We start from the raw sequence: 139350 nt of genomic DNA, 5'->3' as shown, positions 1-139350 counted from the left end.
GTCAAGAAAACCAGATTCAGCAGAGCAAAGTCCCACCTGCTCAGACAGCTGGAAGTGACAGAGTGGAGATTCAGAGCCAGGTGGACTCACACACCAGCACTAGACGACTCTCAGAAGGAGAGAGAGCCCACTTAAACATTCACCTTGTCTCTGGGGGTGGAAGGTCTGGCTAAGCCCAGGATTGACAGAAAAAGTCACAAGGCAACAGATGGACTCAACTATATAAATATACTTGAAATTCCTACAAAACTCACTTCCAAAAGAGTAAAAAAAAAAAAAACCTATGAAAGATAAAAAGGGTAGCATTGAGTCAAGTGTGGTGGTATATTCCAGCACTCGGGAGACTAAAGCAAGAGAACTGTGAGTTAGAGGCCACCCTGAAGTTCACATTGAGATGATCTCAATAAACAAAAACAATAGCATATTGAAAGCAAGACAAAGAGTTAATACACTTGTTATGTCTAGCTAGCCAGTCGATTCAAATAAATAAGCAAGGAGTTTAAATGGATACACAATACAAAAAGTAGTAAAAAAAAAAAAAAAGTGTGTGTGTGTGTGTGTGTGTGTGTGTGTGCGCGCGCACGCGCACGCTAGTACCAGGACCTGAACTCAGGACCTCATACTTTCACCAGTCTGACATTTTTTTTTTTTTTGACGACTAATTAAAGATACAGTCTCACAGACTTTTGGGTTTGGGCTGGCTTTAGACTTTGGTCCTTTAATCTGAGCCTTCTGAATAGCTAGGGTTACAGGTGTACCACCAGTGCCCCATCGAAACAAAACTTCAAGATGTAAATTAAAACAATGTACCATTTACATGTTAGACTATTTTTAAAAGCTATGTTCTTAAATATGTGCATATATTTAAATTTATAGAAAAGAGTTGGAAAAGATATACATGTTGGCAGAACTGTCTGATTGCCTCTTAACACCCATCCTTCCATCCCTTTCATTAACCAAGCCTTTTTATTATGGGGTAGTGGGAAAGAGATGCAACAATGTGCTTAGCTTAAGATCTATATTGCAACCCAGCACTGTGGCTCATAGCTGTAATCCTAGCTACTCTGGATACTGAGATCTGAGGATCAAGGTTCAAAGTCAGCCCAGGCAGAAAAATGTATATTCAATTAACCACCTGAAAGTCAAAAATGGAGCTGTACCTCAAATGTTAGAGCATTGGCCTTAGGCAAAAAAAAAAAAAAAGGTAAAGGACAGCTCTCGGGCCCTAAGTTCAAACCCCAGTATTGGCAAACACACACAAAGATTATATTACCCAACTTCCCTGATGTCTGAAAGTAGCCAATCAGAAGTCAGCTGATGTCTTAGGAATACAGAGACTTTATGGAAAGCTGGTAGGGGCAGGGTGATTCCAGTGGGAGCAAATACGCCAATACCTGACCAGCTGTTCCCCTTCATATTGCATATGAAGGGGAAATATTCATATTTTAATGCAGACAGGATGGCTGGAGCTTTGGGGACTACAGGTGACCACGTGCAGACCTTAAGAGTGGAAGCCAGGGCAGGAAGCCAGAACTCTGGGTCTTCATGACCCATGATGCCTTGTTCACTAAAGCCAGCCCTGAAATACCATGTCCAGACCTCTTCTATGTGAAAGAAATAAACTCCCATCTTGTTTAAACCTAATGCTGTTTTGGTTTTCTGCTATATGCAATTGAACTTAAATTTATCTGGCATATACCCCAAACCTCCGTGGAAGTGTAAAGGGGATTTTCACACTTTACTTTCTATGTTACTATTTTTTATAATAAGAATATGTGTATGTGTTAAAGAATATGTCCATATATTACTTGTATAAGCATCTGTTTCAGAGTCTGAAAAAACTTAGCTTAAGCACCAGCCCCACAGCTCCTGAGTCCTGTGGCCTTGGGCAGACAGTTTCTTTGAGCCTGTTTCCATTGTTAAAGTAGTCACGATAATAATAGACAGTGTCTCATTGGGTTCTGGTCGCGCTCCAGTGAGCTAATGCAGATAAAATTCTTGGCCCAGTGCCAGGCATATATATATCTATATAGATAGATAAATAGATACACATACATACATATATATTCATACTACATTAGCACCTAAGCATGGGAGCTGGCAGACCAATCAGAAAACCCAGGACATGTTGAGTAAAAACAAAAGAGGAAGAAGAAGAAGAAGACGAAGAAGAAGAAGAAAGAGGAGGAGGAGGAGGAGGAGGAGGAGGGGGAGGAGGGGGAGGAGGAGGAGGAGGAGGGGGAGGAGGGGGAGGAGGAGGGGGAGGGGAAGGAGGAGGGGGAGGAGGAGGAGGAGGAGGAGGAGGAGGGGGAGGAGAGGGAGGAGGAGGAGAACCATGTTGCAAAACCGGCATGTGAGATTCCTTTTGTGAAAAAAAAATTATTTTTATTTCTCCATCTAGATGTAGATCTATGCATCGCAAAATATTTACAGGGATGGTTGTCCAAGCATGGTGGTGTCTATTGTAGAATTTTTGCTTTATTCTACATGATTGGGGGGAAAAATCCTATGCACGCCCCATTTTTTTGGGGGGGTCCGGGCGTGGGGCCTGAACTCTGGGCCTGGGCACTGTCCCTCAGCTCTTCAGCTCAAGGCTAGCACTCTACCACTTGAGCCACAGTGCTACTTCTGGCTTTTTTCTTTTTGCTTATGTGGTGCTGAGGAATGGAACCCAGGGCCTCAGGCATGCAAGGCAAGCGCTCAACCACTGAGCCACCTTCCCAGCCTCTGCACGCCCCATTTTTAAGCAAGAGAAAAAGAAAAAAAAAAGAAAACCCTTTGGAGAATAATGTAAGGAACAATTAATTCCTGCCAAGAATCAGGAAAGCACTCATGCCCTTGTACCTAGCTGTGTCACTCCAGGGCCCTGCCCTGAGGAAATAATCCACTATCTATAAAAACACACACAGCAACGTTTATTCATAACGGGGAAATTCAGTAACCATGTAAGCGACGTACATTGGGGTAATGATTATTAAATTATTCACTCATTGGAACACTGTGCAACAATTAAAATGAGAAAGACGATGACCAAGGAACATGGTGGAAAACTGCTTATGAAAAATGAGAAGTGAAAGGGGCAGGCTGCAAAATGCAACCCATTCTGGATACTCAGTCAAATAAAGTGTGGCCCATCTTTGGACAGGAAAGGGGGAGGAAATGGGGAAGACAAACAGTAGAGTGCAGGGAAGGGGGGCGGGGGAGGGGGTGCATAGACTAAAGCATATTTTGCTTTAAAATTCCCCTCAAAGTAAAGGTGGGAGAGGAAGGCAGAAGAGAAATATGGGCTTTGCCCCCCAGGGGGTTCTGGGTGAGAGAAAACTGGAGGAAATTTACAAGACAGGACAAACAGCTCTAGTCTCTCTACCCCCTTGCCCTTTTCTTTTCTTTTTATGGCTGTACTGGGACTTGAACTCAGGGCCAGGGCACTCTCCCTTAGCTTTTTCTGCTTAAGGCTGGTGCTTTACCATTCAAACCACAGCTCCACTTCCAGCTGTTGCCGGTTAATTGGAGATAAGAGATTTATAGACTTTTCTGCCTGGGCTGGCTTCAAACTGAGATCCTCGGATCTCAGCCTCCTGAGTAGCTAGAATTCTAGGCATGGGCCACCTGCTCTGGCTGGCACCACTCCCCTTTCCCTTTCTTATTTTAGACAGGCCTCATTATATAGCCCAGACTGGCCTCAATTCAAGATCTTTCTATCTCCATCCACCTCCTGAGTGCTGGGTGCTGAGTGCCACCACGCCCAGCATTCTAGCCCAAAGGCTGGAACTCCTTGCTTTCTGACTTGACAGAGATCAGGTGGACCAAGCCTCTCATGGGATGGAGCTGGGAGTAAGTTTTAGATGATAATAAAGCCAGGGTTAGGAATGGTCTTTGGGGGTAGAGGTTCAGTGGTATGGACAGTTGTCTAGCATGGGTTCTATCTGCAAACCCCTGACCCCCACCCAAAAACAGAAAATAAAAACTTGCTCTCCAGATTGGAACCTCTCAGAAAACTTGATCGTAGTTTCTAGTGATGAGATTGGAAAGAAAGGAGCACTATGGGGGCTGGGAAGGTGGCTCAGTGGTAGAGCGCTTGCCTTGCATGCATGAGGCCCTGGGTTCGATTCCTCAGCACCACATAAGCAAAAAAAGAAAAAAGCCGGAAGTGGTGCTGTGGCTCAAGTGGTAGAGCCCTAGCCCTGAGCTGAAGAGCTGAGGGACAGTGCCCAGGCCCAGAGTTCAGGCCCTATGACCAGAACCAAACAAACAAAAAGTAACACATGGCAATATTTACCTGAGTCAAGTTAAAGAACCTCTTTGAATATCTCCATTAGTAAAATGGAAATCAAACTAGAGACCCTGATTATTTTGGAAGAAAGGCTTAAGAATTGTCAGTGCTTGCTCATGCCTGTAATCTTAGCTACTCTGGAGGCTGGAAGCTGAGGACTGAGGTTCAAGGCCAGCTAGGGCAGAAAAGTCCACAAGACTCTTATCTTCAGCTAACCAGCAAAGAGCAGGAAGTAAATGTGTGGCTTCAATGGTAAAGTGCCAGCCATGAGTGAAGAAGACAAGCCAGAGCTTGAGGCTTTGAGTTCAAGCCCCAGTACTAGCACACATTCACAAACAACTGTCAGTGATCTTGCACATGGTAGGCTTGGCTCTTCAAACAATAGCCACACCCTCACATACTACATGTCCCCAACTTCTGCATCAAAGTACAAGTCCAACCCTTTCCTTACGCTCCAGGAGGATAGGCAAAAAGCTGACACCCAAAGTCCTTACATGAAGGCAGAGACTCCCTTCCATGGAGGGGCAGGATGAGGCGAGAAGGACCCCACTCTAATACTGCCTACCTAGGAGCATCCGTGTGCCTCTCCTGACCCAGCCTTTCAGGACAGGAAGTAGGAGAGGGAAGTAATTAGCACTTCCCAAACCAGACTTTGAGGAAGTGTTTAATAGCTGGCTAGATTCCTGGGCTCCACCTCCTGGAGGTTGATTCTCTAGTAAGGCGGGACCAGGCTGAGTCATGACGGTGATCTGGGCCACCCTGGCCTGGTCCTGGCTTCCACCCAGCCCTGCGCACAGGTTTTATGAGGTGCCCCAGCAGGGAGGGGCCTGGCATCTCAGGTGGCACAAGCCCTGGCAGTGGGAAGAAACCCGAGTGCGTGTAGACTATCTGATGGTACACCTGCTGAAGCTTCTTGAATATCAAGATCAGGGGAAGGCTCAGGAAGACGCATCTCTCTGGGCAGCAAGCTGCCCCAGGGCCGGGCTTTCTAGAGTCCCAGGGTGAGGAATTGGTAAGAAAAACACATCCAATCCCCTCTCTTGCTCCCAGCCACCTCTAAGAACCAAAAATGCCTCAGGCTGTCCCAACTGCCTAAGCAGCCTAACCAACCAGCCTGGGCTTTATCGCTTTATCTCTTTCCACATCTATGAGCAGGGCAGGGAGTTCCTTGAGGTCTGGGCAGGTCTTATTCCTCTCAGTGTGCCCAGTGTGGTGCTAGATGAATAGCTCATGAATAAAGAAGAGGGAGTAACACTTACCACATTACCACAGGGTCAAAGACGGACTGACATGCACACCCACCCTCCCACAGGAAAAACACGTGCTCACCTTTGAGAGGCAGGTACCCTGTCCTCTGTAATTCATAGAAGACTGGGGCCTAGGGTGCCTCCATCTGCTGTAATACCAAGTTACTGTGGGCATCAGGGTACCCTTTGCCTAGCAGGTGAGAGGCAATCTCCAATGATGCAAATAAATAAAGTTACAGAAACTCTTCCCAGAAAAAACAGGCCCTCTTTTCTCCCCCTCTCTTTGTCTCTATCCCTGTTTCTTTCCTCTCTCATTCACACACACACACACACACACACACACACACACACACACACACACACACACTCCACATACAATTTCCAGGTGAAAATGATATAAGCTTTTCACAAAAAGAGAAGATAAAGTCTGGAGGTGGAGCTCAGTTCTTACTCAAAAACAAGGCTCTCAGTTCAATTTCCAGCGTTTAAAAAAAGAAAGCTTGGGCTGGGATGTAGCTCAGTGGCAAAGCACTTGCCTAGCACTTGCCTAGGTTTAATCACAGTACCTATAGAGACCAAAAATAGTATAGCTAAAGAAAAAATCCATGCCAGGCACCGGTGGCTCACTCCTATAATCCTAGCTACTCAGGAGGCTGAGATCTAAGGATTGTGGTTCAAAGCCAGCCCAGGCAGGAAAGTCTATGAGACTCTTATCTCCAATAGACCACCAGAAAACTGGAAGTGGTGCTGTGGCTCAGGTGGTAGAGCACTAGCCTTGAGCTGAAGAGCTGAGGCACAGTGCCCAGGCTCAAAGTTCAAACCCCACAACCACCACCAACAACAACAAAAAAGAAAGGAAGGAAGGAAGGAAGGAGAAAAAGAAAACATTTAAAAAAAAGAAAAAAAATCAAACAAAAAATAAAGTTCTTTCTTTAAAAAAAAAAAGGATAAATGCTAGTTCATTGATGTTGAAGAAATGGTAGAGTCATACTCAAGAACTTATCTGAGCAATGATCTCAATCAATATCAAAATCACTGGGCAAAAGAGAGGGAACAGGACCATCTCTGAATCCAAGCCACAAATAAGAAACTACTTAACTCAAGGAAAAACTACTTAACAATGGAGAAGGAGAATATCAACCACCTCAATTGACTGATCAAAAATAGCATTTTTTTTGTGCCAGTACTGAGGTTTGAACTCAGGGCTTCATGTTCTCACTTGGCTTTCTTAATCAAAGCTGGTACTTTACAACCTGAGCCACAGCTCCATTTCTAGATTTTTACCTGATCTTACAAACTTTTCTGCCCAGGCTGGCTTTGAACCTTGGTACTCAGATCTGTTTCTTGAGTAGCTACCATTACAGGCCTGAAACACCAGTGCCTAGCTAAAATTAGCATTACTAACAGTGGGTTAACATGACTTTATGGATCTTGAGTCAAACAACATTTACATAGTATTCTTTTTTTTATTTTTCCATTTGGTCATGGAGATTGAACTCAGAGCCTGGGTGCTGTTCCTCAGCTCTTCAGCTCAAGAACAGCGCTCTACCACTTGTGCCACAGCGCCACTTCTGGTCTTCTGGTGGATAATTGGAGATAAGAGTCTTACGGACTTTCCTACCTGGGCTGGCTTTAAACCACAATCCTCAGATCTCAGCCTCCTGAGTAGCTAGGAGTACAGGTGTGAGCCGCCAGCACCTGGCTTATGCTAGTCATTTTGGAGTTAGTGTCTCAAGGACTTTTCTGTCTTGACTGGCACCAAACTTTGATCCTTTGAAACTCAGTCATCTGAGTAGCTAGTATTACAAGTGTGAGCCACTGGTGCCCAGCTTCCACGTAATATTCTTGCTAAAAATATTCATCCTGAATTCAATCATTGGGAAACAATCATATACACCCAGAATGTGAAACTTTCTATACAACAAGCACCCTTAACTGAAAAACCCAATGGTTTTGTAACTATCTTGTTCCTATATTAAATTTCTTCTTGCTTCAGATACCTGGAGGAGATTCAGTGTTCCTGACTCACGCATCTGTCTTAGGATCTCACTCGGGAGTGAGGAAGACTTGTTTTCCTTGGGCAATTCTCTGTTGAAAGACTTCCAAACACATGTCATTGTTTGGGTATCAGAAAGGCCATCAGAAGTTGATAAACCAAGTGCTGGTGCTGTCGGTCTCAAGATGCTGAATGGAATACCAGTTTCTGGACCTGAAATGTCCTCCGCTGCCCTGACTGGAGCTATTCCCCTGAGAATGCCAGGGTCAGGCACTAATCACTTGAAGCAGAGGTAGCAGCGCTACCAAAGACGTCCACAGTGCAGGTCTAGCCTTCTAAGTCTGTCTGGCATTGTCCTGGGACACAGGAACAGCTAACCAATCTCCTGGCACAGGGGTTCTCTGCTGCCAGACCTCTTGGAGCCGAAGCAGAAGGGTCAGCAACAGAGAGTCCAGCACAGCCAGACCCTCCCAGGAACACCGGAGACCCCTGCAAAATCAAGAGGCCTGGATGCGACTCTTCAGTCCTGATTCGTTCAAGCTCACTCCCACCCACGTGAGCCCCAGGCACCCACAGACCCATCCTCACCAGTCTTTTCAAGCATGCTGGGTCTTTGGATCTGTAAGTCAGCCCCGCCCATGCCTGCCTCCCCCAACGCACCTGTGGTCCAGCAGCAACAGGCCCTGCTCTAGCAGGTCCTTCACCTCTGTGCTTGCTCCAAACACATCCCACAGCGTCAGCTGGGGCTCAAACTGCTGCCAGTGCTGGGGAAAGCAGAAGGTCAGAGGTGAGGAGTTGCCTAAGCCTCACTGGGCCATGTGGCTGAGATGTCACTAAGGGCTGAGGAAGGGTCCAGTCCCCAGTGGGATCCCAGTAGCAGATGCTCAGGAACACTGGGACAGGTCAGTGGGATGACAGAAAAGTAAGGATCTTCCCACCCTGTTGCTCACTCAGCCCAAAGCCAGCTCCAGCCAAGCCAAATCTCTTTCTCTTCTCCCAACCCTTCCTGTCTCCTACTTCCCAATCAGGGAAGGGCCAGCCCCAACCAGGGCTTCGGGGCTCTGACTTCATCCAGAGCAGCTCGAGTGCACATTCTAGCTGATGTGGTTCAAAAACATTTAGAACCCCTTTGTCTAGTCTGTTCCTTCACACAGCTGAGAAAATCGGGGTTCAGAGAAGGGAAAGGATTTGTGCTCAAGGATATAGTAGAACAGGAATGAGAACCGGGTCTCTACAGTCTGCGTTCCAGCTTTCTGACCACTGCACCACACTGTCTACAATGCACAGGGAGTGTATGGGAGGGTCTGGGCAGGAGAGAGAGACAGAGACAGACTCAGGAGGAGCCAGTGTTCTGTGAGAACCCCCTGATCCCTTACCTGGTGAGTGATCCCCACGTCAGTGCGCAGCCCTAGGGCCACACACTCCTCCAGCCTGGAAGAAAAGTCATCAAGGAGTCTTTGAGAGGAGACCTGTGCCTCTTGTCTTTAACCCTGACGTGCAGATGGGGGCTGATGGGAGCTAATGGACCATGGGAGCATGGAGCCGGGGGTAAGGGGCAAAGCAGGCAATAAGGATGTCCACATGGAGAAGTTCCTGGGGTACAGGGGTGGGAGCCTGGCTAAAGAGCCATGTGCCCTTAGATGCTCACAGCTCCAGCTTGCTCAGAGGGACACGCTTCCGGGTTCCATGTCCAAACAGCTTCACCTCCTTCATCCAGTGGTCAGGCTCCAGCGTCTGGATCCGAGCCTCCCGGGGGTGACCTTCAACTCCCTGGGGCACAAATCGGCCATGGGCCCCTGATAACATCAACAACACCCCCACATGGATAGCAGCTAATCATGGGCACTTTCCCAGACTTAAATCAAAGGTTCCTAAAAGTTTGGCCCTGAGACTGACAATACCTTCCAGGCTACAAATGTAAATTCTCAGGCCCTCCCTCAGCCCTGTCCAATCAGAAATTCTGAGGGTGGGTCCCGGCATGTGGGGTTGTTACAAGCCCTGCAGGGGATTCTGAGACACACCTGGAAATAGACCAAGCACCTTACAATACCCGAACAGTTCTAGAAGATGGATGTTACTTTTTGCTGCACTTTACACGGGAGGAAATACAAGCTTGGAAGGAGGAAATAAGCTGCCCACACGCATCCAGCCATGGTATCCTCTCCTGAGTCATCCCTTCTGCCATCCACAGGGAACTTACCAGGCCCAATGCCAAGGTACTGACCACACTGCCAGTAAGTCCAATTGTGGGTGCTGAGCGCCCCCTGGAGGGAAGGAGGGAAGAGCGAACATAGAGGAAAGAGTTGAGGGGGAGGGGAATGTCCTCTTTCTGCCCAGATAATGGGCATCTGGTTAGACTGTCCCACTATCTCAAGCCTGATCCCACCCAGTATAGGTCCTTCGCTTCAGAAGATCCTGGTTCCCTGTTCACAAGTCAACCAGCCCATTCCGCCCCTCCAGCCATCATCCTCTGCCCGGACACTCACGTTCCGGGCGAAGTTGGAGACCTCATACTGACGGAAGCCAGCCTCCTGCAGGACTGTCCGGCCCTCCTGGTACATCTCAGCAGCCAGCTCTGGGTCAGGGGCAGGAAGGATGCCCTGCTGTACCTGGGTGAAGAGTGAGGTGCCCCGCTCCAGGGACAGCTGGTAGAGAGAGAGATGATCATCACAGTGGTACAGCAGTTCCTGCAGCTGCCTCAGCCATGGCCGCACCTTCTGGGCTGGCAGTCCCAGCATCAGATCCACAGATACACGGCCAGGGAAGAGCCTCCGGGCCTCTGCCAGTGTCTGTAGGGCATCGCTGGCCGAGTGTGTCCGCCCCAGCAGTTGGAGCTCAGTGTCATCCAGGGACTAAAGAGAGAGACAGGAGAGGCATGCTGGCCAGGTCAGTGGGAGAGAGAATGCTCTGCCCTATGGTGATGCTATTATGGGGGGCACACAGCATATGGTGGGAGCTACGTGGTCAAGAGTACCCAGAACTCCTTATTCATCTAAGAGTAAATTTAATCCTGTGACTAGCTCTTGAGGTCAAATAAATGCAAAGTCAGACCTGGAATTTAGACTCCAAACCCATGAGGGGGTGTGAGTGTGGTGATGGGGTGGGGGGTGGGGGGGGTGCATGCATGCACACGTGCACATGTACCCTGTTACTGGGGTTGAACTCAGGGCTCGACTTCCTGCGTGGCTTATTCAATAAAGGCAGGCATTCAACCGCTTTAGCCACAGCTCCACTTCTACCTTTTTGCCTGCTAATTGGCAATAAGAGCCTCACTTTTTCTTCCTAAGGTAGCTTTGAATGGTGATCCTCAGATCTCAGTCTATCTAGTAGCTAGGATTACAGATCTCAGGTACTGGTGCCTGACTATTTTGGTTTGTTGGTTTGTTTAACTTTATTTTTTTACTTTGGGACAACTTAAACCTAGAAACAAGTTGCAAGTAAAATAAACACCTTCAACTAGACCCATCAACAACCTTTGGCCACATTTCTTTTGTCTCTAAATATCACTAAATGAAACATGGGAATGTGAGTTCTGGGCCAGCACTGCCCACAGAAACTTCCTGCGATGATGGGAATGTTCTTTTATCTGCACTTCCCAGTGCAGTCAGTACTGGACACACATAAGTGAGTTATGCTGAGAAGAGCTACATTGCAGCGATTAGCACATAGCTAGTGGCTATTGTGCCAGACAGTACAGTTACAGATATTGTACCCTTAATGCCTAAATATTGAAGTATGTATTACCCAAACACAAGGCCATTGAGTTACATAACCACAATCCAATTACAGAGTTCTAGACGTGTGAGACTAATATACCACCATTATCTAATATACAGTTATATTCAAGCTTGGCCAGTAATGTCTACTGAAGTAATTTTCCTCTTCTTTCCCAGCCAGAGGGCAGGGGTCACACACTGCCTTCAGCTGTCAGTGCCTCTCAAGCCTCTTTTGTTCTGGATTCTTAGCTTTTCTTTGCCTTTAATAACATTGGTGTGTGTATGTGTGTGTGTGTGTGTGTGTGTGTGCGTGTGTGCGTGTGCTGAGAATTGAAACCAGGACCTTGTGCATGCTGAGCAAGTGGTCTATCACTTGAACTATGTTCCAGCCCTAACACTGAATTTTTTGAAGAATGTACGCCAATTTGTTTTGAAAATATATTTTGATAAATGCTAGAGATCCACTACAAAACATTGTGCACACAGTTAATACTGCTACATGTACTACATACATTAACATGTGTTAGGAGGGAAGATTTCATTCTAATCAAAAAAGTAAAGAGGCCCCCCCCCCTCTTTCAGTGCTGAGGATTGAGGGAAGCATACTAAACAAGTGCTCAACCACTTAGTTACACCCCTAGTCCCACAGGTTTCTTGATTTAGGTTTACCTAGTTTCAAGACACACATTTTAGGCAACAACATCTCAGGAAAGCCAGGGGCTGATAGCTCACACCTTTTAGCTACTTAGGAGATGAAGATCTAGAAGATGATGGTTTGAAGCCAATCTGGGCCCCAAAAGAAAAATAAGTCTACAAGACTCCATCTCAAAAAAAAAAAAAAAAAAAGCAAAATGTAGGGCTGGAGGCATGGCTTAAGTAGTAAAACACCAGCAGAACAAGCAAGCAAGTGGAGTAACAAGCTGAGCAAGCATGAGGCTCTGAGTTCAAACTTAGTACTACCGCCCCCCCTCCACACCAAATAAAGGAACATATCAGAAATTATGTACTGCCAGGTGCTGGTAGTTCACACCTGTAATCCTAGCTACTCAGGAGGCTAGATCTGAGGTTTGAGGTTCAAAGCCAGCCTGGGCAGGAAAGTCTGTGAGACTCTTATCTCCAATTAACCACCAGAAAACAGGAAGTGGTGCTGTGGCTCAAAGTGGTAGAGCTCGGGGACAGTGCCCAAGCCCTGAGTCCAAACCCCATAACCAATGAAAGGGGGGGGGGGGGGGGCGTTATGCAATAATTAAGCACCACCAGAAGGGAGCCAGCCCGGATGGTCTGGGGTTTCCCAGGATGGGGAAGGAGATGTGTGACCAGTTACCTGTAGGCCAATGGACAATCTGTTGACTCCTGCCGCTCCAAACGCTGCCAGCCTGGGGCCTGGGGCTGAAGTGGGATTCGCCTCCAGGGTGACCTCTGAATCTGCAGGCAGGTAAGCTGCCTGTGCCACGGCCTCCAGGACAGCGGCCACCGTGTGGGGGCTGGCCAGACTGGGGGTGCCCCCACCGAAAAACACAGACTCTATCCTGGGAAAAAGAGGGTGAAGGTGAGACCTTGCATTGGTCCTACCAACTCCACCAAACAATCCCCAAGATCTCGCGCGCACACACACGCACACGCACGCACGCACGCACACACACACACACACACACACACACACACGCACGCACACGCACCTTCGCACCCCGCTGAGCCGAAGCAGCGTCCGGGCCTCGGTGACCAGACAGCTCCGCAGGGCCGCCTCCTCCGGGCCGCCACGGGCGATGTACTTGTTGAAGTTGCAGTAGCTGCATCGCTTCTGGCAGTAGGGCCACTGGGGGACACGGGGTGCACGTGCAGGGCGAGGTGTGGCGGGGAGGGGAGAGGGAGGAGAGGAAGAGATGTCCTGGCCACTGCCAAGGCTCCTTGCCCACAATCCCATCTCCCAAGGCAGGGCACCCTGGGCTTGCGCCCATTTGAGGAAACTGAGGCTCAGCAGAGCAATCCCAGCACCAGCGACTTCATGTCTCCACGTCCCTAGTGGGGCCCCCAAACCTGTTCCAGATCTCAGCAAGGTGGGGTCCCAGTGACAAGCGATTCCGGGGTTCAGGGTCACCGCCCCTCCTCCCCACCCCCAGCCCTGCCCACTCACGTGCACATAAAGCGCCGCCCGCCGGGTCGCGGGTTCGGGACTAGGAGATTCTCCCGTACTGTCCACTACGTGGCGCCTCTGGGCCACTTTGGTGACGGCCACCCAGCTGCGGGCCCGCGCACCCGAGAGACCCATGGCGCGACCAGAAGCAAGGTAGAGAGAACCGAGCCGGAGGCCCAGGCGCCCCAGTCCAGGGCGCACAGGTGCGCGCAGAGCTGAGCTGCCCGGGTCGTCGGGGCGGAAGGAAGAGCGTCCGCGTCACCTCCGCAAACAAGGCCCGGGACCTCGGCTCTGCGGCGCCACCTGCCGGACACTGATACAATCGTCGCCGCCGCCCCAAGGATTTGGGGCCCACAGCTGTCCTTTGGGTTCTCTGTGCCAGGGCAAGTTTCCTAGCACATCCAGGAGCTCCTAGTTTATGCAGTCAGTTCCTTCTCGTTTTTATTCCCTGGGTAAGAGCTGGGACATGGGGACAGCTAGGTGCGTAAGATCAGGGTGTGATCTGACCACAAACAAAAAGCAAACCAACACGTATCAATACAAACCCTGCTGGACACCAGGTCAGGGCTGGGGGGTGGGGACCTACTGGAACGTGAGAGTCAGTGTGAGGAGAGGGCTCTTGGACTGGATGGTGGAGGAGCAAAAAGTTTTAGGGAACTGGCTTGGTCAGGAGAGTAGACTCTGATCTGGACAGGCCACCCCAGGCACCACTTGCTGGAAGGAGATAGGCCCCAGAAGAGCTATGTCCTTGGAAAGGCCACAGGCTTTGGACTTACACAGTTCAAGGCCATTCTTTTTTTTTTTTTTTTTTGGGTCTGGTCGTGGGGCCTGAACTCTGGGCCTGGGCTCTGTCCCTCAGCTCTTCAGCTCAAGGCTAGCGCTCTACCATTTGAGCCACAGCGCCACTTCCAGCTTTTTTCTTTTTGCTTATGTGGTGCTGAGGAATCGAACCCAGGGCCTCAAGCATGAAAGGCAAGCGCTCTACCACTAAGCCACCTTCCCAGCCCCAAGGCCATTCTTGAAAGGCCTGGGACAGCCTCAATTCTCCCCTCCTTTCTTAGTTTGTAATCCTTAAGAATACCTAGGATGTAGCTGGGTGCCTGTGGTTCATGCTTGTAATACTAGCTATTCAGGAGGCTGAGATATGAGGATCACAGTTCAAAGCCAGCCTAGGCAGGAAAGTCCATGAGACTCTTCTTCCCAATTAACCAGAAGAAAAAAAAAAAAAAAAAGAAGAAGTGGAGCTTTGGCTCAAGTGGTAGAAAGTGAGCTTTGAGTGGAAAAAAGCTAAGGGACAGGATCCAGGCACACACATGTCCGTGCGCGCGCGCGCATACACACACACACACACACACACACACACACACACACACACACGAATGTACTGGAAGCACAGAATCATGAACAATAAAGATAGGAGCAGGAAAGCTCAGGCTCTATTCCATTCCCCACTGGAAATAAAATGTCCTTTAATGCATTCATGAACCCAGGTATGTAGAACCTAGCGCAGGCTGATTCGCCGCACCCTTGGGCTACAGTCACAAATGGACTCTATCCAAACCAGGCATGAGGCACTGGCTTGCCTCCTGGGCTTCTGTTATCCTCCACTGCCTCTCTATAAGCAATACACATACTTCATGTAGCATGTGCCACGGTCTGTCTCTTAGGACCCAGACACATTTGTGATCAGTGCCTAGTAATCCTACTTCAGACACTGGTGTAACTGTAAATGAACCAGGGATCTGCTTCTGCGGCTGCCAGATAAAGCCAGTGACTCAGGATGAGGTAGGATAGATCAGGGAAAATGAGATAGGAAAAATGGCAGCCAAGAATTCTGAGAAAAACACTGTACAGACAAATAGCTTAATTAAAAGCACAGAAACACTATTTTTGCCTTAAGCCTTACATTCTCTCATAAGCTACAACATTTAATTTTAAAAAAAAACACAAAACCTCCCAGGTGCCAGTAGCCCACATCTGTAATCCTAACTACTCAAGAGCCCAGCCTGGACAGAAAGGTTTATGAGACTCATATCTCCAATTAATGAGTAAGAAGGTCAGAAACGGAGCTATGGCTCAAGTGGTAGAGCCAAAACCTTGAGTAAAAGAGCCAAGTGAGAGCACCTAGGCCCCGAGTTCAAGCCCCAGCACCAACGTAACAAAACCAAACCCCTCAAAACGGCTGTATTCCAGCTGTCCTTGCCCTGGTGCCCAGCTAATTAGCATGCTGTAAGACTGAGCAAAGAAGAGAGACACTTATTGTGGGGGCAAAGTGGCTCACTGACTGAGGAAAATATTTGTCTCAAGGGTGGACACCTGTCTTGAAAGTAGTGGATGGCAGAATTCATCCTTGGTCTGGGGGAAAAAAAAGTCCAGACACTAATGACTCAGATTTGGAGAAAAATCCCAACTACATCAGTGACCCAAGTTCGGCAGGCCAAACTCGAGGTTGGGTAAATGGTGTACCATCAAGAATGACGGAATGTAGCAGGTATCAGAACAAAGGAGAGCTCTTCACTCAAGGTAGATTTGAGCCAAACCCTAACCTACTATTTCCCCATAAACACCCATAATGTGAGAGTGCTCCGGGCACCTGTCATGTGCCCACACCCTTGTCTGGGTTATGTACTTTCTACCTTTCCATCACTCTGCTTTACAAATCAACTTTCTTCATCTTTACCTCAATGTGTCCTCACACTAATCCTCGTGGCTCAGGAAGCTGAGAACTGAAGATCTTGGTTCAAAGCCACGCCTGGGCGAACAAATTTGAGAGACTTTTATCTCCCATTAACCAGCAAAACCAGAAGTAGAGGCATGGCTCAAGTACCAGAGTGATCATCAGCCTTGAAGCGGGGATGGGGGAGCCCTCAGAACTCAAGGGCCAGAGGACTTCCTCCCTTTTGGAAACATTCTCTCTGGAGAATCACTGGTCACTGAAATGATAACAAGGAGACGGGATGAGGAGGAGGACGGAGCTTCATTAATAACAATCCAGCTTGGAAGATGCTGTGCCAAGCACCCTTAAATGACCATCCTGCTATTAACCTCATGTGTGAACCTTTCGTGCACTTTTATTTTTTTAAAACAGGGGAAGGGATGCAGGGCTTAGATGGAGACACTAATATTATTTATGAATTTGTTTTCTGAAGGTCTGTGGTAATCCCCAGTCTGTGAATAGAAAACAAAAGATAAGCTGGGACTGGTGGTTCATGCCTGTAATCCTAGCTACTCAGGAGGCTGAGCTCTGAGGATTGTGGTTCAAAGCCAGCCCAGGCAGGAAAGTCCGTGAGATTCTTATCTCTAATAAACCACCAGAAAACCAGAAGTGGCGCTGTGCTGATATTTCCTGGTTCTAATATTTCCTAAAATTATTTGCTTTTTGACTTCAACTGTAACTATCAGCTGTGTTGGTTTGTGAACAACCAGCCATGTTAAGGGTATGAGTCCTTACCAATGGAGTTAAAGAATCGACCCTCTGAGACAGGCACCAGTAGCTTCACACCTGTAATCCTAGCCACTCAGGAGGCTGAGATCTGAGGATAGAAACTCAAAGCCAGCCTTGTCAGGAAAGTCCTTAAGACTCTTATCGCTAATCAACCATTTAAACACCAGAAGTGAAGCTGTGGCTCAAAGTGGTAAGGCACTAGCCTTGAGTAAAGGAGCTCAGGGACAGTACCCAGGCTCTGAATTCAAGCCCCAAGACCAGAAAAAGAAAGAAAGAAAGAAAGAGAAAAAGAGAGAAAGAGAAAGAAAGAAAGAAAGAGAACCCCGCACCCCGAGTGAAAACTTTCCACTAACTTTACCAACCTCCCCTAATTGAAACTGCCAGCAGCCTCATTCCAAGCCCCATTCCCAGACATTCATGAAAAGAGGAATTTATGCCTTTGCCTCCAAAAAGGGCAGTACTCCAACCCAGTAGGGACCTTTCACTGATGGTTAGAGCGCTAACTTCCTTGTATTACCCTATCACCTTGGTAACCAATTGGGGGGGGGGGGCGGGGAATGATCCTGACTTCTTAGTGACAAGAAGGAACGTCACACTTTGGGTTAGGATAAAAACCAAGCAGACCACCTGGCCCAGTCTGCCTGCCTAGCTCTAGGGAGAATGTCAGTGCACCCTTCTGTACAGAACTAAAATGCCTTGATGCAATCTCCTGCATCTTTTTTTTTTTTTTTGGGGGGGGGGGGGTCCGGTCGTGGGGCCTGAACTCTGGACCTGGGTGCTAACCTTCAGCTCTTCAGCTCAAGACTAGTACTCTACCACTTGAGCCACAGTGCCACTTCTGGCTTTTTTTTCTGCTTCTGTGGTGCTGAGGAATGGAACCCAGGGCCTCAGGCATGCAAGGCAAGCGCTCTACCACTGAGCCACCTTCCCAGCCCCAACTCTGCATCTTTTGTCTATTCTTTTCTCTCTCTTTTTTTTTTTTTTTGGCCAGTCCTGGGGCTTGAACTTGAGTCATGCTTGGTTACTGCATGAATTAACGAATTCTCTTTTGTAAAACCTGTCATTTCAATGATTGGCCATCCTTTGATGGGCAAAACAGGCCTGGTTTGGTAACAGTACCCATGGGCCTTGTGGAAGTCAACTCTTTTGTATTTGGGTCAAGCTGCTTTATATTTAACGCTCCCTGTTCACCAGGGAAGCCCCAGGTGCAATGATCAAGAAAATAAAAATGAGCTAGGCATGGTGACTCACATGTATAATCCTAGCTGCTCAGGAAGTTGAGATCTGAGGATCACAGTTCAAAGCCCGCCCAGGAAGACAAATCCACGAGACTCTTATCACCAATTAACCAGCAAAAAGCCAGAAGCACAGGTGTGGCTCAAGTGGCAGAGTGCCAAGCATAATCAAAAAAAGCTAAGGGAGAACATGAGGCCGTGAATTCAAGCCCCAGTACTGGCAACCCCACCCATATAAAAAAAAAATTAGTGTCTAGCAAAGCACTCAGAGGAATAGATCTGAAGGTACCGGCTCTCCACACTCTCCCCTCCTTCCCAGATAGCTGCAGAAAGAGCACACTTGCCAGAGACCTGTCGAACAAAATAATTTTTTATGCCAAATCACAAAGACAGGGGCCTGGCGGAGCAGTGGGGAGGACCTCTCCTCCCGCTGATTCACAGTTTTAGATGTTGTTCCATTTGCTCTCGGAGTTTGAATTTCTGGATCTAGAGGAAAGACAAGAGCATGGGAGTTGGGCTGAGCCTTTGTCCACTAGGGTGACACCTGTCAAGTCTTCTGGGACTTGGGAGCATTGGGAGGGTGCTTCTCAGGCTTTCAGCGCTTAAACCCAAGAAACTCTGGATGACCTAACCAACTGTCCCTCCCCAGTCTCCTCCGCCTTACACACCTTTCCTGAGATGGTAAGAGGATACTTTTCCACAAACACAATGTATCGAGGAATCTTGAAATGGGATATCTGTAGACCAGAGAGGTAAAGCATAAGGCACAGCAAGATCATGGGATTCCAAGGGGAGACCAAGGGGATTCCAAGGGCTTAAGTCAGGGCAGAGCACCCTCCCCGCCAACCCCCACATACACCCCAGGCTGCTGAGCAGGGAAAGAGAGATAGGTGAACGAATGAGCACCATGGGTATGGGGGTGGCTGACTCTCCTACCTTCCCTTTGCAGAAAGCTTTGATCTCCTCTTCCGTGGTCTTCTCCCCGCTCTTCAGCCGGATGCAGGCACAGATTTCCTCCCCCAGGCGCTGGTCTTTCACTCCGACCACCTTCCAAGATTCAGAGACAAATATGGGACATTATCCTCTTCCCCAGCCAGCGTTACCTGTTGTCTCCTGGGAGCTCAGCGAGGCTGACGGCCTCACCTGTACTTCCTGCACTTGTGGGTGCTTGTGAAAGAAGTCCTCAAGCTCTGCAGGGTAGATGTTCTCCCCACCCCGAATGATCATGTCCTTGGAGCGGCCCACAATCTTACAGAAGCCCTGCTCGTCCATCACAGCAATGTCCCTGGAAGGAAAACCCAGGCATTTTCTCACCTCTGCCTTATCCCTTGCACAGTCATTCACCAAACATGCATTGAGTCCCTATAACATGTCTTACACTACTGCATTAGACTCCGGGAAGCACAGTAGAAAACAAACTCCTAGCCGGGCGCTGGTGGCTCACGCCTGTAATCCTAGCTACTCAGGAGGCTGAGATCTGAGGATCGCGGTTCAAAGCCAGCCCGAGCAAGAAAGACCATGAGACTCCTATCTCCAATAAACCACCAGAAAACCGGAAGTGGCACTGTAGCTCAAGTGGTAGAGCGCTCGCCTTGAGCTGAAGAGCTGAGGGACAGCGCCCAGGCCCAGAGTTCAAGCCCCACGACCGACAAAAAAAAAAAAAGAAAAGAAAACAAACTCCTTACAACTTATAGTTTAGGTACAAAGGCAAAGAAAAATAAAGCAGTACAATACTTGTCCCCTTCCCCATTCTCTCCTGTCTCTTTCTCTCATTCTTTTTCTCTATTTCCCTATCAATTCATAGGCTTTTCAAGGCTCTGTGTGTGTGTGTGTGTGTGTGTGTGTGTGTGTGTGTATCCTGGGGTTAGAACTCAGGCTCTGGGCACTGTCCTTTAGGGGCTTGACCATTTGAGTCACAGTTCCACTTATGGCTCTTTGGTGGTTAACTGGAGGTAAGAGTCTAACAGACTTTCCTGCTTGGGCTGGCTTTGAACCAGGATCTTCAGATCTCAATCTCCTGAGCTTACAGGTGTGAGCCATCAATGCCTGGCTTGCTTGCTTCTTTTTCAAACCTGAGCTCAAATGTTTTCAGTGGCTTCTCTGACTACCCAGTTTAAGAAAAGCTCTCATTCCCCACCACAGCCACTTTCTCTCCTGTAACCTGTAAATTTTTTTGATGTCTATAATTATCTGTCTACCTCTACCAGACATGTGGGAAGTAAAAGCAGGGTCCACTGGGCCACCTGGTGGAGCAGGGTGCTGGTACTCAGGAAGTGTACAATAGGAAAATGCTAAACTCACAAATGGGTGACCAAGAATCAGGTACCCAGTGGCTCACACCTGTAAGCCTAACTCCTGGGGAGGCTGAAACCTGAGGATCACTGTTGGAAGCCAGCACAGGTAGGAAAGTCCATGAGACACTTATCTCTAACCAGCAAAGAGCTGGAAATGGAGGTATGGCTCCAGTGGTAGAGCACCAGCCTTGAGTGAAAAAGTTAAGGGACAGTGCCAGGCCCCTTGTTCAAGCCCCAGTTCTGGTACACGCACACGCACATGCACACACGTGCACACATACACACACACACACACACACACACACACACACACACACACACACAGTGACCAAATCCTGGATCATATTTTGAGGGTTCAGGTGTAGTCCATTCTTTTAGTGTCTTGACAATATGGCAAGTGGATATACCCTTATCATACACATTTTAGAAATTATGTTTTTGGGGTTTGAAGAGTCCTGGATATTCAGGTTAATTTAATGTTCCCAGCTCAGCCATAGCCTCCCATCAGCAGCCAAAGCACGTACTCTATCCCTTCTTCTCACCCTGTGTGATACCACTTGTCCTGCCCAACTGCTTCAAAGGTCTTCTGAGGCTCGTTCCAGTACCCTAGCATGATGCAGTACCCCCGGATGTACAGCTCCCCCGGCGTGTTCAACTTCACCAGCTCCCCAGTCTCCATGTTCAAGATCTGGGCCTAGGAAAGGTCAGCGTCAGGCCAGGGTCTCCTGCTTCAGGATGGGCAGGACTTCATTATTAGACCCTCCCCCTAAATGAAGCTTCTTGGCTCTGTCCATCCAGGTCCAGGAAGGGGGAGCAGGGCCAGAGTAGATCAACCCCAGTCAGAGACCTGAACTAGACATGAAAGAATATTTGAAGCTCTGGCAGGATGCTGTGGACAGGGGTGGGCAGGATGGCTGAGGAGCAGCCCAGGGAGGGCCAGGCCAGCTGCCAGTTACAAACCACTCAGTAGGAAAGGCAGTCTCTTCTCACTTCCCATGAGATGGCAAATAAAGAAGCTAAACATGGTGGCGTGGCGATGCCATGTGAACAGGGGAAATAGCATCTGAACGCCTAGTAGAGAGAGGAGCCCTAGCCAACAGGCAAAGGAAGCAGTCTCTGTGTGCCTTGATGTCTGCAGTTGGAATATAGAGACCATTATGTTTGCTTCATCTATCTTCCAGGCCACTTCCCAAAGATGGTGGTAAGGGGGTGTTAGATCCATGAGCTGAGCGGGGGCGTCTGTCCCCACAACACCCACCCTCTCCCTAAAAGGCTGCTAGAGCAGAGCAGGCGAGGGTAGCAGTCAGCCGAGGGAAGCATCTGCATGGGCAGCCAGACAAGAACCCCACAGGGACAAGGAAACTGGCTGCCATTGGAGTCCCAGGGTTGGAACGCCAAAGGAGTCTCAGCTGGGAATTTGAGATTTAAGAACTGCTCTGGGGTGATCTTGGAGGGCCCCCCCCCCAGCCCCTGCCACACACACACATACACAAGGCCCAGGCTGCTTAGGAAATGAAGGGTTTGTGCCCAATCAAAAGAGGAACTCTTCCAAAGTGAGAGGTTGTGGGCCCACAGGGAAGAGAGAGCTGAGTAGGAAAAATCTCTGTGCTCTGGCTTCCCTTTGAGTCTATCCTGGCTGCCCCAAAACAGACAGTGGAGCTTGGCAAAAACACACCTCAGACAGGAAGGGAGGCTGTGGAGAGGTTCAGCTGGCAGTTGCTCAGGGCCGCTATCCCAGCTCTCCCCTATTCATGCCAGACCCAGGGAGCCCACACTGCCCCAGGCCCTCAGCTTCTAGAGTTAAGTTGTCTGGATCTCAGAGACAAAGCAACAAATGTCCCCGAGTGGTGGGAGGTGGGCTTTTGGGGGGTCTCAGTGAAGGGGGACTCACCTCTGTGTGGGGCATAACTCTGCCCACGCTTTCTGCCTTCTGTTCTACAGTGTCATCTGGAAAGTTCATGAAGGTCACAGGACTGTTCTCTGTGGTTCCATAAGCAATCTAGAGGGTCCCAGAAGAGAGTTTGGAGGGAGCTCAGTGATGGCAGAGGGTCAGAGTGAACTACTCAGCACAGTGGAAGTTTAGTAACTGAGGCAGCATTGGTAGGAAAACAGAGGCGCTTGATCTCTGCAGCGGCCCCAGATCTAAAATAAAACTGACAGCCAGGAAGCCGTTCTTCCCTGGCCAGGGCTCTCTCTGTCCCTTGTGCCCCTAGAGCACTCACATGTCTATACCTGTGGCTCATAGAAGCCACTGGACATCTTTCCCTATCCCCAGGCTGCCTGAGTTCCCCACCTTCCTGATTTCAGGCCACAACATCCTCCATCCCTTCCCTTCCAAGCCAAAGACCCATAAACTTGATGAGAAAGACAGCCTGCTTTGGTCTCCGACGGGAGCAATACATACACATACAAACACCCTCAATCCAAGACAAGTGCCTGGCTGGCCTTGGGGTGGGTGCCCTCCCCCAAGCTCTGGAGTTTCCTGTAACTTTATTCTCATCAAAATAAAAATATAGCCAGAACAGGGATTTTAAATGCTTGTGACTCCCTCCCACCGCACCGCACTGCAGTGGTTAGAACATCCTGAGCAACAGACAAACCAGAAGCCAGGCTAAATACCATCAGAGAAAGTTCTAGGCCAAGAACTGCCCTCCCCCTAATCTAGAGGAAAGGGGTAAAAGGGGCTTGGAGGAAGAGCAGGCCCTGGAGTCCCCCACAACTGTGAGAGGGCACTGTGTGAAGTGGAGGAGGGCCCAGCTAGCATATCCTACCAGAGCTTGACCTTTGCCCTCTCTGTATCAGCTGGTGTGGCTCTGGCACAGCTGGGGTCTGGGCTCTTCTCCATCTCCCCAAACAGACAATACTGACTGTCAGGCAGCCTGGAGCTCATCCTGGCCAGAGCTGTGACCTGCCGGCTGGCCCTCCCCTGTCCACAGGACCCCAGACACCATGGCTCAAAACTGGGCACATGAAGATCTAGCGGGCTGGGGTGAGTCTGACCACAACCGACCGTCTGGCAGCCTGAGCTGTGGCCAAGGCTGATGCCCTGTGACCAGGAAACAGCCCCCTCCCTGGTCCTCAGTCTCCGGGGCCACTGCCCAGATGTGGCCTCTGCCAAACAGACCTTGGCGCCACTGGGCTGCCACCCTGAGACCCCCCCCTCCCTGAGAGGCGGGTCCTGACCGCGGTGGGGGGGGGAGGGGATGGAGATGTTTGGGGGGAGGTTAAGTAAGAAGGGGGTGGTGTAACTGCGCTTGTCCAGGGGTCTCCTCTCGCTCACCCCTCACTAATTCCCACTCTTGTGCTTAGCTTTCAGCTCTAGATAAATAAAAGGGGGGAGGAGAATCTCAAGCCTAAGGTTAGATAGGAGAAGGGGCTAGGCAGGAGTCCAAGGGTGGGGTAAGAGGCCAGCCCCTCCTTGGTGGGGTGTCTAGCCAGAAGGGGGAGCCCGAGACGCCGGAGCAACAGCGGCTCTCACGCTCGGCCGGCGCCGCACAAGGGCCCCATTAAAGCGCTGGCGGGCCCGCAGGGAGCCGCACGCAGCCGCGCCCGCCGCGCCCGCCCTCCCCAGGCCCAGGGTGAATGGGGGGCTGGGGCGGGGAGGGCGACGAGGACGGGGACTTGGAGACACGGAGACCCAAACCTGAGCAAACAAATAACTCCAGAGCCCGCCTCCTTCTCCTCCGTCCTGTTTAAACTCTACAGACACCCATGGCGGCCCCCTCCCCATTCCAAGAATTAAAATGGCCTTGTGGCTTTATTGAATCAGCATCGCGTCTGGGGGGAGGAGTGGGGAGCAGGAGATGAGGGGTTGGGGTTCAGGGGTGCGCCCCTGAAGGCCCGCCGTGGGGAGGGGGGCGGGCCTCCGGGCGCGCAGGGGTTAAGTCCACGTAGCCCGGCGCCCGGCCTGCGGTGGGTCGGGACCCGCCTATAAATAAGGCGGAGACCCGCGCGCTCAGAACTTGCCGTTGCCCGCGCCCCGGCTGCCGCTGCTCCCCCCCACCCCACCCCAGCCTCGGCTCCAGGCGGCCCCCACCCCCCAGCCTTGGCCATGGCCCACGCGAGACTGTTTCTCAGTCTCGGCCTCCTCGCCGGCCTCCTGCCGATGTTAGCTGCTTGTCCCCCCAAGTGTCACTGCCACGGGGACCTGCAGCATGTCATCTGCGACAAGGTGGGGCTGGAGAAGATCCCCAAGATGTCCGAGAAGACCAAGCTGCTCAATCTCCAGCGCAACCACTTCCCCGTGCTGGCTATGAACTCCTTTAAGGACATGCCCAACCTCGTGTCGCTCCACCTGCAACACTGCCACATCCGCGAGGTGGTCAGAGGCGCCTTCCACGGCCTCCACCAGCTCATCTACTTATACCTGTCCAACAACGACATCCGGGTGCTGCACCCGGGCGCCTTCGAGGACCTGACCGAGCTCACCTACCTCTACCTGGACCACAACAAGGTGACTGAGCTGCGCCCTGCGCTCTTCTCCACTCTGCCCAACCTCTTCATCCTACAGCTCAACAATAACAAGATTCGAGAGCTGCAGCCCGGCACTTTCCAGGGTGCCAAGGATCTGCGCTGGCTCTACCTGTCTGGTAATTCCATCAGTTCTCTGCACGCCAATGCCTTGGATGAGGTGGAGAACCTAGTCAAGTTGCACCTGGATAGGAACCAGCTCTCCAGCTACCCCTTAGCCGCCCTGAGCAAGCTGAGGGTGTTGGAGGAACTCAAGCTATCCCACAACCGTCTGAAGAACATTCCTGCCAAAGCCTTCCAGTCCTTTGGCAAATACCTGGATATCCTCTGGCTGGACCACGCCCACCTGGAAAAAGTGAGTGCTCAGGTTGCAGAACTTGGCCCTGACTCCTTCTTGCCTCCCTCAGAGGCTTGCGAGCCAGGACCGTAGTTGGGTACCATCTCTTCTTGGCAGACTTTCTGTCCATAGCACTATCTTCAACTTCTCTCCCTAGTCTTGTCACATCTCCACCCTAATCTCTGTCCAGAGCTTGTCTCAGCCACTGCTCTATTTATAAGAGAAGTGGGGCTCCCCTGGGCCTACAGATGTCCTCTTAGGCGGCATCTCCAACACTCCCAAATCTCTGCCTGTTGGGCCTCCTACCCCTCCTCTGCTGTTTTTCCCAGTCTCCGGTAAGCCTACCATCCCATAAAGGGAGGTTTGTCTGTTGAGGAGCCTTCCAGAGAAGCTGGGAAAATCAGGCCCACAAAGAGACCCTGTTCCTGCTGGGGGCTGGCATGTGTGCTAAGGTAGAAAGGGAGGTGGGGGTTGTGGAGTGAGTGTGATATAAAATGTCTAAGGAAGATCTCTACATCCCATGGAGGCCCTGATGGATGCTGGGTCCTGTCCCCCAACTGGTTCCTCCCCGCCCCTTATAGGCACAGTTCATTTCATTCTCAGGTCCATTTCAATTAGTAGAGAAGGCCTGGGTCCCTATGGCTCTCCAGGCTGCAGACATGGTGCCTGAGGAGCCTCCAAACAGAGCTGCCCTTTGCCCATCCCATTGTCCTTCTTCCCTGGATGGCCACGCTAGCCAAGTGGGTAAAGTACAATCCTTCCACTGAGACTGGAAATTTTTTTTCTGGGACAGGGCCTTCAGGACAAGGTAGAAGACAGCCTGGAGTACTAGACAATGGCAAGAGTAGATTCTTACCTGGGCAGTGACCAGCCTTTGAATAAACACAGCCTCCCAGCCTGCCTTCTTCAGCCTGGGCCCTTGTCTAAGCTGAAAAGAGACCCTGCTGGGCCCCTCAATGCCAGAATGGTTTTCTGGTGAGCAGCAGGACAGCCATATTAGAGGCTATTTGGGGGCAGGGGAGGTCAGACAGGAACTGTGGTACCTGGGCCAAGATGTGGGTACCAATAGAACATTTCCTTTGGAGGCATCCAACCTGGCCGAAGTCTTTACCAAGGTGGCTCCATAAATAGCATCTGGCAGGCCAAGAGGGAGTGGTGAGGACAGAACTGGAGGGAGTCCCGGGACCCTGGGGTTGTGGGGAGCCTGGGCTTACTGCCTACCCCACCAAACACTAACCAGGTTCATTTGGTGCCCGTCTGGGGCCAAACTCTGGCTACTTCCCCAGGCCCCAATGTTTGTACAGAGAGTGTGGTACAGGACAGGGTGGGGTCTCACAGCTACTGTTTACTTGCTAGTGTGACTGTGGCTGAAGGACTAAACTTTTTCTACTTTTCCATCCACATACTAGAAGCAATAGCTATCTCCCAGTGGGCTTTATGGATTAGGTCATCCAGACTACTTGGTCACTCTGCAACTTCTCAAAGTGCCAGGGCAGGCCTGTGCCTAGCATCCCCCCCTGAGGTGTTGGAACAGGACCCTGGGCTATGGTACTCACTGCTTACCCCTCGGACCCCACCTCCCACCCCCTAGTTCACAGATGATGCCTTCCTGGGTGTGACATCACTGAAGCATGTCCATCTGGAGAACAACCGTCTGAGTCAGCTGCCCTCCAGCTTCTCCTTTGATAACCTGGAAACCTTCACCTTCATCAACAACCCCTGGAAGTGTACCTGCCAGCTCCATGGCCTTCGGCGGTGAGACCAGCCCCCTGCCATGCTCCCCCTAGGGCCCCTCCCCTCACCAAGACATCCTAGGTGTACATCCTAGATTTGTGCTACCTAATGGACCAGGAAGCCCCAGAAGCCTCAGTTTCCTCCTTTGTAAAATGAACATGGAAGCCTCAGACTGTTCTGGAGCCAAGTTTCTCCTAGCCCTATAAGTTCACTCTTCTCTCCCATAAGTACTCTCCTCCATCTCCCCTCCTCGGCAATTCTCTTGTCTTTCCAGGTGGCTAGATTCCAAGAATATTCACTCGGATGCCACTTGCGACACACCCATCAAGTTTAAGGGGCAGCACATCCGTCACACGGATGCCTTCCGCAGTTGCAAATCTCCCACCAAGAGGTCCAAGAAAGCTGGCCGCCATTAAACAGGTGAGGGCCGGCCAGACCGGTCACCTTCCCCATCCTCCCCCTTTAGAGATTCTAATAAAATGCTGGTTATCTCCCAAGATAATACCACCACTGAGGAGATAGGCAGACCCTCTTTTTTTTTATATCTGTCCTGGGGCATGAACTCAGGGCCTGGCTGCTGTCCCCCAGCTTTTTTTGCTCAAGGCTAGCATTCTACCATTTGAGCCACAACACCACTTCTGGCTTTTTTGGGTAGTTAATTGGAGATAAGAGTCGCCTGGACTGTCTTGCCTAGGCTGTCTTCAAACCATGATCCTCAAATCCCAGCCTTCTGAGAAGCTAGGATTACAGGCAGGACCTACCGGTGGCCAGAAGATCCTCCATTTTTTATAGGAAGAGGTGGGGAGGGCAGCCCCCCCCTCCTTCAAGGACTGTATCTAGGACTTCCACTGCTCCCTCCAACATTGTCCTAGTGGTTAAAATCTTGACATCAATTTTTGCCTTCCCACACAGGTCCTGACCCAGCCAGTCCTGGTGACTGGCCTCTGCCTTCTGCTGGAGAGACTACTGACCTTCCCACTGCCGCCTACATGTTCTCCCCACAGCCTCCGCTGTCCACAGAGCTGTCCATAACTAGACACGTCCTGGCAGGGGGCCTCAGACACTCTACTACTAACCCAACTCCAACTAGTGGGGTCTAGGGGCAGACACAGCCCCTCCTCAGCCATCAAGACTGGATCCCATTGTGGCTCCTCTCAGAGGAGCTGTTTGCTGATCCCCAACTCTATTAGAACCAGAATGCGGTGATTCTCAGAATAGCCACCTTCCCAGAATCAGCCTTACTTTGCTCCCTTTTCCCCTACCATTAGAAAACAAACATCAAACCCTTCCCACCCCCCCTTTTGCTTCCAGAAAGGGCCTCAAGTCCATTTCCCAACTCTGCTGGCCTCCACTTGCCAGGACATGCTAATAGGACACCGGTGCTTTGCTGCACATGCTGCATTTCTGCCCCAGATTTCTACAAATATAAATTTATGTGTGTAGAATATTTGCTCCTCCATCACCTGTCTCCACACCTCTCTAGATACTGATGAGGTCAGACTGTCTTGTCCCATCTCTTTCTGGAGGGAAGGGCTGCTCCTTTCTCCTTTGGACCCCTGGTGTGGTTTGTTTGTCCATATTCACTCCCCCCACGGTTCAGTTCTACCCATCACTCACCACCAGCTCCTTCATGTTCATCTTGTTGATGATGGCCCGGATCAACTCAGGGGGTGCAGGTGACCCAGCAATCACACCTGAATCAGAAAGAAAGGCTGCCAGGCACTGATGGCTCATACCTATCATCCTAACTACTCAGGAGACTGCGATCTGAGGATAGAATTCAAAGCCAGCCAGCCTGAATGAGATTCTTATCTTCAATTTACCAGCAAAAAGCCAGAAGTGGAGGTGTGGCTAAAGGGGTAGAGTGCCAGCCTTAAGCAAGAGAGCTAAGCAAGAGTATAAGACCCTGAGTTCCAGTCCTAGTACTATCATGAGGGGAAAAAAAAAAAAGGAAAAGACAGACAGACAGACAAAAAGAACAAAAGAAAGAAAGACACACACGCACATACACACAGCTCTCCATTTCCAGGCCTGTTGGACTCCCTTCCTTCCCTTATTCCTGAGTTTGTTCCCCCACCTTTTAGCTGGCCTTGATCTGGTATCCAGGGACACTGGGGATTTTCTTCCCACCCCCATCTCTACGATGCCCTTCCTGCCCCTACATTAAAAACTGGCTAGGTTAAGCTGTTCCAGTTGGAAGCAGCCTCCTCCTGACACCTGGCTCTACCCCACCTCCACGCATGTTGGAGAAGTCATAACTGGAGAAGTCTGGCTGGTTCAGAATATCCACGAACATTGTAGGGGTGCCATACAGGAAGGAGCCTCTGCATAAAGAACAGTCTGAAAATTAGGCTTGGAAATGGAACAAACTCCCTCTCCGCACCCCTCCCCCCCCCCCACGCTGACCCTCTAGCAAGGGCCAAGGCCAAAAGCTCAAGGCAGGAAGGGGTCCTCTCTTGGGAATCCCCCACTCTCCCATCTGAGGTTTCCTGGCTGGAGGGCAGAAAAACCTCTTAGAAAGTGATCAGGGCCCAGGAGGGTCTCATCAGCCTATAGATGGCCTTCCAGCAATGCCCACTTCTCTCTGTGGATGGTCTCCAGCGCCTTCTTGCCATTGAAGCTTGGAGAGGACAGGAAGAGCGTGGCACCATGCAGCACACACATCATTGTGCCCCCCACGGAGCCCAGGCAGTGGTACAAGGGGTTGGGCAGGACAAACCGCAACTCCTCTGTTGTCTAGAGATGGAGACAGAAGGCTCCAGGTCTATCATGGGGTCAATCCCTCCAGCCAGCAGAGGGAGCCCACAAACCATCCCATGGCTGTTCCAACAGCCTGGAAGCCTTTTTGTGTGTGAAGGGAGGATCACAGGCCTTACCTTCAAAGGCAGTCTCAGGCGATGGCCTATGAAGTTGGAGTTGTTCACGATGTTGTAGTGGGAGAGGGTGGCTCCCTTGGGACTGCCTGTGGTCCCCTGAGAAGACAAGCAGATAACAGCTTGGCCACCTTTGACTGGCTACTGCCCAGAAGAACATAGGACTAAGAGTTCAGGGACTAGGATTGTTGCTCCAGATCCATTCATTCTTTGTGTATGTGCAAAAGGTCTACAACGTGATGCATAGTGCCAGATGTTGGGATCCTGAAATTTGAAAGAGGTCTCTGTCTTTATGCCACTTACGTGTCTTGTAAGAACTCTGTTGCCCACTGACTTTAGGGCTTGGGCAAATTCCCTCTCTGGGCCGCTGAATCTCCCTCAGCTAAACAGAGACAGTCTTAGCTAGCTCTGACCCTTTGAGTCCTGGTGAGATGGGTAAATGTGCATGCTACTGGGAGCAACAGAGCTGGGAAGCGAGTATGTGACAAGGATATCATTTGTGGATTTCCCAAAATGTACAAGTAGGCTGGAAGTCTGTGTCTGGAGAGAGTGCCTGCTCTCCTAATTTCCTCTGCCTTCTCCCACCCCTGGGAAAGGGTCATAGGGGTAGGGGGACATGTGTCAGGTGAGCTCAGGACCTGGAGACCTCCACCCTACCGAGGTGAACTGGACGTTGATGGGGTCAAAGCAGGACAGGAACTGCTGGGTGTACCGGAGGTGGGCCAGATGATCCTCTGAGCTACCAGCTGCCATCACATCATCTAGCAATAGGGTCCCCGGCAAAGAGGCGTCCACCAAGATGACTGTGGTCAGATCTGGGAGCCTGGGGGACAGGGAAGGTGGTGACAAGCAGGGGTGGAGGAAGGGCCCAGGGTGGCAAAAGCCCTACCCTTGGTGTTAGGGGGTGATGAATGGGCCAGGGATAATGCATGGAGTTTCCCAAACCTGGGACAGGATACACCCACCTCTTACTCTTCAAGGCCCCCGGCTGAGCCTTTTCTAGTTCCGGACAGATCTGCTTCAGGATATTGTAGTATTGTTGGGTCTTGAATTCCTTGGGGAACACAAGGGCTTTGCAGCCCACCTGTAGAAGGGGAGCCCCCCAAACTGGTCGTCAACAGGAAGCCCCAGACGGACACTCTGCAATGTGCCTACTCTTCCTTGAAAACAACGGAAAGCCCCCAGATCCAGGCACCAGCTGGTCCTACTTACCTTCTTGAGGACATACTCCAGTTCCAAGGCCTGGTAGGCGGGGTTCACAGACACCTGGGGGAATAGGCCTCACAAGTGTGTCAGTGTCCTGGGCCTAGTCTCCCATTTGTTGCCCTCCCTCCATTCTCAGAAGGTCCAAGGTAGCACCCTGCCCTGCCAGGCTTCTTCGTGGGCCTGAGCAGAAAGCATTACTGACTCTGAAGCCAGCCAGGCACTGACTGGTTGGATTATGGGGCTAAGGAGCCCAGAAGGCTCCCTCTGAATGACATTCTCCTGCCCCCTCCATTCACACACATATACCCCATTGTGCCAGGCAAACTCCTCCTTACCAGGATGATGCCTGCCTGGGCAGTGGCCAGCTGCATTAGAATCCATGCATAGGAGTTGGGTCCCCACATGCCCAGCCGGTCACCCTTACGGAGACCAATGCTCAGGAGACCAGAAGCAGCCTTGTCTACCTGGTGGAAAAAAGTGGGGACCAAGGAGTGAGATGGGGGCGAGCAGAAAGGGGCCATCCATGACTCCTACCCCAGGCCCTCGGTCCAGAGAGCCACATCAGACTCCACAGAAGCAAGGGGCCAAGTAGATATCTAGGCCTTAGTGGACCTGCAGTCCAGCTGAGTACACAGTTAAAACAAGTGCTCAGGAACATCTAGGCCACCCCTGCTTCATTCAACCACATCCTCTTCCACTGCCATCCCTTGGTGTCCACAGTCATGTACCCATTCTCTAGCTTCACCCAACCAAGGCAGACTAAGGACTACCAGCTGTCCACTCCGAGGATTCAAGGTCAGGACCCACCTCCTCCTTGAGCTGTGCATAAGTCAGCCTGATGTCTTCATGGACAATGACCAAGGCCTCTCGGTCAGGGAACTTTTGTGCTGTGGCATCCAGACACCCACCCACAGTCCGGTCGATAAGATGGAAGTTGGTTGAGCCCTGAACGTAGCTAAGGCCTCCAATAGGCAGGGGGGTAGTGCGCTCCATCTCGATGGAACTGTGGGAAGAAGGGCCATAAGCTGGGCCTCCTTTGCACAGTTAACTGCAGGTTAACTCCACATCTTTTTTTTTTTTTTTCCTTCAGTTGTGGAGCTTTTTCAGAGCCCGGGTGCTGTCTCTGAGCTCCTTTTGCTCAAGGCTAGCACTCTACCACTTGAGCCACAGTGCCACTTTTGGCACTGAAGATAAGAGTCTTACAGACTTTCCTGCCCAAGCTGGCTCTCACCCACAATCCTCAGATCTCAGCTTCCTGAGTAGCTAGAAGTACAGGCATGAGCCACTGGCATCTAGCTCCCCATCTTCTTGTAAGCCTAGAACATCACCACTGTCTTATTTTCTAACTTCAAGTCTAACTCTGAGAAAGCAGAATAAGGACAAAGAGTCCTACCCGTTCCTTCCTGGCAAGGAAGAAGTGTTGATGGAAGCCTGGGAGAGTCCACTCACACAGAGACAGAGCTTACAAGACGTCATCACAACCACTTACCCATCTGCCTACTGAGGGATGAAGAGGTCATGAGGGTCTCTCCCCACCCCTTCCAGCAACTGGTAAAACCTATACTTGCTCCTAGAGCTGAAATCCAAGGCCTTAGAGAATCTGGCTTCTTGGATCCTCAGTAGGCCAACCAGCTTCTGTCCTCTGGGCCTGAACTTCAAAGGCAGAATAGTAAGGAGATTGGGTGGCAGCTTTAGGAGAGGGGGCTAGAAGTGGCTCCTGTTACTTGACAGGCTAGCCATGGTGAAGTATCAGGTGCCAGCAAGACACTGGGTAACTGCAGATGAAGGGGAGAACCCCCCTACGTTCCAAATAGGACTTGGGCTCAGGCTCTTACCCTCAGATGATGTTGCAAAGCGGAGGTAATTGTGATGGAAGAGGATGGTGGCATTTGGAGGATGTGGCGATCCTGAGCACCACAGAACACTCAGAGAGAAGTCTGGGTAACAGGATGTACCACACTAACCATTCCTCAAAAAGATATTCCAGGGGCTGGGAAAGTGGTCCAGTAGTAGAGTGCCTGCCTTGCATGCATGAGGCCCTGGGTTCGATTCCTCAGCACCACAGGCACAGAAAAAGCTGGAAGTGGTGCTGTGGCTCAAGTGGTAGAGCGCTAGCCTTGAGCTGAAGAGCTGAGGGACAGCGCCCAGGACTGACAAAAAAAAAAAAAAAAGATATTCCATTCCTTTTTTTAATGTCAGTACTGATGCTTGAACTCAGGGCTTAGGCTCCTTAGCTTTTTCACTCAAGCCAATGCTCTTCTGGCTTCCTGATGATTAACTAGAGATAAAAATCTCATAAGCTGAGCGCTGGTGGCTCACACCTGTAATCCTAGCTACTCAGGAAGCTGAGATCTGAGGATCACAGTTCAAAGCCAGCCCAGGCAGGAAAGTCCATGAGACTCTTATCTCCAATTAACCACCAGAAAACTGGAAGTGGCATTGTGGCTCAAGTGGTAGAGTGCTAGCTTTGAGCTGAAGAGCTAAGGGATAGCTAAGGTCCAGAGTTCAAACCCCATGCCTGACCACCCCCCCCAAAAAAAAAAATCTCACAGATTTCCCTGCTCAGGCGGGCTTTGAACTAATCTTCACATCTCAGCCTCCTGAGTAGCTAGCATTACAAGCATGAGCCACCAGCAGTAGGCCAGAAACTCTGTTCTTTATGTCACCATCACTCTCAACAAGGGATTCCTGTGATACTCATGAATCTAATATTAAAAAACAAAACAGGTACCAGTGGCTCATGTCTGTAATCTTAGCTACTCAGGAAGCTGAGATCTGAGGATCGAAGTTCAAAGCCAGCCCAGGCAGAAAAGTCCCCATCGAGACTCTTATCTCCAGTTAACCACTCAAAAACCAGAAGTGGTGCTATGGCTCAAGTGGTAGAGAGCTGGCAGGCCCTGAGTTCAAGCCCCACAACTAACAAAAATAAAATAATTAAACATAGGGCTGGGAAGGTGGCTCAGTGGTAGAGTGCTTGCCTTGCATGCCCGAGGCCCTGGATTCGATTCCTCAGCACCATATAAGCAAAAAGAAAAAAGCCGGAAGTGACCCTGTGGCTCAAGTGGTAGAGCGCTAGCCTTGAGCTGAAGAGCTGAGGGACAGCGCCTAGGCCCAGAATTCAGGCCCCACGACCAGACCCCCCCCCCAAAAAAAAATAATAATTAAACATAAAAAATACCGGTGAGACTTATAAGGACCCATTCTTTTTTTTTTTCTTTTTTCGTCCTTCCTTCCTTCCTTCCTTCTGTCCTTCCTTCCTTCCTTCCTTGCTTGCTTGCTTGCTTTTTTTTTTGCCAGTCCTGGGGCTTGAACTCAGAGCCTGGGCACTGTCCCTGAGCTTCTTTTGCTTAAGGCTAGCACTCTACTACCTGAGCCACAGTGTTACTTCCTGCATTTTCTGCTTATGTGATACTACAGAATCAAATCCAGGGCTTTATGTGTGTTAGGCAAGCATTCTACCACTAAGCCACATTCCCAGCCCTAACGACCCATTCTTAAGAAAGCTGAAGGGCAGAGAGGCCAAGGATCTGCAGGGATGGAAACTTGCTGAACCGGAAGCTGGGAATCCAGTAAGGACAGCCTCAACCGTCACAGCCAGCCCGCCCTGCCCATCCCACCCAGGACAGGAGTACTTAAGAGACAGTTTCTATTCCTGCCACTTTGGCTGATTACCAGAGAATATCTTCAACTTTACCTCTTCCACACTTTCTATAACTGATCCTAAAAAAATAAAAATCAATGAGGGTAGGGTAGCGTTGAGGGGGAACCAGGTAACTGTTCCAAGCAATTAAACAAGTTATAGAAACGTGTATCAATACAATTTGCTCATAAACACTAAAACCACCCTTGCCATTTTATCACTTCAGAAGCACAAGCAGAAACACACAGATTCTTCTTCCCTGCCAACACCCCATATCCCATATATGTCCAAGAAGGGCAACTGTTTCCTTTTTTTATGTTCCTACAGAGATGTGGAGAGATTTTAGGAAAAGTAGGTATGTGTGTATATGTGTGTGTGTGTGTGTGTGTGTGTGTGTGTGTGTATGTGTGTGTGTGTGTGTGTGTGTGTGTGTGTGTGTGAGAGAGAGAGAGAGAGAGAGAGAAGGGGGTGAGGGACAGAGAGGGAAAGAATGTGGAAAGAGGGAGCTTAGAGAGTTGGAGAAGAGCCAGTTGGTCCCCAGGAATTTGAAGTAAATGGGTGTTGGAGCTATCAGCTACTTAGATTGGGGACTGCAGAATTCAAAGCCGTTGGTGGCCAGGTGGACCAAAGCCAGGAGGAGCTACAGGGGGACAAGAGACAAAACATAGTCCTACCTAAAGATGCTCTTAGAGAGCTGCCCCCATAGATATTCAAACTTCATAAGAGAAATTCCACTTCATAAGAGAAATCAGGAACAAGGAAGTTTTAAAGAAAATATTCTCCTGACTCTAGTTGGCAACAAATGTATTCACTGCTTTATTCCCAGTGCCTGAAACAAAAGAGGTACTCAGAGGAATGACTAATTGAATGAGTTAAAAGTAATGGACAAGCCACGCGTTGGTGGCTCACGCCTGTAATCCCAGCTACTCAGGAGGCTGCGATCTGAGGATCAAGGTTCAAAGCCAGCCCGGGCAGCAAAGTCTGTGAGACTCTTATCTACAATTAACGACCAGAAAACCAGAAGTGGTGCTGTGGCTCAAGTGGTAGAGTTCTCTCTTTGAGCTGAAGAGCTGAAGGACAGTACCTAGGCCCAGAGTTCAAGCCCCACGTCGGAAAATAAATAAATAAATAAAAAACAAATAAATGACAGAGTAGGACATCAGTGGCTCACTCATAATCCTAGCTACTGTGCTCATGCCTGTAATCCTAGCTACTCAGGAGGTTGAGAGCTAAGGATCATGGGTCGAAGCCATCCCAGAAAAGTCCATGAGTCTCATCTCTAACTACCAAAAAAGCCAGAAGTAGAACTGTGGTTCAAGTGGTAGAGCACTAGCCTTAAGGGAAAAGCCAAGCAACAGCACAAGGCCTTAAGTTCAAACCCCAGTACTGGCGCGGGGGCACACACATATAATGGACATAATTCACACATAGGCAAGGAGACCGGAGGTGTGGCTTGCTGGTAGAGTGCTAGCCTAGCATGTATGAGGCTCTAGTCCCAGCATCACAATGTGAGAAAAAAATGAAAAAGTAAAGGAATTTGAATAGACATCTCTGCAAAGAAGATATATGAATGGCAAACAAGCATATGAAATGCAAATTAAAACCACTATGAAAGCCAGGCGCTGGTGGCTCATGTCTGTAATCCTAGCTACTCAAGAGGCTAAGATCTGAGGATCACAGTTCAAAGCCAGCCTGGTCAGGAAAGCCCGTGAGACTCTTCAATAAACCACTAGAAAACCGGAAGTGGTGCTGTAGCCCAAGCAGTAGAGCACTCACCTTGAGCTGAAGAGATGAGGGACAACACCCAGGCCCAGAGTTCAAGCCCCACGACCGACAAAAAAAAAACAAACAAAAAAAAACACTCCCTAGCACCATTTTACATCCACTAAGAAGGCAAAAACAAACAAATGAAAAACCAAAAACACAGTAAGGGGGACCATGTGGAGAAACTGGTATCCTATACATTGTTGATGGGAATGTGAATTGTTAGCCACTGTGGAAAAGAGGATACAGTTCTTATAAAGGCTAAATGTAAAATCACCATCAAACCTACAACTCCACTCCAGTGTTTTGAACTAAGTTGTTTGCACTGGGTTCCAACAGGCCAGACTAAAACACAAAATGGAATTACCCAAGCTATGATTTCATGTGATGGTTAAAATAAAATTAAGCTCTTTCAAGAAGCCAGGTAATGGGGCTGGGAAGGTGGCTCAGTGGTAGAGTGCTTGCCTCACATGCATGAGGCCCTGGGCTCAATTCCTCAGCACCACATAAACAGAAAAGGCCAGAAGTGGTGCTGTGGCTCTAGTGGTAGAGTGCCAGCCTTGAACTGAAGAGCTGAGGGACAGCGCCCAGGCTGAGTTCAAGCCCCACGACCCCCCCCCCCAAAAAAGAAGCAGCCAGGGAAAATAATGGCCAAATTTCCAAATCAGGATACTATTAATCTGCTTTGCTTTAATCTTTGCGTGTGCGCATGTGCGCGAGCACACACACACACACACACACACACACACACACACACACACACACACACAGAACCTAAAATAACCTGATTGTAACTAATAAGTATTTTTCTAGTTTTCTGTGTCTAGACCATATACAGAAAGTAACTTGGAAAGGACTAATTCACTATTGACTTTGCTTTTGTTTTTCTTCCCTTCTCTATCTTTGCAACCAAACTCTTCTGTATCACTTCTGTTGTTGTTGTTGTTGTTGATTGTGGGGCCTGAACTTTGGGCTGTCCCTCAGTTCTTCAGCTCAAGGCTAGTGCTCTACACTTGAGCTATGGCATCACTTCCAGATTTTTCTGCTTATGTGGTGCTGACGAATCCAACCCAGGGCCTCATGCATGCAAGGCAAGCACTCTACCACTGGGCTACCTTCCCAGCCCTACATTTATTTGATGTTATGGAATGTAGTGCTGCTTGACTCTAGAACCAAAAATAAAGCTAATATAGATATTTAAACAAGCCTGCTATAATTCTGTCCTTTGACAAACAGAGCAACCACTTCCAATTGTGATCAAAATACTTCCTCTACTGAATGGATTTCCTTATTTCCCATCAGTTTGTTCTCATTCTCTTTCCTTCCTTTCTTCCCTCTCCCCTTCTATTTTTTTTTGGGGGGGGGGCAGTATTAAAATTTGAATTCAGAGCTTCATGCTTGCTACGCAGGTGTTTTAATACTTGAGCCACATTCCTATCTCTTCTTTTTTTTCCCCTTGGTAATGATCGTTGTTTTGTTATTGATCGGATCTTGTTTTTACCCAGGGCTGGCCTCAAATCACAATCCTTCTACCTTGGCCTCCTGAGTAGCTAGGATTCATAGGTATATACCACCATTCCTGGCTTCTTCTTTCCCCTCTTTAAGTATTGTGAATGAATACGCAAGAAGTCTTTGTATAATCCCCAGCTCTTCTTCAAACCATTTTTTTTTCATTGTTGCTAGTCCTGGTTTTAAACTCAAGGCTGTCTTTGCTCTTCTTTTTCTCAAGGCTAGTGCTCTACCACTTGAGCTACAACTCCACTTTTGGCTTTTCTGGTAGTTTTTTGTTTTGTTTTGTTTTGTTTTTTGGTCCGGTCGTGGGGCCTGAACTCTGGACCTGGGCGCTGTCCCTCAGCTCTTCAGCTCAAGGATAGCGCTCTACCACTTGAGCCACAGTGCCACTTCCGGCTTTTTTTCTTTTTGCTTATGTGGTGCTGAAGAATCGAACCCAGGGCCTCATGCATGCAAGGCAAGCACTTTACCACTGAGCCACATTCCCTACCCTTTTCTGGTAATTTACTGGAGACAAGAGGCTCATAAATGTTCCTGCCCATTCTCAAGCTGGCTTTGAACCACAATCTTTAGATCTCAGCCTCCTGAGTAGCTAGGATTACAGTTGGGAGCCAGCAGTACCCAGCAACAAAATTTTGAGACAGGGTCTCCCTAAGTTGCCCAGACTACCCTTGAACTTGATCCTCCTGTCTCAGCCTCCAGTAACTTCTAGGACACTATACCTGACTTTATACTACTTTTTCAGAATCCAAAAGCAAGAGGTTTGTTCCAATGCTGATGGATGGCTAACCTGTATCCCTCTCTGAATATGTTGCTCTTTCTACCACAGCCTATTCACAGACTTCCCTGGGGATTGAGGATGGGGCCTGCAGAAGGCCACAAGCCTCTGAAAATCCTTTCAGCAACAGCCTCCAACCAAGGTCCTCCTCAAATATACAGACTCATCCCATAATTTACTTGTCACTTTTGTTTGGTTTTGTGTCAGTATTGGGCTTTAAACTCAGGGCCTGGGTGCTGCCCTTTTTTGCCCAAGGCTGGTAGCTCTACCACTTGAGCCAAGGTTCCACTTCTGGCTTTCTGGTGGTAAACTGGGGATAAAGATTGTCCTGTACTTTCCTGCCCAGGCTGGCTTCAAACGTTGACTCTCAGATTTTAGTCTCCTGAGTAGCTAGGACTGAACCACTGGAGCCTGGCATTTGTGGCTTTGATTCAGCCTCATATTTCCCTTCTTCTGCTCTCATAGTCCTAGCTCACCTCTGCTGGCACAAACATGTCAAACCATCAATGCCTGCCTGTACAGACCTAGTGAGAGCAATGTAAAGCCTTGACGAACCTGAACAAAACAACAAAAGTGATCTGGCTGGGCTGGTTTAGAGAATCTAGAAGGACAGTTGTGACATCTTAGGGCTGGCCTAAAGTAGAAGGACTAAATCATTCTGATAGTGTCTGATCCAGAACACACACAGCAGAGCTGTGCCCTGAAGGAGCCACTTGGAATAAGGGCAATTGCTAACACCTAAGCAAACAGGTCTAAGGGGAGAAACTGTTTGTTTTTCCTCCTGCACATATTACCTGCTGGGAACTTGGATCAGAGGTTGGCAGGTAGATCCTGCTCCTGCTGGAGGCCTCAACTGCTTCGGGCTCTGGACAAGGCCTCCTAATGCCCAGAAACCATTACGTGCAGTACCTATAGACCCACAGCAGCAGTTCTCCAGCCAAGGCCATTACTCCCTTGGGAAAGTGTCAGGCCAGTCATCAGCAGAGCCTTTGAAGTTGAAAGTGAAATAACTATCCTGTTTGGTTTCAAGTCCTGATCTAATAATGACCTCTGTTCCTTTCCCCTACTGGTCTCCAGGTGCCAAGAATACACATTACTCAAAATACAAGCAACTGCCTAGGTTTATAAATTGCATTTCATATGGAAGTAAAGATACATGATTCAAGTGGTAGCGTGAGGCCCAAAGTTCAACCTCCAGTACTAGCACAAAAAGAAAAGAAAGAAATTGTTTGTTTTTTTGTTTTTTTGGGTCCAGTCATGGGGCCTGAACTCTGGGCCTGGGCGTTGTTCCTCAGCTCTTCAGCTCAAGGCTAGTACTCTACCACTTGAGCCACAGCGCCACTTCCGGCTTTTTCCTTTTTGCTTATGTGGTGCTGAGGAATCGAACCCAGGGCCTCTGGCATGCAAGGCATGCGCTCTACCACTGAGCCACCTTCCCAGCCCCAAAAGAAAGAAAATGTATACATAAGAGAGAAAAGATTGATATTTAGCTGCCCTTAAAAAACAAAACAGCCAGGGGCTGGGAAGGTGGCTCAGTGGTAGAGCGCTTGCCTTGCATGCATGAGGCCCTGGGTTCGATTCCTCAGCACCACATAAGCAAAAAGAAAAAAGCCGGAAGTGGCACTGTGGCTCAAGTGGTAGAGCGCTATCCTTGAGCTGAAGAGCTGAGGGACAGCGCCCAGGCCCAGAGTTCAGGCCCCAGGACTGGACCAAAACAAAACAAAACAGCCAGGCACCAGTGGCTCACACTTGTAATCCTAGCTACTCAGGAGGCTAGAATCTGAGGATCAAGATTCAAAGCCAGCCAGGCAGAAAAGTTTGTGAGACTCTTATCTCCAACTAGTCACTAAAAAGCCAGAAGTGGAGGTGTGGCTTGAGTGGTAGAGTACAAACCTATAACAAAAAGTTCAGGGATAATGCCAAGACCCTGAATTCAAGCCCCAGTACGAGCACACACACACACACAATTTAATTGGGTGAAGTATAGACTTGTAAGTCCAACTACTCCAGAGACAAGTTTGAGGCCAGGCTTGGAAAAGATAGCTGCAAATCCCTGTCCCCCCCAAAAAAAATAAAGACAAAGAAGTCTGAGTGTACAGGTCAAGTGCTAGAGTAGAATATGCAAGGCCTTGAGGTTAATCCTCAGCATTCAAAAAACACAAATTAGTAAGGACAAATAATGCAACACAACTAAATGAGTAAAGAACAGGAACAGAAGCACAGAAAATATAAGCAATAAGCACTGCAAAATATACTCAATCTCATTGGTAATCATAGAATGTAAATTAAAATCACAATGAGCTGCCCTTTGACCTCCAGAGTGGCACAGTAAATATGTGCTCCTAATACTAAGAATTGCAATGAACTGGAACAATGGCAACCATTAGCTGCTCTGTAGTCACAGTAGTCCGGGATTTCCAGGACAATATCCAAGAGAGCTGAAAAAAGTCCTCTGTTCAACACAGCAACTCCACTGTTACAGATTCGGTCCTGCAGCTGGATGCTAGTGCCTCTCGCCTATAATCCTAGCTACTCAGGAGGCTGAGATCTGAGGATCCACAATCAAAGCAAGCTTAGGCAGGAAAGTCTGAGAGACTCATATTGCCAATTAATCACCAAAAAGCTGGAAGTAGAGCTGTGACTCAAGTGGTAGAGTACCAGCCTTGAGCAAAAAAACTAAGGGACAGAGCATTCAGCCCCTGAGTTCAAGCTCCAGTACTGGCAGAGAAAAAAAAAAAGTACAAATGTATGAATAAAAAAAATGTAGGCGAAACGCCAGGCGCTGGTGGCCTCACGCCTGTAATCCTAGCTACTCAGGAGGCTGAGATCTGAGGATCACAGTTCAAAGCCAACCCCATGCAGGAAAGACTGTGAGACTCCTATCTCTAATAAACCACCAGAAAACCGGAAGTGGCGCTGTAGCTCAAGTGGTAGAGCGCTCGCCTTGAGCTGAAGAGCTGAGGGACAGCGCCCAGGCCCAGAGTTCAAGCCCTATGACCAACAAAAAAAAAAAAGGTAGGCAAAGAGTACGTATTACTCATGTAGCATGAACACAAGTACCGACAGGTATAACAAATGTAAACTTCATAAACCAAATGATATGCCAAGTGCCAGTGGCTCACACCTGTAATTCCAGCTACTCAGGAGGCTAAGATCTGAGGATCATGGACTGGTGAGGCAGTCAAATCCAAGATACGCTAATCTCCAATTAACTAACAAAAATCCAGAAATGGAGGTGTGGTTCAAGTGGTAGTACACAAGCCTTGAGTGGAAAAACCAAGCAAGAGGCTCTGAGTTCAAGTTCTAGAACACACACACACACACACACACACACTCACAAACATTGCTTATGAAATCAGGGACATATTAAAAATATAAAACAGCCTGGTACCAGTGGCTCACACCTGTAATCCTAGCTATTCAAGAGGCTGAGATCTGAGGATCACGATTCAAAGCCAGACTTGCTAGGAAAGGCTGTGAAACTCTTATCTCCAATTAACCACCAGAAAACTAGAAGTGGTGCTGTGGCTCAAGTGGTAGAGTGCTCACCTTGAGCTGAAGAGCTAAGGGATAGCACATAGGCCCAGAGATCAAGCCCCACAACCGATCAAAAAACAAATAAACAAAACTCAGAGACAGCACTCAGGCTCCGAGTTCAAGCCCCTGGACTAGTACAAATATATGTAGATATGTGTGAGTGTGTGTGTGTGTGTGTGTGTGTGTGTGTGTGTAAAAACATCAGGCTAGATGTATATAGCTCAGGGATAGAGCTTTCTTAACATGCAGAAAAACTGTGCTTAATCTCCAATACCAAAAATATATTTATATATGCTCTGATACAATATACATTAAACTTATGACAGGAAGGATATAAAAAAGACTTTAGATAAATGATCCAATGCCTCTCCAAGCTCATGGCAGTGGTAAGCTCTTCTTTCCCATGTCCTTTGCTCTTGCCTTCCCAGCACACCACCCACCCCATCTGCCTTTCATCAAACCACATGCTATAGCGCTGCACGGGGGGAGGGGGAAGAGCTTGTTTTCCTAATCTGCTTGGACACTATGCTAGTGGTTGGCCTGCTAGTGGGTCTGGACATAAGTATAGATTGGCTGATGGATGCTTGGCCAGGAGGACAAACTGAACTGCTGAGTCTGAACCTATAATAGCTGTTTTAGCAAAAAATAAAGTTAACTTTGTGTGTATGTGTTTACTGGTATTTAGGGCTTGAACTCAGGACCTGGACACTGTCTCTGAGCTTTTTGGTTCAAGGCTGCACTCTACCACTTGAGTCACAGCACCAATTCTAGCTTATTGACGATTAATTGAAGATGAGTCCCATAGACTTTGCTGCCCAGGCTGGCTTTGAACCACAATCCTCAGATCTCAGCTTCCTAAGTAGCTAGGTTTACAAATGTGAGCACCCAACCTTAAAGTTGCTATTTTTATCTCCCTACATACATAGTGATATATTTACACCAGCTACAATGTTCAGCTATTATTGTAGAAAATGAGGGTACTATTCTGACAAATACAATAAAAAATAGTAATAAAATAAAAACTAAAAAAAGAGCAGTAAGTAGTCATTTTCTTCATTCACGGACATTTTAGCAGTGGTCAGTAAAAGTATAAAAATAAAGTCGGGCGCCAGTGGCTCATGCCTTTAATACTAGCTATTCAGGAGGCTCTATTCAGGAGGCTGAGATCTGAGGGTCGAAGTTCAAAGCCAGCCAGAGCAGAAAAATCCAGAGACTTATCTCCAATTAACCACCAGAAAACTGCAAGTGGAACTGTGGCTCAAAGTAGTAGAGCACTCACCTTGAGCTGAAGAGCTCAGGGACAGCGCTCAGGCCCAGAGTTCAAGCTCAAAGACCAAAACAAAACAAAAAACCTATGATGTTTAAAAAGAAAAGTGGGAAAAATTGGACTTAGAATAAATCTTACATCTCATGTAAACAAACAAACATTAGGTTAGGAATATAGCTCTCAGTGGTAGAGCTGTTGCTTAGTATGCAAGCCTCTAGGCTCAAACTTCAGCCTATATGTGCACACATATTCTCTCTCTCTCTCTCTCAAAGCTGGGAGAGGAGGTTCACACATGTAATTCTATGTACTTGGAAGTCTGAGATTGGGAGAATTGAGGTTCCAGGCTAGCCCAGGCCAATAAAAAAAAAATCATAAGAACCTATCTCAATCTATAAAAAGCTGGTGGAGCCAGGTGCTGGTGGCTCATGCCTGTAATCCTGGCTACTCAGGAGGCTGAGATCTGAGGATCATGGTTCAAAGCCAGCCCGGGCAGGAAAGCCTGTGAGACTCTTATCTCCAATAAACCACTGGAAAACCAGAAGTGGCGCTGTGGCTCAAGTGGTAGAGCTCTCACCTTGAGCTGAAGAGCGCAGGGACAGTACCCAAGCCCAGAGTTCAAGCCCTGAGACCAAAAAAAAAAAAAAAAAAAGCTGGTGGTTCATACCAGTCATCTTGGCTACATGGGAAGAATAAATAAGAAGATCACAGTCCAAGCCAAACCAGGTAAAAATTCAAGACCTTATTCAAAAAGTTACTAAAGCATGGGCTGGGAAGGTGGCTCAGTGGTAGAGTGCTTACCTTACATGCATGAGGCCCTGGGTTCGATTCCTCAGCACTACATAAGCAAAAAAAGAAAAAATCCGGAAGTGGCACTGTGGCTCAAGTGGTAGAGTGCTAGCCTCGAGCTGAAGAGCACAGGGACAGCACCCAGGCCCAGAGTTCAGGTCCCATGACCAGACCAAAAAAAAAAAAAGTTACTAAAGCAAAAAGGGCTGGTATTGTGGCTCAAATGGAAGAGCATTTGCCTAGCAAGTGTAAAGTCCTGAGTTTAACCACAGGACTGCAAAGTAAAGAAAGAAAGGGAAAAAAAGAAAGAGAAAGAAAAAAAGGGGAGGGGAAGGGAGGGAAAGAATAAAAGATTGTCCTGTATCTTGAGGTGTTAAACAATAATATAGGTGTCCCCAAATTACTCATATTGGATCCTTACTCTCCAAAGTCATATTACATATATACACATATATGTATATATGTATGTATATACATATATGGATGTATATATATAAGTGGTACTTGTAAGTGGGACCCTGGAAACATGATTGAATGGTGAAAGCACCACCCTTATAAATGGAGTGATCCATTCCTGGATATATAGGTTATGGAGGGAGTTGCCTTGTCTTGTTTGTTTTGCCAGTCCTGGGACTTGAACTCAGGGCTTGGGCACTGTCCCTAAGATTTTTTTTTTTTTTTTTTGCACAAGGCTAGCCACAGTGCCACTTCCGACTTTTTCTGTTTATATATGGTACTGAGGAATAGAACCTAGGGCTTCATGCATGCTAGGCAAGCACTCTACCACTAAGCCACCTTCTCAGCCCCAAGTTGCCTTGTTTTTGTGTGTTTTCCTGGGCATATCTGATCTGTTTCACCATGTGATCTCCTTTACAAGTCATGACCCAGAGGGAAGGCTCCCGCCTGTGCTCAGCAGAGGCCAGTGTGATGTTCTTGCATTCCTAGCCTCTAGGGCAAGGAGCTAAGTGAGCCTCTATCTCTTATAAATTGTTCAGTTCTGTGGTATTCCCTTAGAGCAAGAAGAACATCAATAACGAAAGAGTAAGGCCATTAAAACTCACTGAACAATATACTTAAGATCTGTGAAATTTAACTACATGTAATTATACCATAAAGCCTCATGATCACCACCCAATATAACCTCTTTGAGGGAATCTACAGCCTATGAAAGACAAAGACTACAAAGGAGTAAGAGCTACAATAAAGATACTGCACAAGATACTCTACTGGTAGAGGCTTTACTTTGAGTAGCTCCAATGGAAATACCTATGTATGTATATTTATGGATGTGTAGAAAAAGCACACCAAAAGTTGTGATTTGGGTTCAGCAAACCCTTTCAAGAAGACAGGAGGCTGGGAAGTGGGGAGGGGAGGGGCTGGAAGTGTAACTCATGGGTAGAGGATTTCTCTAGTATGTACAAGGCCCTGGGTTAGATTCCCCAGCACTGGAAAAAAAGATAGGGGAAATTTATGAAAGCCTGAAATACTTTTATCTAGGAGATGTCATTACTCCAAATTTCCCCTTGAGATGTTTCAGGAGTCTCTAGGGATCAGGTGTGGGGCTGACTTAAGATACTTTTCCCTTGATAAGAATCAAAGGTACAGGGACTGGGAAGGTGGCTCAGTGGTAGAGCGCTTGCCTTGTATGCATGAGGCCCTGGAATCGATTCCTCAGTACTACATAAGCAAAAAAGAAAAAAGCCAGAAGTGGCGCTGTGGCTCAAGTGGTAGAGCACTAGCCTTGAGCTGAAGAGCTGAGGGATAGCGCCCAGGCCTACGACCGGACCAAAAAAAAAAAAAGATGAATACTAGATCAAGTATTAGGCCAGGTACCAGTGACTTATACATTTAGGAGTCTGAGATCTGAAGATCATGGTTCCAAGCCAGCTAGGGGAAGAAAAATCCAGGACTCTTATCTCTAATAACCAGGGGGGAAAAAGCCAGAAGTAGAGGTGTGGCTCAAGTGGTAGAGCGCCAACCAGCCTTGAACAACAACAACAACAAAAAGGTAAGGGTATAAAGCTCTGAGTTCAAGCTCCAGTACTGGCACAATTTTAAAAAAAGAAAAATAAAAAAAAAGGTTGGGAAGCAGGCTTTAAGTTCACCTACTAGCCAATCTAGCAAGCAGATATTTTTTAGCAACAAACTAACCAAGTTCAAAGCAACTTGTCCAAGGCCACTCAAGAGTAGTTAGAGTAGCCAGGGCTGTCATCCAAGATAACCTGCCTTAAACTGGCGCCACTGGCTCACAGTTGTAATCCTAGCTACTCAAAGCCAGTCCCAGCAGGAAAGTCGGAGAGACTCTAGTCTCCAATAAACTACTCAGAAAAAGCCGGAAGTGGCACTGTGGCTCAAGTGTCAGTACGCTAGCTTTGAGCACAAAGAGGCTCAGGCACAGTGTCCAGGCCCTAAGTTCAAGCCCCAGGACCAGGGAGGCAGGATGGGGTGGTAGTGGTGGTGGTGGTAATAATCTACCTTCAAATTCTTGCTCTTGTCAGGCAAAACCAGGAACTTGAAGTGACATGCCTGGAGTTGTTGGCTAGCAGAAAAGCAGCTACTTTTTGAGCATGACCTTTCTGAGTAGGTCATGCTCTGAAAGCATAGAAAACAGAAGTCCAGGAGCTTCCTTTCCCACAAGGCCCGTAACACTCTACAGTGATCATTTTGATTTAGTTCTTCCTGTCACCAGACTGCCAAGTTCCTTGGTTTTATTCTCACAATGCCCACTAGAGGCTCCACAGCAAATGTTCTCAAGAATATGTACTGAAAAAAGGAATTGTACCCATTACCTGATTTATGTAACTGTAACCCTTCTGTATATCACCTTTACAATAACAATTTAAAAAAACAATGTGTACTGCACGTCTAAGTTGTCTGAAGCTTCAAATAAAGGACCCTTTAGCAGATATAGGGCCTACAAGGACGATATGGGGTCAGGGGGATAGGAAGAAGTTAGGCCAGACTCTCAGGAACTCTCTTATGAGACCAAAGGCTCTTCTTAAAAGGCGATTTCCCTGAGGCCTGGCTCCCAGACCTTTTGAGATCACAGGTGTGGAAGAGGTAAGTAACCTACTTTGTTTACACACAAAAATGTCAAAGGTCAAAACGTTGTTAAGTAGCTCTAGCTGCCTGATTTAATGCAGCACCTATATATACTTTTGGAATTAATTTTATTTATTTAGAGGTCTCAAGTCCTGAGGGTTGAAGGTGAGGGTAGGGGTGTGTGCAGGAAGTATAAGTAGGCATTGTAGGGAGGAGAAACACAGAGGGGCAGGCTAGAAGGGTGCTCAGCTCCCTTCATTCAGGTTCCGTTCACTCCCCAGCCAGGATACCCTGAGTTTCCACAAAATATTCGGTAGAGCCCTGTTAAAGTACTGTATGCAGCCAGGTACCTGTGGCACACACCTGTAATCCTAGTTACTCAGGAGAGTGAGGCCTGGAGGATCAGTTTGAGGCCGGTCTTGGCAGAAGAGTTCGAAGGACTCCATCTCCAAAATAACTAGCAAAAAGCCGGGGTAGCCAGATGCCAGGGACTCATGCTGAGGAGGCTGCGATCTGAGAATATCAATTCAAAGCTAGCCAGGACAGGAAAAGTCTGTGAGAGTCTTACCTCACTAGCCATCAGAAGTGGAGCTCACTAGCTCAAAATCTAAGAGACAGAGCCCAACCTCTGAGTTCAAGCCCTTGTGCCACCACACACACACACACACACACACACACACACACACACACACAGTGAGGGAAGCTGGGTGCTGGTGGTTCACTCCTGTAATCCTAACACACACACACACACACACACACACACACACACACACACACACACACACACACACACACACACACAGAGTGAGGGAAGCTGGGTGCTGGTGGTTCACTCCTGTAATCCTAACTACTCCGGAAGCTGAGATCTGAGGATCATAGTTCAAAGCCAGCCAGGGCAGAAAAGTCCCCGTGAGACTCATCTCCAATTAACTACTAAAAAAACAGAAGTAGTGCTGTGGCTCAAAGTGGTGGAGCGCTAGCCTTGTGCAGAAGAGCTCAGGGACAGCTCCCAGCCCCTGATTTCAAGCCCCATGACCAACCAAATAAAAGCCAAGGTGGAGATGTGGCTAAAGTGGTAGAGCACCAGCCTAGGAAGTTTGAAACCCTAAATTCAAACCCTGGTATCATTAGTAATAATAATGAGAATAATAATGTTAACAAATAGTAAATGAAGTATTGCATGTAGTGTGAGGGTGTAGCGGAGCGGTAGAGTGTTTATCCTGCACAAGGGAGGCTCTGAGTTAAATCTACAGTATAGAAAAATAAATAATAAAATTGTACACTTCTAGTTTCTGAGAGTTTCCAGGAACCAAAAAAAAAAAAAAAAAAAGTTCAAGAATGAGCTTGATTTCTGGCAATAAATAAATAAAATGTTAAGATACAAAAAACAAATCTGTCTCTCAAACTTCTCTTTTCAATACTCCAACATTTAATGTTCTGTTTTCAAATATCAGCTCTAGTTCCCCAAAACACCACTCTGTGTAGGCTGCTGCTCCCCTGTCCACAGCCAGGCCCATGTGCTGTGGACAATGGAGCCTGGGGCTGGGTGGCAGGGAAGGCACAGAGCTGTGCAAGCGCCCCCCCCTGCTAGCTGGTGAAGATACATCACACTGACCCTGTCCCACAGCATAATCTGGGATTTTCCCATTACAATCTCCTGAGACACCAGCTTCTACTACCTCCTGACTGCCAGCCCCCTTCCCAGCTTTGCATTGAGGACAAGAAAGTAGGCCCAGGAGCAGATACTCCTATTGAATATTGGAAATAAATAGGAGAGACTGCTATCTTTAGAGGCCTGAGTAGGAGACACTTTGGACTGATCCCCAAATTGATCCTTGAAAGGGACCCAACTCAGAGGCGGTGTCCTGAGGGCTAGGCCCAAGTCTTGGCCCTTGCCCCTGCCCCTCAGGATAGACGGCCAAAGTTGGTCTACAATGCCTGGCCCAGTATGCCAGGAAAACAACTATCTAGACTCTGATCTAGAACTCAGAGTCCGAGCAGGACCACAGCAGCTCCCTCCCCACCCCCCATCTCCAGTTTTTTTAGTTATCTAGGTGCTAGGGGAGGGGGGAAGGGGGCAGGAGTGGGGGGTACCTCCTCCTCAGTGTGCGGCCTCCAAAACTGGACAGCCTGGGGTTGCTAGCTGGAGTGAGGCCAATCCCCAGCGAAGGCTTTACCAGCGGGACCCCCGAGTTTTTTCCTGCAGGGTGGGGAAGGGGGGCAGGGAGGGGAGGGGGGGGAACTGCCCAGCCCCCTCTCTTCCCGGGCCCGGTACCTGAGAGCGCGCATATATGGCCACTTCGCTTCCGGCCAACCCCGAGAGAGGGTGGCTCGGGTCCCCTGCACCCCCAGACTGCGGGCGCACAGTCTCCCCAGACGCAGCATCCCGAGACACACAGCCATGGCTCGCTTGGGCCGCGCGTCCCCGCCCGAGCAGAGCAAACTTTTAAAGCGAATTGAGGCGGGGCGATCGCGGAGCGGGCGAGGAGGCGGGGAGGGTCGCCTCTGCCTATGGGGTGCGGAGGACTGGGACCCTGCGGGGCGGGGCCAGGAGAGGCCAAGAGGTGGCGAATCTGCGCCCGGGGCCACCCTCGCGGTGGGGTCCCCCCACAGCCCTCCCGGCCCACTCTCCAGGAATTGCCCGGCTCTTTCCTCTGGATCCGAAAGCCAGGGCTGCAGCCCCAGACAGGGCCTCTTCCTTCCCAGCCATCGGGAGGCCTGAATTTGGGGGTGGGGGTGGGGGGCGGGCAGGGAGGAGAGCAACAAATTTGTTAACTTCATAAAAGAAAAGTCATCCGTGCGTTAATTCAGGTGCCAAGGCCAAGGCTGGTGCGTCCCCTGCTCCCCATTTAGCGCGTGGGTCACGTGGTATCCCCCCCTCCATACACACACCCCAGGTTGTGAGCCAGAGGCCAAAGGAGAAGCACCCCCAAAGCCTGCCAGATAGAAGGGAGACCCCCGCGGGGCCGGGGCCGGGGGGGGGGGGGCAGAGAGACAGCTGAAACAAAGAGTATCATATCTCGGGGCGCCAAGTTCCGGCTAAGTAAGCTTCAGTTGGTCACTCCAAACACACTGGCTTCCTCCCATCCCTCCCCAGTATCTCTGCCTGGATCCTCCAGTGGGGTTTCCAGGGTCAAGTAGTGTGGGAGATTGGGATCTGTGTCCGTAATCGTTCCTCTGCTGGCCCTAAACTTGGGCCAATTTCCTGGGCTGACCGAGGCAGGAAGGAAACACACCTGAACAGCTCAGGTCTCTCTCTCTCCCTCCCTTCCTTCCTCCTCCCCCCCCTCCTCCCCCCCTTCTCTCCTCTCCCCGACACTTTCTCCTGCCCCACCCTTTTCTGGCCCCCTAAGGCCTGAGCGTGTGGAGGACTGAGTGCGCAGAGCTGCAGAATCCACTGTCTCTCTACAGCCCTGGCTAGGAAAGATGGCACTGGATTGCAAAGGTTTGGCACAGAGTACACGCCTAGTCCCACACTGCCTAGGACTAGGGTTGACTCTTCCTCCAGACACTGAGAGGAGGAGGAGGAAAGGTCCTGGCCGGGTGGCCTGCCCTCTCCTGACTTGGAGGAGCTGGGCCAGTTGGAAGGGATGGCTGAGGGTGGAGTCTGGCCTGAGGGGACTTTTGCCCTACCCTGGGAACCTTGGCTCAGCTGAGGTCAGGAAGAGTCCACTCTGCCACTTTGATCCTCAGAGTGACTTCAAATTCCCCTGGAACTCTAAATCTGGGGCAGGATCACTATCTGACAAATTATTTCCAGTTAAGGCTGCAAGTAAATCAGAGAAATCATGAGGCATGTAGAGGGATGTCTTCCTAGTGAGCTCAACACCGGAAGTGGGAGGGATGGCCCAAGTGGTGGAGTGCCAATCTTGAGTGAAAAAGCCAAGCAAAACAGAACAAAACAGGAAAGGACTAATTAAACACATACACTGTCTCTGATCGTGCTCAGGGAACATGGCACCATGGCTGGAATCCCAACTCTGGGGTCCCAGGCATGACTTGCAGGCTCTGTCACTAGATAGCTGGGTGACACTGCATAAATGATTGTTCTGTGAGTAGTAGATGCGGGTCCCACAAACCTGGCACTGCCCACAATATTTGAGGGTCAGTTCTGGAAGGTGAGATGAGTTCCTCCCTGCATTTACCTCATGCTATTGGATGTCCTGAGAAAGCCCTATTCCCCAGCTTTACCTAATATCTATCTCTCTGTGCTTGGGAAAATGAACTGTGTGTGTGCATATGTGCTGGTTACTGGAGGTTGGACTCAGCCTATGCACTGTCACTCAGCTTTTTTGCTCAAGTCTGGCACTCTACCACTTGAGCCACTCCAGCTTTTTGGTGTTTAAGTAGAGTTAAGAGTCTCTCGGACTTTTCTGCCTGGACTGGCTTTGAACCTCCTGAGTAACTATTATTATAGTCCTGATTGAGGCTTCCTGCCAAGTGCTATCGATCAGTTACAGGAACTGAGGTTGATGAGATTCTCACAGAGAAAAACAAGGCCTGTCAGATATAGTGGTACATTCCTGGAATCCCAGCACTCATCAGCTCAGGCAAAAGGGTTGAGAGTGTAGACCAACTCCTAGATTAAGTAATGGGGCCAGCATAGGCTACACAGCAAAACCTTGTCTCAAAGAACAATGAAACAAGAGAGTCAGAGGGTTGCTTAATCAAATCCAAGAAGTACCTAGTCAGCTGCTGTTAATGTCCTTGAGAAAATTTCTTCTTTATCTCATCTAAATTTCTGTTGTGACTGTGGCATGTGAAAAATAGCCATTTTATTTTATTTTGATGATACCTAGGTTTGAACTTAGGGTTTTGTACTTGCTAGGCAAGCACTCTACCGCTTGAGCCATGCCCTCAGTCCTTTTTGCTTTCATTGATTTTGGAATGAGAGTCTTGCTTTTGACCCAGACTCTCCTAGATCTCAATCCTTTTATTACACTTCCCAAGTAGCTGGGATGACAGACATGCACCACCACACCCAGATTTTTGTTGGTTGAGGTAAGATCTGGAAAACTTTTTGCCTGACTGGTCTAAACCTCCTGATCTTAGCTTCTCTAGTAGCTAGAATTATAGGCATTCACTACCAGTCCCAGCTGAATTTTTGTTGTTGTTGTTGGTCATGGGGCTTGAACTCTGGGCCTGGGCACTGTCCCTCAGCTCTTCAGCTCAAGGCTAGCGCTCTACCACTTGAGCCACAGCGCCACTTCCGGCTTTTCCTGCTTTTGTGGAGTTGAGGAATCGAACCCAGGGCCTCGTGCATACAAGGCAAGCTCTCTACCACTGAGCCACCTTCCCAGCCCCAAGAATTGTTATTTTTAATGAGTTATTCTCCCTATATTCCTGTAATCTTCTAAGTATTGTAGCACACATCTGTGATCATAGCCCTTAGAAGCCTGAGGCGGGAGGATCTTCCATTCTGGGCTACAATAATAAGATAATGGGAAGAGGAAGAGGAAGAAAGAGAGGAAAAGGGAAAGGGGGTGGTAGAGAGAGAGAGAGAGAGAGAGAGGCGGGGGAGAGGGAGAGGGAGAGGGAAAGGGAAAGGGAGAGAGAGAAACACAAGCCATAGCAGCCACATAATAAGTGGAGAGAATGGGCTAATGGGTGCTGATGGCTCACGCCTGTGATCCTACCTACTCAAGGGGCTCTTCTGAGGATTGAGGTTTGAAGCCCAGATAGGCAAGTCTGTGAGTCATATCTCCAATTAACCACCAAAAAGTCAGAAATGGAGCTGTGTGGCCGAAGGGGTAGAGCACTAGCCTTGAGCAAAAAACTCAAGGACAACACCCAGGCAGTATTCAAGCTTGGGTACTGAAAAGGAAAGGAAAGGAAAGGAAAGATGAAAGGAAGAGAAAGGCAGGGAGGAAGGGAAGGAGGAAGGGAAAAAGAGAAAGAAAGAGAAAAATAGAAAGGAGAAAGGGAGGGGAGGGAATTTCCATCTTTGAAGAAGATATTTAAATCACTTGACACATAATTCTACCAATCAAGCCAAATAGATCCAATAGCTAATATGAAAATTCCACATAAGCAAACAAAAAAAGACTGATAAAATTTGTTATGAAAATGGGTATTTCTCACTTTCAAACTGAAAGTGAAAATGAGGAACAGACTGAACTCTACGTAGAGTAACATTAGTCTGCTCAGCATTAACTGGTGACAAACACAAGCAGATGTGATTTTTTTTTTCCAGTCCAGGGGCTTGAACTCAGGGCCTGAGCAGCTGTCCCTGAGCTTCTTTTTGCTCAAGGCTTGCGCTGTACTACTTAAGCCACAGCGCCACTTCCAGCTTTTTCTGTTTATGTGGTGCTGAGGAATCGAACCCAGAGATTTGTGCATGCTAGGTAAGCACCATACCACTGAGCCACATTCCTAGCCCACAGATGTGATCTTAAAGGATCAGTATTTTGCTGGGTGCTAGTAGCTCACACCTGTAATCCTAGCTACGTAGGAGGCTGAAATTTGAGAATCCCATTTCAAAGCCATCCCAGGCAGACAACCAAAGAGATTCTTACTAACCAGCAAAAATTGGAGTTTATATATATATATAATATATATAAATAAAATACATCTATATAATATATAGACATAATATATATGTACATATTTATATATGGCTCAATAAAGCACCACCTTGAGCAGTAAACTAAGGAAGAGTGTGAGGCCCTGAGTTCAAACCAATACACAGCACCAATATACAAGCACAGTTCAAACCAGTATACCAATGTAATAAATAGAGCATTTTCTTGCGAATAGCCCCAGGTTGAAAAGCACAATCCCAGCACCTGCCAAAAGTTGTGAAAGCCTTGCATTTGCAGAGGAAAGAAAATGGTTATCTTTTTACTTTGACTTTTTTTTTTGGTCCGTTTTGGAGGAAGATTCTGTGTTATCACTGATTTATCTAGCTTATCTTCCTTTATATAATCATCAGTTCCCGGGTCAACTGCTTGTCTTCTAGTATCAGGCCTGATGGTTTCAGAGGAAAAGAGAGGGTAGTGCCCTCAAGGCAGTGTTAGATGATCCTAAGCCTGGGACTGTCCCTGTGATATGGTGTGGTCAGGGCTATGTGAGGGCTATTGGGAAGGTGGCAGAGATCTCTTGGCAGTCTGAGCGAGTTTTGAGAAATTAGCAGTGTGTCAATGTCCTATTGCTAATGGAATAAATGATATACATTCAATGACTTAAAACATTAAAAATGTCTTCTTCTACAGTTCTGGAAGCCATAAATCTAAAATGAGTTTGTTTTTTTTTTTCAGTGGTGGGGCTTGAACTCTGGGCTTGGACACTGTCCCTCAGCTCTTCAGTTCAAGGCGAGCGCTCTACCGCTTAAGCCACAGCACCACTTCTGGTTTTCTAGTGGTTTATTGGAGATCAGAGTCTCACGGACTTTCCTGCCCAGCTGGCTTTGAACAGTGATCCTCAAATCTCAGCCTCCTGAGTAGCTAGGATTACAGGTGTGAGCCACCGGCGCCCGGCTTAAGTGAGTCTTATGGGACTAAATCCAAGGCTTTGCAGAAAGCTCCTTCCCTTTTAGATTCCTTAGGAAGGACCATTCTTGTCTTTTCCTGCTTGTGTTGGTACCAGGTGCTCTTTGGTTTGTAGTCACATCACTGTAATTTCACCTCTGTGTTCAATTTACCTCTTTTTTTTTTCTTTCTTTCTTTCTTCCTTTCTTTCTTTCATCTTTGGCACCAATCTTGGGGCTTGAACTCAGGGTTTGGGCGCTGTCCCTGAGCTTCTTTAGTCAAGGCTAGTGCTCTACCATTTGAGCCTCGGCTCCACTTCTGGCTTTTTTAGTGGAGATAAGAGTCTGATAGACTTTCCTCTCTGGCTGGCTCCAAACCTTAATCCTCAGATCTCAGTTTCCTGAGTATATTCCTAAGAATATAAATATGAGCCACCAGCACCCAGTCCCTCGCCTTTCTTCTCTCTCTCTTTTCTCCGTCTCCTCTATTCCTTCTCCCTCTCCTCTCCTTCTTTCTCCACTACTTTCCTCTTTTTTTTTCTTTGGTAGTAGAGGGATTTGAACTCAAGGTTTTATGCTTGCTAGACGGGTAGGCACTCTACTACTTGAACCACACCCCCAACCCTTTCTGTTTTGGTGTTTTTTTATTTATTTTATTTTATTTTTTGGTCCAGTCATGGGGCCTGAACTCTGGGCCTGGGCGCTGTCCCTCAGTTCTTCAGCTCAAGGCTAGCGCTCTACCACTTGAGCCACAGCGCCACTTCCGGTTTTTTTCTTTTTGCTTATGTGGTGCTGAGGAATCGAACCCAGGGCCTCACGGGCCTCAGGCATGCAAGGCAAGTGCTCTACCACTGAGCCACCTTCCCAGCCCTTGGTGTTTTTTTTTTAATTATTACCTTTAAGTAGTTGTACAAAGAAGTTCCCATTCTATAAAACAGTATATAAGTACAAAGTATCTGACAACATTGTCACACATCTCTCCTAACTTATCCTTTCTCTCACTTCAGTGTTTATTTTTTAAAAATAGGGTCTCTTGTTTATGCCAGTCTGGACCTCATTCCTCCTGTTTACATTTCTTTTTGTGTAGCTTGAGAGGCACATACCACTGCAAGATTTTTGTTGGTTGAGATAGACTCTCTTGAACTTTTCCCTGGCCTTAAACTACAATCCTTTGAACTCAGCTTCCTGAATAACCAGAATTACAGGCATGAGATACTGTATCTGGCTTCCTTTTTCTTTTCTTTTCTTTGTTTTTTTTTTTTGTCAGTTGTGGGGCTTGAACTCTGGGGTTGGGCACTGTCCCTGCGCTCTTCAGCTCAAGGCGAGTGCTCTACAGCTTGAGCTACAACACCACTTCTAGTTTTCTAGTGGTTTATTGGAGATCAGAGTCTCACAGATTTCCTATCCAGGCTGGCTTTGAACCGTGATCCTCAGATCTCAGCCTCCTGAATAGCTAGTATTACAGGCCTGAGCCATCAGTGCCCGGACACTTGAGATATATTAGGTCTTATCCAGATAAACCAGGAAAATGTCTCCACCTCAGGCTCTGAGAAATCCCTTTACTACAGGAGATAGCATTTATCGGTTTTGTGGGTCAGGATATCAATCTTTGGGAGAAACTGTAGATGGCCAGTCTAGGCACTGGTGGCTCACACCTGTAATCCTAGCTACTCAGGAGGCTGAGATCTGAGGATCACAGTTGAAAGCCAACTGGAACATAAAATCTGCAAGACTTTTATCTCCAATTAGCCAGTAAAAAGCTAGAAATGTAGGCATAACTCAAATCATCCTGAGTTCAAGCCCAATTACTGGTGTAAACATGCACTTGCATGCAAACACATACCCAGTAACTTCCCGTACAAATGGAAATTTATGATAGAAAAAAAAAATCCATCTTGAAGAACTTAGGTAAAATGTCTAAAGGTAATAGAATCTGATGAGATCTCAGATCTGTCTCACTGTATAATTTTATTTACTCATTAACTGCTAATTTAGATTGAACTTTTCTATGTTGTAATTTAGTACAAAAGTAGTAAGATTCATTGTAACAAAGCTTCCATATCTTTTTCTAGGTTCATATGAAATACACACACACACACACACACACACACACACACACAACCACACACACACACACACACACACACACACACAATGAGATTTTACCAGACCACTGATGAAAACAGAGTAAACTTAGCTACTCTAAGAGGACTTAAGTAGGAGGCTGTGGTCCATGCTGGCCCTAGGCAAAAACATGAGACCTTACCTGAAAAATAATTAAAGCAAAAAAGGGCTGGGTAGTCAATGATGTTGGCTCATGCTTGTAATCCTAGTTACTCAGGAGGCTAGGCAACTGAGGATTGACATGCAAAGCCACCACCCCAGGCAGGAAAGTCCATGAGTCCCTCCAATTAACCACGAAAAATCTGAAAGTGGGGCTGTGTCTCAAGTGGTAGAGTGCCAGTCTTGAGCGAAAAAACTAAGGGAGAGTGCCCATGACCTGAGTACAAGCCCAAGTACTGGCACACATACACACACACAAATTGAGTAAACTGAGATTTGGAGATGCAAAAGTGCCTCATTCATTCATTCATTCATTCATTCAGGTTAAGATAGTTTCTGCTGGCACAGTCCACAATGTAGGATAGACACATAAAGTGTAGCAAAGTAGATCATGATTTACAACTAATATGTATTGACACTATCTAAGTGCCAGTCTCTGCTGTAAACTCTTTGTGTGATTTACATGGTCAATCTGTGTGTGTGTGTGTGTGTGTGTGTGTGTGTGTGTTGGTCATAGGGCTTGAACTCTGGGCCTGGGTGCTGTCCCTGGGCTCTTCAGCTCAAGGTGAGGCACCACTTCCCGTTTTCTGGTGGTTACTTGGAGATAAGAGTCTCGGGGACTTTCCTGCCAGAGCTATCAGGATTATAGGTGTGAGCCACTGGTGTCCTGCTAACACAGTCAGTCTTGATACCCAGTTTTCTTACCTATCCATAGCCTAAGGTTTGTAGGTAGTGGGTGGCAGAGCCAGGATTAATATCCAGTTGGGTGAGTGCCTGAGGTTCTGCTGAGTAGAAGGTGACACAATCTAACATGATCAGAGCTGGAGGAGGAAACCTGGTGTGTTCAGTCTGGTATGTTCAGGTGGGTAGAAATGTTTGGTGAAGGACCAAGGGGGAAGACATGAGCCAGGAAGAGAAGGTGTGTGGGGAAGGCAGGGCTCAGCCTGGGAAGGAGAGGTGTGGAAGGGGCCTCCAGGATAGGAGTAGAGCCGGTGAGAGGGCTGCAAGCAGGCAGGACCTAGCCTAGAAAGGGAGGGGACCTGCATCCTCCAGATCGCTGGAGGTTGGGAGCAGAAGAGAGATTTGGCCAAATTTCTAGAAAAACCGTGAGAGGGGAGGAGAAGAGAAGGAGAGCTTAGTGTGAAGATAGATGAAGAGGGAGAGAAACAAGGCAGTGGAGAAGAAAGCCGAGCAATCCATTAAAACCATGGTGACTTGGGAGGGAACTAGGGGAGAGGGAGACATTCTGGAGAACGCCCAGCTTCTTCTCCTACTTTAAAGGGGACGGGGGTTGGAGTGAGAAGGACGAGAGCTGTTTTGGATGCGAAAGCGAAACCAGGTCATCCACGGCGCAGTCCTATTCCCTTTAGCAGCCTGGAGTCTGGCCACGGGGGAAAGTTGTCTATCCGGCACCGGAATCCCCCAGTTGGCCACGGCGTCTCCATGCAGTGCACCCTCCTGGCCTGCAGAGGGCGCGCCCGCACACGCTCGCGCCGCTCTGGCCAGGCCCATCTCAGTGGTTGCGGAAGGTGACGTGGACACGGAAGTGGTCGTGTCGTCGTCGCGGCGGCACCAGCGGGAGCGGGGCTGAGCCCTTCTAGTGCGGCTGACGGACGGACGGGCGAGCGGGCGGGCGTCGGGGCGGAGGTGACCACACGGCGGCGGCGCAGGAAGCAGGCCGCGTGTCCGTGGCTTACGCGTCCGCCGAGCGGGTCTTCCAGCCTCTCTCTTGCGCCCGTCGGAGCCCCGGAGCCCGGGCCCGCTCAGCCGGCGTCATCATGACCAAGACCAGTAACAAGGGCGGGAACCTCCGCGACAAGCTGGACGGCAACGAGCTGGACCTGAGCCTGAGCGATCTGAACGAGGTCCCCGTCAAGGAGCTGGTCAGTCCCATCCCACGTGGCCGCGGAGCTCACGTAGAGCTTGGTGGTGACCCCCTAGCTGGGCCTCCCCCTTCGCCGAGCCTCAGTTTCCCCGTCTTTATAACTGAAGTCCCCGGGGAGGTCTGGCTGGGCCCCGCTGTGCTTCTTGGGATGGACACGTGTCACTCTGGCCAAGTTCCAGAAGCCCCATGTGGGCTCTTGAAAGAGCCAAGAGTGACTCTGCTCCGGTTTTGGGGGGAGGGAGGGTTTAGGACCGAGTCCATCTCCGTGCTGGACTTCAAGGAAGAGCCCGCCGCTGCCGTTACCTGGCTGTGTTAGGGAATGAATGAATGAATGACTGGATCCGGGGAAGTAGGCCTGAAGGCCGACCTGGGTGTGGCTCAGGAAGCCGGCAGTCCCTGGCCGTCCCTTCCCGCAGGCGGCCTTCCTTTGAACAAAGTGAAAGCTCCCTGTCTCATTGGCCAGGTCTCGTCTCAACCTCGCTGACTGTCGGGAATTCCTGCCCACGGTTCACCTCCACCCCTCACCGCCCCCCCCCCCCCAAACTGAATAAAGCTGAGGAGCCCTCAGGGAGATCGTATAACTAATTTGTTGCCAACGTGGAGCTGGATCCCATCTCTGCTTTTTCAAGTGGCTGCTTGGGACCCACAGCTCCGACGCTGGCCTCACTTTGAATGACCTACACGTTCCTTACATATGCCCTTGGTCCAGTCTGCCTTCCACCGTGGCTCTGTGACTAGTGCTTACAATGGCTTTCCGGGTTCCTCTGACAGTGCCATTGCACAATAGCTGAGTGCCCTTGGCCAGCTAATCAACCCTTCTGTCTAGATTTCCGCATTTATAAAATGGTGCTGATAGCCCTCGTTATTTCAAATGCAGGAAGACAGCTGCAAGTCTGATAGGTGTTAAGTCTTCTCACCACTTTAGTATCCAAAACTTTTTTTTTTTTTGCGTGGTAGGGGTGGGTGGGGGGTGGGGCTTCAACTCTGGGCCTGGGCGCTGTCCCTCAGCTCTTCAGCTCAAGGCTAGCGCTCTACCACTTGAGCCACAGCACCACTTCAGTTTTCTGAGTGGTTTATTGGAGATAAGATTCTAACGGATGTTTCTTGCCCAGGTTGGCTTTGAACCATGATACTCAGATCTCAGCCTCCTGAGTAGCTAGGATTACAGGTGTGAGCTACCGCGCCCAGCTTCAAAACTTTTTTAGCTGGTCAAACTTTATCCTTAGAACTTTCTGGTATTTGAGAAGTGCAAATTGGCCTAGAGTCCTTCACAGAATGCTTGCCTCTTTTTCCCATTCCAGGAAGATAGCCAGCCTGACTTCAGCCTGGCCCTGGGATTGCTCTCTGAAATGGTTTACTACAGGCATCTGGTCATTGCAGCACTGTGCCTAGTGGGTGAAAGAGTCATTTTTGCAAAGCTTCCCCAGCTTTGGATACCATGGAAAAAATGGGGCTGAGCTGGGAGGGTCTTGCTGTCACTGGCATTCCCTCATTTTCTTTTTCTTTTTGTTTTGGGCCTGGGCTCTGTCCCTGAGCTTTTTTACTCAAGGCTTGTACTATACCACTTAAGCCACAGTTCTACTTCCAGCTTTTTGGTGGTTAATTGGAGATGAAAGTTTCATGAACTTTCCTGCCTAGGCTGGTTTGGAACGTCAATCTCAGATCTCTGTCTCCTGAGTAGCTAGGATTACTAGCCACCAGGGTACAGCCATTCTTGAGACTTTCTAAGAATTGAAGTTTACCTTTTTTCAGATGTTCCATAGCCAAACATCTCTTCTTTGCATTCGCCTTTAGATCTTGGTTGACTGGCCCATTTTTTCTCCCTCTTATCTGTTATTTTAATGCTTTTTTTTTTTTTTTTTTTTTTACATAGAGTCTTGGCAGCCTACCTCAGCCTGGCTTTGAACTCATAATCCTCTGAGTGATAGCATTGCAGTTGTGGACCATTATTTACCTGGCATAGTGTTTTTTGTTTTTCTTCTCTAATCATGGGAAGTTTCTCTGGAAAATACTTGACTAGCAGCTGTCACGGAATTATTCCAGGTGTTGGTTTGACATGTTTTTCTCATCTCCCTTTCTAGGCTGCACTTCCAAAGGCTACAGTACTGGATCTGTCCTGCAATAAATTGAGTACTTTACCGGTAAGATTGGCAAGCAACTGAGTCCTGGACTTTTAAATGCTCTCTTTCTTGTTGCTGGGGTCGAGGTGTCATAGGTATAATTTCAGATTAGGCCTGTATTCAGGCCCCAACTAAATCTTGAGTGTGTTAGTCAGAGACTGGTGGAGAAAGATGGTTTGTCTCAAAGGGAAGGGAATTGAGGTACAGGCCTCATTCTTTAGAACAGTAGGAAAGTCAGGCCATAGAAAACTAATATCAGCAGGATGCTGGATGAGAGTCATGCACTGGACACATCTTTTGTCTGCTTTATTTTAGTCCTTTGAAAAGCAGTTTACCTCCCTTTTACAAAGAGCAAGCTAGAGACTGTTGTGTAAGTTGCTCTGAATTGTGGGGAGAAAGTGTGATCAGCTTCCTTGTGAACGCACCCCATTTCCCTTCTGAGGATTTGAATTACTAGAGATTTGCTGCCCTCTCCCCTTTTTCCTGGTCCTGGGGGCTTGAACTCAGGTCCTGGGTGGTGTCCCTGAGCCTCTTTGGACTCTACCACTTGAGCCACAGTGACACTTCCAACTTTTTCTGAATAGGTTATTGGAGTCTCACAGACTTTTCTGCCTAGGCTGGCTTCAAACCATGATCTTCAGATTTCAGACTCTTGAGTAGCTAGGATTACAGGCATGAGCCAATGGTGTGCAGTGCTGCCTTTATTTTTTGGGGGGGGGGGTTAATAGCACATGCAATCTAGGTCATATCATTGGTTTTTCTTGTACAACTCCCTCTTCTTATACTGTACCTATGTAGGCACTGGATTCCTCAATCCCTGTCATGCAACCCTCTCTGTAACAGTACTCCTTTGCAGGCTATGTTGGCTGTCAGTATACCCTCTTCCTCCCTTCATTCTGCCACACCACTCTCTACGCTTTCCAGGGTAGCTTCCTATTGGGCTCTGGCTCAGGGACTGAGTTCAGAAGTTGGCAGTTTGCTCTTTGGATCATTAGTCCATTCCCTCTCATTATTCCTCACACAGCTCATCATAAACTGTTTCTATTCCAGGAAGTATTTTGTTCTAATAAAGAAGGGTAGCAATTCCATGAAGCTTCACACCTTGCTGTACCCTTTTGCCAGATATCATTCAGCATTTAGATATTGAGCCATTGTCTTGATATGTATATAACCCATGCCGGCCTTGAACTCAAAAGATCCTCCTGTCTTAACTCCTAAATGCTTGGGGTCATGGGCAGGCACCACCTTGCCCAGCCTAAATTCACTTTTCAGTTGAGTTTGTTCTGTTGTCTGTTATGACAACTCATTTCACTTTGTAGTACAGATACACTGTATTTACAAGTCCCCAGGGAGCAAGAACAGTGCCTCATTAGCTGAGTTGTGATGTCACTTTCAGAGGAGTGCTTAGCAAAGGTTGATTATTGGGCCTGTTTTAGTCTGATCTGTGTTGAAGAAGAGCCAGGTTATACATAGGATGGGCCCTAGTCATATAGCCAGTTAGCCTGAAAACACACATTTAGCACCTGTGCAGAATACAGTACTAGGTACTATAAATAACAAAGAAGACTGAGACTAAGTACTTGAGGGTCTTATTAGGAAGGTGAATGATCACACATAGTTAGGAAGGGGAAGATACATTGGGGGGAGAAGCCCAGGACAAGCTCACTTTTTTTTTTTTAATCAGACTGGGGACTTTGTGCTGCTAGGCAATCACTTTGCCACAGAGCTACACCTTCAGACCCATTTTTTTGTTTGGTGTTTTGAGATTTGAGTATTATTGTGTTTGCCCAGACTGACCTTAAACCCCAGGGCTTAAGCAATCCTCTTGCCTCAGCCTTGTAGCTGAGATTCTAGGCACACGCCTCTGGCAGTGGCTTGCACACTGTGTTTTGAGAGGTCCTGGGGAAGACAGTGATGGGGTGCTGTAGGAGGACAGAAAAGGCTTCTTTGCACTTTAGCAGCAGTGTGCAAGCTGAGCAGGAGGAAGCAATGAGCATGTCTTTTATGCTAACTCTGCTAAGCTCTCTGTGCTTACACACTCAGTATTCACTCCCAGGAGTGGCAGGACCTCACATTGTAATTCAAGGAGAGATAGCTGGTAAAGGTAGAGTTGGAGTTTACATGTGGATGCCTCCTGGAATGGCCTGGGAGTTCCTAGAATGCTCTACTGATACGTGAGCCCTTGGTTTTGGCATTTTTTTCCTCTGGTCCTAGTCGGATTTCTGTGGCCTCACACACCTAGTGAAGCTGGATCTCAGTAAGAACAAGTTGCAGCAACTGCCATCAGACTTCGGCCGTCTGGTCAACCTGCAGCACCTGGATCTCCTCAACAACAGGCTGGTCACCCTTCCTGTCAGCTTTGCTCAGCTTAAGGTAAGCGCATGCCCACACACACAGGCTGCACAGGCCTGTGTGGCCAAGGGCCAGGGACTGCTGGAGCATGATCTTGAGAACAGCAGTTAGAAATGCCACCATGTCAGCCCTGCGGCAGATGGTTCACCCCATGGGTTACAGAGTGAACCCAGAAGCTTTCTTCCAGCTTCTTTAACTCTACCTTGAGAGACTGTGTATGTGAATATAGCTGGCCTCTTTACCTATCTTTGTAGAACCTGAAGTGGCTGGACCTGAAGGACAATCCCCTAGATCCTGTCTTGGCCAAAGTGGCAGGTGACTGCTTGGATGAAAAGCAGTGTAAGCAGTGTGCAAACAAGGTAAGTGCGATGCTCGCGGGTGTTTCCTTCCCCCTCTCCCCAGACTTGCCCCTTCTTGGTTTTTTCTCCAAGGACGCTGACAGTTTCGGGTTAATTACAGCATTAAGGTCTGAGTGAATTAGCCTGGCAGGCAGACCTCTTTGCTTCTTCATTTTTTTTACTTGACAAGTAGCACACCACCACCACCTTCTGCTTGGCTTACACACTACAGAATGCCATTGTGCTGATCATTGTTTTACTGGAACAAAAAAAGCTAGAAGTGGAGCTTTGGCTCAAGTGGTAGAGCACTAGCCTTTAGCATAAAACCCTCAGGGACAGCATTTCTGAGTTCAAGCTCTAGGGCTAGCACCTCCCCCCCCCCCCTGCCCTGCACACACACACGCACGCACACACAATTTGAAGGACTCAATGCAGAGTACAAGTTGGGTAGTTGCTTGCACCTTTTTCTTAGAGCTTTCCTTCCCTCAGAGGACTTGTGCTTTAGGACTTAGCTTTGCTACTTTCTACCATGAGCACTGGGTAGATCACTGTAACAGATTTTTTTTTTTCTTGTCCATAGCTGGGTTTAAACTCAAGGCTTTGTACTTGCTGTGTTGGCTCCTACCACTTGAACCATGTGTCCAGCCCTGTGTTTGTCTTGATTTTCTTCCTTTTGTAATAGGAAACCAGCCTTTCATCACATACTTCTGATTAACCACACTCTGCTAGTATGGACAGGACAGTTCTGCTCTTTAGGATCTTGAAATCTATTTCTAAGCAGATAGGTAGCAAGGAACTACAGAATTCCATGCTGACTCCACCGAGCTGGAGGGGAGGTGGTGGGCTGAGGTAGCCAGAGGAGGGGAGGTCAGAAGAGTGCATGGAGGGAAGGCTGCCCTGTGGACCCGAGAGTGTTGCTGGAGGTGGGGTGTTGGGGTGGGGGGATTATAGGAAATCACATAGGTGAGAGTGATTGTGAGTGGTAGAACTTTTCAGTTTCTAGAAGGCATTGTGTTTCACCAATACTCATGATCCTGATAGTCATGAATTGGGCTCTTATGCCTCTTTTATATGATGTAAGATTGGAACAATAACTTTGGTACAAAGATAAGATTATCTTCATTAATTCTGTATTGCTTTTGGTGTCCCTGGTGACTGGGGATCTAAAAATGTGCAGCCCCCTTTTTCAAGACTTCTGAGTAAACATGAGCTGTGGCACCTCCTCCTGCGAGTAGTTCAGAGCCCTTCTTCCCCTGGCAGGTGTTGCAGCACATGAAGGCCGTGCAGGCAGACCAGGAGCGAGAAAGACAGAGACGGCTAGAAGTGGAACGAGGTCAGTGGCCATCTCCTAATCATCTTCCTGGTCCATGCCGCAACAGCAGAGCCTCATATTTCAGGATTTGGGATCCTTAGGAGAATGCAGATGAGCAGGGGGGAGGGGGAGGGGGAGGGGGAGGGATGGGGTGGCAGATGGTGTCATCCTTGTCTTTTGACTCCCTCTCTAGTCTTGGCTTCTCCACTAAGCTCCAGAGTCATAAGCAACTGCTTATCCTCTCTTTGGAGGGTTAAAAGATGTCTCAGACAGGCCTAATACAGACTCCCCCTCCTGCCCTTCAGCCCTCCATAGTAGGAAATTACCATTCTTGTAGTTTTCCTTCAGCTTGAGCTAGGAAATGAATGGGTGATTCCTTTCTTAGTTGGTCTCACATCAGGTTATTATCAGTCAGTCCTCCGTCACTATTTCTACATTGCTAGCATCACCTCTGAAAAGTGTCACAGTGCCACAGCACTGCCTAACCATATCTCCATTACTCTACCATCTCCACAATCATCCTCTCCCTAACAGCCTAGGGAATCTTTTGTTTTTTGCTTTTTGTTTTTGTTGTTTTTTACAAAAGTTGGTGCTTAAACTCAGGGCCTTGCACCCCCAGCCCATATTTGCTTTTATTTTTCAGGTAGGATCTTGTGTTTCCATCTGAGGCCAGCTTCAGACCAAGATCCTCCTATTGATGGCCTCCTAGTGGCTTGGACCATAGATAGGGTCTTGCCAACTTTTTTGCCAAGCTGGCCTTGAACCGTGATCCAGTCTCCACCTCCTGAGTGGCTGGGATTACAGGTGTGAGTCATCAGATCTTTTTAAAAAACATTAATTGAGTGATGTTGCTCTGTGCTGTAAATGTTCTAATGACATCTCATGGAACTTAGAATGAAATCTAAACTCGATGATATGGCCAGGAGGTCCACAGTGGCCAAAGCCTACTTGTTGCCTCTTGGCCTTTTCTGGCATACGAGGATGCACTGTGCTATTAATATTAACTCAACCATGTGAGCCTCTGCTGTTGCTTGGGCATGTAGCTCCCATTTTGCTTTAGGGACTTTGCTTGATTCTTTCCCCTCAGTTTCTACATGCTTGCCTATTGGGATCCCCCATGTCTGTCCCATCATGGCCTTAGGTCACCCCTAACCATCTCTGAAGCAGCTAGACTCGAGTAGCCATCCTGCCTGTCACTCCTTGGCACCTCCTCTGTTCTTTCCTGAGGTCACATATTTATGTGTTACAGAGTTCTCTTGAGTGTTGTCTTCTTCCTCTAGAGAGCAAATGGCTTAGGCACTAGAACCTGTCCTGTAAATCTACAGCTAGATTTTTCTCAAAAAAAAAAAATGTTTTTTTGAGTGCTAGCTCAAGGCTAGCACTCTACCACTGGAGCTATAGCGCCACTGCTGGTTTTCTGGTGGTTAATTGGAGATAAAGAGTTTCATGGACTTTTCCTGCTCCAGCTGGCTTTGAGCTGCAATCCTCAGATCTCAGCCTCCTGAGTAAAAAGGATTACAGGTGTGGGCCACCAGCACCTGGCTTCAAAAATCTTTAATACTGGGGCTGAGAAGGTGGCTCAGTGGTAGAGCACTTGCCTTGCATACATGAGGCCATAGGTTCGATTCCTCAGCACCACATAAGCAAAAAGAAAAAAGCCGGAAGTGGCACTGTGGCTCAAGTGGTAGAGTGCTAGCCTTGAGCTGAAGAGCTGAGGGACAGCGCCCAGACCCAGAGTTCAGGCCCCACGACCGGACCAAAAAAAAAAAAAAAAATGTTTAATACTGATTTTTTTCTGACCTGCTGGTGTGGTATATGTGATTTACTTAGTTATTTCTTAACATATGGTGTGGGATTTGATATCCGACTTGTATATCTGTTGTCAAAGTTTTTCCACATTTTTATGCTAGTATAATCATTTTCAAACCCTCCTTTTTTTACTATTTAAACTGCAACCATGGGGTACTGGCACCTGGCTAGCTGACTTCTGAGCCCTCTTACCACGGGGCCACTATTGCAGAGAAATGTGCACAGCATTGACTTCAGGCTGTCCCTGAGTTCTCTGTTTTAGTCACAACTCTCCTTTCTGTGCTCAGCCACCATGGCGAGACCTGCCACGTGTACTCTGGCCCCTGCAGTTTCCCCTTGATGCACATGGTCCCTAGAGGCTGGGTGTGGCATGTTCTTGGCACCCTCAGTGCCCAGCTGGAAGATGGAGCCGCAGTGGAAAGCTACAGGACTTAGAGAAATACTGTTTAGCTCAGTGGTGGTGTGCATAGGCTTCTGAGCTCTGAAAGAACATTTAACCACCATTCTGTGGCATTCTGGCTTTAGAAACATGTATTTCAGCCTTCCAAATAACTAATTTAGATCTGCATTTTTAGAACCCAATAATTTGGAAGTTGGGTACTGCATGTAAACACACGTAGGCTTATAGGTAAATGTGTATTACAGATTCCTGAGTTGGCTGAGATGACTGGCAGGTTTTAGAAACTGATAGCTTTGATGTTAACCCTAAAAGGAAGTGTTCATATCCTTACTTGCCCTCTTCCACATATTTCTGAAGCTTGGCAAGATAAGAGTTCCATAGAATCAACTCGTCCACCATTTCTCCTTTCGGAGCTAAGGTCTAGGTAGCTGTCAATTGCTCTGCTTTCTGCTTTTGTTCTTATCTCCTTTGTGTGTGTGTGTGTATTTGTGAGAAACAAGCCGACACAGACTGACCCTAAGTTGGTTATAAACTTCTGGACTCCATAGATTTACCTACCTGAGTCTCCCAAATCCTGGCTCTACCAATGTTCAGCACTGTGCCTGACTTGCTCTGTCTTCTAGATTAGTTCCTAATTCTAGAGGAATATCACCCTTACCACCCATGCCTTCCTTCGGTCCCCCTTGTTACCCTTTTCTCTATTGCTTGTAATTAAGAATCACATAAGAATTTATTAAGCAAGTCCAAATCCTGAGAGATGCTTGTTGTTTAGGAAATGTATACTTGCTGTAGAGCAGAAGTGTGGCAGTTCCATTTTAGAATTTATTCTTTTTTTTTGGTGGTAACAGGGATGGAGCTCTGGGCCTTATGCTTGCTGGAAAGGCTCTCTACTGATTGAGCCTTTCCTCTAGCCCATTTGCATTGGTTATTTTCAAGATAGGGTCTTGCTTTATTCCCTGGACTGCAATCCTTTTACTTGTGCTTTCCTATGTTGCTGGCGGTGACAGGTATGCACTACAGGGCCCAGCCATTGTGTTTCTCTTGTAGCTGGAATAACAGGCACTCCCTACCATTGTCCGCTCCCCATTCATGCCCAACCATTGGTTAAGATGGATTCTTGTGCTGGGCGCTGGTGGCTCACACCTGTAGTCCTAGCTACTCAGGAGGATGAGGTCTGAGGATTGCAGTTTGAAGCCATCCTAGGCAGAAAAGTCCCTGTGAGACTCTTATCTCCAATTAACTACTCAAAAACCAGAGTGGCACTGTGGCTCAGGTGGTAGAGTGCTAGCCTTGAGCACAAGGAAGCTCAGGGGCAGCACACAGGCCCTGAGTTCAAGGCCTACAACCGACCAAACAAAAAATAAGATGGAGTCTTGTGAGCCATTTTTCCCAGGCTGGCCTTGTGGTCCTCTAATCTCTGCCTCCCAAGTAACTAGGATTACAGGCTTGAACCGTGTCTGGTTTTCTTTTTCTTTTCTTTTTCTCTTCCTCTTTTTTGTTTTGTTCTTTTTTTGGTGTTTTGAGTCAGGTTTCCCTGTAGACCGGAGTGGCATTAAGTCTTCCTCCTGCTAAGTGCTAAGACTTTAGGCATGCTGCACCATGCCCAGGGCTTTCTACTTTTCTTATGTGATCCACGGTGTAAGAAGAAAGGCAGCTGAATCCATACTTAATCACTTGAGCAAATTGCCGGAGGGTTTGTAAAGAGTTTTGTGCTGGTCTGCTTTGTTATAGAGGCAGAGAAGAAGCGTGAAGCCAAGCAACGAGCTAAGGAAGCTCAGGAACGGGAACTGAGGAAGCGGGAGAAGGCAGAAGAGAAGGAGCGTCGGAGAAAAGAGTATGATGCCCTTAAAACATCTAAGAAGGAGCAAGAGAAGAAGCCCAAGAAGGAAACAAATCAGGCTCCAAGTGAGTTTGCCCTTTTCTTCAAGGGTCCAGCAGAAGTGCAGCACACACTTGAGTTTTTAGGCATGGATGAGTGAGTGAGCCTACAGACCATAGCGAGACAAACTGTACTGTCAGGTCTGGGATAGCCTGGCAGGGCCTGAGAGTGCAGTTACAGGGAATGGAGGATTTACTGAGGAAGCTGGTACCTACACACTTCTGGGCCTGTGTCTTTATAAGCTGTGTCTTAGAGCATTCACAGAACAGGGAATCTCAACTAACTTTCTGTAGGATGAGGTTCCGAAGTCACTGAGATAGGCTAAGATTGCATGTAACCTGACTGGGGGACTTTTATTTTTCTGCCTGTTCTGGGGCTTGAACTGAGGGGCCCAGGTACTGTCCCTGAACTTTTTGCTCAAGGCTAGCACTCTACTACTTGAGCTTTCTTGGAAGTTAGAGACAAGAGTCGTGAGCACTTTCCTGCCTGAACTGGCTTTGAACCATGATTTTCAGATTTTAGTATGATATGAGCTGAGTAGTTTTTGTGTGTGTGTGTGTGTGTTCGTGTTTGTGTTCTGGCTTTTTTGGTGATTAATTAGATATAAGAATCATGGGGGCTGGGAAAGTGGCTCAGCAGTAGAGTGCTTACCTTGCATGCATGAGGCCCTGGGCTCAATTCCTTAGTACCACATAAGTAGAAAAAGCCGGAAATGGTGCTGTACTTAAGTGGTAGAGTGCTCACCTTGAGCTGAAGGGCTAAGGGACAGTGGCCAGGCCCAGAGTTCAGGCCCCACGACTAGCCCACCCCCCAAAAAAAAGAATCTCATGGCCAGGCACTGGTGGCTTACGGCTGTAATCCTAGATACTCAGGAGGCTGAGATCTGAGGATTGCAGTTTAAAGCCAACTTGGACAGGAAAGTCTGTATGACTCTTTTATCTCCAATTAACCACTATAAAACCAGAAGTAGAGCTATGGCTCAAGTGACAGAATGCTAGCCTTGAGTGAAAGGGCTTAGTAAGTACATTGCCCGGGTGGTGAGTTCAAGCCCCATGACTGATAAACAATTTCATGGACTTTCCTGCCTGGGCTGACTTCAAACCACAGTCCTCAGATCTCAGCCTCCTAAGTAGCTAGGATAACAGGCATGAGGTACTGGTGCCCGGCTTGACTGGGTAGGACTGTTAAGTAGATGGTGTTGTCTCACATAAAGCCAGTAGTACTGTGATTTTATCCAAGTTGAAAGGAACTACGAACATCAGAGGAGTCATTTGGCATGCATCCAGGGAGCCACTGATCTAAAAGCACATTTAAGTATTGTGCCTACCTCTGTATTTTAGAATCATATACTCTGGATCAGAAGGGATCTCTGAAGAGTACAGATAGGGGAGAAAGGGAAGAAGCTTCTTGCGAAAGGTGGAGGCTTGTTCATCCTTGCCTTGATTAAGTCACCTTTTTAATTTTCTTGTTGAAAATGGGAATTATGCCTGATTTTAGTATAGGGTTAGAATTAAGAGAAAACAGGATCATGTTGTTCTTAGCATTGTAGGTGTTATCAAGTTTTAAAGAATTTTGCTTAAAAATCTCAAAACTTAGCCAGGGGCTGGAAAGGTGGCTCAGTGGTAGAGCACTTGCCTTGCATGCATGAGGCCCTGGGTTTGATTCCTCAGCACCACATAAGCAAAAAGAAAAAAGCCAGAAGTAGAATGTGGCTCAAGTGGTAGAGCATTTGCCTTGAGCTGAAGAGCTGAGGGACAGCGCCCAGGCCCAGAGTTCAGGCCCCACAACTGGGCACCCCCCCAAGGAAAAAAAAAACAACAAAAAAAACTTAGCCAGGTGCTGGCGGCTCACACCTGTAATCCTAGCTACTCAGGAGGCTGAGATTGCAGTTCAAAGCCAGACTGGGCAGTAAAGTCCATGAGACTCATCTCCAGTTAACCATCAGAAAACCAAAAGTGGAGCCATGGTTCAAAGTGGTAGAGCGCTAACCTTGAGCAAAAGAGCTCAGGCCCGGAGTTCAAATCCCACAACCAACAAAAAAAAAACCCTCAAAACTTTTTTTTGATTATAAACCCAGTCTATGTTTATTGCAAAGGATTTAAAATACATGTATCATATATCCTAGTATTAGTTATGTGTCCTCCATTCCCAGTAATAATTGATGTTTACAATGTGATATATTAACTTCAAGGTTTGTTTTTCTTTGGAGGAGGCCCTTGAACTCAACAATCACTTTACCTCTGCCTCCCAATTGCTGGGAATAATTAGTTATAATGCTACCACACTTGGCCAAGTTTTCTTTTTATACATATAATAGATGATGTTTATGATATTAGTAAAGCTAGGCCGTTTCCCCAGTAGGCAGCAGTCTGTCCTTGTTATATGCTTCTGATAAGCTCCTCTTGCTTCAGTCCTGAGGGATCCAGATCATCCTTGTTACCAAGAAGAACTTAAGACCCTGGAGACTGAGCTACAGTAGACATGGAAAATGAGTTTCCATTTCAAATACAGTCCCTTGAGACCTTGGAGAGATTGTTTCAGTCTCTGGGAAAGTAAAGTTTTAAGAGCTCTGACATTCCTAAAGCAATTTTTTGTTTAGAGCTTGAGGAGGGGAAGTAGGTCATGTAGAAGAGACATAGATTATAGTTTTCTCAAATGGATCCAATTTGTTTTGCCAACTTTGACTTTCTTTCTCTCTAGAATCTAAGTCTGGGTCCCGCCCCCGCAAACCACCACCCCGGAAGCATACTCGGTCCTGGGCAGTGCTGAAGCTGCTGCTACTGCTGCTGCTGCTGTGTGTGGCAGGTGGGGTAGTTGCATGCCGGGTGACAGGGCTGCAGCAGCAGCCCCTCTGCACCAGTGTAAACACCATCTACGACAATGCTGTCCAGGGCCTGCGCCGCCATGAGATCCTGCAGTGGGTCCTCCAGACCGACTCCCAGCAGTGAGCTTGTCCTCCACACCTGCTGCCTCCTGGCCTTGGAGCTTGGATTCCTCTGGAATTGGGTTCTGCTGGACACAGCCTCTTTTTAGCATCAGACCTACCTGCCATCACCCAATGGCTGCTGAGTGGCACCTGCCCTGTGTAAGACTCCTTTATTCCTTAGTCAGGATTCTCTGGTGGAATGAGGAGAAATGGGAGGTGGGAAGGGACAGTTAACCTGCATGCCTAAAGGAATAGGCTTAGTGCTGGGGAGAAAACAGAACCTTTTGTAGGTATACTAAGCTGTGTAAAGGCAAGGTTTATTTCTACTCAGTGGTCAGCTGTCATTTATACTTTTGTATGTCACAGACTCTTTCATTTTTCCTGGGTTTACTAGGGCAGATCAGGAAGCAGTGTGTTACTGGGGACAAGAGGAACATATTAGCAAACCCAACCTAAATTGGGGGATACCAGTTAGGACCTCAGACATTCAAGCATTTTAGCTGCCATACAAAAATCTGGCTATGAAAAGGACTTCACTGTTAGTTCCATGTAACACTTGCAGGCAGAGAAACTGAGGCCTTCCCTGACTTGCCTGTGGTCTCCTCAGCTAGACTGAGGCAGAACCCAACTCCTACTCCTGTATTCTTTCCTTCCTCCCTGCCATTTGACCTCCTTTGTATCCATAAGAACAGAATTCGCATCAGAATTATGTTTTAGCCAATATATAGAATCAGTAGACAGATGCATGACACAGAGATCTCCTGCTGTCAGATCAGGGTCTTGGGCCGCTTCTGTGGCATCCTGCCACAGACTTTGTGGCTTCACAAAATGGCAGCTGGCCTGGCTCCTTGTCTGTCTTAGAGCATTAACTCCCTGATTGCCAGTTAGTAAGGAGGCAGGTCTCTGCAAAGCTGCATTGCTTGTGACCACGCCATCTTACTTGGTGTGACTAAATACCTCAAAGGCAGCCTGAAAATGCAATTTCATAGAAACAGATTTAGAACTGCTCAGTCCTAGATCTGCAACAGAAAGGAAGGAATGAAACAGTAACTCATGAAGCAGAAAAGTACTGCATAACTGAAGAGTAGCACAAATGAGGTAGCTGCCTATTCTCCTGGCTGCTACACTAAGCATTCTCTTGCCACAATAGCTGGATGAAGGGATCAGAAGTGACCATGTCTCGGTGCTCATTGCTAGAAACTCCCAGTTTCAAGCTCCTCCCTGGAGAGAGTAAGGACCTGTCAGTTAAGACAGAGGGCAGGGTCCAGCTTTTAGCCCTAATGGCCCATCTGGATTGGTCTGCTATGACAACTGTCTGATACTGGAAGAAAGGACTTTGTTCTCTCCTCCTGCAACCATAGCTCTGCCACGTAGGTCTGTACCTTTCTCAGAATCACTACACATTCTTTTAGTCTTACTCTAAGCTCCAGAGCCATTGATACAAACGCTTTATTAAAACTAAACACGTAGTACATATGATGAGATTAATGCAGAATTCATCCTAGTGTCATAGTTCCTTGGCTGGTTGAGGCAGCTCAGTGGCTGAACCTAGTCAGGCCAACCTGCAGGTGAGAGTTCACTCTGACTTTTGAGATTTGATGCTGATTGTTTTGGATTTCTACAATTATTAAATCTACGTCTGAGTGGTCTGTCTTTGCCCTTTTGTGTTTTGAGAGCTGGTGGGCAGGATGGTTTGTCCATGGCACTGATTTTTGCTAGAAGAGGAACAGAACTGGTGAAGAAAACACCAGGTATCACCCAGGCTTGTGCCCAGCAGGTACTTCAGGTCCATTGCTGTTGGGTTTCCAGGCTGGGGAGAGGCAGAGCTCCAGCCTTCCTCCTGTCCGGGTGGGCTAGCATCAATCAGTACTGTCTAAGGAGAGGTCTGGCTGTAGAGTGGTCATCTGAAGGTAGATGCGCCGGGACAGCTCTGGCCCAACACGGCGGGAGGTGGAAGTCACACCTTCCCCACGGCGCACCTGGATATCTGCCAGCAGATTCTGGCGTTCTTGATCTGAACAACACCGCTGATAAGCCTGAAAATGGTAAATGATTTCTTTATACTACACCATCCATGGTCATCACTTGTCCATGAACCAGGAAGTTGGCATGCTTGGGATGAAAACCTATTCTCCCCACCCAAGTCGTCCAACACATACTGCTCACCTTCAAGACATTCTTGGGCCCTCAACAACATGAAGTCATCTGGTCCTACTGAATACAAAAGAAGCTGGGGGGTGGCGACCCCTAAAGCAGCATACCTGCACCAGGAGTCGTGGGGATGGATAAGCATCTACAATGGCACTGGCCATTTCCAGGCTGACTCGGTTCAGCTGCTGAATCTGCCTCCTCCACACCAGTGTGAGTCCTCTGCCAGCACGGTCCACCTTCACCCCTCCAGCCCAGTCGCTCTCCAGGCAGAAGGAGAAGCTAGTTTGATCTCTAAGCTTCCTGCAAACAGCCCAGGTGAACTAGGTTATTTGTTACTCTGACAATTGTCTCCTCAACGGGAGATTGAAAAGCCTATAGTTAGGTCTAGCCAATTTGAGTCTTGAGTGATTTATTTATTTTTAGCCAAGTACACTGTTAGTTACAACTGCCTTAAAAATGACATCTTGAGCGGGGCACTGGTCATGCCTATAATCCTAGCTACTCAGGGGGCTGAGTAGCCAGGCCAGGAAGGAAAGTCATGAGACTCATCTCCAATTAAGCACCAGGAAGCCAGAAGTGGAGCTGCGGCTCAAGTGGCAAAGCACTAGCCTTGAGCTAAAAAGCTCAGGGGCAGGGCCCAGGCTCTGAGTTCAAACCACAGGACTAGCACACATACATACACACAAACTTGGGCTGAGGGTGTAGCACAATGGTAGATCGCTTGCTTAGCAGGCACAAAGCCATGGGTTCCATCCCCAGCACCACAGAAACAACCGAATGGTCAGGTATTATCTTGTCCTTCATTAGAAGGTACCAGATTCTTTTGCTTATGTTGAGAGTGGTATTGCTCAAGGGACTGGGTATCCGGTGATTTGGAGTTTTCTGGTCCACACTTGCTAATTAGAGCCTAGACCTCTCAGTCTCTTCCAGTTTCACATATAAAATATGGGACTTGAAGAAGACTGTCTCTGAGGATTCTTAACTTTAAATTCAGACTAGGAAAACTCCTTGAACTAAGTAGACTACAGTTTTGCCTTGCTAGGGCTTGTTAGTGATCTAACCAATAGAGAATCCTGGTAACAAGGCATCACCTACAGAATGCATACCTGCACATAAGAGAATGTTTCAAAGGGACAGGACTTAAGTGTTCTTCCAGATAGCCTCACCATAACATTAGCTCCTACCTCCAAAGAGGCAATGGGCTAGCTGCAGAATTTAGGAGAACGGGTCATTTTCTTTGTCTAAAAGAACCAGGGGAAAAGACCAGACTCAGCAGAGAGGCTGGTCATACTGGGACACTCACTTGAACGGCGCCTCAGCCACAGCTTTTGTGAACGTGCAGGCCAAGTCAGATAGCTCTTTCCAACTCTGTACAATCCGAGCCTGGGCTTCTGTGTAGAGTTGCAGATCCACCAATGCCTAGAAACCCCGAGGCAACAATGGGTTAGAAAAGTAGAGACTAGTTCACTGTCCACTGTGGCTTCACCCCAACTTCTCAGCTTCCTGTTTGGTCCCTTCTATTCAGGTTCAACACAGAAGCAAGCTGCTTCTAGAGGGCATTTTATTCTGACTCAGTAGGAAATCTGGTTAAATGACCAGTGTGCACCCAAAAGACTCAGGCCAAAGGAAGTTCTTACCTCTTCTATGTCTACCCTGGACACCATGGGCTTTGTGCTGGTCTCTCGTCTCTGTTGCTTCTTTTCTTTGGTCTGTTTATTTGCTACTCCCTGTATCCTTCTCCTTGGTGGTTTCTGAGTACTGGAGCAGGAGAGATAAAGCAAAGGACAGAAGCTTCAGGCTGAACTTGGACAGAAGAGGCACAAGAGTGGTTTGGTATATCCCACAGGGCTTGTCAGGGTTGCTGTCTTGCAGAAGATTAGTAGCTGGAGTGAATAAACTCACTCTTGTTGACTCAAAAGCTGTCCCTTTAGCACCTAAATGTCAGAGGAAGTTCAAACCTGAAGCACTTCTCCTGGTCCACAATCACCAGTGACAGTGCTTTTCCTACTGTCCTTGCTGTGATGTCAGTTACGAAGCCATGGAGGGTTTCCTTCTCTTTCTCAGCGCTGTTGGGAGTTCCCTGCACGGAGGGGCAGAAAGGGTATTACCACTTGCTCCCCAGTAAGAGGTGGGCATAGTTCCATGCCCAGCCCTATCCCTCTGGCCCTGCCCACCTGCTTTAAGTTGTAAACCAAAGACTCAAAAGTCTCTGCCGTGAGCAACACCAGGATTGTGGGCTCTTCTACCCACTCTTCTGTATCCTGCCAAAGGGCCCAGAGCACAGCACAATGAGAGAAGTCAACAAGGGTAAGGGTGCCACGAGTGGCCCAGGTGTTCCAGATGAAAAACTCCCCACCCAGCGTGCATCATCCTGTTCTTCTTGACTGACATCATAGTAACAAGAACCTGTTTCTTCCCAGTCTTCAACTGTTCAGTGGTGCATGGTATCTCAAGAGACATGGAAGAGATGATCACTAAGGCTGGGAAGACAGCTCAATGGTAGAGGGCTTGCCTAGTTTGCATAGGTCCTGGGCTTGATCTCCAGCCTCTCTCTCTGTCTCTCTCTTTCTCTGTCTCTCTCTCTCTCACATACACACACATATGAAGAGGATGAAAAAATTAGCAAGTTGAAAGATGTGAAGTAACTGCCAAGTTTTTTTTTTTTTTTTGTATGTATTTTTCCCTTGAGTTTGCTAGGCAGTCACTCCTAAACAGTACAGTTCCAGCCCAGCCTATTTTCTATGCATTGGAAAAAAAAGAAAAAGCCTCTGAGCTTCAAAGGGTTATATAAGGGTGTGGGGGAGAGGGGCTGCCACAATTTAGCATGTTCATCCAAGTGTCCAATGCTTCTTGATCGGTCATCCCTTCCACCATTCTCCTCACTCATTTCCCATTTCCCACTTTATCACCTATGTACATTGAGTATTCTGGCTATAGTTGTTCTATGCATTTTGAGTAGAGGAATGGAGGGAACAAATAACTCTGGCTCTTAATTCAGATGCTAAGATCTGGGTGGACCTTACAAATATATAGAAACCTTTGAGAAAGAAGAATCCCAGGAGAAACCTCCATCTGTGAGAGCACCTTCTCTTTCTTCATCAGAGCTAGAATGCAAAGCCTAGGCTGCTTCTGGGTCAAAGATCCTACAGCAGCACAATTTCATAGTGATTGGGAAGCAGGACTTCTTCCAGTTTTCTGATTTGGTCCCTACAAGCAAGAGCAAGACTCCCAATACAGCAAAGTATACTGGGAGCTCTGGTTCTAGTTTCAGCTGTGATCCTGAACCAGGCTGTTAAGGTCTCTGCACCTATTTCTCCACCTGTGACTTGTGGGGAATTCCTCCAGGATAACCACAGCTGAAACAAGGGATTGTGGTGATGCTTTGGGAGGATAAACAGTACTGTGAATACAAAGTTTGCTAACACCTGATGTAAATGTGGAAAAGCGTCATACTGAAAAAGTTATGAGATCCCTCCTCCCACTAGAGAGAGGGGTGGGGGAAAAAAAACATCTTAATGTTTCTTATCCTAACTGTGAAAATAAAGAGAACTTGGAGTCACAGATAGGTACTGGATAGGTACTGGAAGTGCACTAGCCTGGGAAGGCTGGGCAGGGTAGGGAAGGAAGAGGTTCCATGCGCTTACTAGGTGCTGGACCCCACTACAGGGACTAGACTGACAGGGATATAACACTGTCTCACACAAGGAAACAGACACCAAGACACGTGATGACTTGCCTGGAGTTGCTGCAATAAAGCCATGAGGCTGGGATCCAAACACAGCCCCCAATTCCTAAAGCCCAGTCAGAGAACTAGCCATCAGACACAGATGGATTATCTTCCTCTGACCTACTTGGTGCAAGGAGGCAATTGCTACAGATATTACACAGCCCTCATGTCCTCCACTTCCCAGCCATAAAGCTGAGTATGAGACTGGAGGGAAAGTGGAAAGTGAAATCCCTTCCCAATGGGGTTACTGTACATTTGCTACACTGCCCTACCCTAGGTCAAAGCTTCTCTGAAGGTGGTCCTCTCTAGTTCTTCTAGATTCTGCTAACTACTTCCTCCCTTCATCTCTTAGGGATTAACAGCTTTGCAGGTGGGTCTTAACCAAAGGCCATTTTCCCCCCATAAAGGACATATTTGTCACACCTGGGAGGGGCACTATTAGCATCCAATGGGTGAAAACCACAGATGCTGCTAAAATATTCTACTGTGTATAGGATGGTCTCTACCCCCCAGTCCCACTAGCTCCTAACAAAGAATTGCCTGATCTGAAATCTCACCAGTACTGAGTTAGAAAAGCCCTCACTTATGCTATCAAGATGCAGCTACTGTGCTGTCCCTTGTACCCTACCCACGCTTTGAAAAACAGTCCCTTTATTAAATCCTCCTCAAATTATCCAAAGTACCATCTGTTTTCCTGATGCAGCCCCAAATTTACATCTATATTCTTTAAAATAAAAGTCTATCCTGTAGCTCTAAAAAGTTGGGGGAGAACTATTGGCTAGAACTATGACCCCTACCTGAGACAGCCCTGCCCTTCTCCGCCATGTGATACTGCAAGGCACAGCCTGGGATTCAATCACACAGCAGCACTCCATGGACTGCAGTGCTCCGAGGAGCTGGCCCCCACCTTCCATCTGTAAAAGCACTGAAACAGATGGGAAAGGGCCTGTCAGTGGAGAGGTCCAGGAAGCAGAGAGATCAGCTCAGGGTGGAGACAGATATTAGGAGGACCTGGATCCAGCACCACAATGATGTGTTTCAAGCATTCCTCTGGCCTCAAAGCTTTCAGCTTGTCAGCTGGTGCTGCCTTCTTTCTTTCTGGTTGTCTCAGGGTGCTTTCTTTGCAGCTTGCTTGTTTCTGTGGCTGGCATCTCTGAGACCCTGTTTTCTGAACCTTCTGACTACTCTTGGTTCTCTTTTGAGGTGGGAAGGTGTCAGAATTCATTTCAGTTTCTGCCAACCTGTTGCTCTGGACAAGACAGGTAGATTGGTAGCCTAGGAGCTGATGACAGGGACTGTCTAAAATAGGGTCTTGGTTATCTGTTGCTCTCTTTGAGGTATTATGGAGAGGAACATCAGGGATCTTTAGAAATGGCTGCTTTTTCTGGTCATTTTGTTGATCCAAAACAGTTTTAATTGGGAAGCTGGAGTCCTCAGTGCTTGACTGCTTGTGTGCCAAAAATTTACAGGTTAGTCTTTCAGCCAGAGGCATAATTTCCTCTTCAGACTCACTATCACTGCTTAGCACTCTGATGGGCTTTGTTTGTGTGAATGTTTCATTTGTGTCTGGGAAACGTGGTAGATCTTTCAACTCTGGCGATGGAGGAGGAGACGCCTCAGAATCTGAAGTCTCAACCACTACAATCTTCTCCACTCTGTCAGTCTGACTCCTCTTTGTTAAAGGTGGTACTTTTTTCAGAAAGGAAAATGTTGGCAACTCGTCAGAATCACTCTCTGTGGAAGCCATTGAGAGGGATGACTGTAATAGAGTCATCAATATGTGCTATCAAATTAGTTGCCTAAAAGGAAGAGAGATGAGACACAGAGGATAACATTCATGTTTTCTTATAGCCAAGCTTTATAAAGATAAATATGACATGTAGAGAATTAGAGAAATAAAGGCTGGGGGCCTGGCTCCATGGTTGCAGTAGCCTGTCAGGCTCAAGGCCCTGAGTTCAAACCCAATGCTACAAACTAAGGGGTGGGGGCAGGGACTGGAGAAACAGGAAATACATGACTGAATATAGTAGTCTAGTCTAACTAGTAGTCTACTCTAGATGCCTATTCAAATCCTAAGTCAAGATAAGGTATAAACAAAGTAGAATTGTTATTAGAAAACTTAAATATTTTTTGTGTGTCTGTGTGTGTCAGTACTGGGGCATGAATTCAGGGCCTGATTGCTTTCTCTTAGGTTTTTCAAAATCAAGGCTGGCAATCTGCCAGCTTGTGTTACAACTCCACTTCCACCTTTTTGCTAATTTCTTTACATCTCAGCCTCCAGAGTAGCTAGGATTACAGGCATGAGCCACTAACACTTGGCTAGAAATATAAAATTTAAAAGTCACCTTTTGAAAGGTGAGAGTGATGAGGTGACATGATTGACACACTTTAAATGTATGTTATGAAAACAGAATAATGTAAATATTTTTTTTTTTTTGGGTCCAGTTGTGGGGCCTGAACTCTGGGCCTGGGCACTGTCCCTCAGCTCTTCAGCTCAAGGCTAGTGCTCTACCACTTGAGCCACAGCGCCACTTCCGGCTTTTTTCTTTTTTCTTAGTGGTGCTGAGGAATCGAACCCAGGGCCTCAGGCATGCAAGGCAAGCGCTACTGAGCCACCTTCCCAGCCCCCAATACTGTAAAATTTATTAAAAACTTTTTTTTTCTACAAAAGGTGGGGAGAAGGAAAGAAAGACTGATTGATGGGGTGAATTTGGCCAAAACACTTTAGAAGCCTGTTAAGACATCTCACAATGAAACGCCTTTATACAATTAACATGAGCCAATACAAATCTTGTTTTTCAAATTCACATAAATTCACATAATGTTTATCATTTAAAAAACCGACAGTTAGCTGGGTGCTGGTGGCTTACACCCATAATCCTAGCTCTCAGGAGGCTGAAATCTGAGGATCACAGTGACCAGCTTGAGCAGGAAAAGTCTGTGAGACTTTTGTCAGTGTGGGGCTTGAACTTTGGGGCCTGGGCACTGTCCCTGAGCTCTTCAGCTCAAGGCTAGCGCTCTACCACTTGAGCCACAGCACCACTCCCGGTTTTCTGGTGGTTTATTGGAGGTAAGAGTCTGACGGACTTTCTTGCCCAAGGTGGCTTTGAACCTCAATCCTCAGATCTCAGCCCCCTGAGTAGCCAGGATTACAGGCATAAGCCACTGGCACCCTGCTTTCTGTGAGACTCTTATCTCCAATTAACCACCAGAAAACTGGAATTGGCCCTGTGGCTCAAGTGGTAGAGCACTAGCCTTGAGCTGAAGAGCTCAGGGACAGTGCCCAGGCTGAGTTCATGTCCCATGACCAACAACAAAAAAAGACCTTATAGCTAAGTGTCTAGGGGTATATCTTAGTGGTGGAGTGCTTGATTAGTATGCACAGGACTACAGATTCAATCCCCACACAAACAAAAACAAAAAAAATACTGTTTGGTGAGTTTTAGTATATTCAATGTTGTGTAAGTAACTATTACCACTAATTCCAGAACATTTTTATCACTTCAATAAGAAACCCTACAGCCAGTAGTCATTGCCCATTCCTCCTCTTCTCTGCAACTAAACATCTATTGCCTATTCTGGATATTTAATGTAAACATAATTATACATTATATATATATATGTATTTCATGTAAACACAATTATACACTATGTGGTTTTTTATGCCTAGCTTCATGTTTTTCAATGTTCATCTGGGTTGCAGCAGCAGCATGCACTACTACCTTTTTGTTATTCCCAGGTGGATAAAATATTCTCTTGCATGGCTATGCCACATTTCATTTATCCATCCATCACTTGTTATTTGGTTTTCTTCCATTTTTTTAACTATATGGATAATGTTATTGTGAACATTCAGGTACAAGCTTTTGAGTGGGCACATTTTCACAATTCTCTGGTGTAAATGCGGAGGACTGGAATTGCTGGGTCATACCAAGGATGATCATTTCTTTGGTACTGTGGGTGTGGCCCTGGTAAGCCACCTAACCTTTCCGGGCTAAAGAAAAACCTTCAGTTTCATTAGTCCAATACCCACTCCAGGTCTGTGAGAATTAACAATAACGCATCGGCTGCGCCGGGCACCGAGTACGGCACACCGTTATCCGGCCGAGCAGCGTGCAAGGGAACCCGACCCCACGCTGGGCCTCCGCGGGCGCCAGCAAAGCCAGGCTGAAGCAAACCGCCGACAGCCACGCTCCACGCTTCGGAGGCCGGCGATCCGGTGCCTAAGTCCCGGGACGCCCCGCCACCAAGCCCCGGCGCACCGCGGCTCCAAACAGCGGCCTCCACCCGGGCAGGGCCACGGTGCACAGCGCTCACCTGCAGCTTCTCCCGCCACTCTTTCAACAGCCACGCACGCCCCGGAAGTAGATCTCCCGGCAGCGGAAGTACACTTCCAAACAGGACGCGAGGGTCGGCCAAACATGGCGTCGGCTGTGCTGGCGCTGCGGACGCGAGCCGCTGGTAACCGGACGCCGTAGCAATTACGGGGCGAACTAGTAGAGAGGCAGGATTGGGGGTGTGGGTGGGAGCTGGTCCCAGTGGGAGGGCGTGGACGAGCGGGGTTTGAAGGGCGCTGGGGCTGAGCACGTGACGCGTCCTGCGCGGGGGGGGCGGGGTGGAGGGGGGCGGGGCGGGGTGGAGGGAGGGGGCGGGGCGAGGGCGGGGCGGGCGGGGTGGAGGGGGGCGGGGCGGGTGGAGGGAGGGGGCGGGGCGAGGGCGGGGTGGAGGGGGGCGGGGCGAGGGCGGGGCGGGCGGGGTGGAGGGAGGGGGCGGGGCGGGGTGGAGGGAGGGGGCGGGGCGGGGTGGAGGGAGGGGGCGGGGCGGGGTGGAGGGAGGGGGCGGGGCGGGGCGGGGTGGAGGGAGGGGGGTCGGGTGGGGGTGGAGGGAGGGGGCGGGGCGGGGTTTCCCCGACTTCGGGGGGAGTCACTGCCGGCTTCCCTGGTGGCTGGGGCCCGAGCCTCGGTTTATGGGGATTCCTTCATCTATGTAGAAGACTTAACTTTTAACAGTTAATTCATTTAACATATTTAAGACGGACTTTGGGCCAATCCTGCAGACTTCTCTAACTCCTGGTCTGCTCTTTTCTGGGAAATTAGCTACATAAAAATAAAATAATGGGAAGTTACAAGTGCTGTGAAGAAGGAAAGGATGAGCCTGTGGCTCTTTCCGCTAAATGGTAAAAGAAGGGCTCTGAGGATATAATTGAGTTACAACTTAGAAAAGATTTTGGGAGGCCTAGCCCTGACCAGAGAGGGTAATCCAATCTTTACTTTTTGCTGGTCCTAGGGCTTGAACTCTGGACCTGGGTGCTGTTCCTGAGCTCCTTTTACTCAAGGCTAGCTCTCTACCATTTGTGCCACAGGACACTTCCAGCATTTCATGTGCTTAATTGGAGATAAGAGTCTCAAGGATTTTCCAGGCTGGTCTTGAACCCTGATCCTCAGATCTCAGCCCACTAAGTAGCTAGGATTACAGGCATGAGCCACTGGTGCATGGCCCAATATTACATTTTTTGAGAAGCAACCTGTTCTTTTTATAAATTTAAAAGGTGTTGGGAGGGGCTGGGAATGTGGCTTAGTGGTAGAGGGTTTGCCTAGCATGCATGAGGCCCTGGGTTTGATTCCTCAGTACAACATAAACAGAAAAAGGCAGAAGTGGTGCTGCAGCTCAAGTGGTAGAGTACTAGCCTTGAGCAAAAGAAGCTCAGGGACAGTGCCCAATCCTTGAGTTCAAGCTCCAGGCCTAGCTAAAAAAGGAGGGCGGGGGCTGGGAAGGTGGCTCAGTGGTAGAGCGCTTGCCTTGAATGCATGAGGCCCTGGGTTCGATTCCTCAGCACCACATAAGCAAAAAGAAAAAAAGCCAGAAGTGGTGCTGTGGCTCAAGTGGTTGAGCGCTAGCTTTGAGCTGAAGAGCTGAGGGACAGCGCCCAGGCCCAGAGTTTAGGCCCCACGACCGGACCCCCCCCCCCCAACAAAAAAGGAGGGGCGGGAACAGGCTTGGGGTAGAGTGGCTGTTAGTGGTAGAGTGCCTGTTAGTATGCAGAAAGCCCTGGGTTCCATCCCCAGAAGTGCAGAATGAGTGAATAAATATATAAATGCATGAAACCAGATGGAAAACCTAATTTTTGCATAGCAGCTGGTTAAATCATCCACACTGAGGGGAACTATGGGGAGGAGGAAGGTAAGGTAGGAAAATCAAAGTCCCAAGCACTCATTCATAAGTGAATGAATAGATGTTTAAAGGTAGGTAGGGCTGGACGCTGGTGGCTCACGCCTAAAATCCTAGCCACTCAGGAGGCTGAGATCTGGGGAATCCCAGTTCAAAACCAGCCTGGGCATGAAAGTCCGTGAGACTCTTATCTCCAATAAACCACTCAGAAAACCAGAAGTGGCACTGTGGCTCAAGTGGTAAAGCGCTCACCTTGAGCTGAAGAGGGCAGGGACAGTGCCCAAGCCCAGAGTTCAAGCTCCACAACCAACAAAAAAGAATAAAAAGAAAAAAAGGGTAGGTAGGTCCTGGTGCTGAACGTTTAATAATTTGTGTGTGTGTGTGTACCCATCCCAGTACTACAACTTGAACTCACTCAGAGCCATATTTTTCTTTCCTTCCTTCCTTCCTTCCTTCCTTCCTTCCTTCCTTTCCTCCCTCCCTCCCTCCCTCTCTCTTTCTCTCTTTCTCTCTCTCTCTCTTTCTCTCTTTCCTTTGCCAGTCCTGGGGCTTGAACTCAGTGCCTGGGCGCTGTCCCTGAGCTTCTTTTGCTCAAAGCTAGCACTTTACCACTTGAGCCACAGCACCACATCCGGCTTTTTCTTTTCTTTTTTTTTTGGGGGGGGGGTCCAGTTGTGGGGCCTGAACTCTGGGCCTGGGCACTGTCCCTCAGCTCTTCAGATCAAGACTAGTGCTCTACCACTTGAGCCACAGTGCCACTTCCGGCTTTTTTCTATTTTCTTATGTGGTGCTGAGGAATCGAACCCAGGGCCTCATGCATTCAAGGCAAGCGCTCTACCACTGAGCCACCTTCCCAGCCCCTCCGGCTTTTTCTGTGTATGTGATACTGAGGAATTGAACCCAGGGCTTCATGAATGCTAAAGAAGCACTCTACCAGTAAGCCACATTCCCAGCCCAGATCCTTATATTCTTACATAGCTTTTTGGCTTAAAGCTAGTGTTCTACCACTTGAGCCACACTTCTATTGGTTAATTCTACTGTTTTCTACTGATTAATTGGAGATAAAAATCTTGGGGATTTTTCTGCCCTTAGCTAGCTTTGAACTGAAGTCTTCAGATCTCAGCCTCCTGAGTTGCTAGGATTAAAGATATGAGCTACTACTGGTGCTTGGGTTCTTTGTAAGGTATCTCTGGTCCTTTGTTACAACCAGTTTGTGTTCTGATGAAAACTTGAGAAACCCATGCAATGGGAATTCTGAATTTAGGCTTCCGACACCTTCAAAGCCTCTCTAAAGACCCTGGTCCACAAGCCATCTCTGTTAAGTGTTCTGCTTCCATGTTAGCAAATGTTGTAGTTCATTTTCCTTTTCAAATAAATGTTGAGCCAGGTTCTAGAGAAGAAGGACTTCCACATTTTTTGTCTCCCTTGCCACCTGTAAATTTAGCCTAAGGTCTGTAGAGAGGTCAAGAATATATTTAGGGGCCTGTGTGAACACAGTCTCTATTTTCTTGGTAGTTACAGCTCTGGTTAGTTCCAGTCCAACTACAGTTCTTGCTGTTAGATATGCGTCCAAGAAGACAGGTGGTAGCTCCAAAAACCTGGGTGGAAAATCACCAGGCAAACGCTTTGGCATCAAGAAAATGGAAGGTGAGTATGTGCGTCAGCTGCCCCCTGCCCTGCCCCTACTCTGTCTCTCTGTCTCTCTGTTTCTCTTTCTCTCTCTTTCTCTTTTTCCCTCTCTTTCCCTTCCCTCCCCTTCCTTCCCCTCCCTCCCTCTCTCTCTCCCTCCCTCCCTCTCTCCCTCCCTCCCTCCCTCCTTCCCTCCCTCCTTCCCTCCCTCCTTCCCTCTCTCTCTCTCTCTTTCTTCCTTTCTTTCCTTCTTTCTTTCTGCCAGTCCTGGGGCTTGAACTCAGGGCCTGGGCACTGTCCCTGAGCTTGTTTTTGCTCAAGGCTAGCACTCTACCACTTAAGCCACAGTGCCACTTCTGGCTCTTTTTTCTGTTTGTCTGGTACTGAGGAATCACACCCAGGGTTTCATGCATGCTAGGCCCAGACCTGCTCCTACTATTTTTTAGAAGAGCTAGAGAACAATGAAAGTGTTACCTGGGCTGGTTTCTCCATGTAGTACCTGGCTCTATATTGAAGGGGCATTAAGCCCCGAGAGGTGTGAGAGTACCTGAGGAGGAGTGAGCCATAGTTAGGGAAGAGGTCCGAGATGAGATTCGGGTGTTGCTTGTTACACAATCACAGAATTGTTATTGACCAGGAGCAGGCTTAGAGGTTGTATGTAGCACTTGGACATGTTTTCTTAGCATTTGGACATGTTTTCTTAGCAGTAGGCTGTGTAGCTATAATCTGGGCTCAGCATACCTGTGGTTTTTTCTTCTAGGTCACTATGTTCATGCTGGCAATATCATTGGGACTCAGCGCCATTTCCGCTGGCACCCAGGTGCTCATGTGAGTTTTGCTCTGTGACCCCCCCCTTGTCTCTTTTCTAGAACAACCTTTTCATACTTTTAAGCATAGTAATAATAGAAACAGTTGCAGTTATTAGGTGATTACCATATGCCAAGCATTGTGCTAAATGCTATTTCTGCTTTATCTCATTACCACATCCCTGTGAGGTGTCATCTGCACTTCACAGGTAAAACACTAGAGACTTAAGAGAGTTGCAGGGCCCAAATAATAGCTGAGATTTAGATCATTGCACATCGTATGACCATTTTTCTCTTCATTGGGAAATGGAGGTAGGTTGAATAATGTACATGTGGGGCAACTGCAGCTGCTTGAGGATTAAGAAGCAATATGTTGAAGTTATAGTGAACTACCAAAATGCTATGTATTTTTCAGTGTTTTTATTAATCCATTTTGTCAGATTTGTCTACTTGGGCTGGCTTTGAGCCACAGTTTTCAGATCTCAGCCTCCTGAGTAGATAGGATTATAGGCATAAGTCAGTGGCTCCCAGCTAATCAATAATTTTAATAAAATAAGCATCCTCCCCTCTTTTTTTTTTTTTTTTTAAATTGTCCCTGAGCTGCTTTTTTGCTCAAGGATAGCATTCTAGCCCTTGAGCCACAGCTCTGCTTCTTTTTGCTAGTCAATTGGGGGTAAGAGTCTCTTAGACTTCTTTGCCTTGGCTGGTTTTGAACTGCAGTCCTCAGATCTAAGCTTCTGAGTAGCTAGGATTACAGATGTGAGCCACTAGTACTTGGCCAGCATTTCCCTTTTTATAACTCAAAAGGAATTTTTAAATTCTATTAGAATTTGAATGCAATAAAATGCATTAAATTGCAATAAAATGTAATAAATTCTTCTACTAAAATTAACAACAAAAACAGATTTTGGTCTGTCTGTATATATATAATATATATAAAAATATATTTTTTTAATATATATTCTACCTTTAGTGTAATGTTAGCCCTCTGTTTTTACCTTTCCTTTCTCTCAGTTCTTGGAGGATGAGATGTAACTTCAGAAATTCTTTTGAGTCTTGAGAAAATAACTGTAATATACTTACTTTTCATTGTTTCTAAGAGTTTTTCTTTTGCATAATTTTTTTAGTTGGTTGAAAGGTAGCGTGAGGTTAATAACATTTTGTGTGTGCATCAGAAGTAAGCCCCAGACAGGCATGGTAGCTCATACTTATAGTCCCAACATTGGGAGGCAGAGGTTGAAGGGTTGAAGGATCAAGCATTCCAGGTGTAGCTGGACCCTGGTGGCTCATGTCTATAGTTATTCAGGAGGCTAAGATCTGAAGTATAACAGAAGCCAGCTAGGGCCAACCTAGAAGCATAGCTCAAGTGATAGAATTCCAGCCAAGCAAGCATAAAGCCCTGAGTTCAAACCCCAGTACTGACAAGAAACAAAAGAAAGGAAAGTCAGCCTAGCATACATAGTATCACAACCTTATTTTTTTTATTTCATTTTTTTTTTTTGTCATGAGTCTTGAACTCTGGGCCTGGGCACTGCCTCTCAGCTCTTCAGCTCAAGGCTAGCGCTCTACCTCTTGAGCCACAGTGCCACTTCTGGTTTTCTGAGTGGTTTATTGGAGATATGAGTCTCATGGACTTTCCTGCCCGGGGTGAACTGTGATCCTCAGATCTCAGCCTCCAGAGCAGCTAGGATGACAGGCATCAGCCACCCATGCCTGGCTAACTTTATCTTTTAAAAAAAATTGTTATTAAATAGTTGTACAAAGGATGCCTAATTCCCTACGTCAGGTTATGAGTATAGTGCTCCTTTGTTAGTGTCACTCCTTTGTCCTCCCCCACCCTCCCATCCCTACTCAAGACCTTATCTTTTTTTTTTTTTTTTGGGTCTGGTCGTGGGGCCTGAACTCTGGGCCTGGGCGCTGTCCCTCAGCTCTTCAGCTCAAGGCTAGCACTCTACCACTTGAGCCACAGCACCCACTTCCGGCTTTTTTCTTTTTGCTTATGTGGTACTGAGGAATCGAACCCAGGGCCTTGACATGCAAGGCAAGAGCTCTACCAATGAGCCACCTTCCCAGCCTCAATACCTTATCTTAAAAAAAATTTTTTAATTAAGAATTAGAGCTCAGCTGGGCGCTGGTGGCTCACGCCTGTAATCCTAGCTACACAGGAGGCTGAGATCTGAGGATTGAGGTTCTAAGCCAGCCCAAGCAGGAAAGCCCGTGAGACTCTTATATCTAATAAACCACCAGAAAACCAGAAGTGATGCTGTGGCTCAAGTGGTAGAGTGCTGACCTTGTGCTTGAAGAGCTCAGGGACAGCACCCAGGCCCAGAGTTCAAGCCCCATGACCAAAAAAAGAAAAAAGAAAAAAAAGTAGAGCTCTATAAGATAGAGATTTCTTCATAAGGTAAAGAAGTTCTTCGTTAAAACAGAACTGTCTTCTTCATAGTAAGTACTAGTTTTGTTTTTTTCCTTTCAAAAGACACCTACCCTTCCCTTTTGTAACCAGCTTTCGCCCCCTCATTTGGTAATTTTTTTTCTCTGTACTGGGAATCAAAAACCCAGAGCCTTCACTCATGCCAGGCAAGTGCTCTCATTAAGTAGCACTCACCATGTCCAAACTAGTTTTTGGCAATTTAATAAAGAAGGACTACTATAACTTATAATTATTTCAAAGAAGCTAATTGGATACAAACTGATTATATATGTGACGTTGGACATGTGATCCAAAGTTTACTGAAATAATAGCATAAGCTAACGAATTTTGAGCTAAGTAGTATTCTAAGATCTTTATGATTGCTATTAATCTTTAAGAGGACCCTATAAAAGTATTGTCCCCATTTGTAGATGAAAAAACAAAACAAAAAAAATCCCTAGCTGGGTGCTAGTGGCTCATGCCTATTTTCCTAGCCACTCAAGAGGCTGAGATCTGAGGATCACGGTGCAGAGCCAGCTCGGGCAAGAAAGTCTGTGAGACTCTTATCTCCAATTAACCACCAGAAAACTGGAAGTGGTACTCTGGCTTAAATTGGTAGAGTGTTAGCCTTGAACAGAATAGTTAAAGGCCAGTATCCAGGCCCTGAGACCTACTAGAAAAAAAAAAAAATCCCTAGTGCTGGGATTACAGATGTGTGTAAACCTGGCTTTAAGTCTAAAAGCATGTTTCTAGGGACTATGGATTGGCAGCATCCTCCTGTGCCTGGTTTTAGAAGCTGTCCAGTGTGGCTCTGACCAGCTGCAGAGACATGACTACATGTCTCTATCCCTCTGGGATGTTCTATCCCTCTGGGATAGAACAGCCACCTGGATTGTTTTCTTTTTCGCTCTCTGTTATGGAGTCAGTAAATAAATAGAAGCAAAGAAGTGCCAAACAGTGGGAAAAGGAACCTGAGATGGTGATCTCTACCTCTCCTTCTGCCCCAGATCCTGCATCTGAGGACAAAGTTGGAGGTTCTGGGATGGACCACTTGTCTCTCCAGCTAACCAGGTCTGTGTTACAGGTAGGGCTGGGGAAGAAGAAGTACCTGTATGCCCTGGAAGAAGGGATAGTCCGTTACACTAAAGAGGTGTATGTGCCCAACCCCAATGATTTGGAGGCTGTGGATATGGTCACCAGGCTACCCAAGGGTGCTGTGCTCTACAAGACTTTTGTCCACGTGGTTCCTGCCAAACCTGAGGGCACCTTCAAACTGGTAGACATGCTGTGAAGTTCTGGGGCCTTCGGACAGAGACTGGAATCCCGGTGACAGGAGAGAGTAACATCAGAAGTCCAAGGCCTCCAAGGAAGAGGTCTGCCGGATGGTGGCTGTGGGGGACTCTGCAGTGCAGGGAAACCCTAGGAGGTCTGAAGCTTAATAAAGCTGACTGGAGTCCCCAGTGTGCTTTGGGGACAAACCTGGGCTGCCTACTGCTTTGTTGGGTCTTATCCTCTTATGTACATCAAGGGGGTAAAGTGGGAAGGGGGCCTGTCAGTGAGGAAATGAGAAGTGGTTGTGTATAGCAGGTTGCTCTGGCACTGTCCCCTACAGGGAAGGAAGAGGAGAGTTGGTCTCTAGAGTGTCATTGCTTCTTCCTTCAAGGATCCCCTAAAAGTCCAGGGTCTGGTCTATGAGAGGAGGGGGCAATAGAGGAAGCAACACACCTATGTTCTTCACTGATACATGCAGAGGGAGCAGGCTGTACCTGCAAGGATAGCTACATGGTACCCCCCCCCCCCCCACCTGTGCAGGCTCAAGCAGCAGGCTCATGTAGCACCCACCTGATTGAAAATGAGGGTCTTTCCACTGGTGAGGTAGCAAATTGCCTCAGCTATGGCTGAGAAGTAAATGGCTTCTTCCAGCCCCTGAACAACTGGACATACTGAACCTACTTTCTTTTCTGGATCTTTTTTTTTTTTTTTCTGGTCCTGGGGCTTGAACTCAGGCTATACTGGAGCCTCTTTGTGATCAAGGCTCTACTACTTGAGCCACAGCACCACTTCCAGCTTTTTCTGAGTAATTTATTGGAAGTAAAAGTCTCACAGACTTTCCTGCCTGGGCTGACTTTGAACTGTGATCCTCAGATTTCAACCTCCTGAATAGCTGTGATTATAGGCGTGATTTACCAGCACCTGGCTTCTGGCTCTTGATTTATGATTTATTAAACCCCAAAGCTGGTGTTCAGTTCCAGTCCTTCTAAGGACTGCTCTATCTGCAGGCAGGGATTCCTGCCCATTGTATTTTGAAAATGTCACTCGTTTCAGTGTCATAAGCCTGTGTCCCTCTTCTCTTTCCTGAAGATTCTTGGCAATCATAGCTTTGGATATGTGCGGGTCACTTAGATGTCTTGCCTTTAGGGTCTCAGGTGCTTAGGCTTAGCTGAGTGGAGGTTCTTCCAGTCACCTGAGGAAAGAGAGGTAGGGGCAGGACAAGTGGTTACTCCCTCCTACCTAAGTGTCTTTCTGAGCAGGGCAGGGCTGCTCCTGAAATGGGAGAGGAGAGCGATGGTTGGGTAGTGATCCAGGCAGTGCTTCAGTCTCATAGCTTTGTGGCAGCTGTAGAGATTAGAGAGCCCCTCCCCCAGTGATAGGAAACAAGAGGTTCCTGGAGCCATCGGCTTCTTGGAAAGCCCCTTGCAGGAGCCCAATAGGCCTTCCTAGGCTAGGTTACACCTTCCCTATATACAAAGAGGTAAACTGGGGCCTTCACTTGAATCATAGGGAACTCAACTAGTAGCCATTAGCTTGTTCTGTCTAGGGGGCTCTAATGGGGCCATTGTATCGAAAAAGCTCTATTCTTCAGGGCACCCAGGGCTGTTCTTTCACCTCTGTAGGCCCAAAGCTTTAAGTAGTGCAATGAGCTGACAACTCTGTTGTGGGCCCTCTATGAAACACTCAGAGCAGGACAGGCAAGCTGACTGCCACTAGGGCAGCTGGTGATTCCTAGACAGCCACACACGTAATACCTCGTCCCTCGCGGATTTCCTGCATCAAAGGGCCTAGACTCAGAATCATGAGCACCCTTACCCATCTTCCACCCAGGGCATTGTGAGCCTAAGCCTGGAGGTCCCATCCTCCTTTCTCCCTTTCAAGAAGCCCCTCTAGGTGTCCTTAATCCATCACCACTTCATCTCTCCTGAATTCTTAATTTTTCCTTGTGCCAGTACTAGGGATGGAACTTGGGGCCTGGGTGTGTCACTTAGCTTTTTTGCCCAAGGCTTGCACAGACAACCCCCCCTTTTGTTCCTGCACCAACTCCCTGGGATAGAGCAGAGCTGCTTTAGCCCAGTAAAGGAGCTATATGTATAAGGAATACTTTACAAAGGGACACCTTAGAGAAGGGAAGGAGCAGACACCCCAGGACAGAATGGAATGGGCCTGAGGTGGCAGGAGAGAACTTAAAAGCCCAAATGAGAATATTTGGAACCTAGTCTTCTGCTGCTATTCAAAGCTGGCAATACTGCCAGGTGCCAAGGGCTGATGCCTGTAATCCTAGCCACTTAGGAGGCTGAGATCCGAGTATCCCAGTTTGATGCCACTGCAGGCAGGAAAGTCTGTGAGACTCATCTCCAATTAAACACCAGAAAACTGGAAGCGGCTTAAAGAAGTACAGCGCCAGCCTAGAGCACAAAGCTCAGGGTCAGCACCCATGCCCTGAGTTCAAGCCTTATGATCAATTAAAAAAAAAAAAGATGGGCAGTGTAGATCTTGGTACTCCAGGGTCACTGAGCTCCCATACACAGCATTCTTCTCAAGTGGCTTGGGAGAGATGTGCTCTAGATGACTTTACTGATGAGGCTGGTTGTCTAGCCCACGGTGAGACAGACACCAAGAGCACTTTTGCCCCAACCCTGTGCTTGGAATGGCAGCAGGTTCTGGCCAGTGCCTGCAACTATGGCCAGGAAGCTTTTGCTCATTACTTGGAGAAGTAGGGCCAAGAAAGGACATTGACTTTGATGGCAGCCAGAAGACTTCAGGCTAGCCTCTCACTGGCACCATATCCACCCCAGGAATCCCAGTCCAGAGTATCCACCACCTCTAGAGCCAGGCAGCCATGTACAGCTTTCTGGGTTCTCCGCCCCTCCTGTTTTGCTTGTCCTGGTTGATACTAGGCTATGACCTAGTATCCCGTAGCCTGTGTGCCTGGCAGCCACAAGGGCCTCTCTTCCACCCCCAGGAAAAGGGTTTGGCTGGAACAGACTCAGCTTCTGTTAAGCCTGATCACTAACTAGGGGAGTTCCAGCTGCTCCGATCTGTGTTCTCAGTCTCAGATGGCCTTCTAACTTACTTCCCATTGGCCTAGGTAACTGAGTTCTTGGTGCCAATTGGCTGTTCTTTGGTCTTGATTCTACCTCTAATGGTTGCCCTAGAAACCAAGCACATGGGCAACAAAATACAAAAGCCTCAGCCCAGGCTCTCCAGGGCAAGTATTATGTAGCTCTGATGCCTGCCTGCCTGTACTGCAACCCATTCAGATCCCATCTCCAGCCTGGCTCAAATTCTGGTGTTGACTTCAGGGGGATTGCAGAGAAACTTCAAAGCCTATGGCTGCAGGCTGAGCTAACCACAGAGGAAGGAAACAAGAACAATGTCATGAGTTCTCACAGTAGTGCCTCAGTGACATGAACTCGGGAGAGGACAGTGCCGAGGTCCTCATCCTGCAGATTTGCTTCCTACTGAAGCCTCCCTCTGAATTTGAGACACGGACTCTGATCCCAGGTCCTGCAAAACTTCCAGCCCCGTAGTAAGGCCAAGACAAGCTTGCCAGAGTAGAGGGGCTGGGGCTATACTCCCTTCTACTTGTCAGCAAACAAATATCACCTAGGAAGCTTTAAAAACACACTATGGCAGGGTTGAAGCCTCCAACTGACAAAATCAGACTAAGGGCAATCTATGGGCTAGACAAGAACATAAATTTGGAATAGTTGCAGCAAGTGACAGCAGTATGGATCTGATACAATGAAGAATGGCAGGGGAAGATAAAGTGTGAGCCATTTAAATTAGCAAACCAGTGCTCTCAGAACCACTGTATCTAACACAGCATAGCCATGGCTTGGGTAACTGCTGGTTTGTGAGTTCTGGGCCAGTAATCTACCTGTTCTGGTATTCACTGAACCCAGTTAGTAATTTTAAAAGAATTGTGTGTGTATGCTAATATTGGGACTTTATCTTGGTCTGTTACTCAGGGCTGGCATTCTACTACTTAAGCCATAGTCCCACTTCTGGCTTTTAGAGGGTTAGTTGGAGATTAGAGTCTCACAAACTTTCTTGTTCAGGCTGGCTTCGAACCACAGTCAGGTCTCTTGAATAGCCACGGTTACAGGCATAAACTACCAATACCTGGCTCAGTTTTTCTTTTTATTGACCTAAAAGTTGATGTTGGGAAACAAAACCTTCAACATTGTAGACTAGAGTACAACCACAAATACTCACTAAATGAGGAGAAAAATAACCATCTTCACTTCTGGACCAAAACACTTGGGTACTCTTACACTTAGTTCTTCCTGGCTACATGTTCAGCCATGCACTGAGAGGAGTGCTCAGTGAGAGGGGCTCTTCCTCTTGCCTCCCTCTGAAACATGCTGTCACCATCCCCAACATATCACAGCTCTTAATGTGTGTTCTGATCAGCTACACAAAGATCTTAAAAGTGCCTGCCTCTGAGGGTTGTGAGGATTGAGACTGGTAGCCAGATAGAGCAATGGCTATGAAACACCTTGTGGTGTTAGTGGAGGTCAGGGGCTCCCTCTTCTGGCAACTTGGAAATCTTGATGGGGGCAGCCTTTTATTCCCTAGCTGAACTGAGTTGAGCTGAAATGAAGCCAGTGTCTAGCTGATAGGGCAATTTTTGGTATCTACAAACCTCATTCTTGCTCCCACACCATGTAAGGTAGGTACACAGAACAAATTCTGAGGCAGCTAGGGATCTGAGAAAGGGAGAGAACATGCTAAACATTTTAGGGTTACCTCTCCCAGGTCCCAGGACAGTGACTAGGGCTCTAATCCCTGCTTTACAGATACATGTTCTGGTGGTAACTAGCAGACCATGTCTGATAGTCACTATTCTTGGGGATACCTCAAAGGTGGTACTGGGGTAGGAAGCAACCTGGCTCAGTGGCAGGGTCACAGTTCTTGAGAGGTTTTCCATTCCTTCTGATTCCTGGATAGATTGTAAACTGTTTCTGCATTTGCTTTTTTTTTTGTTGTTGTTAGTCATGGGGCCTGGGCACTGTCCCTGAGCTCTTTAGCTCAAGGGGAACACTCTACCATTTGAGCTACAGCGCCACTTCCGGTTTTCTAATGGTTTATTGGAGATAAGAGTCTCACTGGCTTTCTTGCCCAGGCTGGCTTTGAACGCGGATCCTCAGATCTCAGCTTCCTGAATAGCTAGGATTACAGGCATGAGCCACTGGCACCCAGCTTGCATTTGTTTTTCTATCAAAATAATACCAGTGAAAATCCCTAGGTGGCTGGGTGCTCAGGCCTATAATCCTAGCAACTCAGGAGGCTGACATGAGGACTGAAGTTTGAAGCTAGCCTAAGCAGAAAAACCCAGGAGACTCTTATCTCCAACTAACTAGCAAAATCTAGTAGAGCTATGGCTCATATGGTAGAGCTCCAGCCTTGAGCAAAAAAGCCAAGCAAGAGTGTAAAACCCACCAGGCGCCAGTGGCTCATGCCTGTAATCCTAGCTATTTAGGAGGCTAAGATCTGAGGATTGCAGTACAAAACTAAGCCCAGGCAGGAAAGTCTGTGAGACTCTTATCTCCAATAAACTATTCAGAAAAAGCCAAAAGTGGTAGTGTGGCTCAAGTGGTAGAGTCCTTATCTTGAGCAAAAGAAGCATAGGGATAGTGCCTAGGCCCTGAGTTCAAGCCCCAGTACCAGCATAAAAAAACCAACTCACAAAACTCCCATATAGCCCCAAGGAACAATGGTTCACGAACACTCAGGTAGAAAAACACAAGAGGCTCAGCTTAGAGAGATAGAGATATATTTCCTCTGTTGCATATTTCAGACTCCACACCACACTTCAGGCACAATGCGAACTCCAGGTTCTTCTGAGCGCCCTAACAGTCTTCCTATACTGCTTGTGAGGCTCACCTGTGCAGGGCATACCTAGGAGTACCTAGGAAACTGCATGTCTCAGTAGGCCCGGATGCCTTACCTTGTTCCTGGCATGGGGCAGGGTGGGCTGAAAAGCCTGTGAGCCAGCCCCACCCCGCTCTAGGGCCCCCTGGCTACCAGAGGAGAGGCTGTCCCATTAAAGCCCAGCTCTACATTGGCCCCCAAATGACTTGTTTCTAGGCCTGAGCCTGGCAGGGCACTTGTACCAGCAGAGCCACAGCCCTGAGCACCACAGGCCCAAGAGAGCAAGGCAGGCCCAGCCTTCCCAGAGCAGAGGCAGATGGGTGAAGTAGGCCCTCCTCCCTGCAGCCATGACCACCTTCCTGGGGGCTGCTCTGAGCCTTATTGCACATATTTTGTTTCTAGTTCCTCCCCCCACCCATTTTAAATAAAAAAACAAGTACAAATTAGGAGGGAGAGGAAGAGCTGGCGTGGAGCGCTGCTGGAGCATCCTCCTGGAGTTCCCACTGAAGCTCTGGTCCCTAGCAGAGCCATGAGCAGTAGTGAGTGTGCGCCCACTTTCCCTGCTGTGGGTGTGGCTCTTGATGGCTGAATGGGTATACTGCCTAGGCCTCTGGTTCTGGCTGTGGGAGAGGACATCCCTCCATTGTCTGTAAGGTGCAATTCCCCGGGTCCTCCGGGTGTGTTGGTTGGGGCCTGCTACCTGAGTCGCCCATCCGCTTTGACAGGCCCCAGTTCTGATTTGGGGTCAGGAGACAGAGAGCTCCAGCTGGTCAGTCTGCAGGGCTCCAGGGAAGGGCAGGAGGAGGGGCCCATGGCACATAGTCCCGCCACAGACCAGAAGCTACTCATTTCCCCATCTGTCCAGGTCTCGAGTGCAGGACCTGTGAGCTCTTTGTGCCGCCGGGCAGCCTCCTCCATAGGCTCTGGCTGAGGCAAGTTCAAGATGCCACTCAGCCCCTGGAAACTCTGTTCCATGTACTCGTTGTGGGGTGGTCCTGCATGCAGCCAGCTAGCATCATCTAGGGGTAGAGAGCAGGCAGTAAGTATCTCATGGAGGCTAGATTCCCAAAGTCAAAGCTGGAAACTCCAGTTCCTATCCCAACCCTACCACTACTATAGCCTATCTTGTGGTGTGACCTTGGGTTAATCAAAAAGACATCCTGTGTCTATAAAATGGTTAGTTATATAAAACAAAAGTAGCAATCTCTTAACTCCTAACTTTAGGATTAAGTCATAGGTTCAAGGCACTTTAAAAAAGATAACAGTATGGATCAGGGGGCATACACTTAAAATATTTGCTACTTGGGAGGTGGAGGGAGGACTGCAGTCTGAGGCCAAGTTAGTATCTGAAAGACAAAAGGACTGGGACATGGCTCATGTAGTAGAGCAATGAGGCTAATTTCCATCCCCAGCACTGCAAAAGAAGGGAGGGAGGGAGGGAGCGATGGAAGGAAGGAATAAAGGAAGGAAGGAACAGAAGGAAGGAGGGAGGGAGGGAAGAAAGCTTCCTTCCCACTCTGCCACACTGTAGGGTCCTAGCATGCTAGGGATAGAAGACAAAGGCCCCAGTCCTCGCTCTTCTCTGAGATTGGGGGGTCTTCTCCTTGATAAATGCCATTCTGTTACACTTCTGACTCTAGATCCTTACCTTTCCTGAGAGGTAGTTTTCGGTTGAAAGTCAAGGGCAGCACGAGGAAGCGGGTCTCACTCAGAGGTTCCCAGAACTGAAGCAGCCGAACGGTCCAGGCTCCTGGCCGCAGGGGCCGGCTCAGAGGGGGCTTGTATTGTGTGACCTCAGTGTCTGCATCTACCGTGATGTCATATGATGTGGCCACTACATAGGTTGGGTCAATCCAGACCACTGTAGCTGTGAGGTTGGGGCCCCGCGCCCAGCGCTGCATGGCTACAGGCTCATCCAGTGGTCCCAGAAGCCCCCCAAAGTTCCGGAAAAGACGTTCTTTGGGGTCCCACTCAGTGCCAACCTGTAGGGAAGGAAGCAGTTGGGCAAGAGCCTGGAAGAAATATTCTCTCTACTCTGATGCAGGCTACTCACTGCCTCCTTCTGGGCCTCACTTTCCCCAGCTACAAATGAAAGAGGGTCAGACTAGAAGTTGAATCTCTCTCCTATTCTCTCTGCAGTACTGATGCCCAGAATAGGGCAGACAATCCCATCATGAAGCCAAAGCTTTTGGGGAAGAGACCCCCACCCTCAACCTTTATAGCCCAATGCCCAAGTCTCTAGAATCCTTGTAGATTATAAGTTTGGGCTTATAATGGACCTGAAAAATCCCCTCCCTACTCACTGAACATCCTCTGGGTCCTCAATCTGGGAGGACGTCTCAGTGTACACATGCAAGGATGACATGGGCATGTGCCACTCCTGGGTAGGAAGAACACAGTGGACCCGCACATAAAGGTGGGACAAAGTCCTTACCCTTCCCTTGGTGTCTGTCCCTCTCTTCCCACTTCCTGCATCTTGCTAGGGGTCAGAAGAAAGCAAAGGGGAAAGACCTGTCCCACCTCCAAACTCTGCAGCCGGCTGGCCTGGTCACTGCGCCCCAACAGCTTCAGTGACCCCTGGGGCATCACCCACATCTCAAGCGTCTCTGCTGGCCCCTGGGCTGAGGGCTGCACGGCCTGCGTCACCAGGTAGCCCTGGAAATGGTCGTCATAGAAATACAGGTGCACACTGGACGGCAAACCCCTGGGCTCAAACCTAAGAAGGTTCCAGCAGGGAGAAAGGGAGATGCCATCAGCACACCTGATTCAGCCTGGAGTCCCAGGGAGGGGGCACTGCGAGTCCCATCCCCAGGCACTTCCTGACCCCAGATCTTACACTCTACATCACCTCTGTGCCTGGCTTTTGCCTTTTTGTTCCTATTACTATTAGTTGCCATAGCAGTGGTATTTCTTGCATTTTTCTCTATCTCAGACTGGGGATTCCTATGGGATGGGGGCTGTCTTGTCCTGATTTGCCTCCCCATAAGGGGACTTCTGTGTCAGAAGGATGTCTTACCTGCAGAGTATGGTAGCCTGTGGGGGTGCAACTGTGGCAGCATGGCGCAGGCTGAGGCGTACGAAGGCTGTATAAGCAGTCAGCATGACGTCACTAAGCCCACTGGGGCCATCGGCCATGTCATAGATGTTCTCCCAGTAGGCCTTAAGGGCTGGGGTGCCAGGTGGGTAGCTGCCATACAGGTGGAAGTCCAAGATTTCCAGGACTTCTTGATTCACCGTTGACTCAAACTTCCGAGCAAAGAAGGTGGGTCTGGAGACTTGCTGGAGAGGGAAAGGAAAGGGTGTGTGTGTGTGTGTATGTGTGAAAGGGTCTGGAGGCAGGACAAGTGTCTGGGCCTGAGCTCTCGGCAGGGCCTGCACTCAGCCTCCCAGGGATTCTCCAGCTATTGCCATAGTCCCAGCCCCCAGTGTGCTCCAGGCAGATGCCCATCCTGCCTTTTTCTTTTTTTGGTAATGGTAGTGGTACTGGGGCTTACTCAGGGCCTTGTGCTTGGTAGTGGGTACTTTACTGAGGTGGCCCCTGCCCCATCCTGCTCATGAGGAAAGCTGGGCTGGAGAGGCTTGGGAAAAACACCTGTAGCCGGAGGAAGTCCTGTGGCTTGAAGTCGTTGGGAGAGCAGCCACACCAGTCCACAATGTGCTTGTACTGGCACTTGCAGCCCAGCTTGCGGTTCCAGTTGGTGACACGCAGGTTGTTATCCACGAGACTCTCACAGGCTGGGCTATTCTCCAGCACCGTGTGGAAGAAGGACTGAAAGGGACAGGAGAGGGTGATGAGCCACGGACGACACACACACTCACAGACACACAGACACAGACACACACACACACACACACACACACACGGCTTTCATACCTGCCCAGTCACCCACCTCAGCTGGGAGCAGTGTGTATGTGTAGAACTGGCGTAGCTGGGCCACAAGTGGATCATCTGTGTACACCACGTACTCCACAAAGCTGCGTGTCAGCACGAACCAGTCGGAGCCACCATCCACCACAATGCCCGCCGGGATCTGCCGCTCGCCCAGGCGCCACATGTGAGAGTCACACTCATGGAATAGCCGGTCCAGGCCCTGCTTCTTGATGAATCTGTGGGTGGCAGAGGAGGATCCAGGCTCTCACTGACAGGGCAATTACTACTCCATCTGTGATGGGTAATGACAAGCCCTGGGCCTCTTTCCTCACTTCCCTCACCTGGAGTTGTCCCGACCGTGTGACTTGAGGAAATTCTTGTCCCGGTTCTTAGACAGGAATGCTACCAACTCTTCATTGGTCCTGATGAGGGAAGAGGTGTTCAGGGCAGCTTCTCAGTCATTGACCCAGAGTAGACTCCTGTTAGCACACTTTCACCTCTGCCCCTTGGACATGCCTTACTTGCTGAGAGCTCTCCAGACGTCATGTGCCCTTAGCTGGTGCTCAGGCTTGGTGGCACCTGAGAGCCCCAAGGAAGACTTGATCCTTCCTCCACTCCTTCTGTCTGCCTCAGCACCCCAGGTATGGGCCGTTGGGCCCTCCGCCCTGCCCCCATCTCTTACCGTGCCCAATCCATGGCTCATCCTTTACCAGCCCTGCACTGACACATAGCTGGGACCAAGAGGGCTGTGTGAATCCCAGAATGAGGCTTAGGGGAGGAAAAAGAGCCCATTAGGGCCCTCTAAACCCACGTTCCAGATGAAGCCCCACTCCCACCCAGAGGGTTCAGAGCCCCATCCCCACACCTGGTTGGGTAGTCAGTGGCACTGAGGTTGATGAAGAAGTCCCAGGCCCAGCCAGGTACCTCCAGCAGGTCCTGCATGCTCCGCAGGTACATCCTCAGAAGGCTGGCCCCACCCCAGATGGTGACCATGCGCCAAGGTGTCACCCGCACGTTATCGTACTGTTTGGCCAGCTCTACAACTTCGCGGTGCAGGTAGTCGGAGCGCTATGGAAGAGGGGATACTCACCATACATAGCCAGGCCCCAGGTTATAATTCCCCATCCCAGCCCAGGAAGCAGAGACAGCAAATACAGGGCTTGGCGTCTAACGGGTCATGCCACCTGATGCTCCACCATCCTGAGTCTTAATTTCCCTGGGTCTAGGATACCAGTGCCAGATGAGAGAGACCTTGGCTACTGTGACCTTCAGAGTCATCCCACATCCCCTTGGCTTTTCCCACCAACAGTACCTTGTCCACATGGATATAAAAGAAGTGCTGCTTATGATAGACGGCCTTGAGGAGGCGCTTCAGCTGGCGGATGGCACGGCCATGAACGACCAGCATATAGGCGATGCGTACAGGGGGGCCCTCCACAGGCTGCTGGGCACGGATCTCTTCCCACTGGATGCCAGGACTCATCTTCCCTGAGAGGATGAACAGGAGCAATCGTGAGGCCCACCTGAGACCACAGAGCAGGGGTGCGATGGGAGGAGGGCGGCCTGACTTCCAATAACAGCAGCCCAGGGTTGGAGCCTTGAGTCCCAGATCCCTCTCTGCAATTTCATTCACTTAATACCAGCTTAGGCAACAAGGTGGACCACAAGGATGAGGAAAATGAGGGTAAAGATCTGCACCATTCCATCTCCCACCTCCACACCCAGGAAGAACTTGGGTTCCCTTGTCCCTCACCAGCCAGCTGGCAGTGCCGGGGCACAGCCTTGGGCATGAGGTTCCCAGCCTGGTGCAGGCACACCACATTGGCGATCTCCTGCTGACATTGCTTGGTGCTGGCCCGGGCCAGTGCAGACAGTGCATCCTTGCCCACGATCTCACACTTAGGGGTGAAGCCATTGTCCGTGGGCTGGGGAGCACCCTCCACGCTCCCTGTATCTCCATGTGGTGGGAAGCCAGCAGCCAGTGCCTCTCCAGCTGCTGCTCCACTCAGGTTCTGGCGGCCTGGGGCCTCTGGGGGCGGGGCAGGTGGGATTCGCCGGCTGGCTCTGTGCCGAGTGGTTACTGCCCGTACCACCTTGGCAACAGGTACACCTGGGCTCTCAGCGCGGCCCCGCCAACGTCCATGCCTTCTGCCTGCACTGCCCCGGCGCCCTGCAGAACTGTCTGTGTCCTTGGAGCCCTCTCCAGGGTCCAGTGGCCGTGGCTTCCTCTGCCTTCCTTTCTGTAATAGATACACAGACAAAGATCATGGGGCAGTTGCTCACTTCCTTTTTGGCCCAGGGGCACCCTCCGACCTAGATGCTTCTTCCCACCCTTCAACTGAATGAAGTCCTGCTTGCCTGAGAACTCTGTGCAAATAGTACTGCCCCTGAATCAGATAGTGGCATGGCCTCAGCCCTCCCTGCATCACCCCACTGCACCCACATACCCCATAAGCTCTCAGATCATACCACACTGAACTTTTTTATTATCTTTTTTTTTGAGGGTGGTGGTGGCAGTCCTGGGGCTTGAACTCAGGCCTAGGCACTGTCCCTGAGCTTCTTTAGCTCAAGGCAAGCACTCTACAACTTGAGCCACAGCACCACTTCTGGCATTTTCTGTTTATGTGGTACTGAGGAATCGAACCCAGGGCTTCATGCATGCTCGGCAAACACTCTACCACTAAGCCACATTCTCAGTCCCACACTGAACTTTTTTATGCTCTGGATTCACAAAATGCTTTTTCCTTCAGCAGAGTTAAGCCATGAGCACCCACCCATATTCCAAGAGAAAGGTGCAGAGACCCTAAAGAAAACAGAGATGCCTCTACCGAGACCCACTCATTCCACCAGACACATTACATTCTCCTTCTCCTCCTCCTTTTTGGTGCCTGCTCCAGCTGTTCTTCCAGTCTTTTCTCAACACAGCCATTAGTGTTCCTGTTACAATTTAAGTCCCACCCTACTATTCCTCTGCTCTAAACTGCTGTAGCTTCCCCTCTTAAGACCAGGCTACCACCAGGTGCAGGTGGCTCACACCTGAAATCCTAGCTACTCAGGAAGCTAAGATCTGAGGACTGTAGTTTGAAGCCAGCCTGGGCAGAAAAGTCTGTGAAACTCTTCTCTCCAATTAACCACCAAAAAGACACAAGTACAGCTGTGGCTCAAGAGGTAGGGTGCTAGCCTTGAGCAAAAAAACCCTCAGGGACAGCATCCAGGCCCTGAGTTCAAGCCCAGGATTGGCAAAAAGAAAAAAAAAAAAGAGAAAAGAAAAAGAAAAAACTGAGCTGCCCCTTCCAGTATCTTCCATGGACCCCTTGGCCTCATTCTCCTCCAGTCACAATGGCCCGCTTGGTGTCCCTCCATCTCCCCTGGTGCTTCTGGCTCTAGCTTGACACTGGCTGTGCCCTAGGTCTGGAACATCATTGATTTCTTGCGTCCTTCAATTCTCTGCTCAGATGGCAGCTTCTCAGTAAGGCCTGCCCTGGGCACTGTATTTAAAACTCTAGCCCTCTTTAATCCTCTGCTTTATCTTCCCCCACAGGAATAGGACAATACTTTCTACCATCCTACTGTTTGTATTGTTATTCTCAGTCTGTCTCTCATGCCATAACAGACTCTACAAGAGCAGTGATTTTTGGCTGTTTTGTTGGCTGGCATATTCGAAATGCTCAGGAGAGAGAGTATCAGAGAATTATACAATCAGTATTGGTTGAAAGAATGCATGCAGGACTGGAGGCATGACTCAAGCGGTAGAGCACCAACTGCAAGCAAGAAAGGTGATAGAGCTTAAGGCCGTGAGTTCAAGCATTAGCACACATGCATGCACGTGCATACACACACACACCATCACCACCACCACCACCACCAACAAAACTTATTATTACTGGGAAGGGAGGGAGTCAAATCTAGAGCCCAAAGTAAGTTCTTCCCACCCCTTACCTCCCTAAGACTTTCTCTTCAGTCCCCCACTAGAACTTAGCAGGGACATGACAGCCACCTTCAGGACAGAGCCCTACCCCAATAACCTGGCATCCAGACCCTCTGTGCCTGGCACCTACCCATCCCTCTAATATCTTGAGAGGAATCCTGTGAGAGCTAAGTGTCCATCCTTATCTGGGAGACAGATACCTGTTCTATACCTACATAGGGGAGGGCACCCTAGGCTGGGCAGGCCCCTGGGAAAGGGAGGGCAATTCCATTGAGCTGGGTATTCGTGGCTTCTAACCTGGCCCTATAGCAAGCAGAGAAAGCCAGGCTCAAGCTTACATAGATAGAGATGACGGAGAGGTGTGGGTTCTTGGGGTCAAAGCCAGTTTCAGCAAGTCAGGAAGCTGGTCAGGAGGGCAGGGCAGGAGGGCACTGAGCCAGGCTGGCTGTGGTGGGGGACAGGATGTGGGAGGAGGCGGGCATGTTGGTGCCCTGCACTGCAGCAGGGAGCTGGCTGACCCTGAGAAGGACAATCCCAGAGGAGGCCCAGGACGAGAAGGCAGCAGTGAAGAATGAGCAAGTCCCACCCATCCTTCCCAGTCATGTCCATAGAGAGCCCCAGCAGGGCCGGAGGCTTATGTCCCTAGAGCAGCTGCCCTGAGTAGCTTCTGGGGTCAGAATCCCCTCTGATTACTGAGGTAAGCACTGGTCCTTCGCCTGATGTATTCTGGCCTCAGCCCCTCCCTACCCACTTATGCCCCAGCAAGGAGGCATTAAAAGTGTTACACCACTTCAGAATACTGAGAACCTCTGAAATCTTTCTCTGAGACACAGAGATAGTGGACAAAGAAATGCTATACTCTGCCCCACTCCCCTTCCCCCACCTCACAAACTACCTTTAAAACAGCAATGAGAGATGGTTTATGAAAGCTTTGAAAACTATCAAGGGGCTCTTTGGAGGCTAGTGATAATCCCAGGTACTTGCTTTCACCTCTCCACAAGCAGCAGAGTGCTGGCCGTAAATGTAAGCTAGGTCCCACTGTGCACTCTCCCCACTGCACTTAGAGTAAAATCCAAGCCCTGCACTATGCTCCCTTTGCCCATGCAGAATGGAACCATCTTTGGGGAAATGCCCCACCCTCCTATCCATTCCTCAGCCAGTTCTCCTTAGGGCCTTCTTCCCAAACTCCCCTTTGCATCTCTTCCTGCAGGAGGCCATTTCCCATCTCCTGATCTAAACTGGCCTCCTTGTTATTCTGGTGGGTTTCCTCTTCACTGTCTCTCCCAATAGACTGTCTTTCCACAAGGGCCAGGACCTCATCCATTCTTTACTTCTCTGCCCTCAGTATTACCACACTGTCTGGTACAAACAGGGCTTAATAAATATTTGTTGACTGAATGAATGTTCAGTGCTGAGACAATAAGAGTTATGTATTTGACAGCTTAGCCTGTGCCAAGAACTCCTGCAAGTGCTCACAGGCAGAAGCTTTTCTACTTGTCTTTTTAATCATCCAAGAAGAAGGTATACCCAGTCAGGTGCCAGTGGCTCACATTTTTAATCTTAGCTACTCAGGAGGCTGAGATTTGAGGACTGTGGTTTGAAGCCAGCCTGGACAAGATTTGCAATTAACCACCAATAAGTCAAAGTGAAGCTGTGGCTCAAGTGGTAGAGCACTAGCCTTGAGTTGAAAAAACTAAGGGACAGTGCCCAAGTTCTGAGTTCAAGGCCCAACCTGGCACATTTAAAAAAAAAGGCACATGTAGAGGGTGATCCTGCTTCAACCCTTGCCCTCCTAAGCGCAACACTATAAGGCCTTGCAAAATCCCCAATCTGGTGAGGGGTCCAAGCTCCAGTGGCTACCAGAACTGCACAATCTTTTGGTCACTGGGGATCTTTTCCTATCCTGGTCCAGGATTCCTTTCACCTCAGCTTGAAAGCCTGAGGAGCAGGTGGGCCTGGGGTAGGCATCCCTGCCCCCTCTGCTGCCTGAGTTTTCAGGCTGTGGATGGGGCAGCAGAGACTCAGTCCACTGATGTAGCACAGGGCCTTTCTAACAGGCTTGAGTGCTCTGACATGCTGCCCCCCACCCCCCCATCCACAAGGGTCTGAAGGCTGCCTAAGTGCCTCTTCAGCCCATTCCATCTTAGATATCCAGTCTTTTCAGAGAACTCGGGGCTGAAACTCTCCTCCTCACTGCTCCACACAAAACAAGCTTCTTCCCTTCAGAAGTCACAGAGACCAGCCACCTCCACAGCCATCCTCAGCTTCTTTAGGGTCTTAAACCCTCAGTTCCCAGGGTCTCACATGACTCTTTCCTGCTTCCCTCACCACACCAGCCTCTTGCTTCTCCTCCATAGCAAGGGTAGCTCCAGGGTCCCTTGGCTTTCACCCTGCCAGGTAGAGAAGCCCAGGAAGACATGCCAAGCAAGCCTCTGGCCCAGAGCCCTGGAGGCTCTGAGAGCGGGCATTTGAGAGCGGGGAAGCCCTGATTTCTGCCACAACTTTGGAATATGGTTTGGCCCAACCTCTGCACCTTCCAGGATGGACTCTGACCCCACTGGACCCTTCCTATTCACACGAGGGATCCTGTGACTGGATTTGCAGCTGAAACGGCACCAGTCAAGTGAGAAAGACCCTGGGGGGGGGGGGGGGGGCGGCTGGGGCTCTGCTAAAGCAGCTGCTGCTGTCCCCATTTCCTTCGAGCCATCTACCACACTTCTAAATATCCCAGGCCCAACTCATCAGCTACTTCCCCTCCCGAAGACCTGCTCAGGTTCTTCCAACCCAAGGCTGAGAAAGCCACACCTTGAGGACATGCCTGCTTTCTCCCTCAGGGTCACTATTCCCACTGTTCCCGGGTATGCACTTTGTCATAGGCCCTAACTCCACCCCTGACTTCCACTTCCCCACCGGTCGCTGCCTCTCAGGTGCAGCTGGGCACCGATGCTCCGGGTCCCTGGGCCCCACTCCTCCGCCCACGGCGCACACCGCCCCCGCCCCCTCCCAACTTCAGAAAGTTTGGCCTGGGGCTCCCCGCCTCGCAGCAGGCTTGGGCCTGGCCCCACCTTCCAGACCTAATCCCCGCGCCTGACCTTCATGGCTCCCCCGACCGGAGACCACCCCACCACGACCCACTCCTCCCGCCTGGGCTCCCAGTCTGCCCGCCGCCCAGGCCTCCGGGTCACGCACCGCCTCCGTGCCCAGCCTGCCAGGCCAGCCTGGGAAGGAAGAGCCAGGGGCCGGATGCCGGGCTCGCGGCGTCTCTGCCTGCGCCCCTCACGCTCGAGGCCGGTGCCCCACGAGCCTGGCCGGGGCCGCCTGCAGCCCCAACAGGACCCTTCGCACCCCCGCGCCCGGCCTGCCCGCCTGCCCGCCCGGCCGTCGGAGCACCTCGCCCGGCTCGTCCTCCTCCAGGCCGCTGAAGCTCCACACCACCAGGCCCTGAAGCAGCAGGATGGCCAGCGCGGTGGCGATCGCCAGCTTGTAGCGCCGCACCAGCTTCTGCACCCGCGCGCTCGCCACCATCTTCCTGCCCCGGACGCGGGGCGCGCGCCCAGCCCTGCAACCCGGCCACGGGCGTGCGCACGGGCGCGGGGCGGAGACTCCCGCCCTCCCCGCCTAGGGAGGCGGGGCGGGCGCACGCCGGGGCGGGGCGCGGGGCGGGGCCGGAGCACGGCGACTTCCAGGCTGCGGCGGGGACCTGGGAGGCTAAGCCTGTGGTCCCGCATGCTACCCGCGGGTGGCCGCGCGCAGTTCTTCCACTCTCGCCTCCGCGGCCAGGTCTGCACTGGGGCGAGCCTTCCACGTCTCCGTGCGTGCCCCCGTGTGAGCTCACCTCCTTCGGGGCAGCCAGTGCGTGGGACTGGGGCGCGGAGGGTCTGCAGCCCCGCCGCTCTCTTCGTCGGGTGCCTCCGGGGCGGGAGGGAACTCAGCCCTGCCCGCCGGGGAGCTCCCCTTCCTAGGATCACGGAGAATGCCGGAGCGCCCTAAAACGCCAGTTAGAGAGGCTGCGTGAATGACACAGGGCCCTGCTTTAAATCCCGCAGGCCGCATCTCAGGGCAAAGTATAACCAACCCCTTGACGGCCTCGGCGGCCCTTCCCCAAGAAGGGAAGGTGCTCTGTCCCTCCCCTGCAGCCTCTATCATAGTTGAGCTTCTCAAACCCCAGCGTGCGTCAGAATCACCTGGAGAACTAATGTAGCTGAGCGCTGGTCCCTGCCCTTAGCAGTTTCCGTTTTCTTAGGTCGAGGATGGAACCTGAGAATTCGAATTTTCAACAAGTCCTGGGACATAGTGATGCTGCAGGTCCGGCACCACACTTGGAGAAGCACTAGCCCTTGGCATAGGGTGGTGTTCTCTCCATCCAGACCTAGCAGCTGCGCCCCTCCCCCACACCCCATCACCTGCATCTTCACCTGGGCATTTCCAGCGCTGGAGACTTGAACATCTGCTTGTGATTTCCTTGGCATCATACTGAATTCGTCTTTCTCTCTATCCTCTCCTAGGACTCTAGAAAGAACTAGGGGATCCTAACTTTCTGCCTACTCAGCTGACCCTAACACTTCCTCAGAGTCTGATGATGTTCAAGGACTAAATACCTGTGGCCTCCCCGAACCTAGAGGTAAAGTAGTGCAAAATGGATATATATGGTGAAACTGAGATAAAAGATTTACAAATTGTGTGTGTGTGTGTGTGTGTGTGTGTGTGTGTGTGTGTGTGTTCAGACATGCGCACATATGCACATGCACTGAGACAAGTTTGAACTCAAGGCCTAGGCACTTTTTCTTTCAGTGGTGCTCCACTACTTGAACTACAGCTCCACTTCTGGAGGTTTTGGTGGCTAATTCTAGTTGGAGATAGAAGTCTCGTGGACGTTCCTGCCCTAGCTGGCTTTTCACTGCAATCCTCAGATCTCAGCCTTATGATTAACTAGGATTACAGGTTCAAGCCACTTAACACCAGGCAATTTGTAATTTTATTAATTTTTTTTTTAAAGAAGAGTTTCTTGTGGGCTGGGAATGTGGCTTAGTGGTAGAGTGCTTGCTTAGCCTGCTTCATGAAGCCCTGGGATCAGTTTCTCAGTACCACATAAACAGAAAAAGCCAGAAGTGGTGCTGTGGCTCAAGTGGTAGAGTGCTAGCCTTGAGCACTTAAAAAAGCAGCTCAGGGACAGTGGTCAGGCCCTGAGTTCAAGCCCTAAGAATGGCCCAAACAAAAAACAAAACAAAACAAAAGGACAGAAGGGTCTCTCAATACTTACTTGGTGAAGGACTTGTAACTGGGCTGAGCATAGCAGTCATATTTGAGGCATTTTTATAAAACTTCCTTTATTCCTCTCCTGTACCTGGGCATCTGTAATCAGTCCATTCCTCAACATTAGTTCAATAGGAGAATGGTAAACAATGTTTCAAATGATAGTCAGGCTACTTAAGAGAGCCTACACTTCAAGGATTTGGGAAAACATCAGTTGACATGCCAGCAATTGATATGTTAATTAAATATCGATCTTGTGTACTCATTAAATCCGAGCCCCAAGGGACCTCTACCTGCCAAGGTAGTTCTCCCCCAACAAGGAAAATGGCTTTGTTTCCCCTTTATTAAAAAAATAGCATATAACCACTATATAACATTTAAACATAAAAGTATAAAGACAAAAGCAAAGGTTACCTGCAGTCCCCACCTCCCCCACGGTTATCTCTTCTCCTCATCTCTTATGTACACATAATTTTGCGTGGGTGTGTATGGGGGCGGGTCACAGCTCAAGCACTGTTTTTGTGTTTTGTTTTTTGTTTTTGCCAATCCTGGGGCTTGAACTTGGGGCCTGGGCACTGTCCCTGAACCTCTTTGTGCTCAAGGCCAGTAGTGCCTCTACCACTTGAGCCACAGTGCCACTTCCAGTGTTTTCTGAGTAAGAGTCTCATGGACTTTTCTCCCCAGCCCCTCTTTGCTAGCTTCAAGCTGTGATCCTCAGATCTCCACCTCCTGAGTAGCTAGGATTGATTACAGACAGGTATGAACCTTGGGCACCAACAACAAATTTATTTACTTTGTGTGTGTGTGTGCGTACATTAGTAGTGAGTCTCGAAATCTGGGCCTGAAGCTCTAGCTTGGCTTTTTTGCTCATGGCTGGCATTTTACCACTTGAATCATATGTGCCTCTGGTCCCAGCTTGTTTTTGTTGGTTAATTGGAGCTAAGAGTCTCTCAGGTTTATCTGGCTGCGCTGGCTTTGAACTATTATAGATGTCCAGGGTCAGCCTGGTTTTTTTGTGTGTTTGTTGTTTTCATTCCAAAACTTGGACTCAAACTCAGTACCTGATGCTTTGCTCATTGGCTGACACTCTACCTACTGCCTCCAACCCTTCCTCCTCCTCCTCTTCCTCCTTTTCTTCTTCTTCTCCTCCTTCTTCTCCTTCTTCTTTCTTTCTTTCTTTTTTTTTTTTTTGGGTCCGGTCGTGGGCCTGAACTCTGAGCCTGGGCGCTGTCCCTCAGCTCTTCAGCTCAAGGCTAGCGCTCTACCACTTGAGCCACAATGCCACTTCCCGCTTTTTTTTTTTTTTTGCTTATGTGGTGCTGAGGAATCGAACCCAGGGCCTCATGCATGCAAGGCAAACACTCTACCACTGAGCCACCTTCCCAGCCCCCATAGTGCTCATTTCTTCTTCTTCTTCTTCTTCTTCTGCTTCTGCTTCTATACAAAAGTATGTCTAAATATTTCTCTCTGTCTTTTTCACTCACACAGATTTTTATTCTTGGAGGGAGTCATTTAATTATTTTATTTTGGGGATGCCATTAATTTTTAAAAGTTGGGTCATATTATATATATGTTTCTGCATCTTACTTTCTTCTTTTAATGTAAGTACATGTAGAAATACAATGGAAGTTCCTGTAAGGGAACAAGTCTCACTCATTCAGAGTGTGTGTGTGTGTGCACGCACGTGCATGTATGCATTTCTGAGGATCCAATAAAGGGCTTTCCATATGCTTTACTATACCCCTGAGTTACACTGTCAGTCCTAACTCATTCTTTTAAATGGCCACATAATATTCTACTCCCGCCTTGAATGGGTGTTCACTAAGTTTCCAGGTCTTGCCACCGCCTATAATAAACATGCCTTTGTGCCTATCCTGATGATGGATGTTTTTATTTCTTTGGTGGTTTTTCTGAGAATGGGGTTATTGGGGAAAAGGGATTTAAAAAAAATTTAATAGATACTATCAGATTGCTTCTCCAAAATGCCATCTCACACACACACACACACACACACACACACACACAGAAGGATTTAAACTCAGCTTTGCCTCTGCTAGGCAGACCCCCTACCACTTGAGCCATACCACTAACCCATTTTTTATTTTGTTATTTCTGAGATAATACCTTACTTTCTCCCCTGGACCAGCCTGGAGTTTGATCCTTGTGTTTTAGCTGAGCTGACAGGCACACACCACCATGCCCTGGTTTTTCTGTAGAGTTGGGTCTCTAGGATTTTTTTGCTGGTAGGTGTGAGCCAGAATGCCCTGTGATACTCACATTTCTGTCAAGGGTGTGTGAGGTTTTTATTTTTCTGCATCCCCAGCAGCAGCAGGTGTGATTCTGTTTGTAAATTTGGTAATCTCATAGGTGAGAAGTGACCTCATTGTTTTTTAATTTGCAGTTCTCTGCTGGGCACTGTGTGCTAATTGGTTTATTGACTGGATTTGCTCTTTCCTAGAACTACCTCTCCACAATTAATTTGTTGCTATTAAATTGTCTTTTCTTATCAATTGTAATCTTTTAAATCTAAAGTTTAAAGTTCCTTTGAACTTACCATTGTACTTTGGCTTTTTAAGACTACTCTAAAAAAAACTTTTTTTTTTTTTCCAGTCGTGGGGTTTGAACTCAGGGTCTGGGCACTGTCGCTGAGCTTCTTTTGCTCAAGGCTAGTACTCTACCACCTGAGCCACAGTGCCATTTCTAGCATTTTCTGTTTATGTGGAACTGAGGAATTGAACCCAGGGCTTCATACGCACTGTAGGCAAGCACTCTACAACTAAGCCACATTCCCAGCCACTAAATTTTTGTTTTTGTTTTTGTATGTTGTGGGGCTTAAACTCTGGGCCTGGGCACTGTCCCTGAGCCCTTCAGCTCAAGGCTAGCACTCTACCACATGAGCCACAGCATCACTTCCGGTTTTCTGGTGGTTAATTGGAGATAAGAGTTTCATGGACTTTCCTGTCTAGGCTGGCTTTGAATCTCAATCCTCAGATCTCAGCCTCCTAAGTAGCTAAGATTACAGGCGTGAGCCACTGGCACTGGGTGACAAATCCTTTTTCTTTTCTTTTCTTTTTTTGCCAGTGGTGGGGCCTGAACTCTGGACCTGGGCACTGTCCCTCAGCTCTTCAGCTCAAGGAGAATGCTCTACCACTAGAGCCACAATGCCACTTCCAGCGTTTTCTGCATATGTGGTTCTGAGGAATTGAACTTAAGGCCTCATGCATGCAAAGCAAGCACTCTACCACTGAGCCACCTTCCCAGCTCCAACAACACCTTTTTTCATGTGAAGGAATTATCCTATTTCTTAGTTACCAGCAATCACACATGTGTATATGTATGTATGTTGCTGGGGTTGAACCCAGGGCCCTGCACATGCCAGGCAAGCACTCTACTGCTGATCTACATCAACAGCTTTTCCTCCCTATTACCCCCCTTTTTTTTTCAATAATGTGGTTTCATATTAGGGCCTCACATTTGCTTGGCTGGCACTCTACCACTTGAGCCACACTTCTAGTTTTGTTTTTGCTGGTTAACTGGAAAGAGAATCTCTTGTACTTTTCTGTTTAAAGTTGGTTTGAACCTCAGTCCTCTGATCTCAGCCTCCTGAGTATCTAGGATTACAAGTATGAGCTACACCACCCAACTCCAACCTGACTTTGTGCTAGTTAACTGGAAATGGGGGTCTCTTGGACTTTCCTGCTTAGACTTGATTTGAACCTCAGTCTTTGGACCTCAGGCTGTTTATCTAGGATTACAGGTGGGAGACACTGGTGCCTGGCTGTTACTATAGTTCTATATTGTCTGCTCATAGTCCTTTTACTTTTTTCTCCTTTCCTTTCCTCTGTTGAACTGGTAAAATATTACATTTCTCAAAAGTACCAGGACTGGCACAATTTCTTTAATGCCCTCTGTTTAATATTGTCTCATAGTTGAATCCCCTTCTCCTCACCCCATTGTGAGAGGTGTTCTTATCCTGAGATCTGGGGAGGGCTAAAGACACTAGACTTGATGGTAAGCATATGAGATTTAAGAAGTGTATTAGTTCCAAATGCTCACTGCCTCCGGGGCATGACACCATGTACCACACACGAAGCAGAGCCACACTGCATTGCACTTGAGAAGAGAGTGAAGAAGCCAGTACAAAAGGATGGTGTTCCCACAGGAAGTTGCGAGGGGCCCATTTGAATAGTTTCTCAGGCTTCAGGCCAGCAGGGAATCCAAGCCTTTGGCCCATGAATAAGCAGGATGGATGCCTGGTCCCTTAATACAGAGGCTACTTACCAGGGAAACTTCTCTAGAGAAGCAGAATCCTCACTCTGCTGGAGGAGAGCTTGAAGGCCTTTCAGTTGCACTCTGTCAATATTTAGCACTGGGCCAGGAGCTGGGTATGGTGATCAAAGCACTTGGGAGGAAGAGGCTGGAGGATTACAAGTTTAAGGCCATCCTAAGGTACATAGTAACTCCCTTTCTTAAACATACACACACACACACACAAAATCATGCACTGGGAGCTCATACTTATAACCCTAGCTATGCAGGGGGCTGATATCTGAAGATTGCAGTTCAAAGCCACCCCAAGGAAGAAAATTTCATGAGACTTTTCTCCAATAAATTAGCAAAGAGCCAAAAGTAGATCTGTGGTTCAAGTGGTAGAGTACTAGCCTTGAACTCAGGGACAGCACCCAGGCCCTGAGTTCAAGCCCCAGGACTGGCACAAAAAAAAACAAACAAGCAAAACCAAATCAACCAAAGACTGGTACTGAGTTTTAGGCTTTTCACACTGTTGATTTGATTTTTAATATCATGTAGACTTTTTTTTGTCATCCTCAGTTTTAAAAGATATTCCCAGGAGATTGCAAGGAGGGACCAACAATTCCAATTCTTTCAAGAATACAGGAAGGGCCGGGCGCTGGTGGCTCACGCCTGTAATCCTAGCTACTCAGGAGGCTGAGATCTGAGGATCACGGTTCAAAGCCAGCCCGGGCAGGAAAGACTGTGAGACTCCTATCTCCAATAAACCACCAGAAAACCGGAAGTGGCGCTGTAGCTCAAGTGGTAGAGTGCTCGCCTTGAGCTGAAGAGCTGAAGGACAGCGCCCAGGCCCAGAGTTCAAGCCCCACGACTGACAAAAAAAAAAAAAAAAAAGAATACAGGAAGGAGGCTGGGAAGGTGGCTCAGTGGTGGAGCGCTTGCCTTGCATGCATGAGGCCCTGGGTTCGATTCCTCAGCACCATATAAGCAAAAACAAAAAAAAGCCGGAAGTGGCTCTGTGGTTCAAGTGGTAGAGCCCTAGCCTTGAGCTGAAGAGCTGAGGGACAGTGCCCAGGCCCAGAGTTCAGGCCCCACGACTGGACTCCCCTCCAAAAAAAAAAAAAAAAAGAATACAGGAAGAAAATGGCTGCTGGTGGCTCATGCCTATAATCCTAGGTACTCAGAAAGCTGAGAACTGAGGATTGTGGTTTGAAGCCAGCCTGGACAGGAAAGTCCATGAGACTCTTATCTCCAGTAAACTACTCAGAAAAAGCCTGAAGTATCGCTGTGGCTCAAATGTTAGAGTGCTAGCCTTGAGTAAAAAGAAGCTCAAGCATAGAACCCAAGCCTCGAGTTCAAGTCCCAGGACTGGCAAAATACATACATACATACATACATACATACATACAGGAGGTGTATTCTCCTAAACCTTAAGCAGGTGCTTCAAAATGGATTTTTTTTTCATTCTTAAGTTTTTTTTTTTTTTGAGACAGAATATCACTATGTCGCCTGGCTGACCTCAAACTCTCTATTCTCAGGCCTCAGATTTTCAAGTGCCTGGATTATAGGAGTGTTTCACCACCCTCTAGCTCATTCTTGAGGTTTTGGCGTTTTTTGTTTTTTTTTTTTTTTTTTTCATTCTTGCATCTAATTTTTCCCCTTGTTTTCTAGCTTGCCTCTTCAAGTGATTTAGAGTATTCAGGAGGGATTAATTTTTAAGCAACTTCCACACCTGAGGTTTCTTGTTGTCTTCATACATGAATAACAATATGGCTTCTCAAGTTTTTTCTAGATTGGTGTATGTGGAACTGCAGCCACAACCTAGTCTATTTAATGAATTGGGACTGAATTTTAAAACATAACATGGTACAGACAAGAGTAGAAAATACTAGCATGCACCCTGTGTAGTCAGGACACGTCCTGCATCGTGAATATCTAAAGATGCTTGGAAAAGGGACATTTTGTTTCTTTTATGTTCTCTATCCTTCTTAGAAAATATATAAATAGGCTATAGAGAAAAGTATTTCTAAGGATGAGTCAGGATAAAAATAAAATTGACAGGCCGGGCGCTGGTGGCTCACGCCTGTAATCCTAGCTACTCAGGAGGCTGAGATCTGAGGATCGCGGTTCAAAGCCAGTCCGGGCAAGAGAAACCGTGAGACTCCTATCTCCAATAAACCACCAGAAAACCGGAAGTGGCGCTGTAGCTCAAGTGGTAGAGCGCTCGTCTTGAGCTGAAGAGCTGAGGGACAGCGCCCAGGCCCAGAGTTCAAGCCCCACGACTGACAAAAAAAAATAAAATAAAATTGACATTTACTTCTTTGGATATTTGTGAGAAATCTGAGCTCATTTTAATTTAGGTTCTTTGTTATTTTGTTCTCACTAGCCTATAAGAACCTTATTTATCACTTCCTCCCTAACTTAAACCTGTTTTAAAATTATAAAATAAAGCCAGACTCTGGTGCTTACTCCTGTAATCCTAGCTACTCAGGAGCCTGAAATCTGAGGATTGAAGTTCAAAGCCAGCCTGGGCAGAAAAGTTCCTGTGAAACTCTTATCTCCAATTAACCACTAGAAAACCACAGGTGGTATTGTGGCTCAAAGTGGTAGAGTGCTAACCTTGAGTGAAAAAGCCTAGAGACAGTGCCCAGGCCCTGAATTCAAGCCCCACGACTGACCAAAAGACAAACAAAAACAAACAAAAAACCCACCCAGCACAATAAGAACAAAGGATATAAAGAGAAAAGTAAAATATCTCTCCTACTTCAGTAATCTGTTCCATGTGTTTTGGGTGTGTGTCTGTGCGCTAGAATTTCTTTTCTTAGCTGGGTTCTGGTGGCTCATGCCTGTAATCCTAGATACTCAGGAGGCTGAGATCTGAAGATCATGGTTTGAAGCCAGCCCAGGCAGGAAAGTCTGTGAGACTCTTATGTCCAGTTAACTACCAGAAAACTGGAAGTGGCACTGTGGCTCAAGTGGTGGAGCCTTGAGCTGAAGAGCTCAGGGATAGTGCTCAGGCCCAGAGTTCAAGCCCCACAACTGACCCCCCCACCAAAAAAAATTTTTTTTTCTTTTCTTTTGCAATGCTGGGAATTGAACTCAGGGGCTTATACACTCTATACAAATACTTTACTACTCAGCTATATTCCTAGCTCCTGGATTTGTTTTTATTTTTTCCTGGGGCTTAAACTTAGGGCCTGGGCACTATCTCTGAGCCTCTTTGTGCTCAAGGCTAGCACTCTACCACTTGAACCATGGCACCACTTTGGCTTTTTCTGAGTAGTTTATTGGAGATAAGAGTCTTATGGGGACTTTTCTGCCCAGGCTGGCTTTGAACTGTGATCATCAGATCTCAGCTTCCTGAGCTAGGATTACTGGTGTGAGCCACTGGCACCCAGTCGCTCCTGGAATTTTTTTTAGTAATTCAGATGGCACATGATATCTGAGGACAATAAAGTAGGCTGAAGTGGCAAGGAAGGATTCTGTGGCTCTTGCTGATGTGCTCAGTGACAGTATGAGAGGTAATAATGGCAGAGAAGCCAGGCAGGAAAGGTCCTGGGGGAGTGTCCCAGGACATAGTCAGTCCTGCAGCTGGAGTCATCTGAGTGTGGTGCAATCTGGGAATAGAAAGAGGGCTGGACGGGGAGGGGCTGCAGGCTGATGCACAAGAGTGAGTTGTGGGAAATGAGGGAGGAGTGGCGTGTGGACTCATCCTATAATCAGGGCAGTTTCTCTGGCCTTGGTGTCTGCCTGGGGAGGTCCAGGGTGGTCCTGGGTTTCCTCCTTGCTGTGTGGCATGTTGAAGCAGGATAGATAGGATGAGGTAACATGAGGGGAGTTAGAAAAATTTTAAATTATAAAAGAAGCCAGATTCAGGAGCTGTGACAACTGGAGCAGCAAGGAATTAAATGTATGACCTGCAATGCCCTTCTTTTCTTCAGCTGCTATGTGACTTGGAATCTCCCTAGATGACTAATTAGGAATGCCCACAAAGGTGATATCCATTGTCTCCAGGCTTTGAGTACCAGACCTCCCCTCAACCTATTGTCTCCATACTTGGGGACTTAGCAAGATTGGTTAAAGGTTGCCCAGGTGAAGCATTACTTATCTAGGAAAAGTTTAACCTGGATTTCCCAGCTTCGTCTAGAGGGCATAAATACACCTGAGTTGAGGACTGCCATTTTGAGATTCTTTGCTCCTACCTCTTGCACGCCAACGAGTGATCCTCTTTCTATGTATTCCTGCCTTGCTAAACAAATTCTTACTGACTTTGTCCATGAGTTTCCTTTTTTGTGAAACCCCTCCAGGTGTTTTTCAGAGTAGATTCCAAGAGCCTTTGAGTCAAGTGGGAACCGTGAAATTAAATAGAGGACTCCCTCATTCTCTTAACTAGGATTTCTCCTCACCCCAAATGTGTGTGTAAATGTGTGTGTGTGTGTGTGTGTGTGTGTGTGTATACACCTTGTTGGATTTCAGAGGCCTTGCAGGCCAAGACCATGTTCAAAGAGAAGCAGTGGAAATGTTTTCTCTATCTTGTGTTTTCCCTCCTACTTTGAGTAGTAAGGACTTGATCATGTACTATCATGATGAATTCCAGCAAGGGCCTGAGCCAGTGCCAGGGATGAGGAGGATCTCCCATAGGATGCTGGGAAGGACCACAGTTGAGTAGTCAGTGGGTGAGGAAGCAGGGGACATAAGGCTGGCCTGAGAAAGTATGTCTTCATTCCACAATGAGTCCCAAGAGCGCTTGAGAAGGTGAGACTTCCTGGAGTTGGATGGAATGGGAATTGGAGCCTTTGGGACTTATGCACATGTGGTAGACCAGGCTGGAGGGATGGTAGGGCATGATGGAAACATAGCAACCATCAGTGGCCTCATGAGGCCAGGTTTCCCAGCTGACCCTGGCCCGTAGTAGTGCTGGGCTGGGGTCTACATATATCTGAGATGATTTATGTAAGGCCTGGGATTTGTACGCTATAGTAGAAAGCATGATGATTTCCTTTACTCAACTTAAAAAAATACTACAAACTATTCAGGCATAGGTGGCTGTCATTCTAGCTACTCAAGAGGTTGAGGTCCGAACATTGAAAGTCAGAAGCCAGCTCAGGCAAATGCAAGAATACCTCTAATTAACCAGCCAAAAAGCTGGAAGTAGTAGCTGGCTCAAGTAGTAGAGTGCCAGCCTTGAGTAAAAAAAGCCAAGCAAGGTCTAAGGGCCCTGTGTTCAAGCTCTAGTACTGGCATACAAAAATAAATAAGCCAGGCACCAGTAGCTCACATCTGTAATCCTAGCTATGCAGGAAGCTGAGATCTGAGGATTGTGGGTGGTTCAAAGCCAACTGGGGCAGGAAAATCTGTTAGACTCATTTCCAAGTAAGCACTCAAAAAACTGAAAGTGTGTTGGAGACACAGACGCACATGACCCCGCCTAAGGATTCGTGTGCTGTGTGAGGTTTATGTATGCTGGTGAACAAGGAGAATGCTCCTTCATAACCCTGGCAAAGGTTGGGGTACCCAGCTGCAGCTGGAGACTGCTGGAATGAGGAAGCTCTTTCTGGGCAAAGGTCTGGATGCCTGGCCACGACCTTGGTGGAGGACTTAGGGAAAGTGCCCTTCGTGCTCCTCCAAATAATTCTGTAGAACAATGCCTCAGGATTCCTTTCCTGGTTCTTAATGGAGCCCACCTGCACCTTGCTTTCTCCTTATTATCTTCTATCACAAGGAACTGCTCCACCTTTGTTGACAACTTTTCCTGCTCATTGATTAAAGGTTGTTAATTTTTACTGTCGCATTCCCCAAAAACTTTCTGTCCTATGATTGCCCCATGACTACAGATTTACTTTCTATGCCCCTATACTGTATGAAAGCATATGATTTTTTTTTTCATTCTCAGTCGTGGGGCTTGAACTCTGGGCTTGGGCGCTATCCCTGTGCTCTTCAGCTCAAGGAGAGCGCTTGAGCCACAGCACCACTTCTGGTTTTCTAGTGGTTTATTGGAGATAAGAGTCTCTCGGAGACTTTCCTGCCCGGGCTGGCTTTGAACCATGATCCTCAGATCTCAGCCTCCTGAGTAGCTAGGATTACAGGTGTGAGCCATCTGCACCCAGCTAGCATATGATGTTTTAATAAACTTTGTCTATACCCACATGGTATGGTCCCTTTCTGCCTACCAGATGTGCTTTCCCAGGTCACTGATGAGGAATCAGCCACAGAAATGGTAGAGTGCTAGCCTTGAAGAAAAAAAAAAAGCTACAGAACTCAGTCCTCTCAGGAATTGCTACCAACTGTTGTGGTCACAAAGTATATAATGGTGACTAAAATGAACACCGCTCCCTTTGTCATGGAGCCAATATTAGTACATGCGTGTAAGAGCAACACATACACACAGTCAAGCAAGGAACACACGTCCAGGAAGAGGAGTATGTGAGAGAGAAGGCAGAAGGGGAGGGGAGGGTGGAGCTGGAGTCCCCCACTCCAGCCTGAGGAACGGGTAGGACCTTCACGGAGATGGATGCAAGCTGAAGCTGAAGACCAGGCATACCCCTGTACCTCTGAGTCCAGTGATGGGGTCTGGAGTTGTTGAAGGGTTCTTTTTCTGCTTCTCTAACTCCAGGTCTCCATAGATGGGGTTGCTTTCTTGGCCTAAGGGCTCTGGCAGTACCAGTGGGGACCAGCTGGCCCATAGCATTGGAGAACAGTCATGCTGGGCCCCTCTCTGAGAAGCAAGTGGCAGCAACCATCTAGGAAGGAGGCTGAGGTGAGGAGGCTGCCTTTGGGCACCAGAGGCTCTGTGCTGACACTGGGAGATGGCTGCTGAGTAACCTCAGGTGCTGCCTGGCTTTGTGGCTTAGGCATTAATGATAACACAGTTTGTTTACTTTCTGAGGCTGTTGAAGCCAAGGCCAGGGAACTGAGAGATGTGAGTGCCCCTTCAGCCAATCAGCCTTCTTTAAACACTTATTAAGTGGAGAGAGAGAGAAGCAGATGTTTAATAAAAACTGTATAGGGGCTGGGAATGTGGCTTTAGTGGTAGAGTGCTTGCCTAGCATGCATGAAGCCCTGGTTTCAATTCCTCAGTACCACATCAACAGAAAAAAGCCGGAACTGGCTCTGTGGCTCAAGTGGTGGAGTGCTAGTCTTGAGCAAAAGCAACTCAGCAACAGTGCCCAGGCCCTGAGTTCAAGCCCTAGGATTGGCAAAAAACAAAACAAAAAGAACAAAACTATATGATCTCCAATGTTAGACAGCAAGAGAAAGAGAGAGAGAGAGAGAGAGACAGGCGCTAGTACCTCATGCCTGTAATCCTAGCTACTCAGGAGACCGAGATCTGAGGATGATAGTTCAAAGCCAGCCCAGGCAGGAAAGTCCATGAGACTCTTATCTCCAATTAACCACCAGAAAACAGGAAGTGGCGCTGTGGCTCAAGTGGTAGAGCACTTGCCTTGAGCTGAAGAGCTCAGGGACGGCCCCCAGGCCCAGATTCTAAGCCCCACAACCAACAAAAAGAAAAAAAAGAGCTTTATTGCATGTATTTGTTACATGTTCTTTTCTGAACCAGATGACTTATTGGGAAGCATATTAAAATGTTTAAATATTAGGCAACAAAATAAATCTCTCCTTCTGGGAGAGCAGTCTTTCCCTTGTGTGCTGTGGTTTCACAATTTCAGCTGACTGCAGCTGCCCACCGCGGGGTGCTTGTCAGTCTCAGGCTGGGTGAAGTCATGCCAGGCCTGAGGCTGCACTGTGATTCACGTGTTTACTGTGAAAATGGTCAACCAAAGTCCTGTAAGGCTGGTGAGAAGTATTTTTAAATTCCCACCTGAGGGCCTTGCCAGGCTGGCAGGAGTAGGAATAATTGGTATTATGCCCCTTGTGTTTGGATGCACAGGTGAAGACCAGAGTTACTTTGGCACCGCCTGAGGACTGGGCCTGAGAACTCCCTGGAGATGATCATCCTGGTCTGCATCTCAGTGTGTCTCCATCCACAGACAACTGGTCTTTATGCAAATGCACTTAGTGGTGGCTTCAGCTAAAGGTCAGTATAGCACTGCCCCCATCTCCATTTGAAAAGCTAGGTAGGCAGGAAAAATGTCCGTGTGTGTGTGTGTGTGTGTGTGTGTGTGTATGTGTGTGTGTGTGTGTGTGCGTGTGCGCGCGCACACACACATGTGCCAGTCCTGGGGCTGGAACTCAGGGCCTTGCACTCTCACTTGGCTTTTTCTACTTAAGGCCAGTGCTCTATCACTTGAGCCACACTTCTAGCTTTTTAATTGATTAATTAGAGATAAGTGTCTCATGTCCTGCCTAGGCTGGCTTTGGCCTCTTGAGTAGCTAGGATTACAGCCATGAGCCGCCAGCACCCTGCTGGTAAAATTCTTGTTAGACAAAAACAAAAACAATCCCACAATCTATAGACCCTACAGTCCAAACTTTAAAATTGGTAGAGAAAACGTCACCCTTTTCCCATTGGTTTGACTCTGTGGACAGTGGAAATCTCTCCTGGTCCATCCCCACCCCAGCTCCTGGGTCATTTTACCCATGTGCTTTCCTTTCCAAGGCTCAAGGCCAGATGGTTCTTTCTGCTTTTTCTGTCAGCACAAGTAAAGGTAGTGATACATAATGGGGAAGGTTTTTAGTCCCCTCTGAGGAAAACATTTGCCAGGCCGACCATTCTTTCTTTTTCTAAAGTGGATTGTTTCTTGCAGTGTAAACTTCACTAGAAAACTCCAACAAAGCATCTGTCTTCATCTTACCAAAGCAGGTCCTTCTATATCCTGGCTTGGCGTGGAGCCTGGGGTGGGGGAAGGGCAGGAGCACTTCCCCCATGGGGAAAGGGAGACCCCTCCACCCCCAGTTTGCACAGTGATGATGTCCTAAATAAAGGACATGGGTCATCCTGGAGATAATGAGCATCCTGTTTTGAAAGTGTTTGCGTGGAGGTTGGGTAGGTACTTCTTTGGTGAGAGACTGGACCAAATGATCTCACAGATCCAACAGAATCTGGGGACATTTTTCTTGGCTCCTTATTGAATTTGTCATTGTCTTAGACATCTGCTGTTTCTGCCTCCTAGTACACTTTGTGCTTCTGCCAAGACTTGTTTCTCTGTTTCTTTCAGGCCTGGGTGGGATTGGCATCACTCCAACTCCTGGGTGGTCCTTATTGGTCACATTAACAGGAGATACAAGTATTTCCCTTCCAGGGCTTAGGGCAGCTGTAACTCAAGAGGTAGAATACTTGACTAATCTAAGGCCCTGGGTTCAATGCCCAGTACCATTAAAGAAGTAAGTAAATAAGTAAATAATTGAACTTCAAGCTAGGTGTGGTGGTACATACCTGTAATCCCAGGTTCCTGCCAAGCCATTGGCCACTGTGTCTGAGTCCATGCACATTGTGTGTGTGTGTGTGTGTGTGTGTGTGTGTATGCTGATCCTGAGGCTTGAACTCAGGGCCTAGGTGCTGTCTCTGAGTCTTTTTGCTCAAGGCTAGAATATTCTACCACTTGAGCTCCACTTCCAGTTAATTGGAGATAAGAGTCTCACAGATTTTCCTGCCCAGGCTAATTTAGAACCATGATCCTCAGATCTTAGCCTCTTAAGTAGCTAGGGTTACAGGCATGAGCTCCATGCACAGGCCTTTTCTGCATATAGAGGATGATCAAGTAGAGTACATGCTCTGCCCATGGTGAGTTTCTTCTCTCTGTTCCTCCAGGGCCAGCCAGCGCACAGCTATGAAGCAGCAGAAGTCCATCTGTGACTTTACCCATCTACCCAGCTGACTCATCCAAAAACTCAACCCTTCTTTTCCTGTCGACTGGCTTGAAGTCTCCCCATTCTTTTTTTTTGTGTCAGTTGTGGGGCTTGAACTCTGGGCCTGGGCGCTGTCCCTCAGCTCTTCAGCTCAAGGCTAGTGCTCTACCACTTGATCCACAGCGCCACTTCTGGCTTTTTTCTTTTTGCTTATGTGATGCTGAGGAATCGAACACAGGGCCTCAGGCATGCAAGGCAAGCGCTCTACCACTGAGCCACCTTCCCAGCCCCCCCTTTAATTTTTAAAAATTTTATTATTTTATTTTATTGTGTGTCACACACACACACACACACACACATACACACTGGGGTTTGGGGCTTGAACTCAGGGCCTCTGGTTCAGCTTTTATGCTTATGGTTTGGTACTCTACTACTTGAATCATTTCTCGACTTCAGGTTTTTTGCTGATTAACTGGAGATAAGAGTCTCAGACTTCTTTTCCTGGGTCTTTCAGGTTTATCTTTGAACCATGATCCTCAGATCTCAGCCTCCTGAGTAGGAATATAGGTGTGAGCCGCTGGCCTGCTGGCCCCCTTCAATGGACCAGTGTTTGGGAGGCTGTATAACCTTGGCCCCAGCAGAGGAAAATAATAATGAAATACGGGCATTTATAAACATAAAATGCGTGCCTGCAAACTCAGCTGTGTGCCACTCACAGCCAAGCTGAGCCATAGGGGTAGGAGAAGGAAGGGGGCTCATAGTATATAAATCTGTATCTTTAGATACTAAGAGAAGGGTAAAAAGATATCAGATTCTTGGTGCCATCTTTTGAATTGATTGATGAAACCTTTTCATTAAGCAAGCACTTGGGCTAGGAAGATGGCTCAGTGGTAGAGTGCTTGCCTCACATGTATGAAATCCTATGTTCAATTCCTCAGCACCACATAAGCAGATAAAGCCAGAAGTGGTGCTGTGGCTCAAGTGGTAGAGTGCTAGCCTTGAGCTGAAGAGCTGAGGGACAGTGCCCAGGCCCAGAGTTCAGGCACCACGACTGACAAAACAAAAACAAAAACATGCAAGCATTTAAGCCACTTTTTTTTTTTGCTGGTCCTGGGGCTTGAATTCAGGTCCTGGGCACTGTCCCTGAGCTTCTTTTGATTAAGGCTAGCATTCTACCACTTGAGTCACAGTGCCATTTCTGGCTTTTTCTGGTACTATGGAATCAAACCCAGGGCTTCATGCATGCTAGGCAAGCACTCTACCCCTAAGCCACCTTCCCAGCCCTTAAGTTACATTTTAATCATTCAGGGAAATTGGGCTTTCTGTCACTTTCAACATAAGAGCTATCCATGGAGTTACAGGTGCAAGTAGAAGAGTTAGATACTGAGTTCAAGTCCCAATCTTGGACAAAAAAATAATAAATAAAGGTTATCCACGATCCAAGTACAAACATGAACAGTTTTATTGCTTTTGTAAAAACCAGAAAATGCAATGTGTAAATTGAAAAATTGATTGGTTAAAAAAAAGATTTCTGTATAAGTGAATGATTCTTTTCTTGGTCTACAGCGCTACCTGTATACAGGGCAGGAATTACTTAGAGCAATATTTACAAGGCTATATGGCAGTGTAACTGGTGCTTGTTTGAGCTCGTCATTAATATTTAATTTTGCCTCATGTCTTGAACTAATTTATTGGCACATTTTTGTCATTCCGCTAAGACATAACATAAGTCACATCAATAAACAATGGCACTAGAGCTGTTCATGTTTCTTCTCTGAGTGATCATTTAAAGCTAATTTTCTATGACAGGGAGCTCTGAATGTACTACTGAAGATAAGACTTGTTTAATGTCTGCTTCGGCAACCAACAGGAAGTCAGTTGTGATTTTTTTTAATTATATTTATGTCGGGCTTTGACACTGTGTTTTTTGTTATTAACTCTTGTGAAGTATACTACTTCTTAAAGTGTTGTCAGCCATCCATGAAAAAAAAGGGCTTTCTCAGACAAGTGCTTGAAGCTATAATGAAATTACAGACGTGATTAAAGAAGTGAGTTCCTTGTATGAAGCAAGCTGTTTCCTGGGTGAATTGTTTGAGTGACAAGGACCTCTCTCCTTCCTGTTGTCAGGATGTCATGCACATCCCAAAAGACACTCAACTCTTTTTTTTTTTTTGGGGGGGGGGTCGGTTGTGGGGGCTGAACTCTGGGCCTGGGCGCTGTCCCTCAGCTCTTCAGCTCAAGGCTCCAGCCCTACCACTTGAGCCACAGTGCCACTTCCGGCTATTTTTTGCTTATGTGGTACTGAGGAATCGAACCCAGGGCCTCATGCATGCAAGGCAAGCACTTTACCACTGAGCCAACTTCCCAGCCCCACACTCAACTCTTTAGACAAGTCACATTCACCTATAAGTAATTCAAAAGTTTTGTGTGGGAGAGAGAAAATATGTTAAACTACCAACAGCTCTAATTGCACATTGCAAATAAAATAAAATAGCAGAATTTTGAAGAAAAACAACGTGTTAAAATAGTTTAGAATTTGTATGTGTGTGTGAGAATATTGGTACTAGGGCTTGAACTCAGGACCTAGCCATGGTCTTTTAAGCTTTTTCACTCAAGGCTTGCATTCTATCCCTTGAACCACAGCTCCACTCCCAGCTTTTTTCTTGGTTAATTAGAAATAAGAGTTTCTTGGGGCTGGGAAGTTGGCTCAGTGGTAGAGTGCTTGCCTTGCATGCCTGAGGCCCTGGGTTCGATTCCTCAGCACCACATAAGCAAAAAGAAAAAAGCCGGAAGTGGTGCTGTGGCTCAAGAGGTAGAGCGATAGCCTTGAGCTGAAGAGCTGAGGGACAGTGCCCAGGCCCAGAGTTCAGGCCTCACGACCGGACCCAAAAAAAAAAAGTTTCTTGGACTTTCTTGCCTGGGGCTGGCTTTGAACCATGATCCTCAGATCTCATTCTCCTGAATAGCTAGGATTATAGTTTACAGTTCTTAGACCAGATATAGTGGATATAGTGTAATCCTAGCACACTGAGGCAGAAGCAGGACAAACGAGACTTTGAGAACAACCTGGGCTACCCAGCAAGTTAGTGGACAATCTGTCTCTAAACAAACAAATAAACGAAAAAATTTAAATTCTTAAAAAGTCATATGGCAAAGCACACGAATACTAAAATGAAATGCAAACTGTCCCCTCCTGCCCCAGCCACTCTCCATAATGCTTCTAGAGTAACCAGGGTTCTTTGGAATGCAAGTGACCAAAATCCAGCCCAGAAAGGAAATTGCAATAACCAAAGGTATCTGTTTTTGTTGTTGTTGTTGTTTTTGTCAGTCATTGGGCTTGAACTCAGGGCCAAGGCACTTTTGCTCAAGGCTAGTGCTCTACCACAGTGCTACTTCTGGTTTTCTGGTTGTTAATTGAAGATAAGAGTCTCACAAACTGTTCTGCCTGGGCTAGCTTTGAACCACAATCCTCAGATCTCAGCCTCCTGAGTAGCTAGGATTACAGATGTAAGCCCAGTGCCCAGCTGCATTTGTTTTGTTTTTGGGTCCTGTCATGGGGCCTGAAATCTGGGCCTGGGCGCTGTCCCTCAGCTCTTCAGCTCAAAGCTAGCACTCCACCACTTGAGCCACAGCGCCACTTCCGGCTTTTTTCTTTTTGCTTATGTGGTGCTGAGGAATCGAACCCAGGGCCTCATGCATGCAAGGCAAGCGCTCTACCACTGAGCCTCCTTCCCAGCCCCTGCATCTGTTTTGTTACAGAGCAAGAAAGAGGATTGTCCCTCTCTTGCAGCTGGGTCCCACATCCTTGGGGGACCCTTGTTGCTGGCTTTGTGAACTCCTCAGCCTTCTTTGATAGCAGCTCCTGTGTGTTTGGAACAAGTGCTGCCACTTCCTGCCGTCCTGGGAGGTTGCTGCCAATCACAGGGCCCTCCTGCTTCTGTTCCAGGATGGACATGTGACTCAGGCTGAGCCAGACTGGAGCATCTGCTTTCCTCTTCCGACAGTTTCTGCCTCCCTCTCAATTACTTGAATTTGTGGAGTTACAGCTGTTCCCTGAAGCCAGAAAGAATGAAACCCACAAATTCCCTGGTTGCTCAGCCCACTCTCTACAGAGAATGGCAGCTCAGCTTGGCGGGGCCTGTCTTAGGGACCTCTCCTGCTCTGAGGGCTCACTGTGCTCCTTTCTAAATGCGCCCCCACCATCTGTTGGATGATTCATGCCCAGCTGGATGCAAAGTCAAGGCCCCATTTAAGTCTTTGGACTTGAATCCAGTATCAAAGGTGTCAAACTGGTGGCCTTCAAATCTGGAATCATTTTGGGAAATGTTCCCTTATACAGTCTCTCAGTGTGTCCCCATTTTCATAAATGTGTGAAGCAGGTTCTGAGGGCCCCCCTTGAGTGACTCCATTCCCACCCAGGACTGTGCCCCTCTAGTTCAGACTGGGGGGCTCCTGGGCACCTCCCACTCCTTCCCTCCTGGGCAGGCTGAACATGGATGCTTGGCTTTCTTCCCTCCTTTTCCTCCCTTGCTTTCATCCCCTCTTCCCCCCATTTATGCACTTGATGTGCTGTAATTTGAGTTAATCATATGCCTTAGTTCATGGCACTGTTCAGGACTAGTCCATGGGAGGCCCCTTTCAGTAATTACTACTTCTCTTTACTCCATCATTCCTTTCCCAGTCTCCACCCCTGTCCACTTTCTTTCTTTTTTTTTTTTTAAATGTTGGTTGTGGGGCTTGAACTCTGAGCCTGGGCACTGTCCCTCAGCTCTTCAGCTCAAAGCTAGCACTCTACCACTTGAGCCACAACGCCACTTCCGGTTTTCTGGGGGTTTATTGGAGATAAGAGTCTCATGGACTTTCCTACCTCGGTGGCTGGCTTTGAATCGTGATCCTCAGATCTCAGCCTCCTGAGTAGCTAGGATTACAGGTGTGAGCCACCAGCACCTGGTTTACCCCAGTCCCTTTCTAGGCACAGGTCCTATGAGGCCTCTTTGGTTTGCACATACACTGTACTGCTCCCTAGTGGTGAACTTCCATATTGCCACTAGCTCTCACCACTGCTAGGGACTGGGGAGAACTTCCTTGGTTCTTTTTTCTTCTCCTCTGACCCCTTCTTTCTGTGAGCTCTGGAAGGGGCTGCCTCCAGGGAAGGAGAGTTCTTCTTTGACACTGGGATTGGTTAACATGGCTATTCTAACCAGAATTGTGTGACCCAACAAGAGAGAGTGGGAATTGTGTGTGTGTGTGCTGGGGGGTGGGGGTTGGTTGTTGTGACTGGTGTGTAGTGTGGGGGCTGCAGGCATTGCACTGGTATAAGATGGAGGTCTTACTCCATAAACCCAGTGCAAAGCACAACAAAGAACTATTTGGTCCACAGTGCCAGTAATGGACAGAAGTTGAGAAATTCAGAGTTAACTCCTGCCACTTTGGACTTTAGACTCGATCCTTTGTTTGGCCAGGGGACTGGTAGCAGAGGACCTTACTCTCATCAGGCAGGAGTATGGTAGCATGGCCCATGTCACGCTTCCCTAGGAAAGGAGCTTGGTCAAACCAACCCCCAGACACCTCCTTCCCTCATGGTGAGTGGGACTCATCTGGGTTTCCAGGGAGGAGCGAGACAAGTCCTCTCATGCCTTCCTGTGGGTGCTGAGTGCCCGTGGGAAGCTGCCTCTGACTGAGCTCCTCTAGATCCTGTTTCTGCAGGGTCAGGTTCTGTCCTGACTGAGGAGCGCTGTTTGCCCAGCACTGCCTAACCAGCATAGGAAACTTGTCATTGCTCAGCTAAGCTGTGCTGTCCCCCAGTGGTGACCAGGAAAATGCTGACACTTGATTCTCCGCCTGCCTTCTTTCCAGTCCCTCTTGTGATTCAGAACAGGGGAGATCAAGAGGCTGAGATCTGAGGAGCACCGTTCAAAGGCAACCTCCGGCAAGAAAGTCTGTGAGACTCTAACCTCCAATTAATCAGTAAAAAGCTGGAAGTGTGGCTGTGGCTCAAGCAAAACAGCTAAGGGACAATGTGTAGGCCCTGAGTGTAAGTCCTAGCCTCCCCTCGCCAAAAAAAAAAACAAAAAAACTGAGATCATGCTACAGTATAATTCATCAGGACCCTCCAACTCCAACCCCGGAAGTCACTTCGGTGGTTATGGAACCTCAGGTCCCTCCAAGCAAAGATTCAGTGGGGCTATGGGATTAGCTACCATCCATACGCAGGGAATCTCCTGCATACTGAAAACTGTCTTGCAGTTGGGTTTAGGTGGAAGAGCTTGGCCAAGCATAGGCAAGGGTGAACACAGAGGCTCTGGAACACTGTGGAGACCTATTGCTCTCCACCCCAGTCTCTGCTTCTCACCTCTGAGCTTACCACTTCCTCTGGAGTGGTAGCAGAAACCCAGATGTTGATTGTAAATTCTGTGGATACTGTATGGGAGCACCCCTCTCCCCTCCCCAAGCAATATTCTAATGCCACGGCCTAGGGCACATCTGTCTCAGAGACCAAACCAACCTCCCCCACTCAGCCCCTGTACCGAGGATGGAATGCATTCCACTGTCCACAGTAGCAAGGTTTAGCTAAATCACTGGCTCTGTGAGCACTTATTTCTCTGCTTTTCTGTGACCTTCCTGCCCACAAAATAGTTTTACTGTTTATTCCAGCCTCTTCTGAAAAGGTGTATAGAATATCAACAACCTCTGCCCTAGGATTCTTTGCATGCCATAGCTCAAAATCTTCACCTCGCTCCTTCCACCAGCCCTGGGCTGCTGTGGAGTGATTCTTTTTTTGTGTGTAAGGCAATATTGGGGCTTGAACTCAGGTCCTGGGTGCTGTCCCTCAGCGTTTTTCTTTTTCCCCTCAAAGCTGGTGTTCTACCACTTGAGACACAGCTCCACTTCCCACTTTGCCTTGTTAATGGGAGGTAAGAGTCTCCAGGACTTTTCTGCCAGGGCTGGCTTCAAACCATGATCCTCAGATTTCAGCCTCCTGAGTAGCTAAGATGACAACAGGCACAAGCCCCCAGCACCTGGCTGAGACTCTTACTCTTCAGCAAGGCAGCTCTTGCTTTCTGCCTGGCTTTCCATATTCCTGTTGCTCCTAATCCTGATACATTGTTGATCTGAGCAAGATGAGGATGATGGGAAGCAATAAGCAGAGCTCTATTTATTTATTTATTGCTAGTCTTGGGGCTTGAACTCAGAGCCTGGGCATTGTCCATAAACTTCTTTTGCTCAAGGCTTGCACTCTACCACTTGAGTCAAAGCACCACTTCTGGCATTTTCTGTGTATGTGCTACTGAGGAATTGAACCCAGGGCTTCATGCATGCTAGGCAAGCACTCTACCACTGAGACACCTTCCCAGGCCATGCTGAGCTCTATTTGATCATCAGGGGGTGTTGGGCATGTTGGATCTCTAGTTTGGGGCACAAGGATGGATAATACCTTCCTTGGAAGCACTAAGGACAAGGTGAGCAGGGATAAAGAGAGTGTGTGCACAGGGGAGAACTCCCATGCTTCCTCTCTGCCCTGGATGGTCAGAAGCCTCTGTTAGCAGAAGATGGCAAAGGGGCTGGGTTGTGGGCGTGTATACTGGGGTTGACTGTCCTGCAAGCAGAGGCAGGGGGTGGATGTTGGTCTCAGGTATTTAATAAAGTGGTGTGGGCTAGGGGAGGTGTGATGTCTCTGGGTATGGTTGAAGGACAAACAGTTATATCAAAGTTTTCTTTTTTTCCCTTTTGGTGATACTGAGATTTGAACTCAGGGCCTTATACTTGCTAGGGAGGCATGCCTAGATTTCTAGTTACTCAGGAGGCTGAGAGCTGAGGATTGCTGTTTGAAACTGGCTTGGGCAGGAAAGTTTGTGAGACTCTTACCTCTAATTAACCTCCAAAATAAGCCTCATGTAGAGGTGTGGCTCAAGTAATAGAGCTTTAGCTTAGAGTGAAACAGCTAAGAAAGGGACTTAGCACCCAGGCCCTGATTTCAAGCCCTAGTTACACACACACACACACACACACACACACACACACACACACACACACACAGAGTCTTGTGGACTTCTCTGCCAGGGCTGGTCTAGAACCACAATGCTCACTAGGATTATACGATTATTGGCATGAGTCACTGGCACCCAGAATTTTAATGTGTTTATTTGAGCATTTAACACGACAGAAGTGATTCAGCACTTTCTGGAGGAGGCCATCAGAGGAAGCATCTACAAGGTATTGGAGGAAACAAGACAAAAAAAAATATTTGATTAGTTGAAGTATCAAGTCCTTCGTTGGAGGCTAGCTGATGGTTTCTGAATGGTTGAACTTAAACCCATTTTGAATTGAGTTTCTGTCTATTTACATACATTGGAACCAAAGGCACTGAGACATCTCACCCAATTAACTAAGATGTTAAATGGCCAGTCCTTTGATCCTGTCCCTTACTACCTCTGGCAGTTATTGGCTATGTTTCCCTCCCTCTCCCTCCCTCACAAAGCGTAAGGTGATCTGGGGTGAGGAAGGTCCCTGAAGGAGATGTCAGCAACTGGAATAAGTCCTTGCTCAATGGAGTCTGGGGATGGTACATCCTGGTCCTGCCATGGAGCAGAAAGCAATCGCCTTTAACAAACGCAGTACATTTTTTGGAGGAGCGATGAGAGGAAAAAGACTAGGATTCTTTTAGCTGGACGTGGTTGGCACACACCTGCAATTCTAGCACTCAGGAGACTGAAGGAGGAGGATTTTGAGATTAAAGCTAGTTTAGGCTACTTAGTGAGATCCTGTCCCAAAAAGAAGAAAAAAAAAGAAAGGAAAGGAAGGAAGGAAAGAAAGAAGAAAGACAGGAAGGAAGGAAGGAAAGAAGGAAGGAAGGGAGGGAGGGAGGGAGGGAGGGAGGGAGGGAGGGAGGGAGGAAGGAAGGAAGGAAGGAAAGAAGGGAAGAAGGAAGGAAGGAAGGAAGGAAGGAAGGAGGGAGGGAGGGAAACAGAGCAAGGAAAAAGGAGAACAAATATTGGGAGTCTAGAAAGCCACAAATAAATGTCAGATGTATAGACACATCCTCTGGAATGGATAAGGGTTTAGAATAATCAACTTTTGTCTTGCCTAGGAGAGAGGAGAGGGGCCAGTTTTGTAAATAAATATATGTCTTAATTGTAGGCTAGTGGATGGGGCAGAGGGAGAAGAGAAATTCTCATGCAGACACACCTGTCTGTACTTTTCCTAGAAGTGATACTCTTCCATTCCAGGTACTCTGAGACAAGCACTCACTGTCCAACAGTGAGTGCTGCTTCCTGACTCTATACTGCATTTTTCATAACTTTTGCTATGTTTCAACTGTTGTTGTTGTTGTTGGTGGTGGTGGTAGGTAGGTAGTGGCAGGGCTATCCCTGAGCTCTTTTACTTAAGGCTAGTGCCCTCTTCCTGTTTTCTGATGGTTAATTGGAGATAAGAGTCTCATGGAGACTTTTCTGCCCAGGTTGGCTTTGAACTGCAATCCTCAGATCTCAGCCTCCTGTGTAGCTAGGATTACAGGCCTGAGCCACCAGCACCCGGCCTCACTGTTACATTCTTGATGGCTGATCTGTGACCATTGACCTTTGATGTTATTGTAAGTGCTTTGGAGTGCCAAGGATCCAAAGAAAGAGTCCACTTATGAAGACAGAGGTCTTGGATAAATGTGTGTTCTGACTGCTCTACCTATATGGCCTGTTCTTCTCTCCCTCTCCTCGGGCCTCCCCATACCAGACACAATACCTCTAAAATTAGTCAATAACCTTCAAGAGGCCTCTGAGTGTTCCATGGACTCCAAACTAGAGAGGAAGGCATGTTGGAAGTTAAGTCTGGACAGAAACAGACTTTTGTGCAGTTAACCAAGATGTGAACACCAAGGAGAAGTTACGTGTGTGTGTATGTGTGTGTATGTGTGTGCACGTGCTGATACTAGGAATTGAACTCACATTCTCACTCAGCTCAGGATTGGAGCTCTTCATTTTAACTGTGCCTCTGGCCTGGCTTTTTACAGAGATGGAGTCTTGTAGACTTCTCAGGCAAGGGTGGTTTTGAACTACAGTCCTTTAGGTCTCAGCTTCCTGGATAGCTAGAATTTCAGGAATGAGCCTTTGGTGTTGGGCTTGTGTGTGTGTGTGTGCATGTGTGTGCGTGTGTGTGTGTGTGTGTGTGTGAGTTCTGGGGCTTGAACTCAAGGCCTGGGTGCTGTCCCTGAGTTTCTTTGCTCCAGGTTAGCGTTGAGACACAGCTCCACTCCTGGCTTTTTTTGGTGATTAATTGGAGATAAGAATCTCCTGGACTTTACTACCTGGGCTGGCTTGGAATAGCAGTCTTCAGGTTTCAGTCTCCTGAGCAGCTATGATTACATGTATGAGCCACCAGCACCCAGCTCTGGGCTTTTTATTTATTTGTTTGTTTGTTTGTTTGTTTATTCAGCCATGAGGTTGAATTTAGGGCCTGGGTGCTGTCCTTGAGCTTTTTTTTGTTTGTTTGTTTTTTGTTTTTTTGTTTTTTGGTCCAGTTGTAGGGCCTGAACTCTGGGCCTGGCCGCTGTCCCTCAGCTCTTCAGCTCAAGGCTAGCGCTCTACCACTTGAGCCACAGCGCCACCTCCGGCTTTTTTCTTTTTTTGCTTATGTGGTGCTGAGGAATCGAACCCAGGGCCTCATGCATGCAAGGCAAGTGCTCTACCACTGAGCCACCTTCCCAGCCCTATCCTTGAGCTTTTTAGCTCAAGGCTAGTAGTCTACCCTTTTGAGCCACAGCTCCACTTCTGGTTTTCTAGAGGTTAATTGGAGAGAAGTGTCGTGGACTTTTATGCCTCCGCTGGCTTTGTACCGTTCTCAAAGCTCAGCCTCCTCAGTAGCTAGGATGACAGGCATAAACCATGAGCGCCCAGCTATTTTTTGGGGGAGGGGATAATACTGGGGCTTGAACAGGACCCAGGACCTGTACCCTCACTTGACTTTTTTGCTCCTGGCTTGGCCTCTACTACTTGAGCCCTACCTCCAGGCCTAAGGAAAAGTTTTGTTTTTTTGTTTATTTGTTTGTTTTTTGTCAGTTGTGAGGCCTGAATTCTGGGCCTGGACGCTGTCCCTCAGCTCTTCAGCTCAAGGCAAGCACTCTACCACTTGAGCCACAATGCTACTTCCGGTTTTCTGGTGGTTTATTGGAGATAAGAGTCTCACAGACTTTCCTGCCCAGTCTGGCTTTGAACTGTGATCCTCAGATCTCAGCCTCGTGAATAGCTAGCTTACTGGAGTGAGCCACCTGCGCCTGAGCTTAAGGAAAAGTTCGTTTTTTTTTGTCAGTCGTGGGGCCTGAACTCTGGGCCTAGGCACCATCCCTCAGCTCTTCAGCTCAAGGCTAGTGCTCTACCACTTGAGCCACAGCGCCACTTCTGGCTTTTTCTGCTTATGTGGTGCTAAGGAATTGAACCCAGGGCCTCTTGCATGCAAGGCAAGCATGCTACCACTAACCCCGCTTCCCAGCTCCTTAAGGAAAAGTTTTGAAGCCAATAGAAAACACAGTGAGAATAAGAAAGCCAAGCCACCCATTTGCTGATATAAAGAAAGTTGTCAAGATCTGGCTAAATCTAGCAGCTGCAAACATTCCCTAAGGCTTAGCTTGTCCCAGTGCCAGGCCCTCATCATTCCTTTCACAAAGGTGGGGGGAGGTGAGGAAACTGCAGAACAGCAGATTGAAGTTTGCAGAGGTTGGTGCCAGGTGTACAAATGTGCAAGGTTTGGGAGCAAGAGGAGATGGAGAAAGTTGGTGGAAGAGTTGCCTGCCTAGAAAACTTGAAGTCCTAAGTTGAAACACTAGTACTACCCAAATGAGCAAACGAAAAACAGTCACCGTACAGAAAAAAGATGGTAAGTCTGTTTTATCCTGTTTAAAATCAGCTGTGTACTCAAACTTGAGCTTAGCCAGACCTTTGGACTTACAGATGAGCAATCTTCTAAGGTTTGCACTGTGTTTGTTTTTACAGTTGCAGTAATCCAATTCTTTATCTAAAAAAAAAGAAAATTCCCAGAGTCTTAGACAAAAATACCAGTGTTGAGGGCTCAGAGAAATGAAATCACCAAGGACTTCCCTCTCAGGGCAGGCTCCTGCTCCAAGGAAAACATTCTTTGCCAAATAAGTCCTCACTGCACACTGACACATAAATGCTTCCTGCAACTGCACAGCTGGCCGGCTAAAGCGGACAGGGTGGGTGCCACCGTCCCCAGGGTCTGAGGAATTGCTCTACCGCACCCATTTTCCCACATATTTGTGTCTCCAGGACACAGTCCAGTGCGTCCTCCAGATACTAACAGGGAACTTGTTGCAAGGAGAGGCAGTCTATCTTCCTTTTTTACCAGGATAGATGTCTGTGCTATGTGTGTGTGTGTGTGTGTGTGTGTGTGTGTGTGTGAGAGAGAGAGAGAGAGAGAGAGAGAGAGAGAGAGAGAGAGAGAGAGAGAGAGAGAGAATACTAGGGCTTAAACTCAGGGCCTAGTCACTATTCCTTAGCCTTTTTTTTTTTTTTTTGGTCAGTCATGGGGCCTGAACTCTGGGCCTGGGCGCTGTCCCTCAGTTCTTCAGCTCAAGGTTAGTGCTCTGCCACTTGAGCCATAGCATCACTTCCAGCTTTTTCTGTTATGTGGTGCTGAGGAATCGAACCCAGGTCTCATGCATGTAAGGCAAGTACTCTACCACTGAGCCACCTTCCCAGCCCTCTATAGCTTTTTTTTTTTTTTTTTGTCAGTCGTGGGGATATGGGTGCTGTCCCTCAGCTCTTCAGCTCAAGGCCAGCGCTCTACCACTTGAGCCACAGCATCATTTCTGGCTTTTTTCTGCTTATGTGGCGCTGAGGAATCAAACCCAGGGCCTCATGCATGCAAGGCAAGCGCTCTACCACTGAGCCACCTTCCCAGCCCCCCCTCCATAGCTTTTATTTTTGCTCAAGACTGGCACTCTACCACTTGAGCTACACCTCCACTTCAGCTTTTTGATAGTGAATTGATGATCAGAATCTCACAGACTCTTTTTTGCCTGGGATGGCTTTGAACCATGATCCTAAGATCTCAGCCTCCTGAATAGCTAGGATTATAGACATGAGCTACCAGTGTCTGGTTGGCTTGTCTTTTTTTTTTTTTGCGAGAGAGAAAGGTTGATTTTTTTTTTTCCTTTTTTGGAGAGGTTGAACTTCTTTTGAGAGAGAGGCTTGTCTTTTGAAAAGCCTATTCTGATGGGTAAACAAGCCAATGGGAGAAATGGAAGTAAAAACAGACATGGGAGCTGTCTGTACTGGTTCATACCTGTAATATCAAGCTACTTGGGAGGAGGAGATTGTGACAATCATGATTTGCCATCTAGGTAAAAAGCTAGTGAGTTGCCCTTTCCTCCATTTCAACAGAAAAGCTAGATATGGTGGTACACATAGCCATCACCAGCTATGTGAGAGGAGGAGATTGTGACAATCATGATTTGCCATCTAGGTAAAAAGCTAGTGAGTTGCCCTTTCCTCCATTTCAACAGAAAAGCTAGATATGGTGGTACACATAGCCATCACCAGCTATGTGAGAAGGAAAAGTTGGAGGATGAGGTCCAGGCCAGCCCAGACAAAAGCACAAGACTCTACCCAAAAAATAACTAAAGCAAAAGGGTTGGGGATATGGCTCGAGTGGTAAAGTGCTTAGCCTACCAGGTGTTAAGTCCTGAATTCAAATTCTATGGGGCTGGGAAGGTGGCTCAGTGGTAGAGCGCTTGCCTTGCATGCATGAGGCCCTGGGTTCGATTCCTCAGCACCACATAAGCAAAAAAAGAAAAAAAATGGGAAGTGGCCCTGTGGTTGAAGTGGTAGAGTGCTAACCTTGAGCTGAAAAGCTAGCCTTGAGCTGAAAAGCTAAGGGACAGTGCCCAGGCCCAGAGTTCAGGCCCCACGACCAAACTCCCCTCAAAAAAATTCTAGTACTGCCAGAAAGAAAGGAAAGGAGGGAAGAAATGAAGAAAAAGGATGGAAGGAAGAAAGGAAGAAAAGAAATGGAAAGAAGGAAGGAAGGAAGGAAGAAAAAGGGCACAAATACAGGAGACCAGGTAGTACCAGTGTCCATCCTGAGGTCAGGCAAGAGACAATGATGGACAGTTAGGAAGTAACTTGTCTGTGACTTGATTCCCAGATAGCTAAGCAAAGCTTTGAAGCAAAGGACTAAGATTTCTGTATGGTGGGAGTTCAATTCAGTTTGCAGGTTTGAGAGGCCTTCAGGTCTAAAGGTCATGAGACAGGATCAGACTTCTACGGAGAGGAAGACACTGGAAAAGAAAAATCAAAAACTCTAAAAAAAAAATCCCATGTATTTGAGTAGCTCAGTTTCATATATCTGTATATGTATAGATAGATACCAGCACATATACACACACACACACACACACACACACACACACACACATTATCTATCTGTCTGTCTGTCTGTCTGTCTGTCTATCTATCAATATATTTTTATGAGTTAAAAGTAAAAGTAAAGAGAATGGTCAGGTGCCAGTGGCTCACACCTATAATCCTAGCTACTCAGGAGGCTGAGATCTGAAGATCGGGATTCATCGACAGCCTGGACAGAGAAGTCCCCTTGAGACTCTTTTATTTTTTTGTCAGTCATGGGGCTTAAACTCTGTCTGGGCCTGGTCACTGTCCCTCAGCAATTCAGCTCAAGGCGAGCACTCTACCACTTGAGCCACAGCACCACTTCCGGTTTTCTGGTGGTTTATTGAAGATAAGAGTCTCATGGACTTTCCTGCCTGGGATGGCCTTGAACGATGCTCCTCAGATCTCAGCCTCCTGTGTAGTTAGGATTGCATGCATGAGCTACCAGCGCCTGGGTAAAGGGTTGCTTTTTGTTTTTTGTTGTTTACTTGTTTGTTTGTTTTAACTGTATTTTTTTTGTCTTTTCTTTTTTGGTACTGGGGATCTAACCCAGGGCATTGCACTTGCTAGGCAAGCGCTTTGCCATTGAGCTACCTCCCAGCCCTCCCATCCTGTCTCTTATCCCATCCCAGACTCTTTTTTTTTTTTTTTTGGGTCCAGTGGTGGGCCTGAACTCTGGGCCTGGGTGCTGTCCCTCAGCTCTTCAGCTCAAGGCTAGCACTCTACCACTTGAGCCACAGCGCCACTTCCGGCTTCTTTCTTTTTGCTTATGTGGTGCTGAGGAATGGAACCCAGGGCCTCATGCATGCAAGGCAAGCGCTCTACCACTGAGCCACCTTCCCAGCCCCCATCCCAGACTCTTATCTCCAATTAATCACCAGAAAACCTGAAGTGGAGCTGTGGCTCAAAGTGGTAGAGTGCTAACCTTGAACAAAAGAGCTCAGAGACAATGCCCAGGCCCTGAGTTCAAGCCCTACAACTGACGAAAAAGAAAAAGAAAAAAAAAGTAAAGAGAGTGTTTTAAATGTTGCCCCAGTATTTTCAGTGTGGTCATTTAATAATTTTGGTCTAGGTATGGATAACAACATGTACAAGTCAATGGCACTAAATCCATCCACAACCACCACCACTTTTTAGTTCCAGAACTTTCTCATCACCCAAAATGGAAGGCCCATAGTTCTGCTCCAGATCCTGGCAACCACTAATCTGCTTTCCACCTATGGAAATTTCAGATAATCTTTGGAGGTCACTTGAGCTGATTCTTCAAGACAGGTCTTCTCCCTCCTGCCCTCTCCTGAGCTGGGCCTCACATCTCTTGTGAGCTAGTCCCACTTCTGAGTCCCTCTGTATCTGTGCAGTCCCAAGTTATGCCGAGAGGTGGCAGCAGTGGACCAGGAGTCCCAGAGGGTGTCAGGCTGACTAATGGCATTTGTAAACATTTTCTATTTTTGGCTTAATACTGAGGATTGAATTGGACCTAGGACATCATGCCTGCCAGTCGGATCCTCTACCTTTGAGCTGTGTCTCGTCTTCTCCATTTTTTTATAGGCTTGTACCAGGGCTTGAACTCATGCTCTTGATTGGCTTTTTTGTTCAAGGCTCATGTTCTACCACTTGAGCCACAGAGAGCTTTCTTTCTTTCTTTCTTTCATTCATTCCTTCCTTCCTCTCTCTTTCTTTCTTTCTTTCTCCCTTTCTTTCTTGTTAGAAGAGTTTCAAGGCCTTGTCTTCCCAATCTAGATTCACACTAGGATCCTTGGATATCAGCCTTTTGAGTAGCTAGGATGACAGGTGTAAGCCAGTGGC

The 139350-nt window shown here is 48.1% G+C and overlaps 7 protein-coding genes across 7 annotated transcripts; 3 read left to right on the top strand and 4 right to left on the bottom strand.

Moving 5' to 3' along the window:
• Positions 1 to 7194: 7194 nt before the first annotated feature.
• Positions 7195 to 13580, bottom strand: Rsad1 (radical S-adenosyl methionine domain containing 1). The gene is made up of 9 exons (XM_042673783.1): positions 13367 to 13580; positions 12912 to 13048; positions 12557 to 12761; positions 10003 to 10368; positions 9717 to 9780; positions 9165 to 9312; positions 8893 to 8947; positions 8177 to 8280; positions 7195 to 8005 (listed from the first exon to the last, which is right to left on the bottom strand). Exons 1-9 carry the CDS (start codon positions 13499 to 13501, stop codon positions 7852 to 7854), a joined length of 1368 nt encoding a protein of 455 aa, XP_042529717.1. The 5' UTR covers positions 13502 to 13580; the 3' UTR covers positions 7195 to 7851.
• A 4820-nt stretch (positions 13581 to 18400) lies between these two features.
• Acsf2 (acyl-CoA synthetase family member 2) lies at positions 18401 to 49726 on the bottom strand. Its single transcript, XM_042673902.1, has 16 exons — positions 49562 to 49726; positions 31768 to 31963; positions 31296 to 31424; positions 30967 to 31020; positions 30720 to 30838; positions 30412 to 30577; positions 29758 to 29853; positions 29460 to 29617; positions 29114 to 29205; positions 28499 to 28575; positions 22232 to 22339; positions 20883 to 21034; positions 19190 to 19331; positions 18983 to 19093; positions 18715 to 18783; positions 18401 to 18532 (listed from the first exon to the last, which is right to left on the bottom strand). Exons 1-16 carry the CDS (start codon positions 49687 to 49689, stop codon positions 18482 to 18484), a joined length of 1848 nt encoding a protein of 615 aa, XP_042529836.1. The 5' UTR covers positions 49690 to 49726; the 3' UTR covers positions 18401 to 18481.
• Positions 24392 to 28355, top strand: Chad (chondroadherin). The gene is made up of 4 exons (XM_042673903.1): positions 24392 to 25165; positions 26739 to 26902; positions 27156 to 27301; positions 27794 to 28355. Exons 1-3 carry the CDS (start codon positions 24392 to 24394, stop codon positions 27295 to 27297), a joined length of 1080 nt encoding a protein of 359 aa, XP_042529837.1. The 3' UTR covers positions 27298 to 27301; positions 27794 to 28355.
• Positions 49727 to 58556: 8830 nt separating the features above from the next.
• On the top strand, positions 58557 to 73704 carry Lrrc59 (leucine rich repeat containing 59). The gene is made up of 7 exons (XM_042671434.1): positions 58557 to 58917; positions 61001 to 61060; positions 63254 to 63412; positions 63646 to 63750; positions 64990 to 65062; positions 68982 to 69155; positions 71830 to 73704. Exons 1-7 carry the CDS (start codon positions 58813 to 58815, stop codon positions 72075 to 72077), a joined length of 924 nt encoding a protein of 307 aa, XP_042527368.1. The 5' UTR covers positions 58557 to 58812; the 3' UTR covers positions 72078 to 73704.
• Positions 73705 to 73795: 91 nt separating this feature from the next.
• Positions 73796 to 82267, bottom strand: Eme1 (essential meiotic structure-specific endonuclease 1). Its single transcript, XM_042671429.1, has 9 exons — positions 82251 to 82267; positions 78945 to 79732; positions 78731 to 78858; positions 76381 to 76467; positions 76165 to 76286; positions 75844 to 75964; positions 75510 to 75625; positions 74317 to 74506; positions 73796 to 74091 (listed from the first exon to the last, which is right to left on the bottom strand). Exons 2-9 carry the CDS (start codon positions 79705 to 79707, stop codon positions 73915 to 73917), a joined length of 1704 nt encoding a protein of 567 aa, XP_042527363.1. The 5' UTR covers positions 79708 to 79732; positions 82251 to 82267; the 3' UTR covers positions 73796 to 73914.
• Positions 82268 to 82309: 42 nt separating this feature from the next.
• Positions 82310 to 90432, top strand: Mrpl27 (mitochondrial ribosomal protein L27). The gene is made up of 4 exons (XM_042671447.1): positions 82310 to 82394; positions 85617 to 85748; positions 86491 to 86558; positions 90034 to 90432. The coding sequence occupies exons 1-4, from the start codon at positions 82355 to 82357 to the stop codon at positions 90238 to 90240; spliced, it is 447 nt and encodes a 148-aa protein (XP_042527381.1). The 5' UTR covers positions 82310 to 82354; the 3' UTR covers positions 90241 to 90432.
• A 5549-nt stretch (positions 90433 to 95981) lies between these two features.
• Positions 95982 to 107510, bottom strand: Xylt2 (xylosyltransferase 2). Its single transcript, XM_042673973.1, has 11 exons — positions 107291 to 107510; positions 101726 to 102212; positions 101285 to 101460; positions 100838 to 101040; positions 100314 to 100394; positions 99992 to 100208; positions 99694 to 99870; positions 99118 to 99380; positions 98622 to 98817; positions 97750 to 98083; positions 95982 to 97120 (listed from the first exon to the last, which is right to left on the bottom strand). Exons 1-11 carry the CDS (start codon positions 107423 to 107425, stop codon positions 96798 to 96800), a joined length of 2592 nt encoding a protein of 863 aa, XP_042529907.1. The 5' UTR covers positions 107426 to 107510; the 3' UTR covers positions 95982 to 96797.
• Between the last annotated feature and the right edge of the window lie 31840 nt (positions 107511 to 139350).

The sequence above is a fragment of the Dipodomys spectabilis genome, unplaced genomic scaffold (assembly GCF_019054845.1).
Source record: "Dipodomys spectabilis isolate Male_0828 unplaced genomic scaffold, ASM1905484v1 ptg000018l, whole genome shotgun sequence".
Taxonomy (NCBI): domain Eukaryota; kingdom Metazoa; phylum Chordata; class Mammalia; order Rodentia; family Heteromyidae; genus Dipodomys; species Dipodomys spectabilis.
The sequence above is the reverse complement of the archived record's forward strand: the minus strand, read 5'-3'. Positions and strand labels throughout refer to the sequence as shown.

Coding starts and splice junctions, on each gene's coding strand:
- Rsad1 (XM_042673783.1), bottom strand. CDS start 13,501: ATGGGTCTCTCGGGTGCGCGGGCCCGCAGCTGGGTGGCCGTCACCAAA. Junction 9,313..9,716: donor GTACCTTGGCATTGGGCCTG/GTAAGTTCCCTG, acceptor TGATGTTATCAG/GGGCCCATGGCCGATTTGTG. Junction 8,006..8,176: donor CTGTTGCTGCTGGACCACAG/GTGCGTTGGGGG, acceptor TTGATTTTGCAG/GGGTCTCCGGTGTTCCTGGG.
- Chad (XM_042673903.1), top strand. CDS start 24,392: ATGGCCCACGCGAGACTGTTTCTCAGTCTCGGCCTCCTCGCCGGCCTC. Junction 25,166..26,738: donor ACCACGCCCACCTGGAAAAA/GTGAGTGCTCAG, acceptor CCCACCCCCTAG/TTCACAGATGATGCCTTCCT. Junction 26,903..27,155: donor CAGCTCCATGGCCTTCGGCG/GTGAGACCAGCC, acceptor TTGTCTTTCCAG/GTGGCTAGATTCCAAGAATA.
- Acsf2 (XM_042673902.1), bottom strand. CDS start 49,689: ATGGCTGTGTGTCTCGGGATGCTGCGTCTGGGGAGACTGTGCGCCCGC. Junction 31,964..49,561: donor CCATATATGCGCGCTCTCAG/GTACCGGGCCCG, acceptor TTCTTCCCACAG/TTCCATCGAGATGGAGCGCA. Junction 29,206..29,459: donor GAGACCATCCACAGAGAGAA/GTGGGCATTGCT, acceptor TTCTTTATGCAG/AGGCTCCTTCCTGTATGGCA.
- Lrrc59 (XM_042671434.1), top strand. CDS start 58,813: ATGACCAAGACCAGTAACAAGGGCGGGAACCTCCGCGACAAGCTGGAC. Junction 61,061..63,253: donor ATAAATTGAGTACTTTACCG/GTAAGATTGGCA, acceptor CTCTGGTCCTAG/TCGGATTTCTGTGGCCTCAC. Junction 69,156..71,829: donor GGAAACAAATCAGGCTCCAA/GTGAGTTTGCCC, acceptor CTTTCTCTCTAG/AATCTAAGTCTGGGTCCCGC.
- Eme1 (XM_042671429.1), bottom strand. CDS start 79,707: ATGACTCTATTACAGTCATCCCTCTCAATGGCTTCCACAGAGAGTGAT. Junction 76,468..78,730: donor GAAGGGCAGGGCTGTCTCAG/GTAGGGGTCATA, acceptor GCCCTTTGGCAG/GATACAGAAGAGTGGGTAGA. Junction 74,507..75,509: donor GTGGCTGAGGCGCCGTTCAA/GTGAGTGTCCCA, acceptor GGCTGTTTGCAG/GAAGCTTAGAGATCAAACTA.
- Mrpl27 (XM_042671447.1), top strand. CDS start 82,355: ATGGCGTCGGCTGTGCTGGCGCTGCGGACGCGAGCCGCTG. Junction 82,395..85,616: donor GCTGCGGACGCGAGCCGCTG/GTAACCGGACGC, acceptor TTTTCTTGGTAG/TTACAGCTCTGGTTAGTTCC. Junction 86,559..90,033: donor GCTGGCACCCAGGTGCTCAT/GTGAGTTTTGCT, acceptor TCTGTGTTACAG/GTAGGGCTGGGGAAGAAGAA.
- Xylt2 (XM_042673973.1), bottom strand. CDS start 107,425: ATGGTGGCGAGCGCGCGGGTGCAGAAGCTGGTGCGGCGCTACAAGCTG. Junction 99,381..99,693: donor AGGACTTCCTCCGGCTACAG/GTGTTTTTCCCA, acceptor TTCCCTCTCCAG/CAAGTCTCCAGACCCACCTT. Junction 98,084..98,621: donor GCCGGCTGCAGAGTTTGGAG/GTGGGACAGGTC, acceptor CCTTCCCTACAG/GTTGGCACTGAGTGGGACCC.